The following is a 144,179-nucleotide window of genomic DNA, read 5'->3' as shown; positions in this document are numbered from 1 at the left end:
TTCTCCTGCTCCACCATCCAGAGTGTCCTGCAATATGGAGGCCCTGTCTAGTTGCCTTTGGCCTCTCAATCCAGCTCAAGTCGAGGATACTAAGACTCCTGGGTATCTGCTCAAAGACGGTGGGTCACTGGAAGGTGCTTTAGGGTGCTAAACTGTAGGAGGAACAGGTACAAGCCCTCTTTCATTCCTCACTCTGTAACACTGCTGAACAAACAGAAAAGGAGGAGGCAGCCCACACATATCCAATCATACCTGACCCTGCACATGTACTGTAACCATTTTATACCACAGACAATCTCCAAAAATGAATTACTGATTTGTCTATGTCACTGCTGAACTGTGATTTATAATGTAACTGATGCTATTTATTTTATTTATTTTGAGTCTGATGGGAGGATTTCTGAGCTTGTAATGCCAGACACATTTCTTTGCAAACAAACAATAAAGTTTTATATTATCTCATCTTAATAAGAGAATAGACTTAAAACTTTTCTTTTTGATAAATCTTATAGTTAGGGCTGGCTTAGGACCAGCTCATAGTTATGCTGCTATAGGCCTAGACTACCGGGGGAACTGGCACCAGGATCTCTTATCTCTCTCTCCCTCTTTCTCTCCCAGCTTTCTTATCTTATAGTAATAAGATATGTCTATAGTGACAAGCAGTAGCTTGTTGGTCTTGTTACCTGCTCTTTTGTTAATGTTAACAGACAAACAGTAAGGTCCTTTACCTGCTTTTGTAAAGTGTCTTGAGATAACGCCTGTTATGAATTGACGCTATATAAATAAAGATTGATTGATTGATTGATTGATTGAATAAGTCGAGCAGATATTCAACAATAGTAATTGTCTAGATCTACTACAAGCAATGCTCCATAGGGGAGACAGTAGTTTTGTTTGTGTTGTAATTTCTCCCTCTGCAGCAGAAACAGATCCAGGTCGATGGTTTTGCTTGCTCAGCTTCACTGACACACAGAGAGGGAGTCTGGACATCTTTCTTCAGAAAAAGCTGAATCTTTCATTTGTTTACTCACTCGACTCCTGTTAGGAATCTGTTAGGAACAGTGTAATGACATGTATTCAGACAGATATTAGATGGAAAAATGGATGTCAGAGGGCAGTTAAATGAGATGAAACCATCAGAGAATGCTGACACTTGAAGCCTTACATGGTTTGTCCTTTTGTTTTCATGTATTCCCTAAAGGGCAGAATTTATATTTCTGATTATTTAGCTCCCTTATGTAAGAAGTAAACACACTTTTTTTTCAGGAGGTGTTTTTTTTATTTACCGTCTCCCTGAATCTGTGCGAGGACAGAAGGATTTGGATGTTTAATTTCCATACTTCCTTCTGACTCTGACTTTGAGCTTTATCTCCATTCATGTCTAATGTCACTGGTCACACTGGTGTTGTGACGAGTTAGCCAACTGTGTCACTCGTATAATTTGTGTTTTTTTGTAATATGCATTAACACAATGTCTAGACTGTATGTAGATGATTAAAAAAAAGAATAATTTGTGTCAGCATGGGAAAGTGGGGTGCATGATGGGAAAGTGGGGGGCATAATGCTTTGGACTGTGTTTCTCTATTTTTATTCCAGAAGAGGAAAACGTTCAGAAAAAACACAGCCACCAATCAAAGGCTGACTTTCTGCTGAGCTTCAATCCATCTCTTGATGTTTCTCCATTTTTCTATTAGCAGAATAATCTTTCTGTGGAAGAGAGTGAACTAATTAAGCAGCGGTAATTATTGAATATCCATTCAAGGCCAGCAATAAATTCTTAATAGAGCAACCACAAATGACCTATCTTGACTTCTCAGATGCACATTAAGGCTGCAGCGGAGACGCATGAAAAGCTTTCAAAGTCACCTTGAACTGAGATCCACATGAAAATCAAGTTATCGTCTGGGTTTTGTACTAAACAGGAGATGTTTATCTTTTAATTAGGCCTAATTGTGGATGTCTAATAGAATAAAAGCACATGCCCTTTCATCGTGTATGTTTCTCTGGACAAAGAGCTGAGAGGTTCAGGAATATCTTCATATACATCATTACATTCACATGTCTGTTATTTCCACACAGCACATAGTATAAAGCATCTCTGAGCAGCATATATCGAGTGTATTACATCACTGAGAGGCTGCGTGTGTGTAAGTGTGTGTGTGTTGGAAGGAGCCTGTGGATTTATGATTTGATGTGTGCGTGCGCGCTCCCCTGCACGCCGTCACAGCCAGATAATAACTGAGAAAGTGTGCCTTTCCCAGCGGTGAAACCCCCTCCCCACACGCACACACACATATGCACGCATGCCACCTCAAGCCGCTGTACGTGTTGATTGGCTGACGGTGACATCATAGCAGATAGCAGAAAAACAGGCCCACTGGAAGGTATGACTTCACTGTTTATTACTGATGAGACGGAGAGGGAGCGAGAGGAGCTGGAGACAGCGACAGGGGAAGCGGAGCTGATTCGCTCACACACAAACCCCGGAGGGCATCGCTCATTTACAATCAAAGACCCAGGGGTGGCCACCGTCGTGAGGTTTAAACCACTCAGGTCTACTGTAACACACACGTGAAGGACATGGGATGTTTAAATTATCTCTGTTTGTGATTGTCACCGTTAGTACTTTAACACAGGTGCAAGGTAAGTCATGTGCTTCATTAGAGCCACCATCTATAATCATTTAAAAGATATCGTGCAGCTGTACCAGAAGAATCCAAGTGAGCAAGATGAAGATGTCTATTATGCGAGCTAAGAAACCTTTGGTGTTGACCCTGTCACTGGAATCAATTTATAGGGTCAATTGTAGCATTGAGCCACAGGCCATCATTTTAAAAGGACCATGAACACTCCTGTGGCAGCGCCCCTGTCGTGATTGGCAGTTTTATTTTGTCACGCTACAAGGGAGCGAGCTCTCTCCTGGTACGACAGAGGCAGAGTGAGAGAACCTGGATCCAGGTCTGTCTAACTGTAGCATGCACAGCTATGCGCCCATAGCAACATCTATACAGGTTAGACTCGGAGGGTTGCAGGGGGTCTGGAGTCAATTCCATCAGTAATTTGGCAAGAGGCAGAGTGAACACCAGTCACTCACAGGGCTGACGTGGAGATTTAAGGAGCCAATTTTGAAAGGGCCAGTTAGAGCAGATATCACAGGGCAGTAAAATGAGATGAAGCTAGAGAGTGTTGACAACTGAAGTGTTTGTCCTTTAAAAGAATACATTTGTAAGTTCTTCACCGGTGCTTGACCTCAGGAATTCTAAGCAACCAAGTAACTCATAACTCCGCCTCCTTTCTCTGGAGGACCAATCACTGCTGTGTGATGGATAACTCTGGTGCTCAAGAAAGCCAATGAGACACCCGGTGTGCAACACCAAAGCAGTCAAGCCCCTCGGACTTTAATCAGCAGTTTTCCTCGGGCAGCACAGTGAATAGCATTTTCATTGTTATCATGGGAAAAAAATGGGAGAAACAGCACAACACAAACATGACATGCAGCCTGAACTAGCCTGAGGTAAGTTGATGTAATTGTGTTGGCAGTGAGAGGTTAACTAGAGTGACGGCTACAGAAGGAGAGAAACGTGTAAAAACATGGATTAAGAAGGTTTTTTGATGTTCTTTATTACAGGTTGTAATCACCTGTGATTGGTCGAACGATTCAACGACGAACAACACGCCACCAGCTGTAGAGCATTCAAACGTGTAAGCTGTCAGTTGTTGCATTTTAATCACTTCCAGAAAAACTGCACTGAACCTTTAACATTCAACATTTTAACATCCTTAAGACATTACAAATTACTTTACCCTTTCCCTATTGCACAGAAAAGAAAACAGCGATTGTGCGTTGATGATACACGAGGGCTCCACAATACTCCAGCAAGATTCAATGTAAGACCCTCCCCCTGTGTGATTAACAGGTAAAATAATGTTTTATGATGCGATAGATGAACGGTTCTTTTTTTTTTGGATGCACCAGGAAATCAGAAGATGTGTGACATGACAGAGTAGGGACACGTGTTTTTCATGTTGAAGCATCACAGAATATTTCTTCTCTCTGTTTCATTAAGGTGGCAAAAAAAGGCCGCGCACGGCAGGCACTTTAAACAACACAGGTACGACATGTTGAACACACGACACCCTCTCAGCTGAGACTCTCTAAGCCCCTTAAAACACTTGGCATACTTAAACTCAGCTGGTTCCTCTGGCCAGCCCATTCTGCTAAGTGCCAAACAAAACTGAAATATAAATGAGATTTTCTCACAATTCAACATCCATTATTGATGACAGTAGCAAGGTCAGTGCATTATAATCCAGCCCATAATTCTCGCACCTGCACTTAGTCTTCCTGTTTCTTATTCCAAAGTTGAACGTGAGTGTGGTGGCAATAAAAGAACAGCTATGTGAAATGAATGGAGACATTAATAATGTTACGAAGCTGAGGGGACGAACGATGCTCGGAGGCTTAGAACGGCGCGCTCAGAAGGAAACGGGAGAGGTCCGTCTGCTGGAGTCAGTTTAAGAGGGATCACTTGAAAGTTTGTGCAGAAGAGACGAGGCATTCATGGAGGATGTGTCCTGTGCTAGAATGTGTCTTCATTCTCACGGTCACATGGTCACATGACCTTCATCACCGCCTGCTACCAAACAAGGAGCTTCTTAGCTGGTAATGAAAAGATTAAACATTAAAATTGCGGCCTCTTCATGAATACATAAGCAAAGAGGACCATCAGCATGAAGTTTTATTATCAACATATTGTTTTTTTAAATGCTCGTTAGCACTGCTGGGGGGGGGGGGCAGGTGTCAGATGAGGAGCACGCTGAAAACTGCAAAGAGTCTGAGCATGTGCGAATAAGCAGGACGAGGTGGTGACGGTTGCATAGCGCTCAGTTCACGACTCGTTTTTTCAATAAAACTTTGAACAAGTTTAGAATTGACAGCCCTGATGTGCAGAGGCTGCCGGCCCGGGTTCAAGTCCAGCCTGAAGCTCCTTTCCTGCATCCTGCATCTCATTCCCAACTCTCTCACCTTAACTTCCTACTTTATCCAGCCCTCTCTTATAAAAGGCAACCAAAAAAAATCAATCTTAAAAATAATCCTTTTCTGAGTATCATAAACAAACTTGACATATTAGCCTCAGTTTGGGTGAATCTGGGTAAAGCCGTGCTTCAAGCACAATACTAATATACACGAGTGTATACAGTTAACGACAATGACAAAAAGGATCAAGTTTATTATTCTTATGGTACTCGTGCTCATTAATTATTTTGTGTTCTGAAGTTATTCAGTATAAATGGACCAATTCGAAGCACACAGATGATCTGTGCATTTCTTTTTAAAATCAGGTTTCTTTCCTTCAGCTTGAAGGATGGTTGTGTTTATGTCTGTAAAGCATGGTGAATTGCCTTGTGTCTGAACAGTGCTATATAAATAAACTTGCCTTGCCTTGCCTTGAAGAGCTGAGGATTGAATGCTCTCTTTTAAATATGTTTTAAGGTTAATCTGTGTAAAAGAGAAAAAAGCCATTCACCATGTTGCTACCAGTTAGATCACTGAGCAAGACAAAACAACAAATCTATTTATGAGTCCGAAGAACATGAAGATTGTTTTCTATCCCAAAGCATTCCCTGCGTCAGATCAAAGAGAGGTTTAGATGAATAACCCTGTGAACTGTAATCTGTTCATTAAGAAATACCTCTGCAGGGAGAAGGTGCTCGATTGGAGGGAGCAGTCGGTGAGGATGAGCTGTGAAAAGACGGGTTTATTTGGAGCTGAGACTCCGTTAAAACTGGGGGGAAAAGGGAATCCAAACATATTGCCGACAAGCACAGAGAAAATGAATTGCTCATTTGTGTTTTTTTTCAGCGTGTGCTACAAGCCTCAGATATCAGGGTGGCTTAAAACACTAATGCTACACCAAAGGGTGGGGGACTTGACCTAATTCTGGTCTCCTGCTCGCAAGCAAGCTTCCCTCATCATTTGGATTTCAAAGGAGATCTTTCCAGGGAGTAACTGTGTCTTATCCCTCCTGCAGCACACAGAAAAAGCAAAGAAACACTCATGTGCTGCGAGTCTTGATTTTGTGACACTGTAAACATCTTTGGAAGGTCTGGACAGCAAGAGAACAGGGTTGACTTTCAAACGCCTGTAATCCTGCTCACGACTTCCATTTGTTTTGAGTCCATGCAAACACCATCACCATGACTCTGCCTGCTTTCTGTCAGACGAAAACTTTGAACACGCACTTAGGGTCAGCCTGTTCTATCTTGGTGTTGCCGTCAACAAAAGCATTCTGTCTAATAATCCCATTATTCTCCATGACCCACTTTTCCTGATGCTGAAGCTTATTGTCTGTGTCCTGAATTCCTGGATGAAATGCAGATATTTGAGTCAGGGGGAGAACGTTGCAAAGATCCTATAAAGGTCTGTTCTCACCAAAGATTTGGGGAATGAAAAAACTAGCAAATGTGTTCATATGCAAGATGTATCAACGGCTCTAAAACATGTCATTTACATGTAAAGCACCGCTCGAGCAGAATACCGAGTGCATATAATGCTTATATGCTTATATATATAATGTTTAATCTTTAGACAGGAAATCGCCCTCCTTCAGTCAGTTGATCCTGTCTATACTATGTGAACTGTCACTGCTTACAGGAGTTGGTGTCATAACTGATAGTGAACTTTGCTACAAGTTGATTGGCTGTTCAGTGAGATGCATCATGGTCTGCTGAGACCAGACTTGTAAAACAAGAACAGAACAGTCTGAAAACGTCTCAGGCAGATTTATGCAGGTTGACTCGGATTCCGTCACCTCCATCTCACCTTGTCAAGCGCCTTTGCCTTCGAGGTTTAGCCTGCGACCCCGAGTCTGCTTCCATTCACCACCTACTAGTGACGCTCAAAGCAACCTGACACTCTTTGTGAAGGCAGGAAATTCAGGACCCTTAGTTTAGCTTTCCATTTGTGATGGAAAGTTAAAGAGGATAAACGTCTCTCATAGTTAGGGGGGTTTGTAGACAGATTAGTGACATATGAGTGTCTTGAAGTAGATCTATGAGACCCTTGCTCTCTGTGGTCCAACAATGGTGGTTGTCATACAAGCTCAAATTTGTTCAAAATCTTGATTTTCAGAAGATTGTAAAGTTGCATCACCTTTACTAATACTACCGAGAACACTTCTTTTTTAAGTAGAAGCTTCCACTTTAGACACCTGGTGATGTCTTAGACTTTTAAAGAGTGTCTGTGGGAGGTACAAAGACATGTTTTTGAGCCTCTTACCTCCCGTTGATTGGCTGGAATTAAGGCCAGATGGCAGAGAGTGGATCAGTGGACCAGTTCAGCAGCGCTTACAAAAACAGGGGGGGTAACTCAGAGATGGAATGAAACCAGTATGTGACTGTGAACACATGAAGTATTTCATAAACAAGCCCGCAGCTGAAAATAAAAGTAACTCTTTATTCGTGTGCTGAATCTGTATGTGATTTTTCAGCTTGCCACTTTTGGACTAACTTCCTGTTGGCTTTGCAACAAGTCAACAACACTGAAAACATGGACGACATTACAAGTCTGTACATTAAGTACAAACTATGATTTGGCCTTTTGGTACAAACTCAAACTTATGTGATCCGTCTAGATGATGGTGGCATCTAAAGGCTTTCTGCTATGTTACACATTCATGCTGTTGGACTTCAGGTCAAAGACGAACACAGGGAGGGTTTCTAATTTTAGTCATTTTTCTTAATCGACAGTTGAACAATCAATTAATCAGTTAAACTTTAATAATTAATGAGCTCCAAAATTCAAATCTTTTTCTCATTTTATGTTTTATTGAACCATTACAGCAGTAAAATAGTTAATTGAAACATTAGTTCATTAAATACAGTTTGAACAAATAAAACAACAAGGCTCTCGCTCTTTACGAATGACCAACCTTATTTAACGGCGTTACTAATAAAACAATGATAATCGGACGCCACTGTCACTTCCAGACTAACAAGGCTGACCCAATTAAAAATTAAAATCCAATTTAAAGCCGCCAACGAGCCGCTTCACAGTACACGTCATCCTTCTGCTTTCTAGGAAAATGAACATTTCTACACGTTCAGGAGTGAGTCGAGAGAACATAAACTACTCTATTTATCATAATATATCACTTTCTCCTCACTTATGGCGTCTTCCTTCAGTAGTAATAAGAGCAGGTTTCTGGGTTGCAAAGGTGACGGACACCCTGTTGTGATATAAAATGGCATTACTTGTGACTGCCGGTAAAATTGTAAACGGTTCGTCGGTAAATTCTAAACAGCAGTTCATTGATTAATTAATTGAATTGTAACATCCCAAGCACTGAACACCTATTTCCGCTGGTTCTGAATGAGGCACAAACAGATAAGGGTAAATCGATGTCCAACCACATTGTCTTATAGTAGTATAAAAGGATTTCAGTCAGAAGAACACGTTTGCATGTATTTTTAAAAGTCCAGTTTTAATTGGACCAACAGCGTCGATTGACTTTTTCTAACTGTATGTAAATGAACGAGTGTTTAGCCTTCACTGTTCAGGTGAAGGTTGTGTGTTTTCTTCTAGCAGCCCCACAGGTGCTTTCACACCTGCCATGCTGCAATCGAATCAAACTCTGACACATCTGCACCCTCGGTACAACTCGTTTAGGAAGGTGAGAACGCCCTCATCAAACTCTGAGAGCTGCTGTTGGAACATTTCCAAGTCAAGCCCGGTACATTGTGTTCAGAAAGAAATAATGAGAATAAATACTGTCACACATTACAGGAGGACTACGTGGAGATGTGTTCTTGTCAGTAATAGTGTAGACAAACGGTGAGTTGTCAGCATGAGTTACTATCTACAGCCTGCTTCACTTGTTTCGTTTCTTTTTATGAATCTGTGAACAGGTCATGTAAGCTCCAAAATTCCTTGTTTATTCTTCTGCATGACAGGAACAGATCATGAAACACATTGGCATTTACAATTTCAGCATCTGACAGATAGCCAGAGAGATCAGTTTTTATGACTGCGAGATTATAGTGTCACCAAATCAAGTCTAGCTGCAACAAATTGCAACAGGTCCTGCAACCTGGTCAGTTTATCAGCTCGAATCACTGAAAAAAAAAACAAAGCAGAAGCAGCTGGTGCAGCAAGTTGAGGTGATACTGGCTTGTTGGCAATGTTCACAGATTAACTGACGACCACCTCAGCTCATCGCTTGCATTGTGTTAAAAACGACGTCATCTCAATTAGTCATTCAGTGTTAAGTAAAAACATAATCACAATAGATTTAAAAAAAATAAAAGTGTCTATTTTACTATTCACAGCAGCCAACAGCAATAATAGTATAAACTGTCATTGGTGACGAGTGTGGGCTAACCCAACCCGCTCTGGAGAGATTTTGTGTCACTTCTAAATGTTTCAGTATGAAAAAGTACATTTTACTTTCCTTTTATTTTTAAACAGCTTGAACAGTAAGTAAATTATGTTATTTAACAAAGGTGGTAAAAAAAAATTTTTAAATCAATTCATGATTTCAAAAACTTGATTTTATTTTCGAATTTTCTTTTTTTAAATTTCACTCCATGTTGTTTAAATCAGTCAAATGCCAAATAGAGCAACAAGGAATTCCAGCAGTCTCACAGATGCTGTAAGTTGATCCTAAAGTTTGGACTAACTCAAAAATAGACTTTGAATCCAGAATCATTTCAATCAAAAATCTATTCTGAATAAAAATCGATACTCCAAGAATCTAAATTGAAATCAAATCGAATCATGAGACACCCAAAGATTCCCAGCTCTTATACGTCAATGTCCATTACACCAGAGTGATTCTGTCTTCAGTGTCTTGCCGAAGGACAATTTGACACGTGGACAGCTGGGATTGAACCTCCAACCATCTGACTGAGAAGCAACCAACTCTACCGTTGAGCCACGTACACCATGTGCACCTTATTTAAGAGCATTGCTTTGATTCATCAGTTAACAAAAACAAACTCTTCAACAAAGACAGCACTCAAACGACCAAACAGTCGATTTGTGTTACACTCTTTACTCTTTATGGTAACATTACTGAGGTCTCTAACGATGGATGGAGGAATCCAATGTGCAACTAAGAAATCCTTTTAAAACTCCCTTTGACACAAATGATGCCAAAAGATTTGGAAAGGCCCTCAGTGATCCACTAAGAGCTAAATAAACAAATGGCTAATTGAGTCAATCCTGCCCAACCACACATTTGTATCGCCAACTTCTGCTGTATTTAGGGCTTTATGAAGGATTATTGCAGCAGAAATTAATTTGAGTAAACCCAGAGAATCTAATTTGGAGAGATTAAATTCTTAGGGGAGTTTAAGTTAGTGATTTTAAGAATGGATGAGGACATGAAATATAGAAAATGACAATTATTTGTTATAAACTTGGACATAAGCTCATTGTAAAGGTGAGGCAGAGGGTTAAAAGACGGTTAATCAGAAATGGACCGACCTTTTTTGTTTGAATAGTAGAGCCAATTAGAAAGCAGCTTTGTATCATAAATGTTTAACCTTTCTAAAAGTATAACGAGTTCACTGTCTCTGTCGCAGTTTGTCTTCAATATGGCGTGGTAGTCATTTTTAAATAACACTATGGGTCAAAATAGATGGTGAAGCAGGGTTTGTTTTGGGTTTCAGGATGGGACCATCTTGACCGACATGGTATTACAATGTGCTGCGATCACTTGAATCAGCTCAACACCTGAAGGACTTTTTCTGACATTTTTCTTTTCCGTTTAACAGCCTAAAACAACAGTGCTGTTTCCCAAAGCATGTTTCGTCATGCGTTTCCTTCACGTACCATCTTCAGTTTTGTAGATATCTCTGTCAAATCATGCAGTGTTTCTGTCTCCCGTTATCTTCTGCTTTCTCCTTTTCCAACAGCAAACACATTCATGTCAAATTACCAGAACTTCTTTCTGGGGATTGATATGATAAAAGTCAGTCCAGCAGAGTTTGTGATAAAGCAACCGTCCACTTTTCTTAGTGACGGTTGTTTCCCCTGAACAAAGTGATCTACTGAGAGATAGCAGGGCTATCATGAGCTGTCTGTAGTTTCATTTCTGTGGTTGGGTTCTTCAGCTATGGGCCATTGTTCCAACTGTCCCCAGACTTTAAACATGGAGATGAAACCCTTTAGCTCTGTATTCACAATGTCATCACATAAAACAAACGAGTGGAAATAAACCTCTAAAAACCTGACCTCTAAATTAAATAGAAAGCGTGCTAACTCTGAGATGTTATAATGCAGCACGCTGAGCCAAGGGCATCGTGAATGTCGGGCTGATGAATGGGCACAGTCCCATCAGAGAGAAAATTCCTCCTTTGTCGAGTTGTTCTGTCCTATAGAGGCTGACTTCACTGTGGCTGATCTTGTGGACTGCTGTAATTGCCCATCACTGTAAAAGTGAAGCGAGAAAGTGAAAGCTAAATTGAAATCGGCTGGTCTCCATGGAGAAGACAGCATATTGAGAGATGTAATTATATTTCATTAAAAACAAAGTGTGAAGGCGGCAGTGTTCCCTGAAGCCTGTACATTTTTACATGCAGCGGAGACACACTGCGTGCACAGTGGTCAGCGCTCTGACATCACAAAGACTTTTGCTCGCTGATATTGTCATGCTTTGACTTGTGTCAACATCACAGATACAAGATAGAGGTGTTGGTCTCACCTGGAGCCGTTAATTGACCGGCCTCGGAGTGTTATGATTTCAGTCAATAGCTTGTCGATACAAAGCTTCTATACAACAGGACTGTACTACAAGTCACTGTTTGCAAGGGAGAAACAAAAATTCACAGAGTAGAGAACAAATACGAGGAGGATGCAGAGCAGACAGCGAGCTTGGGGGCGTGTGTAACATATCCCCTCCCTCGCTCTTGAATTTATGCAGAAAATACAAACACTGCTCGCAGTTCCAGGGCAACTTCATGCACACATGAGCACAGACCTCATAATGGTTACAAACACAGACAATGTTAACAATGATTGGCTGCTTTGTGTTCGGAATTCTTCAAAATCACCCAAACTATATTCCAAAGGTGAATACTGTTTCACTGATTTGGTGAATCTGCTGTCAAAACATTAACTGTACTGCAAACCTCAGTCGAACATGTCTGCAAATACACAGGCTTATGATAAGAGGGTGAGATTCTTCAGATGTATTTTAATCTCTTTCTTAAATTATTGTTCTGATGTAACATGTATAATGATGCTGATGTGTTGCCTTGTGTGGATCTTGATTACATTTAGGACTTTCCTCCTTAATGATTTATGAATACAAGCTATTTTCTTCTTTGATACCCCACCTCTGTGCATCTTTAATTTCTCAATTCATCTTCATTACTTTAAATGATCAATTTGAAATTGTACATCTTTGTGCTGTACATTGATGAAGCTCTCTGTTTATTCTCGTCCTGATCGTTTCAAGACTTCAAAACGTTTCTTTTTCTCTCTTCTCTGTCTCACCAAACTTATCTCCATGGTGATCTTTTCTGCTCAAACCTTTGCAAAGTTGTCTCTTTGAATCAAACGCTTCCTTTCAATAGAAACACCTCTGATATTTTATAAACTCACGTTGAATACTATTAGTTTAAACCAAGGTTTCTTGATTTTTTGTTTTTCTTCAAAGATCTCTGCCTACATCAGACGTTTGTGTGTTAGTAACAGCACTGGGTTGCACCAGCTATGCATAAATGGATTTAAACCTACCCTGGTTTTAGGATGGAGTTTAAGCACTGGAGGCTGAGATCGTTTCACCACGGGCAGAAGTTACGACTAAAATCTGACTCCTCGCATGTAGTTGGTATAAAGTCCTCAATAAAACATGGTTGTCATGGTGATTGTGTTGAAAGGTGGGATACGTGGGGGGGTGAGGGTGAGGACGAGCAGAGGGTTTAACCAGCTGTTTGGCATCTGCATTGGAGAGTTGTGTATTCTCGCTTTCGAGTGGAGTGGAGATCATTTTCTCTGCTCAAAACAGAGCACTGTTAAATGACTGTATGTGTTAGGTAAAGGTTTCACCACAAGCTGTAGATTAAGGGTGTAGACTTCAGGCATCACGTCCTCGTAATGCTTTGTCATATTTTACATTGGGTTGTGGGGTAAAGTCAGTTAGCAGTTATTTCCAGTCGTTAGTCTGTGCAGATAAATAAAGACACACCATAACAAACACTGCATTAAGAAAAATGCTTTTCAGTTAAAACCTCATATCTGTGACAATACTTTTGCTAGTTTGGACTAACACTCCACCAGCTGAAAATTCAAACTAACAAAAAAATGTCCCATCTGCAACCAAACAATAATGCAACATAAAGGTTGCATCTTCTCCTCCTTTTCAACCACTTTAAATAAGTCTCAGACCTCCTCAAAACATTTGTGTGAAGCTTCTTGTTCTAAATCCACTCTGATCCTGTATTTGATCATGTCTATAAACCCCTCTATTTCAGCCCTGTTAAGAACAGGCTGTTTCTGTGTCTGTAGCTTTAAATGTAAATGAGCTGTGTCTGACCACGCCCCTCTCTGGAAGGGCTCAGATGGCTCTGGCTCTCTCCCTCCATGCCCATGAGAAGGCAGACTCAGAGGGCAGAGAAAACACCTCGCTTTGGGAGTGTCAACCACCTGGGGGAGGGGTTACTGCCCTTTGTGATGTCATGAAGGGAAAATCTCCAAACAGCCTGTTTGAGCACACATTTTCTTAAAAGTGGAGCAGGCAAAAGACGGAGAGGACAAACTTTTCTTATAATTGCAGTGTTTGTAGACTGACTAGGGATTAGTGTGAGAGGGACATGATACATTTTATTTTGCTGGATCTGTGACCTTTAAGTTAACTTAACAGGTTTACACTTAAGAGTTTAATAGGATAGGATATAACTTTATTGATCCCCAATGGGGAAATTCGGGCGTTACAGCAGCAGCAGCAGTGCAGAATCAAAAACAAAAGTCATTGTGGTCTTAACAAGGGTAAGACAGACCCTTTAAGGGGCTGGTGCAACAGGCCTCTTGGTCAGTTCAGAGTTTAGACAATCATATCGGAGCGTGTCACCAGCCTGCCAACTGACCAATCAGATAACAGGAAAATGAAGCTATTAAAGGTGGTTTTATGTCCAGTGTCTCTGCAGATCGTGTAGTCTACTGATCTTTCTGACAACTTAGAAGAAGGGTAGAGAGAGAGGAGATTGTCCTTTAATCTTTTGGTCAAGTAAAAAAAAGGACTTGGTCGATATTAAGTTTGTGAGATTTGGAATGACATGAGGTCACAGTGATCTTTAACCATCGAACTCAAATCAGGTCATCTTTGAGTCAAAGTGGACATCTGTTCAAATTAAAAATAGATTTTCTCGGGATGTCATTCTGTGAATGTCAGGTTCACATGGAAACTGAGAGTAATATGTTTGACCCAGACATGACGACATCAAAGTCAACATGACGATTATTTTTATCATATTTGACGATTGTGTAACTAACTATGGTGGTTCATAGCTTAAGAGATCCCAGTGGCCTTTGACCAACATGATCTAATCAGAGATGATTGATACCAGATGAACTTTTGAAGGTTTTTCCTTCAATGATTAAAAAGACATGCAGCTCTTCAGCTGTGATCAGCCCATACTGTACCATCCCTGGTTCTTTTTCTTTAAACCAAAGCTAAACGATCATGTGACTTATCACACCTATAACAGTAGACTTACACTAAGTAGTCGTGGACATCATGTCTGCACACTCCCCAGAATCTCTCTGTGCTGTTTCATAACTTCACTCGGATGGATTTTTCTTCAGAGCCCAGCTGGTGTCATCTCTCTTCAGCCAAAACCTCTGGCTGTTCTTTCCGGCTGCTTCTGAAGATTACTTTAAGGCCTGATGGAAGCTTTGATCAAATCCTTCACTAAACTGGATGTGGATGTGAATACAGATCAGCAGAACTTCCTGTCTAAGCTATTTCAAAGTTTCGAGGCATTGTCTTCTCTTTTCCCAAAATGCCTGGTGTAGCCGACCGCGCGTACAGTCGACATTACACTTACAGGTTTTCAGTAGTCACTGTACACAAACGCGTACACAGTGCAACTAGGATACCTCATGCTAATCATTGCTCCTTTATCTTCTGGGCACTTTAATGACTCAACATGCACTTTAATCTGCATCCCTAACTGTCTGCATTGACTGTTTAATGTCTGACCTCACATCTCTGGCACTACCTCAAACACCACTGTACATGCACAAACAACACTAACTTCTAGAAGGTCAGCGCTTTGTTTCTGAGGCTCTATAACTGTTTACAGGTCTCTTTTAATTAGCACATACATCTTCTCTCCTTCACAGGTTAGGGTTATAAGCATAAGTCTAATGTTAACTGCACAGGTTTAATCTGTAATTATGTTGACTCTTAGTCACATAAGAAGCTTCTAAATCTTGTTTGGGGCTTATTGTATACAGAGGGGAGGGGGACAGCGGTTGTGTATTGTAACTAATGTTGTGTGTCCTTCTTGTCTTGTATACTGCTACTGGATGCCTTGAATTTTCCTCGGGATCAATAATGTATCTATCTATCTATCTATTTATCTATCTAAGGTCTTTAGGCAACTAAACCGTCTTAGTTTTACTCAGTCCCACAAAAGGTAAGATTCAGGCTTCCTATCAGTGAATCACTTTAAATGTTTTCAATATTTTGTATCTGTCGTTGTTTTTCACGTTGACCTGCGAGCTGCTAAATGTCAGTGAATAAAGCTGACTCTTCTACTTATTCGACTGAAGTGGAATATGACAGATCTTACTAAAGTGTTAGCACTTCTACTGTACACCACACTAAAAAAGAACACGTAATGGAAGAAAAACGGTGAAACTGTTGTCCTGTGCTACATAGAGTAGGTACTTAAATACATGCAGATTTATGAAAATTTCACAACACCTTACATACTATCCTACTCAAACTTAAGCTACACCTTCAGAGCACACAGTTAAACAATCTAGAAGATCCAGCCTGTGTGGGGAGGATTTGACATCTAGAAACTTTGTGTAAAATAAATCTCACTAGTCTCCACCCGCCTCCTCAGAGGTGACCAGTGTTTGCCAATCAATAAACAAAAGTCTGATCCAGATTTAACCGAGGTAAAGGTAGAGGTGCCACCCTGCTTCTTCATGCATGTGAGTGCAGCCCTGCCAACGTGTGTGCAGCTGCTTATCAGGCAGTAATGTGTCGGTCATTGCACTGACAAGGTCACAGCATCAGGTCACATCAAACCACAGCGCAGGATGGTGCCCATTTAAACTGGCAAGAAAGACAGAATGACATTACTCCTTCACTTCCTTTCATCATTCCTTTTTCTAATCGAACAAAGTGGCTATTATCGGCCCTGCAGATTAATGCATAAAGTGAATGGAAGTCTGGAGCAGATACTGCACAGCATCCACAGATGAGATTACAGGATTCATGGCAGATATGTAGGGCACAAATCTTGTGTTGTTTGCAAAATGCTGTCATCCAATCTTCACAGTAAGCACATTTTACCTGCTGCTGGAGGAGACACAATCCCGGCTCTTCTAATATGTCTCTATTTAGACCTGACAGTTATTCCCTGCACACCTCATATCAACATCGCACTCGCAGCACAAACAGACACTTTTCTTCTATTTTCAAACTCTGCTCCGTGTGTAATCATATTGACACTGTTCTTCCCCTGTTCTCTCGAAGTTAGTCTGTTCTTTGTCTGTTTGCACGGTCGACCAGCGCTCCTCTTCGCTGTCCGAAGTGTCTGTACAGTTCCTCAGTGAGACGAGAGTGACCTTTAGATGGAAGGATTGAGAAGAGTTCATGTTCAGCGGTAAGTTGTTACCCGACACCTTCAAACTGAACACAGAGGTAAGCAGCAGGCTGATACGTCTTCCTCACCTGTTAGGGATGCTGCAGTGGTGGTCAGTGACCTGAAACGTCTGTCAGGCCGTAAAAAGACTTCTTTACTCCTTCTTACCAGGCGTTACAGGATTTCACAGCAGTTTCACCTTTAAAAATTGTAATGCCAATAAATGTCTGACATAAAAATAATCCCGACCTGACACATTACAGCTCTCCAGTCCACATGTTTATAGAAGTACAATGAAAGCATTCTTGTATCTGATCAACACTTGGAACATTAAATATTGTATCATAATAATAGTGGAAAGGCACAAAGTGGTGCGTAAAAGCTTTAAGCCCTTTCTTGGAGGGGGACCGCCCCGATTGCCATCAGTTATTTTGCACCCTGACTTTTAAAAAATGTTTCCGTTTGTTTCATGTGTTGCTCTGATTTGTGTTCTTCTCTTCGTACAGATAAATGAAAACGAAGAAACCTCCTGCCAATCATTAGCTGCAGTAAATATTTTAGATCTAATTGCACAGACTGTCAGTGGTGTTGGCTGCAGGTTGTTTCAGTTCATGTTCTGCACACAGGCTCTTTATACTGTACCATATGCCGGGAAAGAAATAATAACTCAGTTCCCACTGCTTCTCTAAAAGGTTCCTGCATGCATCCATGTCTTCAGAATGTGCCTCTTGTTTTACAGCATCAGGCTTACAGTGCGTGTGTCTCAGATCTTGGTCTGGATTTATTGTAGCACAGTGGAAGCTATGGCCAGATATCTTATGGCCTGATCCGATGAATGTTTAATGGGTCTGGAGAAGTGTGCGTGGAGGAAGCTGACTGTGCTGCATCAGTAGGCCGGGCTGTAAAACGAGACGAGGAGGAAGTCGGCTCGGGATGGTTGGAGGAGAGAGGGAGGGAGAGAGGGAGAGAGAGAGAGAGAGCGAGAGAGAGAGAGGGAGGATAGAGCATTCAGGACTGCTCAGACGTGCGTTACTACTCACATCTATGACCCAAGAGTTGATCAGACTCATTCATGCCTGAGCTAGCAGAGGTATTTAACTACAGTTATTGTTTATATATGGACACTTTGAAGCACCTTTACATTTTCTCCAGTGGCATTTAAAACTCTGCATCACATTTCCTGCAGTATTTTCAAATGTTTTATAAACCTAAAAAGAAGTAAATCCTCAAGTGAAATCTTATTTTATTTTAACTCTGCGTATTTATTTTTGCAGGTTTGCAATTTTTAATGAGCATGCCCAGAAACTACCTCCACATTGTAAACATTTCACCGTGTTCACACTGCTGACTGTGAGTGAGCCTCAGTGCTCTGTCTGCTGGATTGAATACAGTTTACCCAGTCATCCATCCAAGTGTTTCCTCTGCCTGACAGAGCCAGTTTCCATGTGTCCGTGTCTGTAGAGCAGGCGGCGGGTGAGCAGCAAAGACGCTCAGTTCTGTGTAGACAGGAAGCTCTGAGCGATCAGAAGGACTCTGTCAAGTCAGGGGAAAGTCTTCCTGTGGGGACTTTGGTTCAGCCTGACTGCAGGCGGACGCTGGTGGCAGTTTGTGTTACCATTGACTAAAAGGCAAAGTCTGGATCACTTTAAAGGTTTAGTCCAATGTCATAGCAGTCAATGCTTTAAATAAGCCTTGTGAGTGAGCTTGAACTCTTCATCCACGAGATCAACACGTCAACCTTGCCGTATCACCTTCCTCGGGGTTTTGAAAATCAGCATGAAGCTTCGTTAAATTTCCTCCTGCACTTGAACTGGGTTCCTCACAGCCCCTCCCTCCTCACTGATCAGAGTAAAGCTTCCTCAGCCCATCAGGGACAGTGGACATCTGCCCGTCCATATGTGCAGCTACCGTACGAGCCCCGCACAGCTGCGAAGAGTTTGCTAATGAGGATGAAAAACTTCAGGATGTACAGGGAAAAATGAAATGATTTCGCTTCACGCCAAAAGAAACTCCCCCTTCTGACAACATCACGAAAGACAATTGGAGCAGCAAACTGGCCTCTGTCCTGTGTGTGTGTGTGTGTGTCTCACTCAGACACTGTAGTGGAATGCAAAGATGTGATTGGCTGTTCAGCATCATTGGAGAAAATATCAAATGTAGGGATGTAAAGATTAATCGTGAGGAAGTTAAAAATTGATTCCAAGGTGTGAAGATTCACATCAGTACCAGTGAAAAATGAATCGCAGTAATGTTGTACAGCAGAGACGGTCGGTTGTAACAAACAGGCGTTACCATGGCAGCTTCGAAGCCGAGCCTAACAAGCAGGTTCGCAGCTTCGCTCACCCAAATGAGTTTAAGAGCCAAAGAGATGACCATGTTCATCGGTGTTTTCATGATTACATTTAAGAAATCTTTTTCAGTCGTCTCCTAATTTTTTTCTTTCGTCTCATTTTGTTAAATAAATCGTGAGAGAATCGTGATGGTGAATCCAGCATCGTGGATCGTTTCGTATTGTGAGCTCAGTGAATTTTTACATTTCTAATCAAACGCAAAGATATCGATGAGCTTCATCAATCTCGTTTACATGCAGCTGTTCCTGCTCGTAAAGCAAGAGTGCAGGAAGTGATTTTTTTTTTTTTTTTTTTTTTTTTTTTCCGTCAGAGCTCAACTGAGAAAATGTGACGGTAAGATTTCCTGTCAAAGTGAAATATTACTTTACATTGACTCCTGCTTCAGCGCTGATCAAAGGAATTTAACTAAAATAGAATCTTCAATACTCTCCAATTTAAACTCCACAGTGGCGGTGCAAGTCGCCAATACAGCCAGGTCATCTTTTGATGATGTGCCCACTCTGTGCTCCCTGACTGCAGCACAAGAGCTTCAGCAACTACTGGCTGCCCGCTTTTTTCCATGACTCAGCGAAAGGACACGGCACGGGTACGATATATTCAGAACAAATACCAGAGAGCAATACCTTCCTGAAGTGCTTCATCATGATCAGTGCACCATACACACACTCCTCGCTAACTACTACTATCTATTAAAGTGAAATCTCTCAATTCTGAACCAGTGCCATAAGAGTTAGGGAGTGTGTTCAAATAAAACACTGTCTTTATGTGAGCCTGCACATCAGGTGTCTCTCTGTCTTTCAGCAGTGATATCATTGAAGTAACACAGGTAGGTAACGACAGATAAGCAGTCTTCCCCCGCAAAGAAATGAAGCGGCCGCACCGGGACACAGTGTGATGTCGCAGCGCTCAGCTGCTGACTGACAATCCCCACACGTCTGTGAATCATGAATACATCCGACTCATTCATGCCTGAGCTAGCTTAGATGCTGGATTTGTTTTTCTTCATGGACATTTTGAGGAAACTTGAAAACTAGTTTCTCTGGTGGATTTCAGTGCTGAACTTTTTTTCTTTTTTTTTTTTAAGATTTATTTTCAGGCTTTTATGTCTTTATTTGGAGAGAGGGAGAGAAAGTGGATAGCATTGGAAATCAGGGAGAGAGAGGGGAGAGACATGCGGGAGATGGGCCACGGGCCTGGGTCGAACCTGGGCCGCCCCGGGTGTGGACTGATGTGCGCGCTGCCACAGTGCTACCAGCGCCCGTGCCTACCTTATTTTTGTAAACATATTTTCATGTCGTTCCCTAAAGTATTTTTAAATACTGTAAATGCCTGAACAATAATTAAAGGTGACGCTGAAATGTGTTTCATCTAAATTGTGTGTTTTTAAAGCTCTTGTGAGAAACTTCTGGTTTGAGTTGTTTTTGGCGACACCTGTGGACAAAGTCGTCTTTGCAAAAAAAGAATTCTCCTAGAATTGCCTAAAGCTGATATGATGTGAGGCAGAGGCTGCAGCAAACGAGTGCTAATAAGTATCTGGAAGCAACAAATGATTTGCTTTTCAGAGTGGATGTTGTCGATGTTTTGGGGGGGGGGTTAAATTCTAGTTTAACTCTTGCGTGGTCACATGGTCCCTCAGTGGGCGGGGTCATCGCTCTTCCTTTATGAGGTGGCAAGCTAAAGGTTAGAGAGGGAGGGGTTCACACAAAAACAACATGGGTGACCCGTGCCTGCTACTTTTTAGGTAGTCATTACTTAATCCATACTATATTTACATCAGGTTTATTTGATGTATGCTATATTAATGAGGTCAGAATGTCAAGTATTAGTACATATCAGAGTAAGAAAACATCCCGGCAGATCCATCCCACCCTCATACAACCTGTTGCACTACTGAGTAGTGATGCAAAAACAACCCGACATGAGTCAGGTGTGTATATCTGGGTTAACTGCACTCTGTGGAAACACACTGGCCTTATCAAAACACCAGCACCCTGCGGACTGCTCATGTGTAATTGAAAAGGATCTGCACCAGTCTAAAACTAAACATGAAGCATCTCTTGCCAACTTTTTTTTCCACCACTTCATCCAGCTGAGCAGCGCTAACACACCAGCCCAGTGAATTTAAATGGAGGCTGCTGGGAGCAGGAGGGATGACCGCACAGCCGGTTGGTGATTTTGACCATGTGTCCCATTTGCCCATAAATATCACTGGTGCTTCTTTACATTACACCTAGCTAAAGAAGGAAACACTGTATGGATGTATGGACTTACATGGAGACCTGCCTAGAAAAGGCTCCAATTCGTTTCTATGAAAGCTCTGCTCTAGTGTATACCTTAAGAACCTAATGATCAGGCTTTTTATGTGTTATTCTCATTGAATCTAAGAGATCGTATGAAAACACACATGATGAATTACAGAGAAGCAATCACACATACAATGTACAGGTGTTAGCACCTGCCAATTTGTTATTTTAAACGTCTGTATGAGCTCTGAATTTCCCAATCAGTGGGTCCCTTTTTTGAAGTAGAACATATAGTATAATCAACTTCAAACTGAAAAAAATATCTTTACATCTTTACATTTACAGCTCTGAGTCCAGAAGAAACAACCCACAACTTCAAACTGAAAAAAAGTGGACTTGTCTTTTTTTGGCTCAGTGGGAGAGGCTTTGAGCTGAGATGCGTGCTCTGATTTTAACAGTGTGTGTGACCTCAATCCAGGAAGTTGAATGTGGGATTTAGAGAGACACTTTATCTGAAGCCACAGAGCTCAGTGGAGGATGTCTCCCTCTGATTCACATTTAAACTCTGGTCATACACGTCTCAGAGAACCGAGCGATAAAGAACATCCACACGCCAGAAAAAGGAAATGAGCCTTTTGAAGTCCTGCGAGCTCCAAAAAAAACTGAGCAGTCCAGAGGAGAGCAGGGACAGTGTAAACAGCTGAGAGTCTGGCAATGAATATGATGAATATGAGGAGTCATTACCAGCAGAGCTTGGTATTAGATCAATGAAAGGCCTGACAGAAGCATTAACAGCCACACAGAAACACTAAACACACAAGTCGTCCAGCGAGAGAAGGAGCTGAACACCCACAGGCTCCGAGTCCACGCTGGGAACGAGACACGAGTCTGTTTTCTTTGTCAGCAGCTTTTGTTTTTGCCAAGCAGCCACCCACTTCAGGGATCATCAAAAAAAACAAAACAGGGATACCAGGAAGGATTCTGGGAGTTAAATTAATGAGGCAGCAGTGCTCCCTGACAGTTAAACACACAGTTTACCCCAAAATACACAAATCAGAAAGACTTGAGAGAGCGCAGCCCTGAAATGTTGTGATTCAGAGCTCGACGTGAATCTTCTTTCACTGAAACAGGGAGAAATACAGACCAACTGTAGTTTAGATTTAAACTAGTGAACACACATAATGATTAAATCACTGTGCTTCACTTCTTCTATAAGGAAACAGGAGAAGAGACCGGACCCATATTCTGCTGTTTCTGTTTCTATATGCTCTTTGGTGTGTTTTCCACATGTATTGTGCACGATTAGGCACGACCAATCAGATCAGAGTCTGCCTGTGTGGGGACCCTGATCGTGGGGGATTCAGAGCGATGCAAAGACAGGCAGCATGGAGCAGCACCACATGAAGACAGACGCTTCTTTCAAACATTCACACTCGCACATAAAACTGATATATGAACCCAAAAAGAGCAGAATATGGAACCTTTGATCCCATCACACAGCTGCACGTAAGGGTCACCATCACAGCTGAAGTGGAGTTTGGCCTGGCAATAAAACATTCTCTACAAACACCCAGCTCCTCGTGTTGAGCCCTCAGCCTATCAGTGATGTTAAAGGTTGACGGTTCAAACCCACAGAGCCCTGAGAGCTGCGCCGACGTCACTTCTTGATTTAAACGAAGGAGTCCTTTTGATGAAACCAAAACTCAGCAAGGCTTCTTAACTTTACTGTGTAGCCACATTTTTTTTCTTTAGAAAAGCAGGAGTATGACCTCATCAGAGGGAAAAGCTGTCGGTGCGACCCGCCTGCTCCGTGTGGTCATCTACCGCAGTAACGTTTACGCAGAGCGGGCGAAGGTGACCTTTCAACCGTCCATCACGTCCATCGCAGTGCGTGAAGGTGACAGCTGCACGCTCGAGGTAATGACATAAGTCAACGTTTTATTTTGTATCCACGACAGTTAGACATCACACACACACACACACACACACCTCCCTCCTGTTGGCATGGTCACTTGTGGCATATGTATTTATCGAGCAAAGCGAGTAGAATGCATCTCACAGCTCAGTCATAATTAGTCCAACTCAGTCTGTGCTAGACAGCCTGTTAGTGGGCATATGTTCACATCCTGGTTAAAGACATACTGCTCCCTGAGGGGATTCTCTCTGTGGTGACTGTGTGTGTGTAGAGTGTGTGTGTGTGTGTGTGTGTGCGTGGGTAGGGGCAACAGGTGGGTGTGTCTGCATCGGGCAGCAGGCGGTTGCTGTGGAGCCGCCCCCGAGCATCCATTAACACAACCCACCATCTTCCCTTCCCCCAGCGCTGAGAGCGGGCACTCGAGACCCGGAGGGAGACAAGTTCATCGGAGTGTACGGAAGAGGAAGACGACAGGACGTAGACGGGGGAAGGGGAGGAGAAGGGAGGGGCGGTGAGGACCGGTGAGTCCGGTGGGGAATGTGAGAGGAGAGAGAGAGAGCGAGGGATGAAACAAGGTGAGGACAAGAGGAAAGCGGAGAACAGAGAAGGAAGAGAGGTAGTCTGGCTCGGGTCCAGGGTTATCACTGGCAAAAGTGGAAGCGTTTGCCAGCTGCCAGCTGGAGACAGCAGCACTCAGCCAGAAGGATGCTGCCCTGCACAGCTCCTGTCTGCTGCTGTGTTCATCTGTGTGAGCTGCTGAGCTCGCTATATTTGTGTTAACACACAGACAAGGACCAGCTGCATCGCCAGTAATACTGACAGAGAGGACCGTCTCGACACAACCCAAACAAGTCACGTCAAAGTGGTCGCAGCCAGGAGTTTGAGCTCATTCCTGCCAAGTTCGCTGCAGCCCCAACCACGGAGGAGACGAGAGAAGCCGCTTAAAAACATCTCCCTAAGTCTCCTCCTCTGGCAGAAGACGCCTCTGCGTATCCTCTTTAGGCACAACATTACATAACCGCCAAGCCAGTCACATGCCACAACGATTCAACACTTGGACATGTATATAAATCAGTGTCAGAAGTTTAACACCGTGATAAAAGCTTGTTGGTGTCCAACATTAAAAGTCCATTCTTCATCGTGTGATCAAAGAGGCTGAAACTCAGACGCTGTCCCAGTTTCATCTGTCTGCCTCTCCTGTGATTTTTTTTCTATTTTTTATTTGGGGAGGGGGGAGGGGGGAGGGGGGGGGGTCAGAAGAAAAGGGGGGACAAGAAGGTTTTTCTTTCAGAGTCAAGCTGCTGCGGTTAAGCTTGCACCCGCCGCGTGCCTTTGTCACTGGTGCAGTTTAAAAGAAGTTGACGTGTTTAAACTTCAATGACAATCTTCTCTTTAATAATCAGTAAAACATGAAGTGGTTGGATCCACCAGGTGTAAATACTTTATCGTTTCTAAGTAATCCGAAGCCCGCAAGGTTTTGTACTGTTGGTCAGCCAAAAGAAGCACAATGAATATTTCATGGAGAGTTTTGGAAACAGCGTACCAAAATGTCAAACAGAAACCTTGAACGTCCGAGAAGGTTCTAGTAGAGAGACGAAAAACATTCAAAAGATAGAAGAAGAAAAAAAGTACTGACTCCACACACCAGGAGCTCCAATGAAGTTGAATTTAAAGGAATATCCCAGTTTGGGGCCCTTCATCACACATGAAACTGGAAACAAAGGAGACCTACTCTCTCACATCGTCTTCAACCTCTGCAGTCACGGGAATATCTTTGAGAACAATATTAGTCATGAGCACCATCAGTTTATATCTAACATGGACAACATGAGACATGCTCTTTATATCACTTTAGCCCTATTTATGATTTGGAACCTATTCTGTCCTTTTCCATGTATGAAACCTGTGAGTTTCATCTTGAAATAAATTAGAAAAAACAGCAGCATTTTTGTCTGACGTCGGCTGCAGGTGGTTGAATGATCTCTCATCTCTAACTGCATCTTGTCACCAACTGAAAAAATCAAAAATAAATCTGAACTCACAGCCAGCACAGCCTCCAGAGAAGCCCTTAAATTCCCCTTAATGCACTCCAGCTCAGACAGCGCTCCCTCTCGCGGACACAGTTGGTATGACTCAGCATCAGCAGGAACAGCTCCCCAGGAGGAGGTTAATCCACTCATAGCATTTTAATGACATCTACACCAGCGCACCATACTAATCACATTTGCCTCCACATTTCACGACTGGTTGCTGGCAGCCGGCGTGCAGCTCGCTGCAGCAGAAAAGCAGCTGCCCGCAAAATGTGCTCGAGCTCCTAAAAGCAAACTCACACATGCAGGGAGGAATATGTCAGCACAAACGAGAGGCAAAATCTATCACTCTGAGGCTCCAAACGTCACAACTCCAAGAGTGCCATCTATCAGTGCAAAGCACGAATCATCAGGATGCATTACTGAGGGAATCAGAATTGTTTGAAGAGGTTTCACCTGACAGCAGTTCACATTGAGTCAGTGTTACAGCTCAGTTCTCATTCATTTAAAGGAGGACCGCTCCGCTTCCCCCATCATCCGCCGGCCGGCCCGCCTCCACTCAGGTGCGGGGATGAGCACACGCATGAACTTCATGACGTAAAGTGTGACATTTTCAACATACAAGCAAAGTAAGCTTCAAAAACAAGCAGGGAAACGGCTTTTGAAATGAAAAAAGCACATTTTAAACTTGAGCAAAAGGTGGATAGATGTTCTGCACTTCGACTCACCTTGAGCGGCCGTTCCTCGGGTGCTGAATACACTTGCTATCAAAGTGGCCACATACCAAATCATAGTACTATCGCCGACCACAAATAAACCTCATCATATCTCAAAGTGCCCCTTTCGGTGAATCCTTCATCAGGACAAACTGCAACGGGCCGGTATCCTGTTCTCTCGTTAACCGAGCCCTGGACACTTTTCCATCGGCGCTTTCCCCTCTCTCTTCCCCTCTCCTCCGCTCTCCTCGCGCATCCTGAGACGGATCACCTGCGCCAATGGGACGAGAGTAGACGACGCAACGAAATCAAGCACGAGCCTTTTTAGAGAAGAGCGGCCCCGCCTCCGCACTTGTTCTATTGATGGGCGTGTGAGAAAGTCGGCCCCTGATTGGTTACCTGCGCTGTCGGTTTCTCAGCTGGAATGTTGCGTTCAGGGCATACTCGGAGTTTCCACGCCTCATTATGAAAAAATGAAATTAGTGTCTTTTTTGGAAAATCCAGCATTCTCAATCTTATCTCTTTTTAATTCATGACAGTCTGAGGTTAATAATGCTTGAATAATCTTATTGTGTCTGTATTTTTATGGATTTGAAACGTTTTTTAACATGATCAGAAACATGACAGGATAGTATTGTTAAAAGGCTTAATTACTCTGGGCTTCTTGTGTTGTCTTGGTTATTTAGATGTTGTTTGGCTTCTTTCATTTTTAGGGTCCTATGTTTTTTCATCTAATGTTGCCCTTTGTAAACCTGTGTTTTTACAGTGATATAAAGTTTGATTACATAACATTAATTACATCCAAAGTCACGTTTTTTTTTAATGTTAAGCAAACTTAAAGTTGGGTTATAGCAAAAGTATATTAAAATAAACTTAAACAAAACATGTGGAAGAAAGTAAATATTATTCAACCCAGCATGTTCCTGTTTTTGTTTGTAGCAGGTGATGGAGGCGATACAGGAAATCACAGTCATGCTTGGCAATATCCAACAGGTAGCCCCTGTAAACTACTGCTACACCTTCCATTTTTAACTGTACACTTGTTATAACATTGATCTATGGTAGTGGGGGTGGGTGATTATAGTAGCTCAGTCTGTAGGGACTTGGGTTGAGAATTGGAGGGTTGGTGGTTCAAGTCCCGGCACGGACCAAGTCCTGATATTGGCCTGGTAGTTGGAGAGGTGCCAGTCCACCTCCCAAGCACTGCCAAGGTGCCCTTGAGCAAGGCATCCAACCCCAAAAAACTGCTCTGGAGCACTTGCTGCAGGCTGCCCCCCCTCACCCTGAGACCCCCCTATCAATGCATGTCCATAGGATCCTGTTGGTGGACGAGTGTGTATTTCGGCCTATGTGGGAATGTGGCAGCCTGTCCGTCAAACAGAGTGTAAAAAACGAATTTCCTCTAGCAGGATTGATGATGTATAAAATATTATTATTATAAAAAACAATCAGGAATGAATGAGATAAAAAGAAAGAGATATATAATGCATAAAATGTAATAAAGAAAAAACAGACTTTACAATAATGAGACAGAAAACTTACTAAAACATGTGAATAAAACTTCACAACTGCTACCTCAAGTACATCAATAATACAGGCTCTGTGCGTTTCTTCATGTTACAACATTAAGTGTGACTGTGGACAAACAGGATCCCAACACCTGTGTCGTGAGTACTGCATGTTCCATTTTAACAGAGATCGTAAACGCAGCACTGAGGGGAACCGTTTCAAGGTGGGTTGGAGTGCGAAGCCGGAGCTGCGGTATCATCCTGCGCAATGAGAGGAGAGGGAAACCTCCAGCAGGAGCATCCTCACCTCACCGCTGCCATTATTCCATTTAAAAAAAGAGGAAGTCTGTGTGTGAAACTGTTCACTGTGTATGAATGAAACAGTGTAGCCGGACTTACTATGGAGGAAACTATCCTCTTAGAAAACATGAACAACTCCAGTAAGAAAAAAACAACTTGTGTGAGTTCAGCATGATTCATCTTCAATGTTACAGTGATTCATTCAAGGATGCTTTCTAATTCATCTGAGTCAGGTAGCTTTGCTCATAGAGTATCCCATCATGCCTGAGGGCCGCATTTTATCCTCCTCCACCTTCAGGTGTAACACAAAGCCACTGCTGCTTTTTGAGCAGAACACATAGTTTAATAATTTCAAATTATTTCTGCTCTCCCTTTTTGTATTTATATTCTATGTCAAATCTACATTTTCCCATCTTGTATCTTGTATTTGTGTCTGTAATTAATCTTTCATATTTTAACTCAAAAGAGGAGCTTATCAAATCTCTATTTAATTAAGTTACAACATGCTTAAGGAAATCCTTCCGAACTAGTTTTACGTCATTGATTATGTGCTTCTTCATGGTAAGGCTGTAAATTGGGTCTTTCTTTCATAACTGATAACTGTTCTCTCAGTTCATCAGTCAGGATGTTTGTGAAGAGCACATTGCAGGTTTCTAGAACTTAAGAACAGCTTTTCCATTAATCTTCATCCAATCCAGAAATTTAGAAAAGACATACCACACTCAAAGCTACAAAAAGAAGCTTAAAACAGGTGGATGGAGGGAACAAGTCAAACTATTTCTCTAAATTCTGAACACATACATAAAAAAGATTCATGTAATTTATGAACTGTATACATATGGATATGTCAGTATGTGTCTCAGGTCTCTGAGAATGAATAGCATGCAGGATTTGGAGTTCCTCCATGTTACTGTGTGAAAGGATTGGTCTTCTGAAGTATGGAAGTTGACCTGACACCTGACTTGTGTGTTTCTAAGCTTTAAATCATAAAGTACGACTGACATTGAGGCCGAGTCATTTCCTGGGATTTGTGCTACATCAGTCCTTAATACACAGAAAACACCAGAAAAGTACACAATTGTATGCATTTGTACTCCTTGGCTTTTCTTTGGCTGATACTGAGTTTCTCCACAAGGCATGCAGAGATGTCAGGACACTGTAACTTTGGCAATTTGATCCTTTTATTGACTCAACAGCGAGTGCAGGTCAAGGTATCTCATGCACCTAAGGCTTAGCTCTCTAAGACAATTTCCCTACTGCTGCCAAACAACTAAAACATCTGCACATGGTCCAACACCTACACTAGCTAACCTTCTGCACCCAGCTGGACTCCACCCACAAAGAGTCCATTATTTGTGAGATAATCTAAATGTTGAAAATAAACATGACATCATTTTGCTCAGAGGAGTTTTGACTGCTCTGTCTGCTGTACCACTGAGCTAACCAGCGCCCCAAACTACATGTTTTAATTAAACCTCCATAAAAGAAGGGGGTGGTTTGAATAGAGATCCAGGTACAAAATATTGTCCTCTCTCACCCTTCATGTCACTCTGCTAGTGTTTCCTGGAGCTACTCTGGTCTCCATCTCACAGCGCCTGTGAGGCTTCAGTTTCTCCTGTTGGCTCTTCCATGAGAAGCAGCCAGGAGAGTGTGGCCTGTCAAGCCCCAGCGTGTCAGCCTCTTTGGCTGCAGATGCTGCCTCAGGCTCTTTATTCCTGATGCTCAACAGCCAACCTCTGCCACTGTGTTCGTGGGAGTACAGCCATGTCTCACAGCTAACTGTCACGGCAAGCAGTATGCTTTAAAAGAGCTGTGTGGAGTGCAAATTCTACTTTTGTGATGTGCAGTGAGCTGCTCCACCACCGTGAGCTCTAATCAGGCTTTTGTTCCTCTCAGGTGATTAATGAGCCAGGTGTGACTAATTAACTGTTGATCACAGCGACCGAATATAATAAATATGAGGTAAAATTGATAATCAGATGGTGTCACTTATCTTTAAAACCATTGCCAATCTGTCAGAATCTTTTGAACACATGCACTGCACTCCTAAAGATTTAGCATCATCATCAGAGTCAGGTGCATGTGTCGGTGCAAACAGCCAAACCTGTTTTGTTTCGATGTCATCATGATTTTTTCTCTGTCATTCCCCGAGTGAAATGTCTATTTTAAGTAAAGCCAGGCGACACTGTACGGTTGTACAATATTTGTGTCAAAATGTTTGCACACAACGCACGACAGACGCATGACCAAAGCTTGATTTATGTGCTCACACTCTACACTCTAAAACAACTGTGGCTCTGTTAGAGTCCTCTTAACCAGAAGGTCGAGGGTTCAAGCCCCAGCGGCTGCAGCAACATGTCCGATGTGTCCTTGGGCAAGAAACTTAACCCCGATATGCTCTGTCGTGTAAATGCGTATATGAATGGTATTAGTAACTTCTACATACTACCATCATACAGTGTGTGAATGTGTGTGAATGGGTAGGTGCAGTGTAAAAAGTGCTTTGAGTAGTCAGAAGAGCATTTACAAACACACTCAGCGTCACCAATAACAACAAGCAGCTAAATCCTTAAAAAAAGAAAACACATAAATTACACATGCTTGGTGTTGCCATTGTGTTTTCAGATGCTGTCCAGTAGTTCGAGCAGGCACAATCAAGAACAATGCTATGGAGTTGAGGAAAAAGCTTTTGGGTTAGTTCTCGCTGTACAAATCATAGGACCAAAATGTCAATATTGTGATCAAATCTTCTGACTGGTCAGAAACAGTAGATTCTGGGTACAACTCAAAAATCTCTAATATCTAAAGCGGACTGAAACTGAACAGTGTTTTCCTGCTTAAGTGTGAGCTGACATGTAAATGCAATCTGGAGCATTCACTGTGAGCAAGTGAATGTTTCTATAAATGTCCTGATGCATTAAGTAATGATATTAAATCTAAGAGTCTGTTCTAACAGCGTGCAACCAAGGTGAGCAAGAGCAACAAAATCAGCTTGACTCTACTGTTTTTCCATCGGGCCCAAGTGGCAGCACCGCGCAGCAGTGCAATGCAGCACACCACTTTTTAAATTTAATCTTAAAAACTGCAGTCTCACTAAACTGGATTGTTACCATTTGGAGCCATATTGATGAACTACTATGAGGGGGGCATTGATCCCCTCCCCAGTCCAGGCTGATTGCTCCAAGGCATATGATTAACCTGTTTCCAAATCAGGCATCCCACCCAGCAGGACACACAGGCAAGTAAAAAAGCCCCCAATGAACAAAAATCTATCGCTGAACTAATATTTGTCCACAATGTTATACCTTTTTTTATTAGTTTGCTCCATCATCTCCAATGTTGAGTTTCAATGGATATACTATCAACTGTCTTAAGTTGGTCTCTATCTTCTTTCTTTAATTAGATTCAATATTCATTTGATTTAATGTTTTTTATTATATTTGGGAGATTGTTGAGTCCTGAAAACACTGATGTTCAACAACACTAAAATTGTGTTCAAGAGAAGCTCAAGCCACAAGATGCCTTAATAGAGCCCAAAATGTAACAACTGGTCGATAATGTAACAACATGCTGAGCCCACAACGCTAGCTTTTTGCCCTAAGTGTGACACATTTCTCATACATTTCCACCTGGAGCTTTAATGCAAACGTGTCTTTTAATAGACCCTGTAAGATACCACGTTTTTGGTTTAGAAAGATGTGGATATTAATAATGCATCACTGTCTCCACTTAAACAAGCTATCACGCTCTGCTGAGTGAGAAAAGTAAGTCTCACTTAAATGTAGTCATGCAAAGGGGTAGGACTCTTTTGATGGCAACACTGGGCTGTTACAGTTTATCAAACCAACTTCTTTGTTCACACCGATTAATCTCCTCCTTCTGACTTCACTCATAACCTACCTTTTTATACACATGACTTCTGTGTATCCTACTACATGTCACTTAGCGCCCCCCCCCCCCCCCCCCCCCCCCCCCCTCCTCCTAAAACAGACATTTAAAAACCTTACTGACATGTTTAATTGCGTTTTAGCGGAAAACGAGACTTCTTACATTCTCATTAGTGAACATATACAAAAATAAGCAACGTCTGCGCCCAGCTGCAGTTACAGTGCCGACTAAACAGGGGCCGAAACTTAGTGTTCATGTTATGTGCATTCTCAAAGTGTCAGTTTGGATTGAAATATGACCTGTAAAATTGTTATGAAGTTAACCAGGATGAAGATCTGAAATTCTAAATATTTACAAATGTTAAAGCTGCCTCAGGTTTCCCATTGAATGATAGCACTGATTGCTATAGTAATGTGACTGACTGATTGAAAAGAAAAATCCACTCAACATCGCTCTTGCTGGATCAAATATTCTTGTTTTCAAAACATCCAAAGCAGATGAAAATACTTCCAGTCAATCATTTAATCCCAGATTGGAACAGCACGGTTTCAAAACATGTGAATAAACGTGTTGGAGTCCATCCAGGACAGTGTACACAGAGAGCTTGACAGCAGGTGGTAGGATGGTGTGTCGAGGCTGATTCAGATGTGGGTCTGTTTGTGAGCAGTGATGATGAAACAGTTGTAGGACGGAGGATTGTAAATTCCAACAAAAGCACCAAACTGTCGTTGTTTTGGGAACTAGACTTTCAAAACCAGCAAAGGGTTAAAAAAAAAACTTGAAAATTCGGGTCTCAAAAGAGTGCTCCTGTCAACACAGAGGCACAACAGCTTTTTGAAGCAAAACTGCTGCAGGCTGGTCCTGGAGAGAGGGGTTGTTTTTTTGTTTTTTTTCAACCACTTTGATGGAGCTGATATAATCGAGAGGGAAAAACCGGCTACCACTTTCTGATGTATGTGTTAAAGTTACTGAAAGCTTCATTGTCCCATTACAGATCATTTTAGAAGGGCAATTACACACTTTTTTTCCCCACAATGTGCTGCACTTAATGTACTCTATTAATATTTACAGTATCTACCATTTGACATAAACTTATCCTTCATCTTCTTGTTGTTATTGTTTCCTCACGACAATTATTTGAGAGCTTAAGTTGCTGCTTGACTTTCAGGTTATGATTATCCCATGAAAATATTCTGCAACCCCTCAAAATGTTGACGAGCTGGGAACCAGAAGGCTGAACTAATAGACCGCAAAATATGAACATCATGTGCTTTATGCATATTTTATTTGAATAATTTAATGTAATTTCAAGTATATATATTTGACTGATCACTTCCTTTTAGGTGAGGGAAGTTACTCTTTTAAGGTAATAAGCTATTCCATACCTTCTAAGGTAATCGAATTGCCCCCCGGGGACAAATAGTTTGTTAGGGTTAGATCTTATCTAACAAAACATCACATTACCTGTTTTTAAATGTGAAACAAACAACACAATGTATAACTATATATCTGTGAAAAAAAATCTAGAATATGACTTTGGATGCCAATATGTTGAATGTCTGAGAAAATCCAACACAAAACCATTCAACCCAAAAGGTCCTGTCAGCTTTATCATTGATCCAAACGTTGTTGTACCATCATAAAGTCATTATGTCTGACACCATTTCATCACAGCAGCAATGATTTTAAAAGCTCTTGTTGATCACACTCCTCTTCCTGAAAAATCACAAAAAACAAAAAAAACAGCGCTGATGTCCCAATCATATCTTTGAGTTAGTGAATTCAACAATTCCAATTAGGAGGATTCCACAAATACTCAAATAGATGGCAATAGCAAAAGTGGCTGAAGCGTTGTGGAGCTGTGATCGTGTATGTGTAGAAGTACACATCCAGTGGTAGCATTGACGGGTAAAATGTGGAGGTTCAGAACTTTAAAACATCAACAGGGTGAGACTGATCGTACTGAAACTTCATCTGATGACGATAAGGTACCTGAGCCTTGACAGCCAATATTTAAGGATGTGTGGTATTGTAAGCAATTAACTCTGATTGCAATATATATATTAAGACTTCATCTTGCATACACAACTCATTGTTCATGAACAACACAAGTCTCCAAGTGCAAAAATGGATTTCAATCTAAGATACAAGGTCTATGACTGGACTGTGTTCAATCAATGTTTCAGGGTTGCTTGACAAAAGTCAAGTTTAAAACCATCATCATTCAGCCTCCACAAGTGTCTGTGTCAACAGCTCTCTCTCTCTCTCTCTCTCGTCTGTTACTTTGTTGGTGTTGGGTGACACAGCACTACGACCGTGTGGCAAACACCATTTACTACTTTTAACTTTTTTGGGACATATTGATCAGCTGTTAATGGTTCGATCTTGCTGTCGATCAGTCCGTCATGCTGAAACAGACAGCTTGCAATGAAAGCGGTTGGCGTGAATCTTTCATGTTACATATCCACTTTAAGCACTTGTGGGTAAAGTCATCATTTTCTGTCCTCTGGGTCTGACGTCTGTGGGAAAGAACTGGAACTGGGGAGGAGATCAGTTAGGGTTGTCTGCTGGCCTTCCAATCGCTCTCTTTCCCTTTCATACACATATTCTGTCTCTTCCTCACCCAACCTTTCCCTAAAACCCAGGAGAGCTGAAAGTCCAGCTGGCATGCAGCCCAGGCTGTATCTCCTCCCCCTCAGACCACCACTATAGGGAATGAACCAAAAACATAATATCCAGGTCACCATGCAACTGTGACAAGATACGGATAAAGAACTTCAATGCACACACCAAAAAAAATATTGCCAAAATGTGAACACTTCACATCTTTGAGGGTTTTTTATTTTTTAGCATTTACATTTTTATTAACCAGATGATTGGAAAAATATAGAAACCATGGGACTGATCGTTTGGGAACCCCACAAGTAAAATGTCCATCTAAAGGTTCAACGTTTTCCCCAAGTTGTTTCATGAATCAGCAGTTTAAGTAGGACGCGTTAGGCTGGTACATTATTGTTCTTCTTTAGGGCCTGTGTCCACTGTAGTTCAACATTTTCAGCACTCAAGCTCTAAGTTGAAAACAGTTGGTCAGCGTCACTTCTCCCTCACTGACCAACCAGAATCAAGAAGGCGCGGGACTTTTGATATCAGCGTCATCAACAACAATAGTGGAGGAGATGCTAGTCCGAATGATGATGATGCCTGATGCCAGGACATGACTTTTCTAATTTTTTTCAATCAATAAGAGCTTTCTAAAACACATCCAACGGGGAGGCAGAAGTTATCTTTTCCAAACTAACAGCAATGTGTAAATATTTTAATAAATTCATTGAAAATTATGATATTTTTCTGTTCAAAGTTGTAGTTGTTAAGGTACCAGGTGCATGATGGGAAATAAACTCCAAAGGAACAGTTGTAACGTTGCAGTTAGCGACCGTGCAAAACTGTGAGCTGTTGACACTTGGACTTTATACGTCGAAGGCTGTCAAGTCTTTTACAATCTTTTTGAAGATTTTTTTTCTTTTAGTGGATGTATGGCACAAGAAAGACAAAAAGAAGAAGGAAAGCTGCCTGAAGGGAGTCAACATGATCAGATTTAGTAAACTGTGAATTTCCTCTGCAGTTGTCTCACTGTGGTTTTCTGTTGCCAAGTAAAGCTATTTATTTTTGGTCCTCATGTTTGGGTTAAATGTGAAGCTAATGTTCTTTTCATTTAGGAGGATTGTGGGAGAGGTAAATCCTTCCAAATGTCAGAGCATAACTCATCTCCTAAAAACAGCTCAATTTAACTCGTTGTCGTCTTTAAGAAGGCGTTCTACTTTTACACGCCTCTGACTCAATCTGACGCTGCAGCTCAAATCGAGGCTTCTTTTAGTTCCAAGGCGCCCGTTTAGAGAATCTGTTACAATCCACTGAAGCCACAACAACCAACCTACAAGCAATCCACTTCAGGTGCAAACACTTTCTTTTATATCAGAAATGTTGGGAAAGTGGGAAAAAAAAACACTTTCACCCTGAGAACAATGTTGAAGAGAGAGCACTAAAGTCGGAAGTCTTGTGGTTGGGTACAGTCTTTTACAACAATACGCCACACTAGTTAAAGAAGGTTATACAGAAGGTACTTTCAGGCCCCATGGTGGCTGCTTCACACGCTCTGCCTTCTCATCACTGAGCACATCTTCATCACCGTCACATTTTCAAAGTGTACATGGGCAACTTATCCGGACAGCTCTCACCTTCTTATAACACATTCATATTCAGTCATAGTGTCGGCTGAGTTCACCGAAATGTAATCAGCAAATTAAAAGAGGCTCACCAACATACCTTTAAATAACCAGAACAATTCTTAACAAAGAAAAGAAAGTTTCAAGTCTCAGATCTGAAAGTGACTTTATTTTTCATGGAGTTCATGCATTCATTAGAGGGTGACTATTATTAACTCAGTGCTCTTTTGACAGCTTAAGAAGAGAAGAACAACTATCTTACACATCCTTCACACATCCTGTTATAAGGGCTCTATTTAACATCTGTATATTTTATTACCTGCCAAAGTCCATATCAATCCTGGTAGAGAATAATGCAGGGGCAAGAGAAAAAAAATCTTAATACGAAAAGTTAACACCAGCTTTCATAAATAATCTTTAGAATATTTTAACTTTTTACATATTTTGTTGATATATTTTGTTTAAAAATCAGCATTATTTGTCTTTTTTTTCTTGTAAAAACAGACCCAAAATGTTGTCAATGTATATTACGGGCAGTTTTGTTGTTTCTGCCTTGGCCTGCTGAGCCATCAGGGCAGCTTCAGTTCAGGTGTTCCTGCCATCATGACTGATGAAAGTGACAAACGGGATAATGGAGAGGAGCCATGGCTTGCACACTTCAGAGGAAGTCACGCAGTGCTCAGAAAACCAACTTCTTTGATTCTGTTCAAGAATTTATAATGATGATTTCCAATAAACCAGTTAAATCAGTTACGAGCAGCCTCGAGTCGGGAAGAAAAAAATCGGACCTCAAAATGGAACGATTATCCTGCAGTGTGAGCCAGGCTTTACTTTAAACACAGTTAACTTACAGCACACTGACCTCAGGATGTTTGGGGGGTCGCCATCGTGAGCCAACCTATAAAAATATAAATCATGTGTTTAGCCAACCAGTAATTTTGGTGCCTACTACCAAAGGTGATGCCATTTAAGTTGGCTCGTCGCACACGTCACAAGTAAGTCATTTGAGCACTTGGGGGCAGTGCTACAAGTGCAACATGTCACCTTATTAAGTGAATATATTCAAGTTTACCATCCAGTAGACATAGGGAAACACTGGCATTGGTGAGTTTTAAAGCGTCTACCTGAGGTTGCAAAAAGGCTGTACTGAGTGTTACTTTCTGCCGTGGGTGTACCAACAACTGACCACAGCTGTTATGTTTATAATAAACATGTATTGCAGCAGGTTATCTCTTAGTGTCTACACTTAAGTGTATCCACTCCATCCGCATCAGGCTTTGGGACTTCAGTCTTTAATTTTTGATCAGTAGCTTGTTATCCATCTTTAATCATCATTAAGTCATTACATGTTCAAAATTGAATTACTGATAACCTCAAATGCAGCTGCCTTTCTGTCGATACAGAAATACAGAGAGAACTTGAGTACTGCCTTTTTGTGTACAAGCTCTGAAAAAGCCATGCAGCTAAAAAAGAAAAGGTTAGATCACAGAAATGTCACAATGAAATGAAGAGCCACACTTCCTACAGGGATTCAAATGGAATGCAGTTTGTGTCTTGGGATATACCAAAATCAACTTCATATAAATGATTAAGTAGATATAAAATGTTTAATGGAAACAAATTCCACAGACACCAGCCTTACCCCCAGTTTTGTTCAGACTGGGCCTTGAAAACGCCAGGAAATGTCCCTGCTGAGGAGAATAAATGAATAATGACTGATAAGTGAAGCTTCAAAACCCAAGGTATTCTACATGGGCCTTGCATAATCATGCACTGTAAAGGGCCAAAACCAAAGGGATGCTAAAACTTTGGAGAAAATACAACAGCTGCCTCACTTCTGCAGGAAGGGGACATTTAATGTAGATATTTATCATCTAACGCCATGGTGTGACAATTGCAGGGTTACGTGGAAGTCATATTACAACAACCTCAAACACAAACTTTTCTGAAACACTTTGAGTTTGTTGAGTTTTTGGTGGCAGCCCTCCTTTGTCACTTCTACAAGCTGTACTGCATCCTTTTATCCCACCTCTCCATCGGAACGCACAACGTTGCATATCAACAAGAGGAGAAAAAACTGCACAGTCATCCTCTACCGAGAAAATGAGAGCTGAATGATGCATTAATAAAGTGTAGAGGTGAATAAAGGGGGGGGGGGGGGGGGAGTCTATGAAGAGGGAAAGCTACAAATATAACGTAGAAAGAGAATGAGAGCGAAGGGTTCAGTGAAATCTGGGGTTCTGTGAAGGAACAGTGTGTGAAAAGATGCCATTGTGATTTTAAAAGTGGTCACAGAGAGTAGGGGATAACTGTGAAAACACGCCTTGAAACGGCAGACTGAACCGGGTTTGAGTCCAATAATGAACACTCTAACCCTCTATAATAGACCTCAACTAGTGAATTTACAGTAATGTACGGTACTTGATTACTCGAATTACGTATCGAACGAGTACTCGAGTACCCGCTGATTTTATTTCATTTTTTAAAAATAATTTAAAAAAAAGGGGGAGATCAGACATGGACCTCCCGGACCGGAATTGTAGACTTTATGCCTGTAAAATAAAACATCCAATATTTGAACATAAATATAAATAAACAGCCAACAACAGAAAGTGATTTCAATAACAAATGCATTTATTTAACAACCGCTTTAATTTACGTTTTGTTCAGCTGTCCTGTCACTGCAGCAGTGTAGGCTATGGACTTTGTTCTGTACACTCTTAAATAACAGCCTAATTATATATTCATGATTAAAATAAATAGTAGGCTAATCAACTAAAATACTGTTTTTAAGCCTGCAGTTTCCCTTAGCAAAAATTTAAAATAGCCTCACAAGATGGTGAGCTGCTCCCCCTAATAATCTGAATAGCCTACATTAAAGGCAGGGTTGGTAATTTTTGAAAATTAGCATGATTTTGAAAGTAGCATCTCTCCGTTCTCCATATTCACTCGCCCCTCCCCTCTGTCCCCTCACTTACATGCATCAGTACCATCGGTCCAGAAGTGGATTTCAGCTCATGCTTGGAGTGTGGACTTGAGCATGCATGGAGCAGAGAAGCTTGATTGGTTTATGAAAAAACGAACTGTCAATCTAACATTGGTCGAAGTTTTTACAGGCTAACAGCTGCTACAGAAGACGGATTTTCTTTGTTCCACGAAGGAGATGCAGACATGGAATTCGCTACTCGCTTGAGAGCATTGCCGTAGCTGCGGCAGCAGCAGACATACTATATCAATCATTTTGTAATGATGTATTGCATGTTTGTCTTTAGCTGTTTGAAAGAGTTAATCGTCTTTCTAGGAAACAAATTGTCTCCAAAATTGCAGATTTTTCAACCCTGATTTTTAATAACTTTCTTTAAATATTACAATGACTTGTCAAACTTCTGATCTCAGGGCGAACTTTTGAACAGCTATTTTAAAAAATAAACCTTTTGACTACGCAGGGCATTTCATTCTATGTAGATTACTGTATTTTGGTAAATTAAAGTAATTAAGTCGAGGGCCAACGGATGCAGTACAAACTGGGTGAAATGGATTTTGCACTCTCTTGTTTCTAAAAATAAGATCATTTAATCTGCTTGAATTGTGAGTAAAGAGTTAGTGTGAGAGGGTCACTGACCTCACACAATTATACTTCCATACAAGAACAAATCCAATTACTGGAAAATGATTGGGCTAAGCATTTAAGCCAGTTAGTCTGTAATACAGTCATGACAAAGTTGTTAGCTCAAAGATGAAGTGAACAGAACCAGTAAACATCATCATCTGAATATGCTCACAGCTGCTTGAACACAGGGTGCAGTGTACATTGAAGCCAGATGGCAACCGCTGGTTAATTGCTAAATAATCTTCCCAAACACTGGATTGTGTTTTTTTTAGGTGTAAGCCAGTATTTCCAGACCACATGCTGGGGGATCAGAATTAAAGTCTCATGTGCAGGGGAAATTTCACAGTGGGGCCTCTACTATTTTAAAGCAGATTAAAGCTGCGACACTCCGTCAGTCTGGTGCTGCTTTGGGATGCCTTTTATAAAACAATATGCATGAATCCATGGAGGAAAGTGTCTAAGTGTATTATCTCAAGTGACACACTACGTTATACTTTTTACTGCATTTAATGTTTTATAGTTTTTCACTTTTGAAACTTCAGGATGTTTTGGTAACTTTTGAAAGGATGATTCACAGTCCGACGTAAGACTGATGTTGTGAAATATTGAGGTCTGTGTGAGATCATCTCTACATACCCGTTAGAAAGATAGTGCATCCTTACTCTGCGGCAAAACTAACAGGGTGAAAGCAAAATTAATCAGCCCAGGCGGTACACCCACAGAGTCCTGAGAAAAGGTCAGATCAGGCCACATACGTTAGGGTCCCTGCAGGGATGGGTCGTAGGTGTGCTGAAGCTTTAAAACACCCAGCAGCTCAATTCTATGTCACTTCTTTATTACGCAGCTGTGTTTTATTCTCATTTCTGGATGTGTCCGTTATGGCAGTCTTATGTCTGCATTTTCCTCATCACTGAACACTGCTGGCAGCCATTGCCAAGGCTTTGATCCAACCTGATCTGAGGAGCACATATCATATCCATCCAGACAAAGTAAGACAAGTAATTTGATGAATTTGAAGAGGACATGAAGAAAACACAGAACATGGTATGGGCTGTACATGGCAACACAGAGGAACAGGAAAGAAAAAAGACAATAGATGTTGACAGTAGCAGTTAGAAAAGAGCAGTAAGGTTTTCAAATGATTTGAACTTCACCCTTCTTCTACTCTTATAAATGTTGATTTATTGTGTTATTTCACCTAAAACTGTTTTGTTTTTTTTAACTTAATGTTAACATGTTAGTCCAACTGTCATATTCTCAAAGTTGGACGAACACACATCCAATAAAACAGATCCATTTACTCTTAAATATAGACACCTCGAGGGGACCCACATTGGGGTTGGCGTTCTGCAAATGCTCGCCAGTCCCCACGCTGGGCTTTTACACAGGAGTTAAACAGCATGAATGTGTAGCATAGCAGGAGTTGCATTGACGTTCAGATAACACCACAGCTTAGAGTTATAGTGTGCATTGTATTTATACCAAAAGTAAAGTGTAGACTATGTACTAAATGTTCAAAGCTATAATGTTGTCCATGTTATTACAGTTTGACATAAGTTTGCTGTTTGCTAACTTGTTAGCAATAAGATCCAAAATTAACTAGCTGAAAGGGGCAATTATCACCACTTAGTCCATAAACACCCTAATCGATGTATAACTGTGTCTTGACTTAACTGTGAATGTATTGAGTAATAATGTTCCGTTTCAGTGTGACTGTGAGTAATAACAGGTTCAAGGTTCAAGGTTCTTTATTTGTCAAATATGCTCCATGTTAAACATACAGCACAGATGAAATTGCAAACAGCAATTCAGCTGAGGAGTCTAAACTTTTGAGTTTACTGTTGCTAAATTGCTGCTAAATGACTGTGCAGGTGTTAGTTTGGACACTTGAAAAGCACCACTGCACGCCTCAGAAGCAGATGACTTTTGGCACTCTCTTCAGGTATAGGTCGCCCTCTGCACTGACACTTCTGTACGGTACAGAGCATTGATTTATCGTCTACCTCGGCTTCCCCCTGCATACTAATGACCCAGCTGGACTCAATCTTGAAGGGCACCGATGAGTGGCAAGCTGAGTGGGAGAAACACATCACACTGACCCACTACCACCCAGTAGCACATTTACATCTATGAGGTATCTGACTTGGTGCAATGGTGCGAGAGCGCACACATTAAATGTTTGAATAGTTGTGTACAGGACACACACCGGTTGGAGAAGCCACATCAGTTTTCACCACTCACACAGATCAGTTCACTCCCCCCCCCCAGCCCAGCCATACTACTATATGGACAGATATGCAGTGAATAGTGGAAACAACTATGTGAGTTTTGTTAAAAAAAATAAAAATTTAAAAAGCAAAAGAACAAAAGTGACAACGAAGGCTTTTTTTTTTAGTTAGTAGTTCAGAGATGACCACCAAAATGCCTCCCAAAACATGGCTTATGTATCAATTCCATTGCATTCCCTAAACATAGGTACACGGTGTTAAAATGCCAGGACAATTAAACGGTGAGAGAAAACAAATAAAAATTCAATGTTTAATGCTTTATTCTAAAGCTCAAAGAAAAAACCCAATTTTTAGACCCTGTGATTCAATCTATTCCTCAAGTGTCCAGGACATCCAGCTTTGATGCTGACTTGTAGCTAGTGTGAAACTTAACATGACTCAGCAGCTGATATTTCCATGTGTGGGCTCTGACTATGAATAATCATGACTAACATTAATGACCTTTCTGATCCAGCCAACGCCATGTAGCGTATGTCCTGAACAGGCATTGTTGCCGTCTCTGACATCATCTGATCAGCAGCCACCCACCAGCACCTGATGCAAGCAAGCAGCCTGTCACTGTGTAGTCCTTCAAACATTGTCATCAATACAGTGCCTCCCATCAACCCTCGCTCACCTCGTCCACCATGTTTGTGGCAATCAGAGGAGAGCACGAGTGAGTCAGCCACCTCTCTGCCCCCCTCATCTGCTCCTACATGTTGTTTTTTTGACAGAGTGAGTGAAAGGGAGACGTGTTTCTCAGGGTGACTCACTGGAACTCCAGGTTCAGATTCCCCGTGGGCCTCTGAGTGCGCACGAGCACGGTCTGTCATCATCTGTGACCATGAAGCGAGGCTCATTTGAGTTCACAAGAGACCACTTCCACGCCAGAAAAGGTTTCGTTTTGATTTAATTCTGAGCCTTTCAAACTAAATAATGTATTCTCTGTAAGATGTTATATTAAAATGACACAAACATCAAATCCATTTAAAAAAAAACTAAATCCTCAGATTTTCCCCATCCCGCCTTTTCCTTCATTTTGCCTTGAAAAAATGAATCTTCCTGCTTTCTTACTGCTCATAAAAGTAGGTTTCGGCCAGCAGCCTGGTGAATGGTCACTAAGAGTAATGCCTTAAGAAACATGTTTTTTCCCCGAGTGTTGCTATGGTTACCTGCCTTATTATACCTCAGTGCCTTTAAGGACTCCCCAAATTCTCCTGCCCTGCCTCTGTGTGTGATTTCTATTATACACTCAGTTTGACGATTAATCACTGGCAACAGTTCACATCAACACACACTGAAAAGAAAGCAGATGGTGTTTAAAAGTGTCATGCAACACTGCGATCGCTGAGATAACTTTGTAATGTAGTAAACTTCATAACGCTGACCGCCTTCATTATGTAGAAATCCAGAGTTTTAAGGCTGTATCTGACTAAACTGACTCGAAAGAAGTCACAAGGTAGCCGCCATGTTCTCCATGTTTTTCGCCGATGTGTGGACGCAGACTCAAAATTGATTTTATTTTTTAAATTAATTTAAAATGATCGCCATAAAGCATGAAACTTGGCACCCTCTTACTCTTTTGCCCCTCATTCTTTAGTCCCTGATCATTTTTAAATGTGGAACAAAAAGCATTTTGAGGAGCAGAGTTGGAGAGAATTATGTGATTTACTTAACGTTTAGTCTGTACACGCTGGGTAAATAAAACTTTGCATCTCTTAACTGAAGAAATAGTCTCTTATCTCTTCAGTCTACGCTTCAGTTATGTCACCAGTGCTTTTTTTTTCTCTTGTTAATGGTTGTTAGCAAACAGCTTTCAGATGGGCTACAGGTTGGTGGTCATACCCTCCACATTCATAATCAAGATGAAGAGCTCATTGTCAAATAGCTTACTGGTTCAAAATTGGATGGTTTCAGTGGTTTGATACTATTTTAGACCGAGCCAGCTGAGCTTGAATTGACTCTCATGTTAATTCATTAGTTTTTGTTCTCGGCTTTGGCTGCAGCCTCCTCTTTGCCCGCAAGGCAGAGACAACTCACAGTGCAAAGGCTCTGAATACACAAAGGAGCTCCACATTAGGAATGAATCAGAGAATGAATTTATATTGTTTCACTGTTAGAAAAGCTGCCAGCTGGCCATGGTCAGTGTTTTGACATGAAGGTAAAGGTCGTGCCAGAGAGTACATGTGTTCACAGATTGAGTGCCCACATACTTTGACTCATGTTAGGTGAGAAATGTGCAGAGCGCTCACTCAGTGACATAATAGGAGTTTAGTTACTGTACTTAGTCTCACGGTTTGTGACTGTTTATCACTGCAATCATTCAAGTGAAGCTCTTTGAACTACATCATTCTGCTGTGTGCTGCAGCAAAGACAGGAAACCAGTAAATTCATAAACGCAGGTGTTGAGGTTACATCATGATCTTCTTAATCAAGCTTAAATGCAGGTCTGCAGTACAATCAACACATATTAGAGCCTGTGTCCACCAGGCGTTTCCCAGGCAGAAAAGAGCTGTCTATGCCCTTTGGGAATGCTTAATATTATGTTAGGTACTAAAAATGCATTTGACACCATAGACCACGGTTTCTTATTTATTAAACTGCAAAATAATGTAAATATGGGAATTCAATTCAATTCAAAAAACTTTATTTGAGAGAGGTACCCGCCAGTCGACCACACGAGCAGCAACCCGGACACGAAATACAGATGAATGGTTCAAAAGTTACTTGTAAAATAGAAAGCAGTTTGTATAGTAGAGTCCTACGAGGGTCCGTTTTGGGCCCAAAATGAATCTGTATATTAATAAAAATTTTAAAAGTTCTAACATTTTGCATTTTCTTTTACTTGCCAATGTTTTTTTGGTTTTTTTTTTCAGGAAAGGATTTGAAGTCCGTCACAGATGCTACAGTGTGTGAAATGGTCCAGCTCAAGAGGTGCTGACTGGTAAAATGAAAATACATTGTCAGTGAACTGGAGTAAAACTAAATGTATACATTTTGGAAATAGAAAAAAAGAGTCTGAAGCTAAATTCCTTGGAGTCGTGGAAACCACACAAAATATATAAAGACAAAAAGTGTTGGTGTTTTATACAGAGCATAGGACAGGTTGGAGTCTGCTTTTCACCATATGTAATATTGTTTGCTTATTCTTTCGTATTTCAGTTATTGCACAAAGGTGTGGGGCAACATGTACACAACTAATACTAAACCTTTGTATGTGTTACAGAAAAGAACCATCAGACTTATAAACAAGAAGAATGTTAGAGACTGTTTATCCTCTCATGTGATTAAATTTCAAGAACTAGTTGATTTAAAAACAATATTAGTCATGTGTCAAGTGTTTCTGCAGATATTGGTTTATTTTTGATTTGTGAAATAAAAAGAAGACAACAGAACGTTTCTGTAGGTGGACCTTGTAAAAGTAAATTGTAGTTCAGTAATTGGAGCAGTGAGTCCATAAAAGTATTCTGGAATAGGTTTATATGGGAGCAGAGATTAGTGTGTTATTAGCCTGGGGAGAGTTATGAATGACTGGTCTGAGGTCTTGAAAAGGAGATTATGTTGTGTAGATGCTAAAGTTGTGCTCCTCAAATGAAAATTAAAACAAGTCTGATATTCATTTTACTTTACTTTCATCACATCTCTCTTCACTTTTCCTTTAAAATCTACCACATGAATAAAGTAATACGTCTGGCTCAGACTGATTAATATTTCAAAATGTGTCTGCTTTGGAAATGCTTATTTCATTGGGTTTCTATCAGAAGTGCTGCAGCTGATTTATTTAAACAATCCTTATTTGGTGTTAAGTCAGACAGGAAGGGATGTTTGTAATTGCAAACTGTCTAAACACATCAGATAAAGTTTTGGTTGTAAATGTGTGCACACGTTTGTTATTCTAAATTAATCAGAGGGGGGATTGTTGCTGCCTGGAATATTCAGCCAGTTTAAAATCAGCTCATTAACTCTCTCAAATAGTCGAAATCATAAAACAGTGAAACACTGTTAGCTGCCCCAAGCAAAGGAATTTAAATTAAATCAGTAGCACAAAGATGAACACAAGGATCATTTGGAGATAGAAGCTCTTTTTGAGCTCCAAAAACACTTCTTTAGTTCTGAGATGATGGGTCAGGACCAAAACGTGCGTCTTGGAGTCATTTTCAGTGGGTTATGATGAAAAAGTGCTGGAAAAAGTTATGGCAAAAAGTCTATCAAGCATTTTGAAACGTGTATTTTGTTCTGCTCCTTTTTTCTGTCACACTTTACCATCTGAGCTCAAAACGTAACAATCACATAAACCGATTGAAAAATATCTGAAATGTGGGTAAAAGTTCTTCTTAAAGGAGTTGATGGCAGGTCCTGACCAGTATAGAAACACTGCTCTTAAATTCACAAAGTTCAGCAAGTCAAGCCGTTTATGCGCTGATCATCTGCTATAAAGATACATTTTTAAAAAATCAAGGAAACAAGGGTAAAATAGGGACAAGGAAATGTGTCAAATCAAAGACGCTTGTCCAGAATGTCCAGAACCAGCCGATTTGTCAACTTAAGAATAACCAACCATTTATCTGAAGCTGTAAGTGTGTTGTTTTGTCATAAGGGGGCACTGTCGCTTCATTGTGGTCAATAAACCAAAGCTCATGTGGAAATGATGATGCTGGAATCGATGGCCAGATAAAAACAAATTAAGGTTGTAATATTCTAAATATACCAGAATATAAGTGTGAAAGTAGACTTATTTCTACGTACTTGTAAATGACCCACCAGAAAAAGTCCAGGGAAATATGGGTTTTGGGTTATGAGATGATTTAATAACTTGACTGCTTCTGGTCTACTTTCCTTACAGTTAATACATTTTAACAAAAAAAACGTGTTTATGTAGAAAGACGTGGGGTTCTTAAGTGGCTTCCAACAACTAGTTTAAGTAGAAAAACAATCGCAGTAATTCATTCATAAACTGAAAAGCATTTGATTATATATCTGCCAATAGGACACCATAAAAGTGGGATAAGCTCTGCGTTTGACAACGCTTATCATTGCACAAGTTTTCTAAAATGTTATGTTCATTAGGCCCACGCACAGACTGATCAGTGATTGAAGGTGCGCAATAGAAAAACAAGACAACAAGATTATGGTAAGTTTTAAGTTGTGACAGCGTATTGGTCAACTCAGTTTATATAGACAAGCTACATGGAAAATGATTGGCCATAAAAAAAAAAAAAACAAGGAGCTTTACTCTGTTTTGTAATTATACTCCCAGTTACATAGAAATATACATGAATTTAGACCAAGAAACACGAGCTAGAAAAAAAGTGATTGACAGAAATATGTACAGGTGTCAAGAAATATACACATATGAATGAAGGTAATAGGTGACAAGCCATCTGCAGCAACCGGATGGATGGAGTGATTAAGTGGAATAGACACCATCAAGCATTAATAGCCATAATAATGACGATATAAGTTGTTTCAGTTTTGACAGTAAACAGACTGTAGGCCTATGCACACTTCTCCATGAAATGTCAGGTTACAGAGAGATATCCTGTATTTTCAGAACAGCATGCTAAAGCGTGTGATAAAGTAGGAGATTAAGGGCTAGATTTACTAAGATCTCAATTAAAGAGTATTAAATTGCGTGCTCATTGCAAAAGTTTGCACGTTTGGCTTGTGGGCGTTTTGCGGGTGATTTACCAAGAACATTTGCGTGAATGACATCAGGTGCAAACCTTGTGGAGGCGGTAGTATTTCTGTCAGGCTTTTGCGTGTTCTACTGGTTTACGTCACAGCGAGTTTGGACGGAAAGCTGGACGACTGCAGGAGCAAAATAGATATTAGTTAGAGGCAAATGAACGTCCAGTATTTTCAAGTAATAGCAGATAAATGTGAATATAACAAAAGGAAAAAGTGGCTTATAAGAAAACCTTTTTAAATTAAACACGGTCCTCTGTGGCACTGGTGCACAGTGTGTGTGCCACTCGTGCCATCGTTGCGCACCAGAAGCTGGTCAGCGCTGTGTCTGGTAACAGGTACTGATGAGCCCTCCATTCAAGCGTCCCACAGCGCAGCAGCAGGGGAGGGGCTGTAGAGTGAAGAGACGAGCGCGCTCTGGAGAAGCGCTCCGGAGGGCACCAGAGACGCGTAACCAGAGAAAATGAAATGACCAGTTTAAAATGTAATGTTGGCGAGTAGAGGGAAATAGGACGACATTAGTGTCAATGTTGAAATTCTTTAGAATGCAGACGCTGTGAATGTTCAGCTACAGTTTAATCATGGCGTTTCTTTTAAACTATAATTGAAGCAAGATACAAAATAAATGTTATTTTTCTGTCATTTAAACATGTTAACACGTCTTTTATTGTGCCTGTGTCTCCTCCTAACTGCAGCCTGCAGGGCGTAACACTGGGGCTCTTGGATTAGCACGTTCTTTTCAAAGGTGTTAAATTCAGACACCGTCACAACCACCGCAATTTTTGCCTGGCTTGGTAAATCACATTGCGTGTACTAACTTTACTTATTTACATTTTCTCCTCCCAGTATTTTGCACGCTGAGGCAGAAACGCCTCGTTTTGCATATTCATTAAGGCAAACGTATAAATGAACAGTACGTGTTGTTTTGCTCATATGAAAGACGCAATCCTCTCTGCACACTGTTAGTAGATCAGATAGCACATTTTTTGCTGGTGGTATCAAGTTTGCACACGTTTTAATACACGCAAACCTTTAGTAAGTCTGGCCCTAAGTGACCGGCTGTGTCATGACCGTAAATGTTCTCGTTCCTGCCGGTTCACAAAGCGTGTTACTGAAAGCTTCCTGTAGAGGGCGCACCAAACTCAAAACTTAAAACAAATGTAGTTCTTGGCTCGTTTTTGAGAAGAGTTCATTGATTGTGTCGCAGCTCGGCTTTTAGATTGAGACAAGCAATTTTAAAATCCTAATTAATGTGATTTAACAATCCGTCTAATCTTGTAAAGCAAATGTTATAATATTTAATTCAAACCTACCGCCATTAATAATTCAACCGGGTCATGGCTTTATAGAAATTATTTGGGGAACGAAAATAAAGAGTCACCCTGTTTGCTGTAAATAATTCAAAAAGGCAAATAAAGAAGATTAAATGTATGCGCTACGGCCCTCTTAAACCACAAAGACAAACACATTATACTGGCATTCAAAAGAAAATAGTGTCCCCCGGTCTGGCAGCCAATTCCTCACCTTACCCTCGGTGATTCATCTGTCTTTTACGGTCCTCAAAAGCACGTGCAGGACACTCAAATGGAGGAGGAAACTCACAAAAAAAGACAAATTCCTGATTCCCTCCGGAAAAGCTTTTCTTCGCTGCTTTCCTCTGCCTTCTTCCCAGTCCAAACCAAACAAAACCAAAATCCCTACAAACATTTTCCCCTCTGCCTTCGTTTCCCCTAGACCACGCCCCCTACACACCTGTGTCCCTGGCTGAGCAGGTCACATGGGCAGACTAAAGGTAAAGAAAAAAATGACCACAGGATGACATCAAACATAAACATACATAGACACTACAAGGGACCTCCCTACAATAGTGTGTGTGTGTGTGTGTGTGTGTGTGTGTGTGTGTGTGTGTGTGTGTGTGTGTGTGTGTGTGTCTTGTTCAGGTGAGGGAGTCTCCAAAGGTGTTGCTGACCCTGCCACGTTGACTTTGCAAGCTTCCATTTGAGACCTTTGTAAGTGTTTCCTGTGTGGGTCAATTTGTGAAGTTACCTGGATAGTGAGCTTTGTTATTGGATCTACATAGAGACTTAGACTTAGACTTAGACTGAACTTTATTGATCCTTTTGGGATGACTCCCTCAAGGAAATTTAGGTTCCAGCAGCATATACAATAAAAATAAAAATGTAGCAGGTAACAAAACAAAAAGTAACAATATTTCCGAGTTTACCACTGACATACAGCATGTTGCGGGGAAGAGTAACATATTAACAGATCTAATTAGGGGTCGTAGCATCTACTCTTAGTGATGACATCCTGCCAACAGAGAAACCTGATTTATGAGTCAGTGAATGATCATCCAAAACCCTGTGAGGTCTGGACTCTGAATCCTGGATTATGTTAAATCAGTAACTCATCTCTATAAGAAACATACTATTCCTTTTATCCACAAGAGGGCACTGTCTTACCAGCTGTCCATCTTATTTCAGTGTACAAGACTTGTTTTGTACTGTGGAGGTCTAAAAGAAAAAGACGAAAGTATCTCTGAGTCTCCACTGCTTTATTTTGCAACTCACTTCACATACAGAATCGAAACCTCGCGGCACCGGAACCCACTCTTTATTTATACCCCCACCCCGGAAACTGACCCTTCAGAATAAAGTGTCAGTTTGTGTGTGATAACTCAGAAAAGTGTCGCCACATAGGCCCCCCCAGAACACACAAAAAACACTTCATCCAGGAACATACATGAAAAACAAAAACAACAAATACATATAATTCAACTTCAAGCGGTAACTTCAACCATACCGCTTAGGCAACTTGACCTCCCTACCCCTGCGACTATGCCTAACAGCCACCGGAGGTACAACAGGAAGAGACAAAGAGGTAGGGTTAGGAGGACGGCCCCGGCGTGCAGGACGAGCCAGCTCCACCCGCTCATCCTGAAGCACATGAGCAGGCTTCAAACGGTCCACCGAAACCTGGTCCCGACTCGTCCCCATCTCAACCAGGAAAAACTTACTCCCTGCTTCTAACACCCGAAAGGGCCCGTCATACGGCGACTGCAGGGGAGAGCGGTGCGCATCATGTCTGACAAAAACATACTTCGCCGACATGAGGTCCTTGGGAATGTATGACTGGGGAATGCAGTGATGCACTGCCACAGGTGAAAAAACCTAAACTCCCAGCAACCATATTCCACAGCTCAGAGGTAAATTGGGGGCCTCTATCAGACGTCATGTCCAAAGGAACCCCAAACCATGACACCCATGCGTACAGGAAAGCCCGGGCCACCTCCGCTGAAGTTGTAGACAAGAGGGGAACCACCTCAGGCCACCGTGTGGTTCTGTCCACCACAGTGAGTAGGTGAGTGAAACCTCGCGACGGGGGAAAAGGACCGACCAGATCCACATGAACATGCTCAAAGCGTCTCTCAGGAATTGGAAATGACCCCAAAGGAGCTGTAATGTGACGCTGCACTTTGGCGCGCTGACATGCCACGCAGGTAGAAATCCAAGCTCTAACATCCTTTCTGAGGCCAGGCCACACGAATCTGGCACCCACCAATTTAACTGAAGCTTTAACCCCGCGATGCGACAGGGAATGAACAGCATCAAAAATGCGACGTCGCCAAGCAGCCGGGACCAAAGGGCGGGGTTTGTCCATAGAGACATCACAAAGAAGGGCCGCCCCACTGTCCTGAAAAGACACCTCTTTTCGTTTGCAGTTGCATCTGACCTCCAGAGAGACGCAACTGCAAACTAGACTCGGCTGTGCGCAGTGCTTGCACCTCCGAATCCGCCAGCTGGTCCACAGCCATCTCGACATAATCTACTCCCAAATCAACAGTGGCAATCGGTGCTCGAGAGAGGCAGTCCGCAACTATGTTACTCTTCCCTGCAACATGCTGTATGTCAGTGGTAAACTCGGAAATAGCCGAAAGATGTCTCTGCTGACGCGCTGACCACGGTTCTGAGGTTTTGGCCATCCCAAACGTGAGAGGCTTGTGATCAACAAAAGCAGTGAACTCTCGGCCCTCTAAGAGGAACCTGAAATGTTGTGTGGCAAGAAAAAGAGCTAAAACTTCCCTGTCGAACGCACTATACTTCCTTTCAGCATCCCGCAACTTCCTACTAAAAAAAGCCAGACGCTGCCAGGCTCCGTCGACCCACTGCTCACAAACTGCTCCCACAGCGTAATCGGACGCATCAGTGGTCAGGGCGATGGGTGCTGCAGGGTCAGGATGGGCTAATAATGCAGCATTAGCCAGCGCTGTCTTAGCTTTGCCAAATGCCTCTAACCTCTCGGGTGTCCACTCAATGTCCTGATTACCCTTTTTTCCTTTCAGAGCTTCATACAAGGGGTGCATTATGTGGGCAGCTCGAGGAATGAAACGGTTGTAGAAATTGACCATGCCCAAAAACTCCTGCAGGGGCTTCACAGAGGAGGGGCGGGGAAAAGCTGCAACCGCTCCGACTTTGGTAGGAAGGGGAACAGCACCTCGTCGGGAAACGCAGTGGCCAAGAAACTCAATCTCTGAAAGCCCAAACTGACATTTAGCTGGGTTCACAATCAATCCGTGGTCATTCAGGTGCTCAAAAAGCAGGCGGAGGTGTACCCTGTGCCCCTCTACAGAAGCACTTGCCACCAGTATATCATCCAGATACACAAAAAGGAAAGGCATATCTTGCAACACAGAGTCCATAAGCCGCTGGAACGTCTGTGCCGCCCCCTTCAAGCCAAACGGCATCCTCAAAAACTCAAACAGCCCAAAAGGAGTGATGACTGCCGTTTTGGGAATGTCCTGAGGAAGGACCGGCACCTGGTGGTACCCTCTCACTAAATCAACCTTCGAGAAAATGACCGCCCAGCCAGATGCACAGAAAAATCCTGAATATGGGGGACCAGGTACCTGTCGTTAGTAGTAACATTGTTTAGACGCCGGAAATCCCCACAAGGGCGCCAACCCCCGTCCGACTTAGGAACCATGTGCAGGGGTGAGGACCATGGGCTGTTCGAACGACGCACAATGCCCAACCGCTCCAAGTTGGCGAACTCCCGTTTAGCAATAGCCAACATAGCTGCATCCAAACGGCGTGCGCGAGCAAAAACAGGCGGGCCTACAGTAGTGATATAATGCTCCACCCCATGTTTAGCCACTGTGGCAGAAAACGTGGGAACGGTAAGGGCAGGAAACTCAGCAAGAAGACGCTGGTATGAGTCTCCTGTTGCAAGCATGTTAGCGAGAAGTGGCCCTGCTTTGCCCAGAGTACATGGATAGGAATCAAAAGACATTGCATCAATCAAACACCTATTAGCTACATCCACTAACAGCCTGTGAGCACATAAAAAATCTGCACCCAGGATGGGAACTTTCACTGAAGCAATCACAAAGTCCCAGCCAAACTCACGTCCTTTAAAACACACAGTCCCAAAAAGTCAGCAGATGAGGCAGGCACGATGCTCCGCTGTGCCCCCGAATCCACGAGAAAACGTCATCCTGAAGCGCTGTCCTCAAGGAAAAGCAGCTTATCGTTGTTGCCGGTACACGCAGCTGCTAGTGAGCGCTGGCCCTCTCGTTTCCCGGCTGCTGGAAGGAACATGGTGGAATACAACGCCGGGCCTTCACTCCAAAGCGGTGGTGGTAAAAGCACAGGCTGGTCTCCTTCCTTCGGCACTCCGCGACAGCAGTCACATCCGTAGAGTCACCGCCAGGCACGCAGGGCAGCAGAGCGTACACCGAAAACTGGCGGGATGCCAACAAAAGTCTGTCTGCTTCTTCAGCCAAACCTCTGTAATCCTTGGTTCGAATCAGAGGAGAGCTGGTGAGGGCTGTGCGCACCTGAGGCGGAAGCTGACGCAGAAAAAGGTGAGTGAAAAGGAAAGAAGCGTCCCCGGAGCCTCGCAGTGCCAACATATTCTCCATCAGTTCAGAAGGCTTGCTATCTCCTAAACCCGTGAGGGTTAGGAGCCCGTGCCATATCCGAGAGCTGGTACAGTTGTAGCAACGCCGTCCTCAGTGCAGCATACTTCCCGGCACCAGGTGGGTCCCGGAGCAGTCCCATTAGCCGGCGTGCCAAAGCCACGACGACATGAAAATACTTTGTGTCCTCCGCGGTTATGCCGCGTAGGTGAAACTGAGCCTCCACGTGTTGGAACCATGGCTCCGGGTCATGCTGCCAAAAGTCCGGGATTTTAACCGCGGCCGCGAAAACAGTCGGTGCGGGTGCAACCGAAGAAGTACTCTCAGTCGACATAGTCCAAACGTCGGGGTCACCAATGTGGAGGTCTAAGAGAAAAAGACGAAAGTATCTCTGAGTCTCCACGGCTTTATTTTGCAACTCACTCACCCCCACCCCGGAAACTGACCCTTCAGAATAAAGTGTCAGTTTGTGTGTGATAACTCAGAATAGTGTCGCCACAGTACTTTATTTCATTAACTTATTCATCCAATAGAAGTCATTAAAAGCAGCAGCCTTGCACAGCTGGGCTGGTGATCATTTTCTATCTGAAACAAGCCGGTGGTTATGTACCAATAAGGGCTGTCAAACAATAAAAATGTTTAATCTCTAAATATAAAAGTGTCATCAAATTTAGATTCCACTATTCACATTTAAAAATACTAACATTCAGGCTTTTATTTGGAATTTTTACTTGGTTATTAGCTATTCATTTTCTGTTTGAATTAAACCTTGTATAAAGCAGTTCTCTCTGAACACTCCATCTTTGTGTCTCTTTAAATGTGATACCCCCCCCCCCCCCATCTTGAAGGAGTGGGTTCAAGTCTGACCTGCAGCTCCTTTCCCCACTTTCTCTCTCTCTCCCCAGATTTCTTACTCTATCCACTGCACTCTAATTGAAGGTAAAATAAATGAGCACTTTAATGTCAGTGTCAATACAGAGGTTATATTGTTAAAAGCACTGAATGTAAATTCAGCCACCAGGGGGGCTTTAAATCAAAACAATAACAAAAGAAGACCAAGACAGGCTGGCACAGATGACAAAGACCTTCGAACTGACCTTAGTAAAACCGATTTGAGAAGTGAATGTTTACACACAAGCTAATCATTAGCTTGTCTGTAAATATTCTCTTTCGTCATGTAGATTATACTCTGATACATTAGCTGGTAATGTATCAGAGTATAATCTACATGACGATTTTTATCACAACTGTACAAGCAGCAACAGTACGGCAGCTTTCAGGAGCAGCTCATGCTTCATTATGCAGCGGTGTTTGATTTCACATCTGGTGTTTCCATGGCAACAATAAGCATGTTGTGTCTGTCATGCCAGCTGCTGCAACGGTTGACTAGTCCCGTTATGGCTATTAGATATTTTAGTGTAAACATTCTGATACAGTTCAATTATATCTTTAAAGAGTTCCAGCTCAAAGAGCGGCATTCAGTCATTTACTTGGATTAACTCAGGGCAGTCGGTCTTAGTTTTTATTTTCCTTAGTTAATAGTTAATTTGTTCGAAGTGCAACATAGGGATTCACATTTCACAAAGTAATAAAACTGGATTTACAGGATAAAAACTTGACAGTAAGGATAAAATGTTGTCAACTCAGCATAAATGCTCACGAGAACCCTGAAGCCTCTCGTTCTTCCCTCATCTCTCTCTTTTTTTTAATTCTTGAAACGAGATCAGACAAACGTGTGTCTTCAACAGAAGTATAAACCATTGTTTCACACCCAGGGAGCTCGTGGTCCGTCGACCTGTGATGGTTATGACATCTTACTTAACAGTCAAATCCATAATGGAGAAAGGAATGTGACAGTTACCTCTGAACCACTGTTGACCTCTGAGTTCCTTTTTCATTTTCCTGCAAAAAGTGTCGACATGCTTGAGGTCAGTCTTGGCCTTCAGCACTACAAAAAAAAATGTGACAGAGAGGGGGATTATTAAGAGGTTAATTTGATTAAAAATAATAATAATAATAACTTTTTACAATTAAGAGCCTTTTTATTTCAGGGTACAGGGTCAACGTCTGGACAAAAAAGCAAAAATATTAATCAATTAAAAAAACTGAAGGCTACAGAGAATGAATTTTTGACAGCTAAATGGAAGAGGAAAAGTTGTTAAAGAGGTGTAGGTGTGAAGAGGTCTTGTAACACTGAAAGTAATACTACTTTCCCTACTGTGATTAGAAGGAAAAATTCATTTCTTAAAAACAAATCACTTCAGTTCATTTGCTGTTTGTTTTGTATCCACGGCTGCTGTAGCTGCGCGAGATGAAGATTTTTCATTGATATTTACCATCTCGGTCTCATCTCGGTCTCATTCTGTTCTTGTCTTGACTACAACAGTACCTGCCCGTCCCTATCAGCCCTTTGCACGGCCCTGCTGTTAGACCTAAAAAAAATCAGACTGCAGTTTGTTTTCTAAATGAAAGATAAATGCAGTAACCTTATTTTAATGAATCGTTTTTAATTCTAAATCAATAACAGCTCAAGTAAGAAAGGCGATTGAATGCTCACTGTGAATCTGGTCTGCACAGGACTTTTCGTTAAGTCTGCTGTTTGATTAAGTTTCGTGAAGCTCCAGGTTTATTGCTGCAGTTTCAGTTCCTCCAGTGCCTCTGGATAGTTTTACCACAGTCATTGTTCAGGGTTTACAGCCCCTGTCCCTGCCTGTGTCTGTGTGGGTCTGTCTGCCTGACAAGTGAAGCAGTGGTTCATATGAGCTGCGAGCTGCAGTGCGCCTCATCGTGCAGGAGACATGGCAGGCTGGGGAGGCTTCTTCGTTTCTCTCCTCAACTACAAGACGGAGAAATATGTCATCGCTGAAAACAAAAAGATCGGGATATTATTCCGACTCTATCAGCTGGCGGTGCTGGGATACATAATCGGGTAAGCAGCAGAGCCGTTTAGAAAGTGATTCACAAAGTTAAAAATAGTGCAGCTGAAAGTTAATGGTGACTGTTTCTGTTGTGGAGGAGTCCTCGCTGTGGAGACCTTCTCCTCTGAAGTTTGCCTTGTTTCATTAAAGTCACATATATTTGTTAGAGACAGGAAGTTATCTGTATGATGATGTCACGCTGACAGGAATGATGAGCAGGTGAGAGGGACAGTTTGCTGACGTCTGACAGTTTCTGGTTTGACCTTTAAAACTTCTTAAAGTGATTTAACAGCAGAAGAAAGTGAGGCTATATATTCATTGATTGCTGCTTATGAAATCAGATGTGGCTCATTGGCATGCTGTGCAGCTTAGGCAGGGCTGCTTAAGTTCATGTACTCTGATTTGATTACCTTGCCATGTCTGAGACCTTGTGTGTGTGTGTGTGTGTGTGTGTGTGTGTGTGTGTGTGTGTGTGTGTGTGTGTGTGTGTGTTTAGTTTTTTAACACTGTTTTATATTGCCTGATATGGCAATCCAATATTACAGTGGCCCATAGGTGCAAAGGCTCAGCAACAGCTGAAACTACGCAATATAAATAATAAATAAATACCGGTAATTGCAAACCATAAATAAATAATTGCAAACCACGAAACAAATGCAACTACTTAAACACGCTGCAAAAGAAACAAACATGCAAAGCAAAACAACTGCATTGGCATCAAAGACGCTACAAATACAGACAAGATCATTTTGGAAAAATAGACATTCATAGAATGTGGATCTTTGTTTTTTCGATACACATCATTGTACAGTGGCTGGAAAGGCCACAGCTGAAATGAAACACTTAAGAAAAACATACAGCATGTTCAGAAACTGCAGCAAATGCAATCCTCTTGATCTTTAATCCGTATTCAGATAAGGCTGCCTCTGGCACTCCCTTCTCACCCTGAAGTGCACCTGTAGGCGGTCGTTTCAGAGATGCAGGTCCTGGACAGGTCCCCAGGAAATGATTATGATGTTGTATCATGCTGAGACTTGTGATTTGCACCCCTTTGATGTAACTCTAGTTTGCAAAAATACAAGAATTATTCTATGATCTTGTCCAGGATTCATTTCCACATGCTGATGAACACACTTGATGACAGTGGGAGTGTGTGTGTTGTCACGCAGGCTGAACCACGAGGCTGCCTCACAAGGGGAATCACACATGCTGCACTTTTACATTCAACACTTTAACTCTTAAATTCCTTTCACAGGTGGGTGTTTGTGATGAAGAAAGGTTACCAGGAGAGGGAGGAGGCCATCCTGTCCTCTGTCATCACCAAGCTTAAAGGTGTCACACTGACCAACAGCTCAGAGACGGGCGCTCAGCTGTGGAACTCTGAGGATTACGTCATACCTCCTTATGTGAGTTTATCCATCTGTTGTAAATGAAGATGAGCTTGTATATTTCTTTTCAAGTCATTTGACACTTTTACACAGTCAGTCACAGATACACATTCACACACTGATGTTAGAGGCTGCTGAGTAAAGAGTCCATCACTATAAACATACACATTCATTCATGTAGCGGCATGACCTGGTGATCAAACCACTGCCCTTTCATTTGAGATGAGCCACAGCCACCCAGTTATCCATCTGTCTAACCATCCATCTATCTATCCCTCCATCCATCCCTCTGCCATCCATCCATCTATCCATCTGTCCATCTGTCCATCTATCTATCTATCTATCTATCTATCTATCTATCTATCTATCTATCTATCTATCTATCTATCCCTCCATCCACCCACCCATCTGTCCGTCCATTCCTCTGCCATCCATCCCTCTATCCACTTGTCCATCCATTTAGCCGTCATCCATCCATTCTTCCATCCATCCATCCATCCATCCATCGAACAATCCATCTATCCCTCCATCCACCCATCTGTCCATCCATTCATCTATCGATCGATCGATCCGTCCATAAATCCATACATACATCCATCTATCCATCCATCCATCCCCCTTCCATCCAGAGAGTTTGTCTATTCATCCATCAGCCCATCTATCCATCCAATCTCCCTTTAGCCAGGATGGTGATATATTGAGTGTCTGCCTTAGTAGATTTTTTATTAGCCTCAGCATCTGTCTCATCAAATCAAATCACATTTAACGGTATTGATCTTCTTTGGAGACTGATTTGTTTAACCTTTGCCTCTCTGAATCTCGCTGTCTGGATGTAATTTTGTTTGTAGGGTGAGCAGGTGGTCTTCATCGTAACAAATTACATAGAGACGCCCAATCAGAGGCTGGGATTGTGTGCAGAGGTGAGTAAACATGGGATAAAGAAAACCCATTATTATAACATGTTATTCAGTTTCTTGTTCTAGTATGTGAAAGTGCCATCTTCTTAATCCAGAAACGTTTTGTTCTGTCTCACAGAGTTATAAAGTTCCAGATGGACGATGTCAGAGTGATGAAGACTGCCCAGAGGGGGAGTCCGTAATAGCTGGCCATGGTGAAGATTATTGTATTTTAGTTTGGATCAGTATTTCATGTCGTCATCGTCGAGGTAGCTTCTGTCTGCTTTAATCATTTACAGTCAACATGAACGTCACCCAAAGTTATTTTATTTTGGATACTTTGATACACCGATGCAACAACTAAAAGTTGGATGTTAGATAATCACTATAATTAGTCTGAGAAATGTTTCCTTAGCTTGATACGTTTCAATATGTCCATTCAAACAGCACTCTGTCTAGTTTTTCATGGTAACTTTAATGGTTTACTCTCTGTCCCTCAGGAATCAAGACCGGCGTGTGTCTGAACAAAACAGGTACCTGTCAGATCCATGCCTGGTGTCCTGTCGAATACGGCAACAGACCCACGTGAGACCCTCTTCTCTCCTCTCTTTAAGAACTCTGGAAATTTGCCATTTTGTGCCACTACACTGACACTCACTCTGATCCCCAACAGGGATGGACATATTTCACAGGTTCTATTTATTACTAATGCAGCCTGTCAGCTCCACTTGTCTTCTTGTTTTTTTGTTCTTCTCATGGCTGCCTGTCTCGTTCCCTCTTCGCAGAGAGCCCTTACTAAGTGCGGCGGAGAACTTCACCATCTACATCAAGAACTTCATCAGGTTTCCAAAGTTCGAATTCTCAAAGTGAGTGTCTGTAAGTGGAGCAGATCGCTCTCACTCTTATAGTTTCAAGGCATCGTGAGAGAGCCCGCCGCAGAGTGTGCTGAGGGATATACATGCCTGATGGCTGCTCGAAATAACTTTAGGGTGCAGAGAGCCTCTATTTATACCGGCCGGTGCATTGCACTGAGTGAGACAGTGAAACAGTCATCTGAGACGTCCTTGACAGCAGGCCGTGGCCTGGACAGGTGTCAGATCAGATGGGGGTAGCCCACAGAGCGGTGCTGCTGCCCTCTCTGCTGCTGAGTGTTCAAGTGCTGCAGGAAAGCAGAGAGATGCATCAAGCCTCTGTTAATTCATCAGTCAGGATCTTACTCCAGTTACACACCCATCTCTCCCATGTCCCATGTTCTGCACTTATCTGGATGTGGTTTTCTTTAATGAGTATCTGCCTGTTATACAAATCCCTCTTCATGGTTGGTACACATCCAGTTACACTGTGCTCAGAGCCAAAGGGCATAGCAGTATTGAATGACGTACACGTAGTGTAAATGTGGCTGTTAAAGAGTGTATGTACGGGGAAGTTAGTGAGCAGAGGTGAAACCCAGTTAACGTAAAGATCCTGTATAATCCTCACTGTTTCACTCGTCTGTGAGACCAAGAGAGCAGCTTTGTGTTATTTGCAGCTCAAAAAAATCCTTCTTCATCGCATACTGGTGTCAGTACAAACCATTGACAGTAAGGGTGGATAAAGACTGACTGACATCACCCACTGGTTCCTGACTCTTCAACCAGTTTAATCATGCCTATAACCCCCTCTATTTCAGCCCTGCTCAGAACAGACTCTTTCTGTGTCTGTAGCTTTAAACGTAAATGAGCAGTGTCTGGCCACGCCCCTCTCTGGAAAGGCTTGCATAGCTCAGGCTTTCTCGCTCTATATCCTATTGCAGTCATTCCCAAACTCTTTTTGCCGGGCCTTAAATTTCTTTCTTAAATTTCTTAAGATTTCTTTTCTTTCTCAAATATAAAATATGCAATGAAAAGTAACAGAGTCGTGTTGGTCATACTGTGGCTGTTGTCAAGAAACTAGAGACAGGAGGGACGTGCAGCACTTTTCTTCTCAGCGAACAAACACTTCACATCAGTATACAACATACAACCTGAGTCTTTTCCCCGAAAACTTTTCGCACCCCTTCCGTCATTGCGGCCCTTAGGGAACCACTGCCCTATTGTTTAAGGTGAGATGGCAGACTCAGAGGGCAGAACAAACATCTAGCTGTGGGAGTGTCACCCACCTGGGGAGGGGCTTCTGCCCTTTGTGATGTCATGAAGGGAAAATCTCCAAACGGCCTGTTTGAGCACACATTTTCTGAAAAAGTTGAGCAGGCAAATGACGGAGAGGATGGATTTTCTCATTATTGGGGTATTTGTAGACCGGCTCGTGACACATTAGAGTTAGAGGTAGATGGTGAAGAGGATTTTGCAGAATGGGTGACCTTTAGTTAATCATGTTTGCTGTTTTCACTCTCAGATCCAACGTTCTTGAAACGTCTAATGACACCTACCTGAAAAGATGCTCCTATGACAAAGAACATGATCCTTACTGCCCCATCTTCCGCCTCGGAGAGTTGGTCAGCTGGACCGGAAGTGACTTCCAAGACATGGCTGCTCAGGTACCCAGCGTTGTGTTGTGTTGTGTCTGTTCAGATCGTGTGAAAAATCCATTTCACTTCTTGGCTTATAAAACAATCTAAGGCAGTTGCGGACAAGGATATGGATAATCCGTGTGCGCACTGATACATACTGTCTGCTGTGGTCCGTCAGGGGGGCTCTGTTGGGGTCCTCATTGAGTGGGACTGTGACCTGGATAAAGACTCCTCACATTGTAATCCAGCGTACAGCTTCACTCGTTTGGACATGAATCTTAACAACTCAGTCACATCAGGTTACAACTTCAGGTTTGTGCTCTGAGATATTGAATTGGAGACTCTGTTCTCTGTCTGAGACTCACCTGCTTTATTTTGATCCCCCTGCAGGTATGCAAGGTACTACAAGGATCAGAGTGGTGAAAGCTATCGTGATTTATATAAAGTGTACGGGATCCGCTTTGATATCATGATCAATGGGAAGGTATGCTGGTGCTAGGAGCCTTTTCTTTCTAATGGAAGTTCCTGATTCAGACATGAGACTGAGACTGAGAATGTTTATTTTTTATTGCAGGCTGGAAGATTCAATATTATTCCCACATTCATCACTATCGGGTCGGGTGTTGCTCTGCTGGGTATAGTAAGTATTTTCTTTTTAAATATTAACTTCATGTGTCAGTGATTGAGGTGTTACAGGGCCTTTCTCAAACCGGTCCCTGCACACTCCCGGCGTGGAATCTGCACACAGCACACTATAAAACGAATTCAACTGAGGCTAGTTAGCTAGCTAATTTCTGTACAATGTTGTCATAGTGACATGTTATCGCACAGAAAATACAAACAATAATCTAATAAAAAATACACATACACGTCACAGTGTATTTATGGAACCATAAGTGTTAATACAGACATTAATACATGCACAGCAACTTCCCACTGCACGTCTCTCAGAGAATGGTACAGCTCTACGGTTACCATTCTGTATATATTCTCAACCTGAGGGAGGGCGCCATTGAGGCAATGATCAAAAATAAACAAATCCTACATGCAAGTGGAACAACAGACAATACAATGTTCACACATTTCAAAGTGTGCATTTGTTTTGTAAATGTAAACCACATAGATGTCACCTCCTGGGCTCTGACAGGCCAGAGGTTGGATGACACTTAACTTTAAGACTTTTATTTACAGTAGAAAATGTAATATATTGTTTACTATTCTCTGGAAAATGTTCAGTCAGCTTGTGTTGAATAATCAAGTCAATCAGCAAGACCACTGTTTAAACGTCTCTGTCTCAAAATGAGTGGCACGCCCCCTGCACACCTATCAATACCTACATGTCTCGGTCTTGTCCTGGTCTTGGAGCATTCTGGTCTTGAGATGTCTTGGTCTAGGACTAGGTTAATGTGGTCTTGACTTCAGAACTACATCAGGGTAAAGTCTGTCCTGGATTCACTGACATCAATTGAAGTGAACCTTGTGCCAGTCATTTTCAATCATCGGGTATTTAATTCATTTTTATTAATACATTTTATTGTGAAGCACTTTGTGATGTCCACTGTATAATTAAACTTTTGAGGAGCCAGGACCTGGAGTCATGAATCCATCTCCATCCATACGCCGAGTCTCCACCTAGTGTTCGGTGCCGGGATTACACTCATCACAGATTAGCTTTCTGTTATTTTACTGACATTATGTAAGTGTTCCTCATCACAAAAGGCCGTTTGTTCACGTTTGTAGAAAGAAAGCATCCAAAGCAGCACATCTGTATTACCTTCATGGTTCATTACGTCTGTGGGAATTACAGGCTGTATGTTCTTGCTTACAAGTGAAAAAAGGCATATAAGGGGCATCGGATGATCTCATCTAATACATAAGTGTTGGATTTTTCTGTCCTCTCAGGGAGCCTTTGTGTGCGATATGATTCTGCTCTACATGATGAACACGAGCTCCTTCTACCGCGAGAGGAAGTTTGAAATCATCAACTCCAAGTATGACCGCTGTATCCACACTTCTTTTTAGGACGTGTCTTTTCATCAAACCTTGAGTTTACACTTCATATCACCTTTCTCTCTCCGTTTACGTCACAGCAAAGAAAAGACCAAAACAAAGGAAGGGAGGACGGGACACCGGGAAAGGAGATCCAAGAAACCGGCTGCAGAGAAAGATTTGGAAAACTCTGTCAAAAATCCGGAGGACACGTCTCCAGCTGAGAACCAGCGGCCTTTGGACACACGGGGTCCAACCATTCCACGCAACACAGGACAGCGATACTCCGCCATGCTCTCTCCACAGGGAACAGAGGCGAGGCATCACATCTCTTTCTCTTCAGAAGCTTAAGTCTGCAGGCAGAGCGAGAGCAATCACCTGCAGAGGAGCTTCCTTATAGCGACAATATTTCAGTGATGCTTGATCTGACTGAAGATACGCTGGTCCAAGATAAAGGTTTAATGTTCAACTCTGAAGCAAGGATGCAAAGAAGAACTCAAAAGGTGGATCTCAGTGGCAGGGTGGGTGTCCAGAGGCGGGACGTGGGAGATGGCAACTGATCCATAAATGATGATGTGATAATGCCGGCGCAATTACAAAAAGACATTAAAAAAAGTCTCGAAGAAAATCGCCGATGTAATGTATAATGTATATGTAAATGGATATCGAATTCTGATTTACAAATGCAAAGAATGAAAGGTGTTGTGATTCTGTGATTTGAGCTTTATCGGCTGTGGATCAGACTCATGAAGCTTCGTGGCCAGAGCCAGTGAGATACTATGGGCTTTAGTTGACATATTTGAATAATCATAAAACTTCTTTACACGTGCTTTCATGAGAGACATTATAAAATGATCACATCCAGAGCTGCATAAAGACTCTTAAATCCAACTGATTTGTTGTTTGCAACGTTTGAGTCTGAAGTGTAACCGAGAAAAGGTACAGGACTTCAGACAGTGTGCTGGAGTCGTTTGTAACTCGGCAAATCACTGCAAAGAAATGATGTATCCATTTGGAAGGTGGACTGTAATTGCTGCCCTTGTCATTATGGCTGCTTATCAGCTTGGATCTAAACCTTCAGAGGGCTTACGTCGCGTGAAAGAAACATGAACAAATCAGTGTGTCACCAGAGTTATTCAGTGGCCATGAATACAAGATGTTTTTAAAATCTGTACTTTAAAGCAACACGAGGAGAAGTGTGTACGGTCTTAACTGCTTCCTGTACCCTTGTCGTGTGTTGGGTTTAAACACTGCTGATCTTTCCTGCTGTATGTTGGGCAGGTTGTTGACACTGACAAAATGAAAAGCTGAAATTTAACTTCAGCTCTGACCATGTCGTGTCGTCATGATGTATAAACTTTGAGTTTCCAGTGGATGTTCAGGCTGATAGATGATAAATGTGTGTAGCATGCTCGTGTTATTAATAGGGCCCTCAAACAATCAACATTTCGTCACGATTAATCGCGTTAATATTCAGCATTTTATTTTAGATTCCCGCCTTAAGCTGGGAGTACTTTACTTACCGTATGCTTTTATTTTGAAACAAAGACTCTTCCTGTAGATGGAAGGTTACGACATGAAATTAAGCCCAGAAACAGGAAGCGGTTATGGATCCCAAAGTGAGGTCAAACAGCTCAAAGGAACAGTAACAAAGATCAGTGTGTGATGTCATCAGGTGGACATGACTTTGGACTGGTAAACTGAGCTGTCTGAGAGTGTGTTAAAGTGAAATGAGACATTCAAAGATGCAGCAGTGTCCTTCTTTTACATCACTGAGATTGAAGGCACAAAATAGTGGATTTTAAAAACAATCCAATTACTAAGATGTTTAGTGACTGTGATTATAAAGTGAGCTTACTCTCTGATCAGACATTAAGGAAACATGCCATGTTGAAGTTTTGGCTTCTCTGACAACAATGCAGCAGCCAGTATGTCCTCCTTACTTTAGATTCTGGTCTTGAATGGGCAAGAGAACTGGTTCAGATAGAAGTGATTTTACAATACCTAACAAGCCTCTGCATGTTTCTAATAAGCTCCACCAGCAGAAACCTGCTCAAACTAGGATCAATGTTGGAGATGCTTTTGAAAAATGGTTAGAACGCAGAAAGGTTTACAGACCGATGCAGAGCTGGCTAAACACTGAAGCTTCAGTGTTTGGACTGCATTATCCATTTTAAACACTAGATGTCAGAGTCGCATATTGCTCCGTTAACTTCAGACCTTAATGATAATTAACTTGTAAATACTAACAGCTCTTGTTAAAGACAAATGATCAGTAATGACAACAAACAAGTTGTTAAGAGGTATTTTTATTCATCAGAAATCAGTAAAGTTTTAATTTAATCATAGTATTGAACATTAAATGTGATTCATCTGTTTTGATCTATGTTACACTCTAAACTATGGCTCTGGTCCTGGTATGCATGAAAATGATCGCAGCGCAGGAGTTACAGGTTACACAAGTCCATGTTCACCATGACGTGTGGGGCAGAGGGAAAACGAGGACAGGTCATTTTTCATCGTCTAATTACTGACACACCTTCATGTCATCAGTCACAGTTCATCATGGAGAAGAATCACTAAAGGTATCTACAAACAGCAGGGCAGACAACATCATGGGTTTACGAAGCATTAGAAGGGGTTAACTCAAGGTTATATGTGTTGGATCATTTCAGTACACATGCACCATCCCGTAAAGGAAAGTCCAGAACAGGACGTAGGTGAAAAGGCCCCCGACGAGGCCCCCTGTGAAGAGCAGCCGTCGTGATTTAAAGCACTTGCTCCACCGCCGCCCGGCCTTCAGAATGAGCAGAAGAGAGAGGAGAAACGAGGCGAGGAAATAAAATATGAAGCCGTACAGTCCAGTCAGGCCCAAGATCCCGGCTGTTGCTCCGGACAGAGCGGACACAGAGGTGCGGCAGTAGTCCAGCACAGCGGCGTTGCCCCTCACGGATACTTCGCTGATGAACTGCGGCCCCTCACGCTTGGCTACAACTCCTGCCATCTTGGCTCTGGTCAGCTGTTTCAAGAGAGATTCAGACACATCTGAGTGTTTGTAGTGAACATAGAAAAAATATTATAAAATTGTGGACAGGTGAATTTGATATTTGCTGCTATAACTGATGCAGTATTTGATTAAATACAGAGGGTGAGACAGTGTCATTGTGATTCATATCGTTGAGCTTAGAACAACAAATGTGACTTCAAACAAAGCCAAACACATCAAGCCAATTATGTTTTTTTTTACATTTTGTGTTCATCATGCTGCATTATTGATTATTTACCTGATAGATCTATTACAACTTGTCATAACATTGTTTATTAACGCGACACTGTGGCACCTGTTGCATGGCGTTTGGCGACCACGCCCTGTGAACGAAAACCTTGTTCCTCCCGCCGGGGCCGGGTGGAGTAGTTGTGCTTCTGCACGGTTCAGCTGTCCATGCACGAGCACAGGCGCGAGTGCACAACATGGATATGAAGTGTAATCGGTTCCCGGCCTCCGAGGAAAAATACAGCCGAAAAAACAATCAACTGTGTATTTAAACACGGCGAGGCTGTGTTTCAACAGAACTGAACCGCTTGGTGGAAACGGACTAAACTTGCTAAGGCACGGTACAGATCGCCAGTGTGACCGCGCCCTTACAACTTTAACAGATATTCGTACTCAGGCCTTGGTTAGTTCTGGAGCAGTGTGAGTGCAGACCAGAGGGGGAAGGGTTGGGTGTCATACATGCTTCACTGAGACTAGTGTGAGTGCACCCTCAGTTGCTCCCGGACCCTGGAAAGGGGGGCCAGCTATCAGGGTCACAAACCAACCTCTCATCTGACTTGATCAATCCTCCAGATGGATCTTGACGTCATCATGAAGACTTCAGTTTCATTATTCACTTTAAAAGAGGATGGGTTCAACGAGAGCAGCACAGTGGAAGTATCTCAGTCTGTAGGGACTTGGGTTGGGAACCGGAGGGTCAAGTTCCTGAGCACTGCCGAGGAGCCCTTGAGCAAGGCACAGAACCCCAAAACTGCCGCTGCAGCCCCCTCACTCTGACACCTCTCCATTAATGCATGTAGGACCTTGTTTGAGTGTGTATTTCAGCCTGAGTGTGTGTGTTCATTAAACAGAGTGTGTAGATCAAGATTAATAAATTTTAAATTATGATTACTTTTATTGTATTCATAACACATAGAAATATGTATAATATAACAGCAATGATTACATGAAATCCAGTCTCATTGCCTGTTAACACCCTCAGTTAGCCTGTAACTGTGATAGAACATATTAAAGCAGCAGATATATTTTAACAAAAACTTAAAACAGAGCTAGCTGTCGTTAGCTTCACGTCATAATCTAGCATTTTAAGCTAATGACTTCATTTAAAGCCTTACACATAATTAAAGGCATTTATACACTTTTAATTATGAAAAATACAGAATATCCACCAAGTTAAGCCGCACGGTTGAATAAAACACAGTATTGTTGGACCGTATGCGAGGTTAACTTGACATTAAACTGATTTATTTCCACATCTTCATCTGCTCACAGGCTAGCTAGCCGAAGCTAACAGGTTCTCACCGGAAATACGCGCAGGAAGACTCGTTGACTCCTCGCGGGCGGGATTACAGATTCATCACCTGTCGAATTACCTTCGCAAATTTTTATATTTTATCACCTGTAATAAAATAATATCGGCTGATAATGCGCAACATTCATCCTCATTTAGATGACACGGCCATGCTCACTGCCTCGCGGTGCATTGTGGGAACATCTCGTCGTCAAACTGGAGGCGACGACGTCATGTGGTGCCTTCAAATCACAATTAAGAGTAGGAAATGACAGTTACCATAATAAGAGCGCTCCCCATGCCTGCCTTTAAGGTGAAGATGCAAGGGTCCTGTTTTTGTGACGTCATCGGAAATGGATCAAAACCAAACTTATGTACCTGACCGTTCTGTGTTTGTAATAGGTCACCTAGTTCAGTGGATCCCAAGTGGGTAACTTGGAGGGGCGTGAGACACCGTAGGGGGGTCCTGACATCCTTTCCACAAACATTTAGAAATGGAAAATGATAAATACCAGTTACATCCTCCTTTGAGATTATTGTGTCCCCTGAGAATTACAGTAGCTGCCATGAAGCAGTTGTTGTTGCTGTAAGCTGGCTCACTGTGCCCAGCTGTGTATTTTGAATAAAGGTGAAGCTGTAGCTGGAGAATACAGAACCCCTGAAGTCTCAAAAAAGGGAAAAGTTTCATTTTGTACGCACCATATTTATGTTTTGGAAATGTTACTCTGACTGATGTTTTAGGCGTACATGTAACGACACTCTCACAGTTGCCATGTAGAAACATGAACAAGCTTTTCCAGGTCCTGCTGGAACATCAGACTTTTTAAATTCAGGTCCATCTCTACACCCAGATGTATCGCTCAGTCTTTTGTTTTAAATTTCATTGACTGAGTAAGAAAACAAATGTATATTTAGGCACAGTATCTCTTCATGCATAAGAATTAGTAGTTATGTAGCAGCAAGAAAGATACTTCAATATTTTCAAATTTCAATTAATATCCCAAACTTTTATTTTCTTTAGGCCTCTATGAAATGGCTTGCCTATATTTAGGAAAGGCGTCAATATAAGACAGGCCTTTGATTATGTTTAGAAAAGTGAAAAAAGACGCACATATCCATTTAAATGTTTTCACGTCACTCAGGCGTTGTCGATGAATATTTACAGTCTCTAACTGCATCACATCCAAGGAACAACTCCAGCACTGAACCCCATTCAAAGGAGAACGAAGGCTTTATTTATGTGTTGGTTACACCAAAAATTGACTTTACAATATGTCTAGAATGAGAAAGAAATTATGAACAATCCAATAGGCTGAGTTCCATTATGAACTTTGTTTACTCCTGAGGGAAATCCTGATTTTACACTGTTATTTTAGAGACATGCTTCTCACACATAGAGGCCCAGATTATGCATGCATAAACAGAACCTGCAGACAAACATTAGTGGAGAGATCTTAGAGCGGGGCTGAGCAGGGAGCGCCAGAGCGTTTGGGGGATTCGATGCTTTTCTCAAGGGCACCTCTGCAGTACGGGGAAGTGCCCTGGCTCCTCTCCAGCTACCAGAACAACTTTGACACCAGGACTTGAGCCTCCGATTCCCAACCAAAGACCCTACAGACTGAGCTACTGCTGCCCCAATGTAGTGACTAACCATTACAATAAAGCGTGACTTGGTTTAGCCTTTTCTAAATATTGTTTTCTATCAAAGAGCACCTTCTTTGTTGTTTCACCTGCTTAAAGCATGCTGAATCCTTTCTATTTCGCGTCTATTGGATTATAAATAAAATGTAAATTTAGTAGGGTAAGGATTAAAAACTCCCACAAAAAGGTGACCTTAATCTCACTCAAGTTAATGTCGGGAATTAAATTAGGTGTATTTAAAGTCAGTTTCAAACGCTAAAACAAGTTTCATAAAACGCATGAAAATGTTTTCTAACCTCCGATAGCCTTCCTGCACGTAAACGCATCATCATTAACTTTGCCCTATCGCGGTGAAAGTAGCTGGACGCTCAGTGCGTGAAGCAGCCATGTCTGCATACATCCTGGGTTTAGACGTGGGGACAACTTCAGTGAAAGCCGTCCTGTTAGAAACTGACTCCAGATCAGTGGCAGAGACTCATGCTTTGTCCACTGTGTCCGATCTCAGCGACAAAAACGGGATTAAGGTGAGACCGTTCACGTGCAACACACAGCTCTACCTGCCCATAACCTACCTGTGTCACTGACTGAGGTGTGATTGCAACATGTTTTATCTCACGAAGGCCAAAGAGCAGGATCCGGGTCGGATCGTGGACGCGCTGAACAGATGTGTCGGCCTGATGTGCAGAGACAAGCTGCAGCAGGTCAGCAGCATCGGGTTGTCCGGACAGATGCATGGAGTTTTATTCTGGAAAGCAAAGAGCGGTTAAGTTTCCTCTTCTTACCTGTCTGCATGAACGCAACGCGTCACATTTTAAATGTGAGGTGATTTGTGCAATAACGGCTTTGTGACACGACTTGTTTCAGCAGCAGAGAAACCGTTTCCTCACTCTTTTACTCATGTAGACACCTTGTTATTAAAGCTGAGAGGAAATGCCATGACACGTAAACAGTTTGTGTGATGGGAGCCAGTGGAGAACAGCTGAGTGATGTTGATGTGCTGTTTTGGAGAAGTTAAGGGCCAGTCGTGATGCTGCAGGGGTTTGCATGTAATCTCACTTAGATTCTGCCACACTTGTCACCATGACTTTAAAATTAGGCTGCAATTGTTCTTCTCAGTTCTTGGTTCACTTTCCCTTTTTTTAAACACTGGAAATAAAGTGTAGTTTTAGCCAGCTCGACAGCAATGATATCATATGAATCTTTGGTCAAGACAGGCTGCCATGTTTATATCAGGCAGAGCATCTAAAGTGAGATTTGTCTGCCTCCAAACATCCTTAAAATCCTCCAATGAGAGCAGCTTGTTCAGTCTCAGCTCTGTTTATTTGCTTAAAGTAAACGGAAATGCCTTTTCTCCCAGTTCAGCTGTGACTGTTTGACAGTGACAACAAAAAAAGAGACAGAAAACTACAGGAGAAGCTCTGGAGCGTTAAAACACACGATGCATCACCATGTTACCCTCTGCTGGTTGCATCCAGAACTGGACATCCATTTAGTACACAACTGGTATCCTTTTGTTTTTAAACCAAACTAAAACCAGTCAACGTGAACATGACTTATGTCGCTGAGGGTTTCCTGTCATCTGCCTCCTTGCAGGTTGTGATTGGTCAAACAGCAACTTCTTCACACCCAGAGACACCAGTCAGCTGATCACCTGGCAGGACGGGCGCTGCAGCAGTCAATTCCTGTCCTCTCTTCCGAAGCCACAGTCTCATCTTAGCGTAGCCTCAGGGTTTGGCTGTGCAACTATCTTCTGGTACACAAGGAACAGGTGAGCGCTCACTTGTTAAAGGAACAATGTGCAACTTTTTGATTTAGTAGTCCTTAATCTCCCACATGAGACTAAAACAAACAGCAGTTTGACCGAACTCCATACTGAAACCTCCACCCTCCTCCAGAGACGCACCTCCTCCAACAGCTCTCCACTCATGTGAAGGAGTTTTGAATTAGAATGCACCATAATTAAGCACCATTTTGTGCAAGTGGTGGTCAAAGTTGTCCTTGTCTCTTGCTAATATCACATCTGTCCTGCATTGTTGTTAGGAAGCTAATGTTAGCGCTCTTTTGTTAGCTCGTACTGTAGCTTCACATTGCATGTAAACTGATAGAGAATGAGTGTGATCTAAAGACTCTTACGATATCCAAATCATCAGTGAGTATGTTCTTCTTCTTCTCTCTAGTCCTTGACTAAAACAGCTTTTATACACAAGAGGAGAAGCCGGCCGCCCCGTCCATGTAAACACAGCTCTGACAACAACACAGCCAGCGGGACTCAAGCTTGTCCCTCATTGTAGACAGTCAGGACTCACAGACATATTTACACAGGAGAGACTGGATTTCTGCTGTATTGATGAACATATTGCACATTCTTCCTCTCAAGTTCTTCCATGTAGAGACTTCTTTCCCAGCTTTGATGGGAATTTGTACTCGCTACATAAATATGTGTGGGTCTGCTGCAGGCCGGAGTTCCTTGAGGACTTCACGGTGGCAGGAACCATCCAGGACTATGTGGTGTCCATGCTGTGCGGTCTGGACGAGTGTGTGATGACGCCTCAGAATGCAGCCAGCTGGGGCTTCTTCAACACCACGTCCAACCAGTGGAACACTAACATGTATGTGATGTGTTTGTTAAATAACAACGTCTGACTTCTGCTCAAATACTAAATGCATGAACCTTGTCTAACGTTTGTGCACGATGGTGTTAAAAAGAAACAACTAAACAATAAGTACAGCTCTGTATATTATCAGCCTGATTGCACTCTGTATTAACATGAGTCTACATGATCTGATCACATGTAAAAGTCTCAACAACCTTCATCAGCCCTTTAAAACATTAGAGCTTAAGAAGTGGAGACGTGACTTCTACTGAAGAGAGAGAAAGCTTTTATGAAAGAGCGAGTTAGCAGGAGAAGGTAATATAAAACCTTCTATAAAGCCCAAAGTTACTTAAAGTGTTGTGGTTTATAAGTGATGTTAAACGAGCAGTATTTAACTCTGACACCTAGTGTTTAAAATGGGTATTGCATGATACATTTAAAACATTGCAGAAAGCTTTCCCCCCTACTCCCGCCCTCGTCTCTAAAGTGGATGATCACGCAGGTTGCCATGTGTAACTGAAGCTTCAGTGTTTAGCCAGCTCTGCATCAGTCTGTAAATCTTTCTGCGTTCTAACCTCTCTCCATGTTTCAAAAGCATCTCCAACATTGATCCTAGTTTGAGCAGGTTTCTGCTGCTGGAGCTTATTAGAAACATGCAGAGGCTTTTTAGGTCGAGTAAAATCACTTCTATCTGAACCAGTTCTCTTGCCCATTCAAGACCAGAATCTAAAGTAAGGAGGTCATACTGGCTGCTGCATTGTTGTCAGAGAAGCCAAAACTTCAACACAGCATGTTTCCTTCATGTCTGATCAGAGAGTGAGTTCACCTTATCATTTCACTCACTGCACATCTGACTGGTCTCTTCTTTAATACCAGGTGTACAGAGTGCATGATGTGTGTGACGTCTAACCACCTCTTCACTGTGTGTGTGTGTGTGTGTGTGTGTGTGTGTGTGTGTGTGTGTGTGTGTGTGTGTGTGTGTGTGTGTGTGTGTGTGTGTGTGTGTGTGTGTGTGTGTGTGTGTGTGTGTGTGTGTGTGTGTGTGTGTGTGTGTGTGTGTTTGCATGCTCCAGCTTGAAGGAAGCTGACTTCCCTGTGCGCCTGCTCCCAAAGTGTGTGCCGTCTGGGGGCTTTGCGGGGAAGACTTGCTCTAACTGGCACGGTATCCCTGCTGGTACGCCTGTAGCTGCCGCACTGGGAGACTTCCAGTGCTCTGTCTACTCCTGCATGAGTGCGAACACAGACGCAGGTGAAACAGAATGTGCCGTCATGTGTACACTTTATGCAGGGAATTCAGTGCTTTTTGACAGCACATGCATTTAATCAATATGGAATAATCCCATTCAGCTGTATGTGATCCGTTGGTAGTTAAATGTCAAAGCATGAATACAAGTGAAAAGAAGTCATTGTTCGTGAGCAGAAGAGAACACATTATGCTTCAGGTGTCCTCCCTCTCTTTCCTGCCATGCTGTTAACTCTTCATTCATTCACCTTGATCACATTTTTTTTTCTCCTGTTTTTTTTGCAGTTCTTAACATCAGCACGTCTGTACAGCTGACCTTCGCCATGCCAGCTGGCTTCAAACCTCCAGACTCTCCTCCGCCCACCTCCCCCGTCTCCTACTTCCCTCACTTCAACGACTCTTACTTGGCGGTGGCGGCTGCACTGAACGGAGGGAATGTGATGGCGACTTTTGTGGGGATGCTCGGTGCCTGGATGAAAGAGCTCGGTATGTGGGTGGTTTAGGTTCAAATATCATAATAACTCTTGGTTAGATACTCTGAGCATTTGTTTCAGACTTTTGGGAGATATAAATGACCACGTGTCAGAGTGAAGGCAAGTACACACCAAACTGACAACACACAACGACCTGCTGATTGTGGCCACTGATTGGCTAAAATCAGCGCACTGTTCCTACCAAGCTGATATCAGCCTAGTGCAGAGTCGTGTTTTCATTCTGCATGAGGCACTAACTGAAGGATAAACAAACACACTTGTTTGTCATTTATCTTATGGACACGTTTGTAATCACCTCGATGATAAGGAGATGATGCTGACGTTAGGTGAGAAAGCACTTTAGAGTATATTTTCTTGACCTTTTTTTTCTTCTCGTACACGAGTGACTGAGAGCCAATCAGACAGATTTCTCTCCTGGAATGGTTGCCGAATGTTTTTTCTGGTAAGACCCGAGCAGTTCCGACTCTGCTGTTCACACCACAATGACCAGAATCACAGACTCTCTCCCGGTCAGCCTGGTGTTCACCTAACATTACAAACAAACCACATTGTGCACTCTACAAACATAGGGGACAGTTTGCACTGATTTTTGACACATTTGAGCTGCTATTGGCTCTAAGCTTGGGGGCAAACCAAACATTTATTATCACGTGAAAATAACCTGTGGATTAACACCAAACCTTCTTGTGAAAACCTGTAAGGAGCTGCCTGACTGAACACAAACAGCTGAATGTTTCTCTCAGACTTCACCTGGAGTTTCTCCTCCAGCCTCCTCGTATTTAATCTTTACAAACTCAGAGTGAGCCGATGTGAGAACGCAGCAGGATATAAACAGGAGAATTCACCTCGAGCGTTTGGGAGGGGGCGGTTTATTCCCTGTGATCGCTGCACGACCACAGACCATAGTCATTGCATTCTGTTTCCTGTTCTCCAGTATGTTCTTCTCTTGTATAGTAGATTGTGATTCTGTTTAACCACACGTAGCATTGATAGAAAGACAGATATTCTCATTATAGCATCGTATAGATGACAGTCCCGGGGGAGACTGTTTATTTGAGGAAGGCGCGTCCTGTGAGTATTTTTTTTAATGTTCTGTCTCCAGAGAGAGCTGCAGGGTTTCTTAGTGAGTTAATGGAGTAGTGCATGCTGAATGTTAAAATGTCGATACTCCCTCCCTGCAGGTGCAGAGCTGAGCGATTCATGCTTGTATGAGAAGCTGATCCACTGCGCCCTGAATCAGGAAACGAGCGACCTGAGGGTGAGTCCCACCATCCTGGGAGAGAGACACGACCCGCTCTGCCTTGGCCATGTGACCAACATCTCCACCACTAATCTGTCTCTGGGTCATGTGACCAGGGCGCTGTGCCGAGGAGTCCTGGACAATATCACCTCCATGATGCCTGCTGAGCGGCTGCAGCAGGCGGGGGTGAGCAGGATTGTGGGTAGTGGGAGTGCACTTGCCCGGAACGAGGTGCTGAGACAGGAAGTGGAGAAGGCGTTTCCTCAGCCGGTGGTGTACGGACTAAACGCTGACTCTGCTGTCGGCGTGGCCATGCTTCTCTCTGACTTACTTGAGTTGAAATCACAGGAGAATCTTCATGATTGATTGACATTTAAGAGAACATTAATCTGCATTACTGAATTAAAAAAAGGAAAATCGCTAACGCTGGACTGCTGTCACAAAATTTGCACAGTGAGACTTATAAAACAAATGATGAATTTGCTTAAAGAGAATCCAAAGTCTTTCCAATTTAAACCTTAAGGACTAAATGGTTGAAGCTACTATTAAAGGAAGGACGGAAGGAAGACTTTTGCCCTCTCAGCATGCAGCAGATCTACGATTCATTCCAGCCGAGGATAACGAAGGACCGGTTTTTGAAGTTTAGCTCGGCAAGCCTCCTCTTTGATTTGATTGGCTGCTTCAGCCAAATGTAACATTGACGAGTACTGGGGCTCCGAGTCTTGAATTGAAAAGAAATTGTTTTCACTTTAATGAGCTTGAAAAACACGAGCGTGCTAAACCAAAGGAAAACAATGGCGACGTTCTTTTAGCAACAGGTCTCATTGTGATCGGGCCCTTTAATGGTTCTGAAGCCCCACCCATATGTTCAACAGAGTCGTGAGGGGAGGAGTAAAATGTTCTATAACCAAATTAATGTGATTTAAATGTCTTCAATGTCCCCGTTTTAGGAGGGAGACCCTCAGATCCATGTATATTCCTTTGTTTTTTAATCAATGCTTACTTTAAGATGATTGCTGCTTTTTCTTGACCTTGATTAAAAGTCTTAGTCCTCCATTAAAAGTCGTACTGCTCTGATAGTCTGTATTTTTCTTCTTTGCACTTCATCACTGTTAATTTAGCTTGAGGAAATCGTCTGCCTGGTTTTAACACGCAGCCTTTGCAGATGTTTCTACTGTTTCTGCTGATCTGATGCTCGTTTCATTTTACACTGTTGCAAGAAAGAAGGATGTGAAAATAACAATACATGGTAAGAGGCATGTTTTTGTCTTCTTAGTTATGAGAAAAAGCTTTAAAATGTCACATTCACCTCTTTATTGCAAATTCGTCTTGGAGCTCCTCGAAACGTGTGAAGTGTGTTGTTCTAAATCCACTCTTATCCTGTATTTGATCATGTCTATAAACCCCTCTATTTCAGCCCTGATCAGAACAGGCTGTTTCTGCGTCTGTAGCTTTAAATGTAAATGAGCTGTGTCTGACCACGCCCCTCTCTGGAAGGGCTCAGGTGGCTCGGGCTCTCTCGCTCCATGTCCTATAGTTTACGGTGAGAAGGCAGACTCAGAGGACAGAACAAACAACTAGCTGTGGGAGTGTCACCCACCTGGGGGAGGGGCTACTGCCCTTTGTGATGTCATGAAGGGAAAATCTCCAAACGGCCTGTTTGAGCACACATTTTCTGAAAAGTGGAGCAGGAAAAAAAATGAAGGATGAACTTTTCTCATATCTGGGGGGTTTGTAGCCGGACTAGAGATACATTGGGTACGTCTCACTTTTCTTATTTGCAGTCTCCTCGGTCCTCGGCCGAACCGGAAGTAGTTCCAAAGCCGCCATGTTGAGGATCGTCCCAAAGCTCTAATAGCGAACGGAGGAGAGAGGATCGAAGAGAGAGGAGGCTGATCCGAGGAGCGATGACAGAGGAGACACGAGAGCTGACTTCACGGAAGTCTTTTCACTGACAGACACGCCCCCTTCTCGTATATCACTCACTGATTGGACGCTGCAGCAGATCAGACTTCAGTGAAACTTCTCAACATGAGCAGAGTTTAATACGGGAGAAAAGACGGACATTAAAAAGACGCTAAACGGAGCGTGGGACATTTAAACAGATGAACATCAGTGAGTTTGTAAAGAGTCGATCTGTGATGAGCTGGGATTAAAAAGAGTGATGAAGAGGAGTCTGTTTTATATTCTCACTTATTTATCTTCTGAACGTTTCATCATTTAGATTCTAATCAATCATTTTCAGTATCCTGACACATAAATATCTGTGTTTATAAAATACAGAGTTGGTTGTCTAAATACAGGCTAGGTTCAGTCCAAACTGATTAATAATAATCAATAATTATAGACAATTCAAAATGAAATCTTTTAGTCAGTAGAAACTGTCCTTTTGGTTATGAGTAGACTGCAGGTTGTTCTTCAGGTGTTTTTTTTTTTATCAGGTAAAGACACTAAACACTGTAACTGTGTGTGTTTGATGAGAAATAATACAGTGTGTGTTTGATGAGAAATAATACAGTGTGTGTTTGATGAGAAATAATACAGTGTGTGTTTGATGAGAAATAATACAGTGCGTGTTTGTGTGGACATAAACAGCTGTTCGGCTGATTGACAGCTGAATGTGATCAGCTGATGTCACGTCATGTGACGCGGTCGAGGAAACGACGTCTCATGTGTCTTAAAGCTGATTTCCTCTGTCCTCTCTCCTTGGCTTCGTTTCCTCCGTGCATCTCTGGTGGGCGGGACTAAGACGCAAATGGGGGAGACAACTCGGAGGACACTCTGTGCAAATAAGGGAACTGAGAAAGGCCCATTGTCACGAGTTAGCAGGCAGGAAACAGGGAGGAGGACCCAAGTGCAGAATACATTACCGTAAATTCCGTACTATTGAGCGCACCTGGATATAAGCCGCACCGGCTAAAAATAAGTAAATAAATGTATTTGTACATATATAAGCCGCACTTGATTATAAGCCGCAGGTGTCCACGCTATAACAAGAGCTATTTACACAGACGTAGGCTACCGGTAACATCCGCAAATACTGTAGCGTCCGTACGGACGTTAAAGGACGACGAGAGCGTTCAAATAATAACTTTTAATAACCCGATCACTGTCGGCCGTGACCACGCCGTTTACAGCAGAGAGCAACACATAACTTGCCGTAACAATCCAACTCTCTCCCCCAGCGTTCTCTCATACAGCCACTCAACACGTTCTCGCTGGTGCATTCACTGACTCTCCACATAATCGGAATTATGAACACATTATCAACTACTGACTTTACAACATGAACCGTTACAATACGAAGCCTAGCCGACGGTGTCTGTAACACGGCTGATGAAAAAGATGACCGTAATATATTTCACAAGAAAAAGTCCATCCATTCACTGCCTCAGAATGACTTCATTACTCACTTCCTCAGTCTCTGTTGTCGCTGTCAGTGTCATCTTAACGTGCAGCAGCTCTGTTAGCTTCTTTGACAGCCAGGTCGATCGCCTTTAACTTGAAAGCTGCATCATATGTATTTCTCCGTGTGTTTTCCATGATGAGGGTGCGTGCATGAAGCGCAAAATGACTGATATTAAGATCCGACGTGACGAAGTCAAATGTTTTTGCGGCAGAAGCTCATTGTCCCCCATAAAAAATCCATGCATTAGCCGCACCGGAGTAGAAGCCGCAGTGCTCGAAGTGTGAGAAAAAAGTAGCGGCTTATAGTCCGGAATTTACGGTAATTTATTTTAAGAAAAAGGCAAAACAAAAACTTACTGAAACCTTCAGGCATCAAGGCCGAACAAACACGGGAAAGATCTGTGGGACGGCCGGGAGGCCGAGCAGACACGGGAGATAGCTCTGGGGGACGGCCGGGAGGCCGAACAGACTCAGGGTAGAGTTCTGGGGGACGGCCAGGAGGCCTAGCAGGCACAGGAGAGAGTTCAGGTGGGCGGCCCGGAGGCCGAGCAGGCACGGGAGAGAGTTCAGGTGGGCGGCCCGGAGGCCGAGCAAGCACGGGAGAGAGTTCAGGTGTCGACTGGGCCGCCAAGGAAGCATTGTTGGACGTCGGCCAGACTGCCGAGGGAAGCTCAGGCGTCGGCCGGACCGCAGAGGAGACGTCGTCGGATGTTGGCCAAACCAGCGAGGAGACGTCGTCGGGCATCCGCCCGAATGCCAAGGGAACCTCAACTTGACGCCGACGGCGCTCAGCAGGCACGGGAACAGGAAGCTGACAACGCTCTGCCGAAGCTGGTGGCAGACGGCGTTCAGCAGGCACAGGGACAGGAAGCTGACAACGCTCTGCCGAAGCTGGTGGCAGACGGTGTTCAGCAGGCACGGGGACAGGAAGCTGACAACGCTCTGCCGAAGCTGGTGGCAGACGGTGTTCAGCAGGCACGGGGACAGGAAGCAGACGGCGTTCAGCAGGCACGGGGACAGGAAGCAGACGGCGCTCTGCCGGCACGGGGACAGGAAGCAGACGGCGCTCTGCCGGCACGGGGACAGGAAGCAGACGGCGCTCTGCCGGAACGGGGACAGGAAGCAGACGGCGCTCTGCCGGCACGGGGACAGGAAGCAGACGGCGCTCTGCCGGCACGGGGACAGGAAGCAGACGGCGCTCTGCCGGAACGGGGACAGGAAGCAGACGGCGCTCTGCCGGAACGGGGACAGGAAGCAGACGGCGCTCTGCCGGAACGGGGACAGGAAGCAGACGGCGCTCTGCCGGAACGGGGACAGGAAGCAGACGGCGCTCTGCCGGAACGGGGACAGGAAGCAGACGGCGCTCTGCCGGAACGGGGACAGGAAGCAGACGGCGCTCTGCCGGAACGGGGACAGGAAGCAGACGGCGCTCTGCCGGAACGGGGACAGGAAGCAGACGGCGCTCTGCCGGAACAGGGACAGGAAGCAGACGGCGCTCTGCCGGAACAGGGACAGGAAGCAGAGGCACCATGAGGCTGAAGCCTGGACTGAGGCGTGAGTTGTGGTCTGGGTTGAGGACTAGGCCGAGGCCTGGACCTGGCCTGAAGCCTGAGCCGAGGCTTTGTGGAGCCTTCTGGCTCCAAGTACAAGTCCATTAAAAAGTCCACCAGAGCATGAGAGGAAATGGAGTCTGGACACCGTGTTGCCCAGCCTTGTCTCCTCCTACCTCTTGTTCCAGGGAAAAAAGCAAGTCTTGTCCCATCCCAGGGAGAAGGGTTATTTAAACAAAACATTTCTGCTGGGTCCATTTCTGGTCGGTTCATTCTGTCACGAGTTAGCAGGCAGGAAACAGGGAGGAGGACCCAAGTGCAGAATACATTAATTTATTTTAACAAAAAGGCAAAACAAAAACTTACTGAAAAACTAAATCCAAAACGTCTCGAAAACCAAAAATCCAAAAACCAGGAGGAGAAAACACAGGGAGCAGGGAGATGAAACACATTCCAGGACGACAGACCACGAGACATTGACAAAACAATGAACCGACAAGAAACTGAGGCAAACACAGAGACTAAATAGACAAGGGGTAATCAGACGCAGGTGAGACTAACGAGACAGGTGAGGAACATCAGGGTAATCAAATCAAATCAAATGAACTTTATTTATCCGTTAGGAACTTCATTGCAGGGAAAGCGCCAGTACAGAACACAACACACACAACATTCACTTTTTAAAAGTTAGAAATTCTGATTGGTCATGAAGTCCCTAAAAATATAATAACAGCTTAAAAACAACAATAGATTAAAAGCAGTGGTAAATTAAGTGATAAATAAATTAAGTAAAAGAAGCAAAAGAAGAAAAAGAATCAGGAAGGCGGAAAACACAAGGAACAAAAGGACACAAGACCAGAACACTGAAGACAAGTACAAAGTACAACTTGACACCGACACCACCAAAACCAGATATACAAAATAAAACAGGAAACACTAAAGACTAGACTTAAAACACAAGACAGGAAATAAACTAACAGGCAACATAGAAGAACACAACAATACAGGAAAACACACTAGGAACATAGATACACAGAACACAAGGGAAATAATGAAAACTAAAACAGGATTAAATGCAGAACAAAACCCAAACCATGACATACATATTAGAGTTGGAGGAACATGGCGAAGAGATTTTTTTTGCAGAATATGTGACCTTTAAAGTTTTTTCTCTGGACATGTTTTTAAATGGAAGATTCTTCAATCATTCACGTGGAACATTTCTCGCTGCATATTGACTTTAACATGTTCTTTAATGAGTTCTATTTAAAGGCTCGACGACAGATGTGAGCAGAGTTTGGTTGATTTAATCAAAGTGATATTGTATAACTTCAACATTATAAACATCCTGTGCCAACAGTCACCACCTCTCAGGCGTGTGCGCAGGAAGTGATCTTAAGAAATGAAATCATCACATCTCATGTCGCTCACACTAAAACAGTATCGAGTCTGCAACCACAGTCAGTCACAGGACCACAGCTGCACCCAAACCCACACACGCACGCACGCACACGCACACACACACACACACACATTATCTGAAACCAACAAGAGGCAGCTTAGACACACAGGAAGGATATCAGCAACATTGTGGACTAAAAAAGCATCTCACTAAATTAAAGACGAAGACGAGCGAACAGCTCCATGTGAAAGGTAAGTTTCTAGTTTTTAACTTTTATACCTCCTGGATGATGTTTGTAAAGTGGTAGTGCTCTTTAACCATTTAAACTGGTCACTACAGTGGAAAGCTATTCAAAAGCTGTGCTCTAATTGACGCACTGGCCATCAGTTAAAGTTCACCAGAAACGTCTTCAAAATCAAGATGGCAGATGTACTGGCTCAGGAATATCTGCAAATTCTGCTTTTAAGGAACAACTATGAAGCAATGTTATTGTGAAAATGTCAAAGCATTGGCATATGAAGAAAATCATGATTGATCAGGTGTCTACTAAGTCCATCATCGTGCTGGCTATATTTCACAGACAGTACTGAGACTTTGCTGATCATAAACGTGTTTGAAGAAGATATATTTTTGTTCACTCCACGTGTCTCACATTAAATCTTTGCTGTAGTTTGCAGTTGTCCTTCACCCCAGAGGACATGTGAAAATTGAAAATGTGCATTTTGCAAAGAGGGAGGGAAGAAAAGAGAGGTAGTTTAATACCTAGGTTTACTTATAAGCCACTTTTTCCTTTTGTTATATTCAGATTTATCTGCTATTACTTGAAAATACTGGACGTTGCGCCTGCAGTCGTCCAGCTTTCCATCCAAACTCTCTGTGACGTAAACCAGTAGAACACGCAAAAGCCTGACAGAAATACTAGCGCCTCCACAAGGTTTGCACCAGACGTCATTCACACAAATATTCTTAGTAAATCACCCGCAAAACGCCCTCAAGCCAAACGTGCAAACTTTTGCAGTGAACACGCAATTTAGTACTCTTTAATTGAGATCTTAGTAAATCAGGCCCACAGACTCCACCCTTAGCCTAGAGTCAAACTTTGATCAGGACCGCCATTTTTATTTGTCTTGAGGGAAAACTCAGGCTCGTTGCATTTAAAGAGACACACACACCAAAACAAAGTGTTTGTTTTATTTAGACCACAGGGACTGACTGAACAGGCATGTCCTCTTTAAAAAAAATCTAGCCGAGTTTCACAAGTCTTGTTGTGCACACTGGCTGTAAGTGCTCAGAGAGTCGCATCTTCATAATGAGCACATTTGTGTTAAAGTTAGATAATTTCCTGCTAATCTGTGGTAGTCCATTGTGGATTTTTCTTTTTTACTTTCTTGGCGGTAACACAGATGGTCATTCCAGCATCCTTTTAAGCACTTAAGGCTCCTAATGTGCTCTGATATTCTCAAGGGTGGGGCACTTTATCTCCCTCTGGCTCGTCCGGGATAATCTCTCCTCCTCAGGACGCAGCATCTCAGCTGGACTGCCGCTCTGCTCTGTGGATTGTTATTTTGAATAAGAAAACTAATCTGGAACAGGAGCGCGTCATTCTGGTGAGTACAATCATTGCGTGTTGTATTTACTTTATTATAATTGGAATGATGTCAACATGTTGGAGCACGAAGAGCATATCTTGTCCTTCTTTGCATCAACTCTGATTGGTGCTTTATGATGGCATACATTTTAACCTCCAGCCATGCAAACTGATCACAAACATGTGCAGAGGGGAGAATGCATCTTTTATTTATTATTGTACATCTGTGTTATCTTTATTCTGCATCCAAACATGTCTGACTGTAAATCCTTCTGAATCAATACAAGTGTAAATAATGCATCAGGACATATTGACGAGTACAGAGAAGTCACTCCTTCACACAGAGGATTTAAATACATCTTTGAGTCACTTCCATGTTTCTAAGTCATGTTGGGAAAATTAAAATAAAACCTTCACACTTCCTTATTTTTTCATTCGTTGTTTCTTTCTATGCTGTTCATTCCTCTCGTGAAGCTCATGAAGGCATTCAGTGTTTCCTCGTCTTGATTCCTCAATTCCAGACTGAAATGGGGAACAAGAGGCCCCCAAACATTCGGTTCCTTTTCTTCCCCGACAACCCGTTAGTTTTGATTTGCTAAACTCTGCAGAAATATTCTTATCTCTTTGACTGGCGGATTCTGAGTCATCCTCTTGTAGTGTGACCAGTTGGGTTTTCTGCTGAGATGCGTTGTGTGTTTTCCTGTCATGGGAATCTTCCTCTTCTAAATACACGCCTTTGTTAGTCACTGAGGGGGCAAACATCACATGTCTGAAAATATGTCTGCAGTGCCTTTAAAGGCCAGCGAGGTGATCCCCTGTAAACAGGCGTCACACCCAGCTCATATCAACCCACAGCCGCTCGGGTTGCAAAATAAGAAACACGAGAGGAGAGAAAAACAACGACCTTCAGTTGGCTCCAAACCTGGGGTCAGTGGTTGTACCCAGTACTGGAGAGATGGGAGAGCAGCTGCCTGCTTGTTTTGTGTAATGTTTCTTTATTCATGACTTTAACCATAAAGGTTGGAAAACATGAACACTCCTTTCTTTGTTAACATGTCTCATTCTGTCTCCGCTTACTTAAAGTTTGTAGTATTAATCTTCACCTGTCTTTTGCTCTTTTTGATATTAACAATGTCTTAACTAGGGCCGTCAGCATTAATTCATTAATTGCGATTTTGTAAAGGAAGAATGTGTGACTTTTTGATCTGCCCTTGAGCACCAGGACGAAACCAAATGTTACCACACTGAAACCTCTGTTTTCCTCAAGTGACCCATCTCCCATCTCCCTCCCCTCGCGTTCACATCAAGGCGTTTAGTGCAAGCGGCGAACAAAATTACAATTTGTTGTGTTATTGGGCTAATGTTAGCGCTCTTTAATTAGCTTGTAGCTTCACATTGCATTTAAACCGACATGGAACGAGCGTGGTCTAAAAACGCTCACATGATGTTCAAATAAGCATTGAAAAAAAATGCAATGAAGGAACTTCAAACAGAAATGTGATTAATCACGATTAACTGGAGAACTGTAAAGATGAACTTTTTCGGTCGCTGTCTGACCTGTGACTTGTGTTGTATTTCTACGCAGACAAAGAGGACGAGATGGCGAAGTCAAACATGTTTCCCTTCAGGCTGGAGACAGACGACAGGACGGATGAGGAGTACGAGCGGGACAAAGCAAATAGGAAAGATGGAGGCGCCTCTTCCCTCTTTGGCTCGACCTCGACTAAGGCTCCCATGGACACTGATTATGAGGAGGAAATGGAGAAGACCAAACCTCAAATCAGATTCAAACCCGGTTCTGGCTTGTGAGTTGCTCCAGGCTCTCATTATATGATATCTGTTTTTAATGCTCATTACAGCACAGTGCCTGTGTGATACCAAACAACACAGTGGAGATCTGTGGAGTGTGAAGCTGTTTGACCTTTTTGACCCTCGTTTTTCTTCACAGAGTGACGAGTGCCAAGGAGAGAGAAGGGGAGAGGCTTACCAGAGAAAAACTGTTTGAAGCCGCAGCTAGCAGAGATAAGAGCCGGCTGGACGGCGTGGAACTGTATCTGCACCAGAACATGAAGAAACTCTCCGACTCGTCCTGTGAGTCTGACTCCTCCCACAATGCAACGCATGCATTTATTTAATTGAACATGTTGTAATCTGTGCATGTTACACAAGATCCTCCCCTCCCCCCATTTCAATAAAACGTAACTATCTATTCAACTTTGCATAATCATCAATAATAAATACAATTTATTATCATATATAAATATAGATTTATAGTTTATAGATGTATCTCAACACATAATAATAATGATAATAAGCACAAATAAAACCATATTTCGTCATGATCATTTAGCTAATTAAGCTATTTTAAAAGGAGAAGATGTACAGCAACATTTAAAGGTCCAATCAGTGTCGAGACTGAGATAATAAAGTGACCTTCCTTTCTGATCAGACATGAAGGAAACATGCTGTGTTGAAGTCCTGCTTCTCTGACAACAATGCAGCAGCCAGCAGTGGCGTTTCTGTGTGTGAAAAATTGGTGGGGAACAAACCCTTTAAGATAAGATAAACAAGGAAATTGACAGTACTCAATGGACTGATGCCCTTTTTTAATTTTATACATGTCAAGGAGTCATTTATGGTTTAAAAAATACTATGCAGAGTGCCTTTTCAAATCTTACGTACAACACATTCTCACACACACAAGCCCTCATATACACACTCTGTCTCTGACACAAACACTCTCATCAGTTGTCTCGTCAGTCTGTACAGCGACAAAGGATGTCTCGCCCATTTGTTTGACTATCTCCTCCCTGTACACTTCATACATGCAGTCTAACAGTTTGTTTTGAATGGTGCTGAACGTCCCTTTGAATATGGGCTGAGCATCATTCTGCCTCTGAAGCCTCCAATCACTCATGGTCTCAAAAATACAACGGAAAATGCCTGTCCACCACCTCGTCATGCAGCTTTGCATTTTCCACAAAGTTTAATACATGTGATTATCCGAATGTGCACATACCTGTTCTCCTCCACCTGTCGTTATGCTGCTCAATGGATCACCTGTAACGTCTGTCAACGCTGTCAATTTGAGTGGCCACATTTACTGTTCCAAGTAATCCCAGTTTCACTACACGGTCCAGCTGACTCCCGCTGTTTTTCATGTTTTGAGATCCTTTCAGAAAGACGTTTCAAATCTTTGAACCCCATCCTCACTGAATAGCAAATAAAGAAAACAGAAGAGCGCCTTTTTCTCGGTGCTAACTGTTAGCCACTTTTCCTTTGAGAACCAATCCACATTAAATCCGCAATTTGTTTTACTGGCAGTTTGGGTGACGACAATATCCATCGGTTGGAAGGCTCCATTACACTTTACCTCCAACTTGTCCTGCTAATTCAAAGTTTCAATATTGTGCTCCAATAAGAAATCCACTTTATTTATCTTCACAAATTCGCTAGCTTTTAAATCCTCCCGCTTGCGGACTAATTAATCGATACAGTCACAGACAGACAGCCAATTATGCGGTCCTTTCTGAATAATCAGCCAATCAAATCTAAAAGAACTTTTACTGGGGTTTCACTGGTGCTGCGGGCTGTGAGCCCCACTTATTGTCATATTTTTTTATCGGATTCCCTTTACATATACAAACACTCTGCACATGCGTATTAGCACTTTCCCCGTGTAATACTTTATTTTTACAGTCTATGGTAAAACTGTGTAATACACATTGCACTGTGCCGGAGGGGCTGACGTAGTTTGGCTGCAGACACAAACCGGAGTATTTAAACTTTATTTTTAGTTAAAAATGAAATAAAATAGAAATAATCAAAATTACAAACATTCTTATCATATCTAATACCTTATGACATAATATGTAACAAATAATGATAACTTCATTTGTTTGCACAGTTCTTTCTGACGCTAGGTGGGGCTGTGTCCCACCTGCCCCTAATGACCAGTCGCCACTGGCAGCCAGTATGTCCTCCTTCTAACTTTAGATTCTGGTCCTGAATGGTCTGGATTTGTTTGGACCAGAGAAGGTAGCTCGCCGCAGGCGAGCAGGCTGCAAGAGTATGCATTTGTTTATGCACAGTTTAATAAAGTTCAGCAAAGAAGCTGTATCGTCCATTCTGTATGGTTTAAGATAGTAAACGGAACAGAGTGAAACAAATGTTACAATGAAATATGCATAATTCCCTCACGCTATGTCTGCAGATATGCCCAGATACAGAAAGGCCGCATGAGGGGCTCAAAAAGTCTGTAAGAGATCCCTCACACACTTAGCGTTTTGACTCCGCGCACATCAAAGCCATTGAGGATGTGAGGGTGGACATTAAGGTGCTCTCTTTCCATCTTGCCTTCCATTTAGAGACATTTCCGAAGCTTTGTTTTCACACATTTACACCAGAGTTACATTTGGCGGTATTTCTGCTACTTGAGAAAAGAATGTGTATACTTTTGTCACTGTCCTGAATGTGTGGTCACACCTGCAGATCAGTCCTTTGGGAAAACCGCTCTGATGAAGGCTCTGCTGCACCTTAGAGATGGCAAGAACGAGACGGTGGAGGAGATGATCAGAGTGTCAGAGAAGTTAGGGGACGTGGAGGAGTTTGTGAACGCAGCCTATACCAACAACTACTACAAAGGTAAACTGTGTGTGAGGCTGTATCAATGAACTTAAACCACCACTGTGACTGTTTTACTACATTACTCTTGTTACACTCGTGGATCATGCAACTCCCTCCCTAAATCCTCTCCCGCCTCCAGCTGGTTGAGAATGCAGCAGCTCGGCATCATCACATCCAGAGCCAAAGTAACACAAAGACAAATCTGTTGACTACAAAACTCACCAACAGTACATCCCGCTACCACAGAATCAGAGAAGGGGAATGACGGCTTGCAGTGGTAATGTGTGAAAAGCTGCTGGGACACCAGCGGAGAGGCTAAAGTAGATCTGATGTTTTGCTGATGCACTTACTGTGCGAAGCCCTCTACATATCCCAGGCCCCTGGGCAAGGCCTACAAATGGTTTTAAAACTTGACTCATCCCAGCCTCAGATGCTGTTTCGGGCCTCCTGGTCATTCTAAAGTTGAGCTTTGGAGCTTAAGGTGGCCGTGTTTTCTCCGTCAGGGTGCCTTCACTCTGGGCTTTGTTCTACGAGGATGCAAAAGCATGCACTGCGACCCCTCGGAGTCATTTTGTTCTGTTAAAGCACTTTAACCAAGTTGTTACCAAGTGTTTTTAAAGGTGCTTCATTATTAGTCTTTGTGTCTGTGGCAGGTCAGACAGCTCTGCATATAGCCATCGAAAGGAGGAGTCTCTACTATGTGAAGCTGCTGGTCAGTAAAGGAGCCGACGTCCATGCCAAAGCCTGCGGGACATTTTTCCAACCTCACGATGGACCAAACTTCTACTTTGGTGAGTTGTTGCTGCTGCTGTCAGTGTCAGTGTGCAATGGATCAAACCTGTAGATAAATATAGAAAACATACAAATACAAAAACATACAGAATAAACAAATGTTTCGAAACAAGAAAATAGGACAAGAAGGGTAAATAAAATGACAAGTGGGGGAGCTTTTGTGTGGTGCAGGTCATGTACATGTCACTGTGTGTTCAAGTAAAAGTGAAAGTGGCATCTAGTGTGAGAGCTCCAAGCCGCAGCGTTTGTGTGCGCCGGCATCTTAATTCCTGAACTTTAAGCGGAAACATGTAACCAAAAGCATCATAATTATTAAGATATTTATCATAATTTGTCAACATGTTAAACATTTTCTCTTCAGATTTTAAATGTACTTCTCACGAGTAATTCTGACTACCTTAGTAAAAAAAAAAAAACACAAAATGTATTTTAAATACAAAGACACAATTATTCTCAGCTATCTGCCTTGATGTGCCAAAACATTTGCAAATATTGTCACAAAGGATGAGAGACGCTGATATGCCAAAGCTATAATGTCAAAGACAACACTGCCCCCATGTGTTGCTGTGTGATACTGCACGTGTGCAAAGGCGCCCTCACACAGGGGAGATCCTGTTCAGATGCAGGAGTGAAGAAAGTCTTAATGAACCTGCGACCACACAATGCAAGGATTTAAGCAGTCTATTTCAGACTGTTCTCTGCTCTTTCATCACCAGAACTGCCCTCATGCTCACTGACACCCCAAGCAGCATCCAACTGCAGGTTCCGACTAGATGTTTAAGATATTATGGCAGCACTTATCAAATTTCTGAATGTGAAGTGAAAAAGCGAGGATTGCTGAGGTCAGAGGCCAAACGGCAAACACAGACTGTGTTCTGCTGCTAAATATTTCAAACATATGCAAACGTGAGTCGTCTGAGCGGGCTTGCAGTTTATCTTCATATCTCTGTTTATCTGTGGTTGTCAGGTGATATAGCCTGAACATGCAGCACCACAGATTGCTCAGTTGGGTCTAAAATGGCAATGCGTTCATTGTGTCATTATCATGCACTTCAAGAACTCTGACAAATAATTTGAGGTTACAATGTGAGAGGGTTTTACTAATTCAATGTTCTGAGAAAACCAACAGAACATGCTGCTCCTTCGTCACACACTGGACTTGATGATGAACAATCAACTCTTGGTGGATTGGCTCTGATCAGCATCTGTAGCTGACTGAAAAGACGTTTGATGCAGGTCTTGGCATGGTCATACAGCTAGTTTCAATGGGCCCACCCACAACATAAAAATGACAAAAACACAAAAAACAAACATCTAAAAAACCTCCATGGGCCCCTCAATGTGGCTGGGCCCCAGAAGGCTTTTCCTTTATTCCCTTCTTAGGGTAGGCCTTGTTGTTGAGGAACTTTCTACGACCTTAGTGGATGAACGTGACTTCTAGTCTTTCACAAATAGGGGGGTCGTTAAAGAGAGGTGTAAAAACAATAGACTGATGCCAGACTTTTTGTGGAATCTAAGGAAGTGTGCAGACATATCTTCTGCCTCAGCTCTAGTCTCCGAAACATCAGCGGTAGAAAACAGTATAGCATAGTATAACACAAAAGACTTCATTGGCCCTATTGTCAGAGTGCTGCTGTGAAAGATCAAACATTTAATTTGATTGAATGTATAAGTTAAACTTTCAGACAGTGTGCACACGAATCAGCTGTACAGACAGAAAAAGGTTAAGAAAGACGTCTTCTTCTTCGTCTGTTCTCAGGTGAGCTGCCTCTATGTCTGGCAGCCTGCACCAACCAGCCCGACATGGTCAACTTCCTCATGCTGAACGAGTTCAAGAGGGCAAACCCTGAGATGACGGACTCTCGTGGTAACACAGTGCTGCACGCCCTGGTGGTGGTGGCGGCTGAGAACTCCAAAGAAAACACAGAGTTTATCAACAACATGTACGACTTCATCATCAAGACTGCTGCCAGCCTGAGCCCCAAACTAAGGCTGGAGGAAATCAAAAACAAGGAGGGGCTGACACCTCTCAAACTGGCTGCTAAAACTGGAAAAATCGGGGTAAACACCTGCGAGACATGAGCTAATCAAACCTATATGTTGTCCAGGCTGTAAACATGTAAATGTCTGCTGTAAAAACAGGCTTTTTTAAATGGGTGTGGATGGGACTTCCTGTGCTTCTGCAGCCTGCCTCTAGTGAATACTTGAGAAGTTGAATTTCTGGAGGTTGCCGCTAGTTTTTTTATTAATTTTTTTATGTTACTATTCTATTCTCTTTTGACTTTTTGATTTCTGTATTGCTGCTGTAACACCCGCATTTCACCTTGGGGATCAATGAAGTAATATCTTATCTCTTATCTTTGTTCTGGATTAAGGTCTTAAGTCCTGCATAGCTTGCATTGCACAAACGTGTCTAGATTGCCACCCTTGATAAAAAAAAAAAAAAAAATCTTAATGAACACAGACAGAAATATTCTTTACTCTTGTTTCTCTGCAGGTTTTTTCACACCTCTTAAAAAGGGAATTTGATGAGAGTTACCCCAAACATTTGTCCAGGAAGTTTACAGAATGGGTTTACGGGCCTGTCACCTCCTCCTTGTACGACCTCGCCTCCGTGGACTCCTACGAGGACAACTCAGTGGTGGAGATACTCGTCTACGGCAACGGCATTCCTGTGAGCATTTTTTTACTCCGGTCACAGCAGCAGCTTTTATTATTCTATACTCACGACCATTATCAGAACAAACTGAATCCAAGCTGCACTATTTCCTCACTGTAGTTGAGTTCAGTCCTCTGAGCATCTCTCCAGAGAAAAACAGCTGCCTTGTTGATCCATACAGTTGTCCTGTCTTCTCTCAGAACCGTCATGAGATGCTTCAGACGGAGCCTCTGTGCCATCTGATGGACTCAAAGTGGAAGAAGTTTGCAGGTGGAATGTTTTTCTTGAACTTCCTGGTCTACCTACTGTACCTGATGATTTTCACTCTGGTGGCCTACAATAAGAAGCCGGGTACGAAGGTGAGATAGCGGAATAGACAGAAGCTGGTTTTACACATGCACTCCTGAAAAGCTCTAGGTATTTCAGGAGGACTGCCCCTGAAATCCTCCTGACCTGATTGTTCACACATGCACCTCACACAACAGACTTTCTGTCAGACGGGGGGGGGGGGGGGGGGGGGGGTCTCTAAAAGGATGAAATGACACTAATACATTGATGCAAAGGTGACATACTGTCTGACGGTCTATATGATGCTATTATGAGAAAATGTGTCTTTATATCAATACTAAATGTCGTGCATGTATTGTACCCTGCTGCACTCACACATGCAGCAGGACTATAGTAGGACTATATCAGCAGTTTTGTGCAGGTGTGAAAGCACTTAACAGACACTGCTTTATGAAGCTGTCCCAGACATATCTGTGTTGATGTGTCTTGTGTTTCTTCTCTGCCCCACAGCTGCCATTTCCTATTGAACACAACACTATGGGTTACCTATACGTTTCAGGCCAGATCGTGACAGCTCTATCAAACTGCTATTTTTTTATCATTGGGGTAAGTCTAGGCGCCAATATCGCAACATAATGCAAACTGTGTTCTGTTGTCATCAGCTGCTTTAGTGGTTTGTTTTGGATCTCTAGATCATGGACATGTGGAGGAAACGTCCGAAGCTGCAGTCATTGCTGGTTGATGGCTATTATGAGATTCTGTTGTAAGTGTTGATGCAAATTTTCTAAATACATGATGATGTCAGCGTTTATTGCGATTGGCATCCCTGACCACTTCCTGTTTCTGTGCATAACTTCATGTCCTAACCTTCCAATCTGCCAGAAGCTCCTTACTTTCAAAATAAAAGAAGGTATGTATACAAACAGGAAGTTAAGTACCATTAGCTCAATGGCCACCTGGCATCTAATCACCCGTAGAAAAGGTGCAGTGGCCAGCTTTTTCTGAGCGCTTCTCATTCTTTGTGCGTGATCGTGGAAGTTAAATGTTAATATTGGGCTATAAAGGACCTACACCACGGTCAACTGACTTTAGTACCACTAAGCTTCCAACCCCAGTTTCATACTTTCACCTCGGCGTGTCAACGTTAAACGTTACGGACAAAATCTAAGGCTGAACCCCAGTTCTTAGCAACTGCCTTTTTGGACATGAAAAGATCTTGAAATTTCACTTGTTCAAAACTCCTGTAAGACTTCAAGATGATGAAACAGGAAATGCTAAAATACTTCTTAATTTTCATGTTTTAGGACTCGTTACTACAGCGCTTTATTCAGTGAAGGTCTGTCATTCTCCTTGTGGGGAGTGGATGGGTGCCACGCTAGCGCCCTCTATTGACCAGTTGCCCCTGCAGAACACTGAAGGCTCCTTTGGAGACTAAACTGATGTTAAAAAACAAGACAAGCACTGCCAAACTCACAGACCTTTATAATGCAGCTACCGACTGCTGCTGTGTGTTTGTCATCATTTATAATCCTAAAGCTTTGCAGGATCTCAGAGGCTTCTCTGTTTGTAGTCTGGTGCAGGGGGCCCTCTTCCTGGTCTCCGCAGGTCTGTACCAGTACGGGCGTCAGGAGTACCTGGGCTTCCTGGTGCTGTGTCTTGCTCTCAGCTGGGTCAATCTGCTCTACTTCTCCAGAGGGGACAAACACATGGGCATCTACAGCATCATGATTCAGAAGGTAGACGGTCCACACAGGTCGCTGTGCTCCACGGTGAACATCCCACATCCGATGTCTCAAGCCTCTTGTCTCTGTTCTTTCTTGTAGATGATCCTCAGTGACATCCTGCGCTTCCTCTTCGTCTACATGGTCTTCCTCTTTGGGTTTTCAGCAGGTATTAGTATTTTAAAAAACATCTGATGCTCTGTTTGAACATTTAAACTATCTTCTATGAAAAGTGGTTCCATTAAAATGTATAAATATAAACACGGGGGGGGGGGGGGGGTATTTGGAAGTGGGGTTGTAGCCTACAAAGTATTATTTACATATCGTGACTTTATCAGTTAATGTAGCTGAAAGTCATTGAGAAGTTTATTTGATTTACGACTAAATAAATAACTCCATCGTCTCTTTCTTCGTCCATCTTCAAGTTAGGAACCTTACTGAACTTGCATGTAATAAATGAGCGTATGTAGACATTTAGCCACAGCCTATAATCGTCATGGTAACAGGTGAATACACATACTCCACATGCTAACAGTAAGCTAACAACTAACAAGTTTCATATCTACTGGTAACTCTCTAGTACTACCCCAAAAGTACCTCAGATAGAAGATGCACTGGATGTGATCTGCTTCCTATCTCTGTCACAGCGGTGGTCACCCTGCTCATAAAGCCTCCTGAGAAAAACACCACTAAAGTTCCGGTTTCGAAGAAAACTCGTCTCTATGGTCCCATTGACGCAGACGAGGACTGCGTGAAACCGACCTTCGAAAACATCTCCTACACCACGCTGCAGCTTTTCAAGTTCACCATCGGCATGGGGGACATGGAGTTCACCCAGGACTACCAGTACATAGAGATCTTCTACATACTCCTTATTGCCTACATCATCCTCACCTACATCCTGCTGCTCAACATGCTCATTGCCCTCATGAACCGCACCGTTGAAAGGACCGCCATGGAGAGTGCCAGCATTTGGAAGCTGCAGGTAAGGTGTCCAAGATGGAGTAACGGTGGTGGATGGAGTTTCTGTTTCTGTTGCAGCTGTGGTTTGATGACACGGTGTGATTGTTCCTCAGAGGGCAATCACCATCCTGGACATGGAGAAGAGGCTGCCTTGGTGGATGAGAAAGAGGCTTCGCTGTGGGGTGGAGATAAACCTGGGAGTGAATCTTGGAAATGATTTGCGCTGGTGTTTCAGGTTTGCTTCTTTTGTCTGGGGACAATAGTCTATGCCAAACTTTTTTTTAAAGTATTTATAGAGCAGCTGCTCTCTTTAGCTAACAAGCTCACATATCATGTGTTTGATGAATTCCTTTAATAAATCAGATTCTTGTTGATTGGATATGAAAGCCTGGCCCAGATGACAGGTTAATTAGGCCAAAGTTTTCATGTGGAGGACACTGAAGCTTCAGTGTTTAACCAGCTCTGCATTAGTTTGTAAACCTTTCTGTGTTCTAACCTCTCTCCGGCATTGATCCTAGTTTGAGCAGGTTTCTGCTGGTGGAGCTTATTAGAAACATGCAGAGGCTTTTTAGGTCGGATACAATCACTCGTATCTGAACCAGTTCTCTCTCTCTCAGTTCATGTCTGGTCGTAGAGTAAGCTTACCTGATCATTTCACTCACTACACATCACACTGACTGGACCTTCAGTACAGTATGAAGATTAAGTAGAGTGTATCCTTCTCAGGCCAGTAGGTGGCATAGTGGGACTGTTGCTACTTTAGAGAATACAGAAAGAAAGTCGAGATCAGGAGAAACTGTGTGTTGTAAAGAGTGTGTGCTGACGGTAAAAAAAACACATTACAACTAATCATCCAATGTTCAGTGTTTCTTTCAGTTTTTTTCCACAAATACATAACGGATCGCTTGACCCTAACCCTAGTGAAGACAGCTTCACATTTTCTTTAACCCAGACTAGTTAAGTATGAGAGATTGAAATGCTTCACATGGCTGATATTCCTGTAGCAGTAAAGCACTTTAGATCCTGCATGAACTCATGCTAAAATCATCATTCACTCAAGTCATTCACTAGTGAAGCATGACTGCAAGATATCATTTATTCTCATTTGAAGGTGTTTCCTGGTTATAGCCTCAGTCACAGTCGGTATTTGCTGCTACTGTATTTAGCAGAGTTAACACATGTTTAAACTCTTTTATCAAATTTCTTCCACTGGTGGCGTTAAAAACCTCCTTGCCAGAACCATTTCAACTCTACAGAGTGATCCTCTGCAGGGAAACAAATCAAGGTGTAGTGAACACTTTCAAAGAGGTGGAGAGAAAGATTCAGGTTTGAAGGTTTTTTTTTACAGAAGTTGTAGCTGAACGAGCAGCATCGATTGAAGCCGCTGTACTGTGTTCTTCACTACCATGCCTCCTCTGACAGCTGAGTGATGCGTCACACACAGACAGTAATTGGAGCATGTGTCCTCTCGTCTTCACAGAGTGGAGGAAGTCAACTGGAACAAATGGAACATCAACCTGGGCATGATCAATGAGGAGCCCGGCAGGGATTGGGCCCAGCAGCCGGCCTCAGATACACCACACAGAGTGCACAGAGGTGACCAAACATAGTGACAACCAGCTTAGCTTTAACGCTTATTTATGTCATATTTACAGATCTTTATTGTTATGCTTTTATTCAGGGACAGGACAGTGAAAATAGTCAGAAATCAGGGTGGTAGAGAGAGGGGAATGACACAGGTCGGACTCAAACCTGGGCCACTGGCCTGGAGGACCACAGCCTCCGTACATGGGGGCCACGTACACTAACTTACAGACTACCAGCGCCCCCAACTAAGTTGTAATATTTAGTTCAAATCTGCTGAAACTTAAAAATAACACCTGATTAGGAACTTAAATCAAACAGGACAGACGCACACTGTAACAGACAATCAGGACTGCAGAAAAAATAACTTGAGCCAACCTGACCCCCATCCCCATCAGTGCAGACACCTCCCACCCGACACACAAACAGTTCAAACTCCTCCCCTCCAACAGTCATACAGATCACTGTATTCTGAATCTCTAAACCTAAAAAGGACCAACCCTGGCTCCAATAAATAAAACAAGAACACAACAGGAAGACAGTAAATGCCCGCTTCACCTCCAATTTAATCACATTAACCAAGAAACATGTAACTAAAATAAAAAAGTTCCTCTTTTATGTTTTTGTTCAGATCATGGAAAATGTCCTGTTAAAGGTCTCATATTCTGTAAAATCCTCTTCACCATGTTTCTCTAACACTAATATGTGTCCCTCTGTCAACAACCCCTCAATGATGAGAAAAGTCCATCCTCTTCGTCTTCTGCCTGCTCCACTATTCAGAAAATGTGTGCTCAAACAGGCCGTTTTGAGATTTTCCCTTCATGACATCACAAAGGGCAGTAGCCCCTCCCCCAGGTGGGTGACACTCCCACAGCGAGGTGTTTGTTCTTCCCTCTGAGTCTGCCTTCTGACAAACAATAGGACATGGAGTGAGAAAGCCTGAGTACACCCGAGCCCTTCCAGAGAGGGGGCGTGGTCAGACACAGCTCATGTACATTTAAAGCTACAGACACAGAAACAGCCTGTTCTGAGAGGGCTGAAATAGAGGGGTTTATAGGCATGATCAAATACAGGATCAGAGTGGATTTAGAACAAGAAACTTATTTTGGGGAGCTCTGGGACTTCTTAAACTGGTTGAAGAGGAGGAGAATATGTGACCTTTAAGTCCACAAAGATTGAAAGGAAGGGTTTCAGAAACCCAGGGAATCCAGGGAAAGGATTTTAAAAGCGATTGCAAAAAATATTGCAAAAAAGAAAGAAACTAGTTAAACTAGTCCAAACTAGTCAAAAGTGACGTCACCAGTCTTGAAATAGAGCTCTTAAAGTCTTTGGAGTCCCTCTGACTTGAGCTCAGTGTTCTTGGTCCTCCTAATCACAAGTCGCCTTCTGCTCCTCTTCGTGTGGAGATGGAAGCCCCATAAAAAGGAGCTTGTTTGTATTTCTCCCTCTAAAACAGCTGCCTAGCAGATCTCATCTCCCCTCTTTACCGAGTAACAACCCCCCCCCCCCCTTTCCTTTGTTGTTCCCCGGGCCACGCCCCTTACACCTGGCTGAAGCAGGTCACATGACCAGGCTGACTGCAATCTAAACGCAACAGCACATAGAAACATGATTGACAGGGATGGGATTTATTATTATGCAACCTTTATATAAAAATAATGAAATCTCTTCTTTAACCATTGTGGTCACGTCTCAACATTAACAAACTCTGTGCATAAGAAATAATCATAGCACATGTTCTTATTTGTCCACAGGGTGGAGCCTTCGAAGCATCGGCAGTCGGCGCTGGAGGGCTTATCAGGGCACAGAGATGAACCCTCTGAACAGCTCTGCCGTTTAGCCACATTGGCTGTTTAGACCAGGGGTGTCAATCGCAAATGGTGTCTGGGCCGGATTGGTTCAAATGAGACCTCCAGTGGGCCGGACTAGTCTTGCCGACATTATAACTGGAAGGGAATATTCCATGTTCTATGTATTCCAACGTGGAATATATAGGCTGCATATCATTTTTTTTAAATTAATCATCATGCTATCCTTGCATCAGAAATTGATCTATTTAAACATTTGTTTTGTTTTGGCATTCACTTGAGGAGTTTATAAGACTGCAGGTTGCAGATTTAAAACACAAAATCATAACAAGACTCATGGAAATAATGAAATGTTTCACATTAGAGAAAAAACAACAATCATTACATTTTGTGTTGAAATGTTTTTGAGATTACTCACTGATATTTTTGCCAGAGCTCAACACCTAGTCTGGATGTGTGGAGATCCTGGGCTGTTATCAATGATGGAGAGGAATGTTCTCAGTCGAATTAGTATCAGCATATTACTCTTTTACATTGCTGTAACGGCAATATACAAATCCTTGGTAAAAAATATTTATGTTAAGAAAAAAATCTCGTAAAAATATTTTTCAAAAGTTTCTCCAGAAAGTTACTGCCGGATGTAAACACTGCCTTTATTAAGTGACTGACGACAATAGATGTCATGTCAGCTGGATTTTAAATTTAGTCTTTGAGGCAATAATTCAGGACACCATTATATGTTTGTCTTACAAATGTCATGGTGCAAAAAAGTTATTCACTCAGGCAGTGATGAATCAGGTGCTGCTTGATTTCCAGGTAAATCCGTCATTTTAAAAATACATGAGGCATTTAATCCCAAGGCTTCTGCACGTTGTTTCTGCCACCACCTGAACAGGAAGCACATCCTCTCTGCACAAAGGCCATCACCTGCCGGCACCTCTAGCATGGCTAACAATGCTTCGAGGAGAAGTGCTGATCGTTGAGCTGCTGATCCTCCCCTCCTGCTGGGTGCCCTCTATACAAGTCCCATTTTCATCACAGCCAGACGAGCTAAACCCTCTGCAGCCAGAAAGTCCCGCAGATGTCACAGCATGCTTTGTCTTCTCTACTTCCTGTTTGTATTTATCTCAGGGCTGCTGCAATAAATGGCCTGAAATGAAATACCTCACATATTAGGGCCGACTGGGGACAGTTGATACAAGTCTTTGTCGTCTATTTACAAACATGATAAGCTGTTTTCACATATGCAGTCCTGAACGTTTCAATAAAGTTGCTTTTATTGACACGACACTAACATCATGACGTTTTCACCGTCAGACCAGGCGGAAGGGGGAGGGTCTAATCAGGACAGGATGTTAAAAAAGGATGCTGCAGTCTTGATGTTTACAAGGCATCCAGGATGGCGGGCAAAGAAAAGTTGGGTGCTTTGTATCAATGCTAAGTGTAATTGGACATATTTAAGGTATCAGAGGAAAGAACAGAGAAGAACTGGTTAGCAGAAAGAAAGCTGCTTCATATCCATAGACTGTAAATATTGCTGAGAGGGCCTGAGTGACGTCAACCATCTGTTCCTGCAGGGGGCGCTGGAGTCCCATCGATGCCGGTCTCCATGCTGGAAATGCTGTATCAGCCTAACTTTCAGTCAACCTAATGACAGACTAAGAACTGGAGCTGAGGCGGGTTTTAAGCCTCCTGACAAACAGCTACACTGCGCACGCCTGTCAGTCAGGTCAGCAACACGCCTTATTGTGAAGAACTCTTATCCTTCCATCAAATCAAAACGGAAGAGTTATCAAAACATTCACCCCCTGTACGGCGTGTGCAAATGGAGACATGAACTAATCAGACCTATTTGTTTTCTTTGAAACAGGCTGTAAAAACAGGCTTTTTGAATGGGTGTGTATGTGACTTCCTGGGCTTCTGCAGCCAGTGGACACTCGAGGAACTGCAGGATTTTACTTTTTAGAATCAGCTTCAGTCTTCACTGGAGGTTGCTGCTTGTTAAGAGTATGAACGAGGGTCGCACCAGTCACGGGATATAAAAGTCATGGGTTCACACAAGCAGCTGACCTTGAAAATGTTGTGATGAAATGAAATCCTCCTTAACTTGTTGTGTGCACCCCACAGCGGGAGACTATGCCTGTCAGACAGGAGGGGGAGCTGGGAGTCTCCTGAAGTAAGACCTTACGTAAAGATGCGCAAGTAGCGGACAGTACAACAGACACCTCTATACAACACTATAATGACAATATTTGTTGTAGTTGAACAGAACCACAATCTGATCTAAAGAGGGGAGAAGAACATACTGAAGAACAGGAAACACAATGCAGCAGGTTCATTACAGAGATCGTAGCAGTGGCGTGCAGATGTTCGTGCACCGATAATCACAGGGAATAAACATCACCACCCCCTCCCACTCACTCGAGGTGAAATCTCCTGATTATATCCTGCTGCGTTCTCACATCAGCTCACTCTGACTCTGCGGAATAAATACGAGAAGGCTGGAGGAGAAACTCCAGGTGAAGTCTGAGAGAAACATTCAGCTGTTTGTGTTCACAGAAACTTCTGGAGTTTTTCCAAAGTTTTCTGTAGGTCTGAAAACCCTCAATGTTGCTGAACTAACAGGAAAAGCCATGTTTGAAAGCATTTATTCATCATCACATTTTCCTAAAGTTTTGTATGAATTCTTTTAAAATTACTGAGTTACAATGTTTAATGTTTCAGAATAAATCACTGAGGGGAATGCAAAATGTTCCAACTGTTACCAGTCTGTCTAAATATGGTTCATGACTCGTGAAGCTACTTGTCAGGCTGAACATGTAAAAATGAATTCATGCAGAATGACGGCGGCAGGAGAAAAGTGTGGACCTGTTGTCGGGCGCCAGCATCCAAATGAGCATCCAGACTCGGGTCAAAGCATAAATTAGAACTTTATTTTATTATTACAATATTACAAAAAGAGTAGCACAACTCTCACGCTTCTTGCCTCTTTATCGGTCGTACAGAATGACACAAAAAAGAATGACTTGTGGACCTTTTTTTCCATTTCACAGCAACCGAACAAGAAACAAGGAAAATTTAAATAACAAGCAAATCAAGTATCATAAATAATCACAATTGCAAACTGAAGCTTCGAAACTCGGGGAAAAAAAGTTACAGCTCAGTAACTACACGTTGCTAAAATATATAATTACAAAATATGACTCCTCTGTCTTGTCTTCCTGCTCCATGATAAAGAATCTCTAAGGAATTGCTCTATTCAAAACAAACGTCCACTAAAAAGAGCAGAAGAAAAAGAAAAGAATTGCTGTTTCTGTGTATCCTTCTTTCTCCTTATTATTTGGGGTTTTTATTAAAACCATGCTCATTTTCAAGGGAAGTCCAAGGACCAAACACTTAAGGCTTTTTAAGGGCTGTTAGGGAATTAGGTGAACAAAACGTGGGCGTCATTGTTTTCTATACACACACACGCACATTCTGACCATCACACACGCTCACCCTTAGACCTACCCACGTCAGCGGGCAACATTCACACACAATCAATAAACTTTCAAAGTTACAGTAGTCTAGTAGGTAAGCCAGTGTACAATAAAATAAACAATGCATTTGCTGTTTCACTTTGAACTTTAAAGTCCATCGTGTTTACCTCCAAGTTTCTTGCAAGTGATCAATTTGGTCTTCACAGCCGAGTCAGTGGAAACTACCCACAACTTATTTCACATTAAAGGCAGGGTTGGTAATTTTCGAACACTAGCATGATTTTAAAACTAGCATTCCCTTAGCGCTCCGTCTAAACCCACCCCCTTCCCCTCTGTGCTCCCTCAAATGCCAAGCCCCTCACTTACATGCATGAGTGCCATAACTCCAGAAGAGTAGACATCAGCTCGTCGCTTGCAATGTGTAGAAACGTCCTCTCATGTCTCATTCAGCGGTAAATAAACTCACAGTATAAACTCTGTCATTGGTGACACGCTTTGAGTGTGGGCTAGAGCACGCAAGAGGTGAAGAACGAGCATAGGGACAGGGTGCCGTGATTGGTTCACCAGATTGGTGCCTCATGGCAGACATAGGTCGAAGTTTTTCAACTGCTTTTGATGAACAATTTTCTTCATTCATTTTTCAGAGCTCATGAGTTATCAGTTTCTGTCAGGACCTAAAGACAATTTTAACCAAAATCTTAAAAAGTGTACAGTATCTGGAGGAAAGGACCAACCCTGCCTTTAATTTCCCTTGGTCAGAATTAAACCTCTGCTGAGGCTCGTAGTTCATCTCTACATGACAAGAATAACACTATGATCTTTTTTTAAATCCTCATTACAAACCAGTCCGTTCCTGCAAAACAAATCCTCTCAACATTCAAGTAGTACATTTTGCATGGTTACAAAAACGATCCGAAATGGAAACAAACACAAAATGGCACATCTTCAGAACAGTGCGTCTCTGTTGGCCTGACTTTGGCCATCTTCAAGGTACGACAGTTGTCTCTCTCTCTCTGTATCGCTTTGTCAGCGATACACATTTCACAATCTCAATGCCAAACCTTTAACTATTTTTCTTGAAGAACACCTGAATTAATCGCAGCAGATTCAGGACAGAGCGCTGCCTCTTTGCTCGCTGCTGAGCCTCTACTATGTACAAACAACCTGATTACATGCATCCTTAACTTACGAAGAGGAATCAAACATGAAGAGTCCTTTAAAACAAATAAATAATTACATTTCAAAAGAATAAAACCTGTGTATACATGAGCCTATCGCAAGCTTTTCCTTTGACGTCTCCAGGGTCTTTAGGTAAGTGTGCACTCTAACACGATCCTTATGCTCTCTTCTGCCATCACGTGATTGTTTCATATTGCAGTTACAATAAGATATGAGCCTCACACCAAAAGGAAAATCAGCATCTGGTCTACCGAAGCTACTCAAAGTCCAGATTTTTCAAAACTGAAAGCATCCAGTGTAGATGTCGTGTTTTTTTCAGGGAGGGGTGTATCTGTTTTTCTTCTTTCTTACATGCATAAGAAAACGGAATTGTGAAGAAGAAAAAACACAGGATCAGTTGAGATCCAGGCACACAAATAGAGGAAGGAGGTGGGAATGACACACACAGTACAGACGTGTATACACACGCACATGAGTTTCCTTAAGTGAAAGGTAAAAGCACTCAATCGAAAAAATTAATGCAGCAATTGATCACTTGCAAGATTCTTCCTAAAAAAAGGAACAGAAAAAAACCTACTGTTTGTCTTCATTGAATATATTAATTTACCATCTTTAACATAAGCAGTCATTTAATGTATCAATTCAGTTTTATTAACATGTTTCCTTTTTTAAGACTAAACAAAAGGGTTTGAGAACTTTTGTGAAGACAAGGCCATAGCTTATCTGTACCCTGGGTGCTGGAGGAGAGCCGTTCTGCCATCCCCAACTTCTGGACCTACCCTGCTCAGAGGAGGCCTGTGCATCTTGCCCATTAACCCTAGATTCTGATCACGGAAGTAGGGCGTCTGGAAGTCTCCACCCAAGTAATCTGTTGTTTGCATCAAATTTGTCTGGACAGAGGAGGAGGTGGAGGAACTCGTTCCGAGCCTGTAATGTGGAGCCCCAGAGGGACCACAGTCCAGTGCGGTGCAGCCCCCCGGGCCCGAGTTGTGGAATGGCATTGCTATGTCCTGAGAGCCAGAGCTGTCACTGTTAGGTGTGGGGAGGATGCTGCTATTCCAAATATGGGACTGGAAGTAGTGACCATTTGTATAGTGGGCCATGGGGCCAGGCATACCATTGTGGATGACTGGGGGTGAGGGGGTTGGCCTGTCGACAGGGGGTTTCAGTGTGTAAGGCTGACCCACACACACCTCTGTAGGGTAGCCCATGCTCTTAAAGTTGAAGGCGGGGTCCCTGGAGGGCTGCTGGCAGAGGTGGGAACCACCATTCTGGATGTGGGGTACATGAGACAACTGGTGCTGACTCCAAGAGCGCATATTCTGCAGCTGGGCGTTATGTTGTAGCTGTTGTTGCAGCTGATTCGGTTGTTGGTGCAGGTGCTGGAGGTGGTGCTGCTGCTTGGGATCAGCATGGTTTGAAGGCAAGTGGTTCATGGAAGCCACACTGGGTTGGGTAGGGGGTTTCTCTTGAGGGCCAAGAATGCAGTTAGACTGGGGGAAGCCAGGGGTGGCAGGGTTGCTATGCATTGACACCCTGGAGCAGGCGCTGATAAGCAGATTACGACTGATAGGGCTGGGATTAGCAATCTGGCCCTCGCACATGGAAGTGGCTCCTGCACCTTGGGCTCGGGCTTGGCAGAACTGGTTGATCTGATGCACAATTGTGCTCAGATCGGCCTGTCGGCCCTGGTGCAGCCCTGCAGCCATGGAGAGTGGAATGGTTGAGGTAGAGACAGTAACGTTAGGTGGTGCATCACCATCTGGCAGCTTCCTGCCCCCTTGCAGGCCAGGGGGCGGTTGCTGTTGGAGGTGCTGCTGCTGAAGCATGATCGTAGGGGGCCCCTGTGGGTGGACAAGAGCTGGATGCTGAGACAGAGTCTGGAGTCTTGGTGGACCCTGAGGATGCTGGGCCATGGGAGGAGGGTGTCTGAGGCTCTGGGTGTGACCCTGATGAGGAAGGGGCATCTGTAGAGTCGGAGGCTGTTCATGTTGGGGAAGGGGTAAGTTCTGCTGCATCCGGGGAAAATTCTGCAGAGGTGGGTGGTGGTTTAAAGTGCTGGTCGAAGCCACTTGGTAGGGTCCGTTGGGAGGGTTCATAATGACTTCAGGGTGCAAGCGAGCCCGGCTGCCGTCAAAATCTTTAAGGATGCCTTTGACTGAGGGCACCCTGATGATAGCAAGGAGGCCTGTCTTGGCACTGGCCTGAGAAGACGGGTAGGGGCTGTAGCGCTGGCCTGTTGTATCCAACCCGTTGACAGTGCGCCGCACGTGGTTCCTTTGGGGGACCTTGACGCTGTTGGGGAAGATCTTGATGGTGAGGGGGTTGTTGGCAACCTTCTTAGCATATGCATCCAATTCTGCAGGGGTTGGAAACGGAGCGGATCTCATCCTTTGTGTAGTGTCCCCTGGGATGGAAAACAAGACAGGTTGGAGGTTAGATGGGGAAAAAAGGTAACAAAAGACATAACGAGTGGGATAAAGAGATTAGAGAGAAAGGTCACAACCAAACACTAAGACCAGGTAGAGGTGTAAAAAGCACAACAAATCGGTTGAAAGAAAGAAGCTTCTTATGATTTAGACAGCGACTTGTATTCCTTACCTCGCTGACTTCCCCCCAAACACTCATAAGGACACAGAGAAGATTTCTAATCCCATTCTCAACTGAATTCTTGCCGTCAACACATTCCTAGTCTTAAATCCAATTCTGTGGTTCAGTCTGCAACTTTGAGGTCAGGAGCTTTAAGTGGCCTTAATTGACACATCATTGGCGCAAAAGTATGCATATGGGGGGGGGGGGGGTCGTCTTCTTGCAACTGAATCACAAACTAAACAAAGAGGGAGCTAGGCATGGATGGTCCCCTGTGGCTGCTTTAGGGGGAAGGAAAGAAAGAGATAGACACAGAGAGCAGAGCTCCATGACAGCAGACAAGTAATCAGACACAGCAGCAGCGTCTCTGATCTGCAGGAACACCTCCCAGGCCTCGGCTCACAGACATTTGTTACACCTGCTAAGCACTGTGGCTAAATTTAACAATGTCGAACTGACAACATGAACATGATTATGTTTGTGCATGTGTGAGCAAGACGGGCTGTTTCATTTATGAGCCTGTATATAATGTGTGGCAGGATTATGCAGGTGTTGCGTATATGTCAGTGTCTTGTAATAATTTGCCCGAGGGGGATGTGAATGTGTTTCATTTTAACACTCACTTCCTCTTTCTACACTAACACAATTAAAGTCAGTGTTAATGGTTTTAGAGAATGAAAGGCTCTTCTCTCTCCTCTTTTATCTGTCTTACTGTCACGATCACCACAGCTCAACCAGTCTGACCTACTTACACCAAAATACATAAACTGACGGACCTGACAGGATTTGATCTTTGGGACAGATCACAAGTCTGGTCACTGGTTATTTCATTTACGCCTCCTTTCAATTTGAAAAAGACAGGGACTTGTCATTTCAGGTGAAATAGATGTTATTACAGCACACAGGCTGCTTCTCTGTGGTGTTAAGTGAGCAGTAATTTGAAATGTCTGAATTGTTGGCAGGGGTCTGTGGTTTCATGTGGACGTGACCATTATGCTCAGTCTCACAGCAGACAAACTGGGCCTGAGGGATGAGGCACGGAGCTGAACTGCGAGCTGACACGGCAGCGCCAAGGGTTGTGCCAACTGGCTAATTAATTCACACTTTATTTGTGAGCAGGAAACAATGGGCAGCGATGTGCGGGGCCAGAATGGGGCGGCACACAGGGGGCCGCTTTGACTAAGTGTTCAGCCTGCTGATGGCAGCCTCATTAATGCAGGGGTCCCGGCCAAGGAGCCGGAGCTCAACACCCGCCGTCACTGGGGCCTGATGTCTGTTGCTGAATAGATGCCAGAGTAAGCAACCACATATAAATGAAGACTTTACAGACTGACAGAAATGCTAAGGCTCGACTCGACTGTCACAAAGGTAATGACAAATGACCTTAGGTGCAGTGACTTAAAGGTCGACCACACATCATAAACTCATTAATGCTTTTATTATTTCTGTCAAACGAAGAAACTCTTAAATTCATTAGTTACTACCAATTTATCGAATTTTGAATCACATTTAAACTTCAATACCATTTTCTCTTAAAAAAAAGGTTTTTGTTGTGCTTCTATTTTCAGTCTCAAGCTAAGGGTACTTTACTTCCTGATTAAACACAAACCTGCTTTTATTTTAAAAGAAAATAAGAAAATGGAGGTCGACATTAGATACCACATCGATGGCAGTGGGGTGACTAAAAGGACAAAATAACATGATAACAGCATCAGACACCCTCCTCCCAAGGCCCAGCATCATTGGGGGGTTTGTAGACAGACTAGAGACACATACAATCATATTGTTTTACATGCATTTTTGCATGTATTTTAAAATATCATCATATCGTGTTACAGGGTTTTATGTGCTCAAATGTTGTAAATGTGACTCTGTTTGCATTGCCTTGCATTGTCTCTATTAAATAAAGAAACTCAGGAAGAAGAGTTGAACAGAGGGGCTGTAAAATATGTCATGAAATCAGTAAATTACTGTTTACAGCAGTTCCCCCAACAGCGGAAACATCAACCTCTGGCTGTTCACATCTGTTTAAAGGCTCAGGCAGCTGTTGATCGTGTGTTTTAGTAAGCAAGTGTAGCTTATTAGCATTGCAACCCTAACCTAAAACTTGGATTAGTTGTGGATCTGAAAGCATCAAGGGAGGGTTAATGAGGATATGAGTGAAGTTTGTAGGCGGCTGCGAGCATATCATCCCTCAGATCTCCCGCTAAGCACGTTTACAGGGAGGGAGCAGGGGAGAGAGGCCAGTCTGGCCATGCGTTAATTACCCTTGCTGCTAGCTAGCTAGCAAGTTGCAGCACAAGTGCACAGTCAGCAGGCACTAATTAGGCTTTCTTTTATTCAAACTACTGTTTTTATTGAACAAGGTTTAAGCAGCAGGGGACAGGGGCTCACGCTGCTGCAAATTGCACTTTTCACACAAGAGCGGAAAATTAAGTCGGAAGCTTTGGCGTCAAATTAGACATGTGAATGTGGTTTCCCACATGATGCCACCTCCTTACATTTTTACAGATATTCCAGCAGAGCCTCCCATGCTGATAGACCTTTGGGGAAGTGAAAAATATTATAAGGAGAGATGGTTTCCTTTGATCTCAGTCGGGACTTAGATGTGAAAATCAGCCGAGTGGCCCAGCAGTACTCACTGTTTGTTCTGCCTGAAAGTACTGAGAACCACGGGCCATTTTGTGGTACTTGAGACATCCTGTCTGGAATACGAGCCTTTATTCTTTGTGACCCACTATCTCCCAGCGTACCTGAGCTACTCCTCCGACAGTCTTTATATTTCACAGCCATCATCTGTTACTCCCAGATGATAAATAGAGCAGCTGCTCCGACCTCGCCTCTGACAGCAACCTGCGAGCTCGTAAGTTTAAATTACGCTCCCGTGCACAGATTTCGCCCACAGGCGAGGAGGCAGAGCGCGGCCAGCCTGGTGATCTGAAGCTCCGAGTGAAAACAGAGAGAGGGGAACGTGTCAAAGACAATAATCTGTAACGCAAGACGCAGCATTGGAGTGCACCGAGCAGCTGTAGGGATGGTGCTCAAGGGTAGGAAAATGGGAACACAAATTGGAGCTAATTATGTAAACTCTCCATCTGAGCCTTTTTCCTTTCAGTGGGAACTTGTCAGCGTATTGAAAAAAGATTTCAAGTGACAACTAGTCTATGAATTTCACCTTCAAGCAGCCAGACTCATCTCTCATGAAGTTAAGCTGTCAAAAGATCGTCCATGAGGGTAAACGATGGGGCCCTGCAGACACAGCACTGCGTTACTTTAGGATGAGGGTAGGGCTGGGCGAGACGGAGCAAAGAAAACATATCTGGACACTGGGAATGTCAGAATCAACAAATGAATCCTGATTAATCTAATGCTAGTTTGTCCCTTCAGGCTCATCGTAGATATTCGTCCTCAGTGATGTAAAAGAAGGACACCGCAGCAGCTTTTAGTCTCTTTTCACTTATTTGCAATAAACAGTTTGATTATGTTTCAAATCATTTTGCAGAAAGAAAAAACAGTCAGCACTCAATCAAATCCATGCGAGCCACTTTCAAAGTGTCACACAGGCACTTTTATCAACAGCTCGCTGCACAAGGTCAACATGCACATGACGAATAATGGCTAATAAAATGTTCCTTTCTTGCACATGAGGGGTTTTTTGAGTTTTATTCAGAGAGAGGCAGAGCCGGGTGAAGAGGGACGAACGGAGAAGTTGCAGCCGTACGAAATAATATCAAGATGTGCCCGTGTCGGCCTTACAATAATGAACTGATGCAGGTAGATCTGGCTTTCCAACAGACATCTGCTGGGGCTGGGGAGGAGGCAGCAAACCCACCTGAGACTGTGCACTTTTCTTTTTCACTTTTCTTTTTCCTCGCGGCATATTGATAAAAATGATTCAGTCCCAATGAAAAACCGCTCCACTGCTTTTGATGTAACAGCACGTTAATGATACTTTGAAGAGCAGATGAAAAGGAAGAAAAGAAGCATTACGAGAGGGGAAAAAAATAGATTGAAATGACAGCATTAAGACCGGCCGCGCTGTGAGGAGCACGCTCAATCACCAAAATGGATTACAGTGTTGGGCGGAAAAACAAATTGAACTCCAGTTGTGCCTCCTGCTCTGCTGTGTCTCTGTTTGTCACATAAAGGACGAGCAGAGAGACGGAGTGACGGATGGATGCACCATGTCACAAGTCTGTCTGAGTGAGGCAGCAGACGCTGGCACTTAGCAGACTCCCTCACGCTCGCCGATCTCCCGGGGGTTGGCTGATTACTGTGATGCTGAAATTACAGTTTTGATGAGCTGGAGCATTTCACAACAAGGAGGGGGAAACACTGCTGCAGAAATGGGTCAAGTTGGGGCTGAGTTTTTACTCCAAGAGAAACAGGAAGAAGGAAAAAAAGAGGCAGAGACGTTTTCTGAACAAATAAAGATCAATTATGATCGATGTCTGGAAATCTTTGAATCTTTAGCGTGTCTAAACATCTTTTTTGGAAGAAGATAAACCAGCAGAGAGCAAAGTCTGAGTGCACGTCTGACTGTGTGCAGGCAACACTAATCATTTCAAAGACAGAGTACATTTGAATGCATCTCTCAGGACATTAAGAATCATTTACACTTGATTAAACTGTGACATTCTGCATCACTGTTTGAGCACTTTGAAAAATAAATCCCTGAAACAGGAAGCTTAAGTTACCATGAACACTCATTTTTTTCTGATCCGAGGATCAGAAAGAGGTCGACGTTACCTGCAGAACTCAAACACGACCTTGAATTGGATCATTTTAACTCAAACTGAAAAGGATTTAAGAGGTTTCAAACACTGATGCGTCACAGAAGGAGCTTTCAGATAGGATGTTACAGGCCCTGCTTTCCCACCCATTCATTGTCAATGTGCTGCCACCAGAGCTGAGCTGCACTGAGATGAGCGCAGTACAACGTCTTGTTCATTTCAACTTGGGCTGAGCGCCCTGTTGACGACACCTCGTCGTGTCAAAGGTGAGATCAGATCTCAACAAACAAGACCCACCTCAGACAAATCGGCTGTCCGTTTGTCCTGATTCTCTCCAAGTCTTGGTGAAACTCTCCCACGTGGGAGCGCTCGTTACAGAGCTGCAGCTCCTGGATGAGCCGAAACTCCCCTAAAGCGTGTCGTGCCCTGAGGATTTCATGTACCCACATCCTCTCCTCCTCCTCCTCCAGAACAAGAAAGGTCACGGATGTCTCCTGAATAGTGAACAGATACATTGTGCATCCAAAAAGTAGCTACTCTCCCGACAATCCTTTTCAGTCACATTGCAACTTGTGTGAATGATGGACCTGATTTGTAGCTGTGCTGTAAGGGACAATCTCGGGACAGACGTGGCAGACGAGCTCGGTCTATAAATGCTGCAGAGTGTGGTTAAAAGCTCATCTCTATAGAAACCATCATCTCCTGTATTCTCTGCTCCTTCTCTCCCTGATCACATCCAGTTAGCCTCAGCTATCGCTGCACTCTGCTGACTCCGACGCTCCACTTGTGCTGCTGACCCTCACACACAGCAGAGTCCAAGTTTGTCAGCACTTGTGAAATTCAAACACATTGAATTAATTGAGCCAGCCCGGAACGAGTCTGCCGTTAAACTCGGCAGCAGATTGCATCTTAAAATTTACGGATGTTACGAGATCACCAGGGCTAAGAAACCTACTGGACTGCAATCTGACGGTGAAGTAACTGAAGAATCTAACACGTGAATGTGGCGACAGAGTGTTGGAGCACACGGACGGCTCCACACTCGTCTGGCTGACAGATCTTTAGGGAGGAAGGGAGGGGGCGAGTTCACTGTTCATCAGCAAATTAATGGCGCAGTTCATCCTAATTTCCCTTGAAGACAGATCTGTAGTCCTGAAGCACTAAAATATTCTGTGTGTGTGTGTGTGCGTGTGCGTGTGCGTGAGTGTGTGTGTGTGGGGTTTTAACACATAGCTGCCAGAGAACCAGGCCAGGGTTGGCATGGGCATCTAACGAGGGGCGGGCAGCAGGATTGTAACAGCTTGGTTTGCTGTGTGGGACGGTGGTGGTGGTTAAAAGTGTGTGCGTGTGTGTGTGTGTGTGTGTGTGTGTGTGTGTCCAGAGATCCCTACTTACATTTCTGAAGTCCAGTGTTCATCTGCGTGTGGGGGAGAAGCTGGAGGGGGAGGTCACCTGGCCCTGGCAGACAGGCCAGCATTTCACACAGACACTAATGCAACATGGGACACACACTTCTCCTCACACTGCGGAGAGAGAGAGAGAGAGAGAGAGAGAGAGAGAGAGAGAGAGAGAGAGAGAGAGAGAGAGAGGAGGTCAGCAGTCAGAGACATAACTGGCAGGCAGCACATGGTGCGTGGTGATACAGAGGCTGGTTCCAGACTAATAGAACTCTGCGGCTGCTCCCCCGAGGCACAGGGCTGAGGGAGACATAGTTACCTTTCAATTAGAAACCGATTCACACCTGGAGCATCAGGTAAGGTGACATTTGATGCCAATAACAACTTCAATTAAACATCAAACAGCTGAAGTAAAACGGGCAGACGGGGCCTGAGGGACTGGCTGCTTTAAATCGACTCGGTCTCTCCTCGCCCTGCGTGTTAGTCGGCTACGTGGACCCTGCTACCTGCGCTTCACCCCTCCGCCTCCGCCCGACCACGCTGGAGGAAATTAATGACTCCTGTACACTGGGAAAGGGAACATACTCGAGAGGCCGCGCGCTGACACAAGTTAGTGAGTCGGTGATCGATACTGCAGTGCTCTACACCTCAGAGAGGCCTTTATTTTAGGGACGTTAAACAATGGAGCCAGCTCAGGATGTGGGGAGAAGAAGTGAATAAGAAAAGCCTGCCACTCTGTGCGATAACCTGACGGGAAAGAGAGGGGGAGAAAACGTTAGCCACGCTTCGCTCGGCTTGCCGCTGTAGTCAAAACACCACAGATGCTTGCTTAATCAGCATTGAAGAACAGTCAGAGAGCAAATTAAGTCTACAGAGTCCGTGCCCCCCCCACCCTTTTTTTTTTTGTGGCGTGGAATCAGAAGAGGGCGGCGAGTGTGTGCAGACAAACAGCGTCTATGAGAGAGGCAATTACCCACAAAACAACCTTGGCGTGCCTGTCTGCCGCAGGGTGAAGGCTTAAAAGTGTCTTCCCCCCCTGCAGGGAGAAGAGACAAGTAGAGGAAAGAGTGACAAAGCGGGAGAGAAAGGTGGAAAGAGAGAGAGAGACGGGAGGTGGGTTTAAGGTGGTGGCGGGGGGGCTGAACTTGCTTTAAAAAGCAGGAGCTCAAAAAGGTCAGGATGACAGCTCATTTAAATCCTCCCAGCAAGAGTAGAAAAAACAAGCCTTAATGAAGCTGCCAGTCCTACCTGAGAGCTGCACCTCGGGGTGCTGCAGGGGCAGGGGGGAGACGAGGTAGAAAAGGGTAAATAAAGGAGGGTGGAGACAGGTGGGTGGCGAGCTGCGGTCTTGAGACAGATCTGAGTTTAGGGGGGTGGTTTCATGCCCTAGATGCTGCGTCACCCTTCCTGATACCCAGCCTCCCACTCCTCTCATCCCCCCCCCCCCCCCCCCCCTCCTTCACTTTCTGATTTACAGCCCGGACCGCCATATGGCAGCAATCCCTGCCCTCGATTCAGCGTGTCACCATGCATTAACTTTAATTGGCCTGATATGTTATTCTTTTCCCTCGGCCTTGGAAGGATTTTAGGTACATGGCAGCTCCTTGATGTCAGCAGGCAGCATTTCCAGCTCCCTCTCATTTATTGGGGTGCCAAGATTTCACACAAAGATAACAGCAATCTCTTTGACAACAGGCAGGTTCGGGGTGGATGAAAACCAAATATCAAATATAACTCTCGTCTTTGCTCGGCGTTTTAAAAGTGAAACAGTGGCAAGAGAGTGAAAGGAGGGGAAAAAATAAAAACTCCAGCATAAACTGTCAGTTCAGTTGTTATAAGAGCACACACACATCAACGCACTACAGGCAAAAAAAAAAAAAACTGCCAACAGGCCATCAGCCCACCCTCTTCCTGTCTCCCCCACAGCGCCCCTGAATGTCAGAAAGCTGTGCAGTGGGGAGTGCTGCAGCAAAGGTCAGCCTATGGTAATGCCCCAGCTGACACTCTGCTTTGCAGAGCCGAGCGGGAGGAGATGAAACCCAACAGACAGAAAGCCTGACGTCTTCTGACTCGCCTATCAGCGCCGCCGCCACCTCAACTTCAAATGTACATCACACACCAAACACTGGCTCCTATTTACAAAGGCAGCCCCCCCCCCCCCCCCTCCCCAAACACAGAGGCTTTTTCAACACCATTTGTATCAAGATGACTACACCTGATAGAGTTGACTCAGACAGGAACAGAGCCGGCTGAAGCTGGAGCTACAGCTCATCAGGTGTTAACCCTCTCAGCTGCTGGAGACCAGATTGACCTCGGAGCATCATGCAGGGGGGGTTCAGTCCTGTTTGGACCAGGCCTCGACTCTTGACACATCTGTGATGTGCGACAACACTGTTAGAAACTGATGTGGTGACGGAGTGACGTGCAAAAAGACATCTCCCGTTCTGCATGTTTGTCACAGATTCTTTGATCAGAGTTTCCTCAGGGATTTATTTTGAAGTGTTTTGCCTTTTACTGATCAGACAGGGGTTAGAATGGGAAACCAGGGAGAGGGAGAGAGAGAGAGTGGGGAGTTGGAGCCAGTCTTCTGACGACTCTGCAGGTCACATCTACACATTCACACGCTGATGGAAGAGACTGCTGTGTAAAGAGATCGTCAGAAGGAAATAATCCTGTTTCTACGCGTGCACATGACGTGACAAACCAGCGGGAGCAACACGGGGTTCGGCGTCCTGTCCCAGGACACAATGGACATGTGGCTGCAGGAGCTGGGGATCGAACCCTCAACCTTCTGGTTCAGAGACAACAGACCGATCTGCTCCACTTCATGACACCAAGAAAACGTTTCTAAATCGACAACATTTTTACAGTTGATATCATTTTGATTGTCGTTCCCGATCGCTACCACTCAGTTTTATACTGAAGCAGGTTTTAATATTGGAACATCGCTGGTTTATCATGGATGTTCATATCAATGTGATGATGAGGACTTATTTTGAACCCTTACCCAAGTGTTTCATTGAATTGTTGTCCAGCCCTCAGCAGCCTTTGTGACACAGACACGGCCCCTCCTGTCCGGGCTGGAAACAGAGCCGCGTCTGTGGAGGCCGCCGAGCCAGCTGGGCCGGCCTGTGGAGCCAGGATTGGCTTGGTGGAGTTTAGCCAGGCGTCTCACACTATCAGCCCCGTGCAGGCAGACACCACAGGGTGCTCAGAGTGGGGGGGGGGGGGAGGGGGGTGCGACTCGGCAAGTCTCCACCAGCTACTTATAGACGCGTAATAAAAGTGTGTGAATAACTGTGCGGCTTTCATTATGGACAAATAAAAGACGGGCGGACAAAAGCCAGGCCTGAGAGAGTGATGTGCATGGCTTGTGTCATGTGTCGAATAGCTCCCATAAAAGCTGACCTATATTTTCTTTCTGTTCCTCACTGGGACCTGGAGGAAGAGGAATCCATGTGAACGTTTCAAAATAAAGTGCATAGAAGAAAAGGACAGTCATTGAGAAGACATTTGACCAGCTGACTGCATCCATGTCAGATCTTTCCATCCACCTCCTCCTTCTCTGCTACTGCCCATATTTGTAATAGCGCCTTCAAACTTGCAGAAAACTCCTGAATCGTGAATAGTCTCCTACAGTGAGGTGCATGTATGAACAAACAGAAATGATCTCGATATGTTCAGGAGTGCATGAGAAATAAAATTGAGGAAGTGCATCAGGCCACTTTTATAGGACGTCGTATATGAAGACATGCAGCAGCAGGAGTTCAAACCGGAGAGGGAGGATCGTGCACCCAAAATAAGCTCATTAGAAGGAGACGCATATAACAATATTAGAGGGAGAAAAACAAAGACGAATAAAAACAGGTGAGAAAGTGTGTTTGCTGCTGGTTGAACATTACACGCTTCTCTCTACCAATTAAAAGTAAAGGCAATTAGGAGAACCAAGTCACCATGTTGTACACTTCTTGTGCTAACGGCTGTAGGAGAGGAGGAGCGGAGGAAAAGGCAGGCTGCTGTTATTTTAATTGCATGTTTACCCCCAGGTTATGGGTCTGAAATAGAGCCAAGAAAGAAAAAAATGCTGCAGAAAAAGATTCAATGCAACTTCAGTGTGTTGATTCTCTCAGGGACAGAGAGAGGGAAATTACTTTTCTTTGCGAGCTGTGCCTCTGAATAGACGGTAAAAGAAAGGAACAGGAGCAGGAAGAAGAGACGGGCTTTTTACCCTTGAATGCAAAGGCAGAGAGTTCTGAGAAAAGAAAAGAGGGGGAAGCCTTGGCTCTCCAGCACGTTACGAAGAAATGACACATCAGTGTGGCCTTCATTAGCCCGTCACTTTTCACAAACAACAAAAGGTGGAGAAAGATTTCTCTTGCTTGCAGGGCCAGCGGATTGTTAGGCTATGACAGGCTCACACAATGGATCCTGATGACTCCAGCACAACCCGGGGCGTTCACGACGGGCCGTTTGCTCCTTCAGTCAGCGGAGACCCTTCGCCCACCCTCACTGTTATCTCCCAGCAGAAGAGAAGAAGAACGAAAGATTGGGGGATGGTAATGGGGGGGGGGGGGGGGGGGGCAGCCCGTCTAAACCCAACATGCACACAAATTTGAATGTGTAAAATAGTAGCTTCCAAGTTGCGAGACACTGGGTGTCAGGATGAAACTGTCAAACTAGTAAAGAGCTGCAGCAGTGTGGGAGAGAGGAAGACAGCGACTTCTGAGGTAGGGAGGGAGGGGTCCTGTGAACCAAGCGGGAAGCTGTGTGAACGCTCCGTAAGTCACTGATGAAAAAGTGACAGATCCCTGAGGTGAGATTGCGGATATGGAGCGGAGAGAGACAGCGTGCCCCCGGAATAATGCACAGCCAGATCGGCTCAATCTTTGCATACGTGTCAGATACGGAGAGTTGATTTCACAGTGAGAGGAACACAGGCACCCAGAGGAGCTGTGAACCTCAGCCTGACCAGTATATATTATTGGTTTAGTGATGTTATCGGGAAGCCAGCAGGCAAATCACGGACATATTGGAATCCGCATTTATGTGTTCAGAAATGGACAAATATCGACAGCAGAAGAGAGTGGTGCCCGGGGTGGTTTAAAAATAGTCATTACATATTTTGCACAATCTGAATCCATACTTGAGACACGACTTTAAATAATGTTCCATGAGGCTGAAGAGGTTGTGTACGGTTTTCTTATCCCTCATCAGGGTTGTGTCGTCAAAAAACAAAAAAGGAACGCCTGAAAATCTAAGTGAATTATAAAAGTGTATTCTGCTGATCCCCGTTTTAAAAACTCATATAGTGTTAAAATCCTGGATATTCAAAATCAACGTGGGCAAAGTTTCAGATCACGAGGTAAACATATGTTAGAGTAACCCAGCTCTTTGCACCTACATCAAGGTGATTTGTGTTTGTGGTCTGAGTGAAGGAGTCCACTGAGGTCTAAGGTTGTTCTCCGAGAGCACCGACCTCCATTTGTGGAGCAGCTAAAGAACAAGAGCTTCCTGCTACTTTGCTAGTTTGTCGGAGTAATCCCAGGATAAGTCTGCAGAGGGCGCTAAACGGCTTGTTCTGCACATTAAGCCATTGTTCCCCGATATGAAACCAAAAATTTCCCCAGACGGCTTCAAGTCTCTACGTAAGCTGGTGAAACCTCTTACACACACTTTCTTCCCCCAGCACTGGAGAGCAGCCCTCCTCTGGCAGCCCTGCAGTGTTCTGCCCCACCAGAAAGCTTCCAGAGAGATAGCCAATCAGAAGACAGTGTGCATGTGGGCCTTAAAGAGAGAGCAGCGGCTACGAACAGTTTCAGGCAGAGGCCGAAATTAAGGTTTTTACGCACGTCAGGATGGGATAAAGAAAATCTTGTGAAGCCGCTGTAAAAATTTCACACGTGAAAGTCGAACAAGTTGTCTGAAAAATATACATAGAAAATGTCTGTTTCTCATTCTAACTCTAAAAAGCCATTTCTGCAATAAACGATTTCATCCCGTCTCAGTGAAAGTATTAAAAGGACACATCAGTCGAGCTCTTGTGTGGATCAGGAAACTCAGGAAGGAAAACACACTTCAAAGTATGAGGCCTCTTCTTATCCGAGTGTTTTGTCTTTGCTCTTGGAGCGTGAAGCCGGCCACTTGGACGACATCCACGGCTGCTCATGGAGTTGAAGAGGACAGTAATGGTGGCGAGATCAGAGGATGTGAAGACATGGGGCAATGGCTGTTCTGGCCGAGCCGGGACATCTCTGCCAGAGCTATGCATTGGATTACCCTTCCACCACGTCAGCACTGCAGGGACAGCCAGCCAAGGTCCATTCTTCAACCTGGGGTCAGATTCACTAACAGCCACTTAAGCCCACTTGGCTTCCTAAAGAGCTCTGCAAAAGTGGAAGGTAGAGCTAAGTGTGCTCAGTCATGTCAAGCCTGGCCAAGGTCAGGTGGGCAGACGGAAAGGGCTGGCATCGCTCTATGTGATGCGTCACGCATGCCAAAACCGCCGGGCCCCATGGCCACGCCGTTTGACAGACATGTTTACACCTGATAGAAAATGCAGCGAGGACAGCCTGCCAAAACAGAGGGGATCCAAAGTGAGGGGTGCCAGCGCAGTTATTTATTTATCTGCTGCAAATCCATCCACAGTGCAGCCAGAAGCTGGGCATGCCTCAATGAGAAATAAGCCGGCCTGCTGCTCTCAGACGTGACAGTCTTAAACCACTCGAGGGAGAAAGACAGATCTGATACGACACAGTGAAAGAGGCTTTACATTCGATTTGTTCACAAGAAGACGTAGCCTTGGTAAAGATAAACACGTGACATTAGTGAAATTAATCAGATGTTCTAAATTCAGTGTTGGGCCTATATTCACTCAGACTGGTTGTTATAACAGCTGATTAGGTGGTGAGCTGACTTAAGCCTGGCTCAGACTGCAATCTAAACTTAGATGGATGCAGCAGGACAGTTCATTAGCCTTCAGACGGTAAGAAGACTGGATCACAAAGACGTGTTTGTTGGTCGCTGCTCTGACACATGTGGAGACTGTGGCTGCTGTGCTGGTGTGATCTTGAAATGGTTTAAATGATCAGACTCACTGAGAATCGGGAGGGGTGAGATCAGCCCACCACCCCCAAGATAGCTGTGCTAGAGACTGGGGGACGCCCCTCGTCCCTGAAGGTGGTTAAAACGAGAGATGCTCCTGGTATCGGATATCGGTCCGATCCCGAGGCAAAAAGCTTCACAATGTGCAGATCCTCGAGGCTGAGCTCTTCACTTGACCTTTGTGCTGCTCTGTGTTAACACCACCCACCACCATGAATGTCACCCATAGCCAGCTGACTACTAGGCCAGTCCAAACAGTGGCGTAAGAGCAACACAAAAGAACACTGACCCCCCCATTGGGTCCCGACCCCCCACTTTGGGAACTGCTAGTCTCAGTGAAACTTGTACACAGCAGTCGTGTAAAAATGATAATGAGAGAACACAATGACATCAGGGGAGCAGATATTTAAGCTTCTAGTATCTATGTTTGTGACAGTCACCAGAGTTTAACTCGAGGCTGGTGTTTTCACACAAAGGAATGCAGGTGAGCAGAAACACAATTAAAGAGACTCTTTATCTCCTGGAAGAAAACATCAGCCCTTTGGTTAGCATCAGATGATACAGCTCAAGAGACAAAGCTCCAACCTATGAGCCCAACACGACTCCTTTCATCTCCTCCGCGTGGCGTTATCTCCACATCAGGCCCGGCTCCCCTGCACCGGGTCACGTGCTGCGGCGGCGGAGGACGCCAGGCTGCAGGCGGGTTTGGCACAGGACTGGGATGGCATGGTTAGAAAACAGATACAAGACCCCCATATCAACAACCTGTGTGTGTGTGTGTGTGTGTGTCAATGTGTGTGTTTTTGCATGTCTGTGTTGTGTGATAGAAATCATCAGCAGGTTTTTCGAGTCCCCTGCTTTTTTAGAATCACATAGTTGTGAAACGGGCTGCAGTCAGAAACCCAAACAAGCAGATACGACCTCCCTCAAGTCGGAATGTGTTTTTAACAGGCCAATATCTGTACCAGGTGTTTTTATTTGTATCATCGCATACAGGAGGATGCAGAAGCATTAGCATGGGAGGGCTAATGCTAAAAATGATCTTTCAGTGTAAAGAAGCCAAATGATCTGCAGAGGTCTGCAATCAATCAATCAATAAATAAACTAAACTACTGGCTTGCTTAGCTGATCCCCTCCGGCCTCTGTTACTACCTCAGAGGACAGTACAGACAGCTTTCACTGCATCCCCCCCATTATGTCACATGGACATAATAATCAGTCGTCTCTTCCTCGGTCGACGCGTCTGGCCAGGAGGGGCAGCGAGCCGAGCCGTCTTTATCTAAAGCTAAATTATCCTCAGAGAGTCAAATCCAACCAACCTGGTCCAGACAAACCGAAGACAGTAAGAAACCCTTTCAAAGTGAAAGGCTGTGTTTCTTTAAGACACTTCAGCAGGGTTTAGGGGACTGCTTCTTTCATGTTGTTGACTAAAACACTTTATGTGGTGAAACGATTCACATTCAAACTACACCGTCATGACTCGATACCAGAGTGGACTATTGGACTGCTGCTACGAGAGGAAAACCCTGATAAAGAAAAGTCTTTCAGGTAAACCATGAGGCCGATATAAGAGTTCAGAGAGGTGCTGAACAGAAACAAAACATCTCACACTTTGAACCTTGCAATGAACAGTTACATAGAACTGACTTTTAAAAATCCTCAGTCAGCAAATTGAACAAACCTCCCGCACGAAGATCCAAAACAAACGGCATTTTACTTTCTGTAAAGCAAATCGACAGGAAGTGAAATACTATAAAACTCGTTTGTTGCCGAGTTAACTCCGACCTGTGAGAGGGAAGTGCTCTGCAAACACAACAGGCGCAGCTCAGAGGGAACAGATGCAGTGAAACTTCCTTTCAGGTGTGTAACCGAGACGAGTGCTGATCGGACGTTTTTAAAAGCAGACGCCTGAGCTGGAGCTAACTGTGTGACTGTGAGTCAGCCCGTCTGCTTAGAGGGAAATAACTCAATGTTCTGAGAGCTGAAGCGCCGCTGCATTGTTCCAGCTGGCGGAAAAAAAAGGGGAAATGAAGATGGAGTGCTTTGATTTCATTTGTTAACAGGTGCATCCATTTTGTGTTCTTCCCCAACACCCACCTCCCGTCTCCCAGTCGGAGCGCTTATCAGAAATTGGACACCCCAGTGACAAATTGAGCCTGCGATTAAAGGGAGAAGCAGGAATGCTTTGTTAAGTGCTGCTGATTGGGATCCCAGGCTGCCCTCACACATCAGAGGTGTGTGTGTGGCATGTATGTATGCTTGGTTCAGCGCCAACTGTAGAGCCGACACCGCCAACACCCCCCTAACTCCCATTTCGCTCCCCTCTCTCTCTCCAGGTGTTCCCACGGCTTACATTTCTGCTCCGAGTACTCGGCAAACAAAACCAAATCAATGCAGCTGTTCTCTCATCTCTCCATCACACACACACACACACACACACACACACACACACACACACACACACACACACACACACACACACACACACACACACACACACACACACACACACACACACACACACACACACACACACACACACACACACACACACACACACACACACACACACACACACACACACACACACACACACACACACACACACACACACACACACACACACACACACACACACACACACACACGGCAGCGATTTTCCTCCACAGGAATAATGACCTCCTCTAGTATTTCCTCTCCACCTTCTTCTTATTGACATGTACACTGTGTTTAACAGAGGGAAAAAAAAAACAAGTTAAGACTGTGCATCTGTCCCACCCAGACCCATATTATTGACCTGGCTTTAACCAGCCTTGGCCTGTTTGCAACGCGGCCAGGCTGATTTAAGAGGAGGGGGGGTCAGAGCAGCTCTGCGAGGCAGAACTGTGCAGCCGCTGACTCTCACAAATCATCCTAAAAGGGCTTAACGCACAAAAACAGCTTCCAGTGTTACACGGGCCTGCTGTGAGAGATTTATCCACCGTGCCATTATGCTAACTGGCCTCTCCCCTGTGTCCGCTGTATATATTCCAATTGCGCGCGCACGCACCCAATTTAGCATTATGCTTGGACCGAATCTGCAGGAGGAATCACACAAACAATGCAACGTTTAGTGGGGTGCGTTCAAAACATAATCGTGTTTACCCTTAGTCTCCTTATTTGCTCACATGCTGTTGGGTTAATCACCTCAAACTCTTACTGCGACTCGTGGGTGTGTGTGTGTGTGTGTGTGTGCGCGTGTGTGTGTTGTCTACATCAGCGTCGTTAAAGGAGTTTAAATGCTGTGATTATATATTATTACAGTGTGTACTTAATGAGCACTGTCCTCCAAAACACCATCACAGAGACTGGATGTCATCTTAAATAACAGATTTGTTTGTTTTCGTTTACAAAGCTCATGAGTCTTATTTATTCTTTATACAAGCCGTAAGAAATGCTCCGATAAGACTCGCAGCAGTCTGCTGATGTTGGCTCTGAACAAAGGCTGCGTGTCAGCCGTAATCTGGCTGAATGATACGTTTAATGACACGAGGGTTACTGAAGTTACTGAACCCGTTCAGGCCGCCGGTTCAAGGCAGGATATTGACGCCTCTGTGGCGTTTCACCTTCACTCAGAGGCGTAATGTGGGTACCATCTTCAGTTACAAAGGAGAGACAGGATCAGTGGAGCTCGTGGTGAATCGAGTGCTGTGTGTGTGTGTGTTCGTGTCTTACTGTGCGTCTGCTTTGCCGTGCCTCCACAACACCTTAACACAATGTGAACTCACAGACTGGGAAGCTAATATTACGCCGCTGCAGAATCAATATGAACGTATAAAAGGCATGATGACGGCTGAGCACAGTTATGGCAGTCTGAAAAGCGTCTATTGGAGCTTTTACACACTGCACAAAACTGCTGAAAAGCTCCTGATATTTCCAGGCGGAGCGTCATGACTGAACACAAACAGTTTGTCTCAGACTTCACCTGGAGTTTCTCCTCCAGCCTCCTCGTCTTTATTCTGCAGAGAGTCAGAGTGAGGTGACGTGAGAACGCAGCAGGATATAATCAGGAGAATTCACCTCGAGCGAGTGGGAGGAGGTGGTGACGTTTATTCCCTGTGATCGCTGGACGACCACAGACTGTCTGCACGCCACCTCTACGATCTCCGTGCTTTAATAAACCTGTTATGTTATGTTGTGTTATGACTCTTCATCCACCACGTCCGTACACGCTCATGTATGTAGATGTTTTTTTTAAATGTGCCATCATTGTATCCTACTCTCCATCTCCTCCTTTGTTCTTATGAGCAAGTGGGTGATCTTTGATTCTTCATTCTGCTGCCTCTGGTGTTTGCACGCAACAATGAAAATGGAAAAATAAAGAGTCCAGTTTTGTTTTTTTTTTCTTCTCAGAGCTGGTGAATATATTCTGCTGCATTGAAGTGCAGACACACGAGTCAAAAACAAATGCTGCTCGCTGATTTCAGACCCTGCTGTGTACATGTTCGATAAAAGCTGATCCTGTGTCTGTGGTCGGCTGGTAAGGTCAGCCGCCTCCGTGGCAGCTCTGACATTCAGTCTGGCCTCCAGCGAGACCAAACGAGCCCCCCACCCGACCGCCCGACCACCCCGCCCTGCATCTACAGAGCAACCGCGGAATAAAGAGCGAACTTTCTGCACCGGACAGGGCTGTGTGAGATGTGCTCCTTTGGCCCCTGGCGACACACAGGAGATGAAGGAGAGACCACAAACACCTCCAGTGTGTATGTGTGAGCCTCTCTGCCCCCCCCCCCCCCCCGCCGACGGCGGCTCAGAGCACCGAGCAGCCAGCTGGTGGACTCTGCGGAGAGCCGGGCAAACACAGGCTCAGCACGGCAAACATCTCACCTCTGTGTCTGCATGGGAACATCTGTCCCTCCCCGGCTCACAGGGCCCTCTGTCTGTCTGCCTGTCTCACTGTGAGCACACACATACTGTCAGTGTGTACTGGTGTTGTCATGGCACCGGGGTCTTTACTCCTACACAGGTACTGGTTTGATCTACAAAAACAATCCCAAAAATACCAAAGCAAACGAGCCAAATGTCACGAAGCAATCACAGCATTTCTATGGTTTACAAATGACTCATTTAGCAGCTCGGCTTCCATCTTTGGCCCGGTTATTCATTCAGCTCTAATCGCTTCGGTTTGTCAAAACAGAGTAAATCTACAAGCAATAGTTCATGTTGGATGGGATATCACAGAGGCTGGATATTGAAAATACAAGTATTAATTTATGCAGCATCACAAACTGTCATGCACTAAAGGCTAGCATCAAATATCTGCTTTGTATTTCTTCTTCAGCATCACAGCACAGCTTTAAATCAAGAGCCGACACTTTCATTTAAAAACTATAAGAACTTTTCTCCGTGTTCAGACAACATGAAGCCCAGCAGGAGTGTCATCTTTTTATAGACAAACACTTCAACGAAATCTCATCTAAGTTTAGTCTCGTGACGGACGTATCAGCTGGTGACAAACGGCTCATCTTGGTGCTTGGACCGTCTCTCAGGATTGTCGAGGCGGCGCAGAGCGATGATGTTTGTGAATGACGCCGTCACACACATTCAGCGTAGTGTAGCTTCAGTGTATTTAAGTTAGGATCGGAGCAGCAAGAATAGTCAATTCAACTCGTCAGTCGCGATATTCTGGGCCGGCCCGTGGCTTAGGCATTGTAGGCAAATGCCATCCATAAGGGGGGTACAGCCAGAAGGTTAGCAAAATAATATAGTTTACTGTGTGACCAAGAGCGTGCATGCATTTTGTTAAATTCAGGGATTGAATGTTGAATTGAATGTAATACACGGGACACTGACTGAATTCTTGCCGAGGGCACCAAGTTGGTTAGGGTCGGGTTTGCCAACCCTAACAGAGCAGTACAGGGGGTACGAAGTCATCTGTTGTGTGGGGCACAGGTGGATCAGTGGTTAGGTGTGCGCAGCCCACGTACGAGTCCAGTCTTTCAAGCGGGCAGCCTGAGTTTGAGTCAGACCTCGGGATCCCCGGACTCTGTCCTTTCTTTTAGACTCGAACCAGAGTCCCATCTCTCCAGTAAAGAAACAAAAAGCCCCAAATTAAATCTTAAAGTGAAAACGCTGTCGTGTGACTTTTCTTAGTTTGAGCCTAACAAAGCTCCATTCAACACATGTACATCGAGAAAAAGTTTACAGAAACGTCAATAAAGAAAAACTTTTATTCAAATTTGGTTACTAATACTTTTCAGATGCTAACTATTATAAACATGAGACCATTATTTCAATAGCGAGAGGGCTGTTGTGGATTTGAGTATCCAGCAGATTAAAGTCTCAAAATATTTTTTTTTAAGTTTTGGTTTTGTGCATTAAAACATTTCAAACCCATGATTTCACCATGGTTTATGTCTTCACAGACTTCTAAGATCTCCTCAGTATTAAAATACAACTTTAACGACACTTTTGTCCCCTCATAAAAACATCACGAAAAACTCCCTCTTCTTGTCAGTAGCAGTGAGACAGAGTTATACGAGTGATAAAGTTTGCCTGTGTGATAAAAACTCTCTCTCTCTCTCGCTCGCTCTCTTGCATCATGCCGGCTCACTCAGATCTCCTGCGGCCGTCCAATGATTCAAGACTGATGAGGCATGCTCAAAGGTCTATGCCATTGAGCACAGCGTTAATGCACCCAGCAGCAAATTTTTTGCCATCGACCCCGGTTCCCTGCAATAAGGACAGAGCCATCAATCAGGCCGAGATAGCCGACACCAGACACGGGCTGATGAAGTGGGGGACTTTGGAGCTAATGACAAATGGATCTCTCAGATATGGTCACAGTATACGATGACAATCTGCCGAGAATGCCTGACCTTTAGCGAAATCCTGAGCCAACAGGGTGGAATACAAAAAGAAGAATATGCAAACTGCTGCTGTAAATGGTGGTTATTGTGTGAGAGCTCCTGGACCCAGCTGAGGGTCTCAAGGCTGCCCCTGACCTGCCCCCGGCCCTCCTCTTGTCCCACACCAAGGCTCTGGGCGTGACCTTCAGGAGGCCTGCTAGTCTCGCTAATTGAGGTCTCTACAGAGCAGAGAAATACAACCACGCCCCCCCCCCCACGCACACACAAGAGGCTGTAGCTCACATGCACAGTCAGAAGATCAAGGGATCGATCCCCAGTTCCTGCAGCCACATGTTCGATGGTACCTACAGCAGGACACTTAACCCCAAGTTGCTCCCGGTGCTTTGGCAGCTGTGTATGAATGGGGTAAGTTAATACTGATGGACTTTTCGCATTGCAGCCTCTTCCATCAGTGTGTGCATTGGGAGCAGTGGAATTTGGTGTAAAACATTTAGAAAGACTAGCCATAAGTTTTTAGCACACAACATGAACATCGGCCCTGACTCCCCCTTTGTGACCAAAGTCTGGTTATCTTTTGGTTCATAAGAAGATGTTTCCAGATGTTCCCGTGGTGTGAGGTGCACGCCGAGCAAGCACTCTGTGGACTGCTACGTGGAACAGAACGATAGCCAATCAGGAAGCAGGAACAAGCAGGATCATAGCGAGGACAGCAAACACAAATCAGAAAGTGAGGAGCAACTAGCTTACATAACCTGCCCTGGAAAACGAACCGCAATCCAACCGAGGAGGAAACAAGTGTGGTCCGTGAACCAGGGAGCTCACAGCTGGCCTTCGACGGGCAGGAGGAAATGTTCTGAGCGGAGACTCTGGTGGCTGGTGAATGAATGGGTCAGTATGTGGTCTCGTTGCTCTCCACACATGAGAAGAACCGAGCTGTTAAAACTGTCACTGTCGTCATGTGGGGCGCTCTCACAGTTTGAAATTCAGTATGAAGCAGCTCGGCTTAAGTTAAAGCAACCGGACCGAACTCTCACTTGGACCAGTTGCCTCTTGAGTCCGGCTTTGAGTTTACACAGACAGTCGAGGAACAAAGAGCTGAGATCAAACCAATCAAAGTAAGTAAGTGAGAAGTTGATGTACGAACTACAGAAATAGAATTAATATACAAAGGTGTTCGAAAACAGGAAGTGGATGATGGGTTTACTTAAAGGGGGGCTGGTGGATCAGGAGATCCAGAGCAGACTCCAGATATCCAACACACCACATCAGGACCACTTCCTCTCAGGGATCAGCACTCAGGTTTAAAGGGAAGAGTACAGGAAGTCAACAATGCAGAGCGCTTTCATGGAGAGAAGAGTTCTCAAATGGTTTCTGAGAACGCATTTAAGGGCAACAGACACTTTTCAGGAAGAATGAAAGCGTACAGTGAACCCGGTCACTATTTGAGAGTGAAAGAGACTCTGAGTGAGGAAGGCCACGAATAGAAAGGTCTGCATTTAATTTGCTAATCCATCATTCCAATTGTGCTGGGTAACAAAGGGAGAGGAGAGTGGTGGGGCATTCAGAGGCAATGGAGCATGCTGAGGGGTGCGTGTGTGGTTCTCCATGGAGCCAGAGAGGCCGTGGCCCTTGGCCCTAAAAGGCCGGCCAGCGCTGGGGAGAATGGGATCTGATGAGCTCAACGCAGGCAAGACTAATCCCTTCACGTCCAAAGAATTGTTTAACTGTGTTTGACTGATTAACCCAAACCCTCGATTCCACTTACAATCTATTTGTTCAATCAGCTCCCCTGCTCTCATCGTGCTGCAGCGTGTGGGCGGCCGTGGAGAGGGAGAAAAAGACAGAAAGAAAGAACAAGAGAGCGAAACAAAAGAGGCTGCAGAAAAATCCTTTTGGAGGACGCGTAGAAAAGTCAAAAGGACAGCCTATTTTTTTTTTTTTTGATCTACTTGCAGTTCTCCAAATGCACGTAGCACATGCATCCTCAAAAAGGCTTTTGCTAACATTCAAAGGTCAGACGACTCTTGCCTTGAGAGATTTCGAGTGAAAGTCAGTCGTGGTGCGGCGTTCTGGTTTCCTGGGAAAAGGAAATTTAAAAAGCACTCTCCCCTGCGTGGAAAAGAGGTTGCCAGGAAGATTAACCCAGCTTCCTTTTATAGCCTCTGACAAGAGGTTAAATCACACATTACACCGCCTGAAATGTCTCCTCGTAATTAGATCAGGAATATTACTCTCTCTTCTTCCCCCCGCAGACTGCAGCTGATCAAGGCCTAATGACGGTGTCAGAGCCGTCGGCGGGGCTGGCTGGGTGAAATCTCCCCATCGGGATGGCAATCTGTCAGGGCCTGGAGCTCTGCTAAACAGCACAGGACACGAGCACAATGGTGCTTGACACAAAGTAGACTAAATGAACCGTATCTTTTACCAACAAGCTCTCCATCAGAAGAAGCATTTAAACTCGGAGTAATGATTCTACATCTCTGTTGTGAGTGTAGGCCGAGTGTTTATATGTACGCACTCGGCTGAGATGTATACATGGAGAGAGAGAGAGAGAGAGAGAGAGAGAGAGAGAGAGAGAGAGAGAGAGAGAGAGAGACGTCGGTTTCATCTCCACACGATCTGCAGTCTCTGTATGCCGGAGCAGATCTAAGCAGCACCTGGTCCCTTGATGGGACGAGGGGGCTACTGGCTATTAATTACAGAAAGCCGACACGCAGCACAGGCAAACCCTGGCAATGAGACCCTGGGACGTCAGATACACACAGCAAGACGAATGCTCCTCTGTCACACAGCAACACGACCGGCCTCAGGACTCTTTGCACACCAGTACTTTCAAGTATGCCTTTCAAATCGTGGCCCACCCTTCTTCCTCCGCGCCCTCCCCGTCTCCCTCTCTATCTCAATCACATTCTGCGGATGTTACACCACTTCGGGGGATACTTTCTGACTAATGCAAAATGCTTGTGCAGTAGCACGATAAAAGTTGACATTTTCCTTTTCTAATTCAGGGCTTCCTTTGTAAACAAGCTCGCCTTTTAGTGTGTGTGTGTGTGCTCGTGCACTCTCGCACAGTCTGCAGACGCGTCGCACGTAATGGTCGATTTTTGTTATTTGCTCTCAAACGCCACGGTGGCAAACAAAAGGAGGAAACGTGCAGGAGATATGCCAATCATTTGTGGTTGAAAGATGTCTGACAAAACGAGGCCTTGAAATATGTGACAGCTTTTCTTTTCCATGTCAGTCCAGGGAAAAAGCAGTTCCTGAGAAAGGGGCCCCCAGACAACAGGCTCTGACCCTGATCTTAACCCCATACAGGTGGCACGGCGCTGACACAGGAAGCAGGGGGAAAAGGTTGCTCTCATCAAAAGACCTGCACTCAGAGATCTTTGACACACACACAAAGAGAAGCTCAATGCCAGAAATGTGTATTCTCGGGCACTGAAAGCAAATCCTCTCCAACACATTGATGGTAAAGACTTGTTCTCAGCGTGGACTAAAAGCTTCTGGTAAAGGCGAGATGGAGAGTCGCACTCTTGGATAAAAGTCTAAAACTTCAGCACAATTCATGACGCTGTGGAGGCTGTGCTATTTGAAGAGCTAATCCAACGATAGCGGCACAAGTTGAACCTCTAAAAGTGGTAATAAAAGAGGACATGGAGCTGCAAAGAGTAATGGTGAAGAGGTCAAAGAAAAGAAACGAATAGAGATTTGATAAGAGGTCTCATTTATAAACCTAATAATCATGAAGATAACCAGCAGATTATTTACCGAGGCTTCCATGGCGCGGAGAGTTGTGATAACACCGACACCAGGATGGAAAAATGCCACTGTTACCACCTTCAATGTGTTATGTGTTCTGGTGTCCGCGCACTGATCCGAACGAGAGGCGCAAAAAACAGAGGACTTGCTTTGTCGTCTTTAGAACATTAGCTTAGCACGCTAGCAACGTCCGCTCCAGAGCAGCGAACCAAACTGGAGCCAGAAGAGCGCGTGAAGTGAAGCCGTGAAAAGCTAAAGACTTTAAGGCAGTACATGTCCTCTAACAGGAACATGTATTTATCACCTGAATGGTGATTCAGGCTGAAAGCTTTGTTTCAACAGCGTGCTGTAAACTAGAGCCCGATCTGTATCGGCTAATTTCACCACAGATAGGCGCCGATAGTACGAGACAAATTGCCTTTCATTTGAGTTTCACTGTATTACACTAGCCGTTCTCTGTCACCAGCACAGGGCGCTATAAGGTTTATAACAACATCTTGTTTCCATTAGAAATCTTTTACATGGTTGATAACTGAAGGAGAAACACAAACAATGCGTTTATGTATAAATCTTTCTCGACAGATCGTAGATGGATCTCAGGGCTGATGTTCTCTCCCAAACATCCATATCAGTCGGGCCCTGATTTACCTACCAGCGGTTACAGAGATTTAAAATAACTTTATTGATAATATAGTTGATCTTGTGACTGATGATCTGGTTTCATTGGTGAAGAGGCATCCATGTTTCTTAACCAGCTCCGACTTCCTGACAGGAGCTCGTAAGCAGGAGGTTAGGATACTCGATATCAGCCAATACTCAAGTCCAGGGATCAGAAAAGAAGCCAGGAAGAAATCAAAGGAGTCTGAATCGTCTGTGAGCAACAAGCTTTATGATATAAACCCCTGTCCTCCAGTTCAGGAGGACAACGTGACTCTTGTCCTGATTACAGCTCGGTCGAGTCCAACCACAGAGCTGCACTCTGAACTGTGATTACAGCCAACATCCCCCCCCGCAGGGCCACAACTGCATCTCTGCACATTCCTGGAAACGCAGCCAGCTGAAGACATCAAATACACCAGAGAGGAGCACACATAAACAACGTTAGCTAGTTTGAGAGCTGCGCCGATGTTTACTGTCTCGCTAAGTGCATTTCATCCCCGCTGCTTTCACAGCAGCGGCGGTATTTCAGCATGCAGTACAGAGGGGCTGCTGATGCCACAGGTCTGTGTACAGAGGGCTCAGTCACAGGCTGCAGAGACTGTTTGGACAATGTAGGTGTCAGACACACTGCCTGTCTGGAATAATGATTCAGTTCAGCTGCTACTAACACCCTCTGGTCCTTTCATGGTGGAGGTTCAATCAAATCTAACTTGACTGTTTCTGGAGTGTAGCTGTTGAAAGGCGGAGAGGAATTTCTGCCTTGTTTGACTTGGTACATGGCTATCAGGGAGAAAAGGTCTGCATTCGCTTCAAACAGGCCCTGAATGACATGCCAGAGATTAGCCTCTGAAGGTCACAGTCTTAGCCTATCCTTTCAGCCGCTTTCCACAACACAGCCCGGGGCCTTTTTGAACAACAGGAAGAATGTCATCTGGTTACTTTTCAAGGCACGGAGATACCATTCACTGTGGCCAACAATGGCTGCAAACAGGACCAGAGGGTGAGGAGGTTATAAAAGGGCCCCATTCTAAGCACTGCTCCATCTCCAGCACGCCGCACGCACACAGAGAAAACACACCCACACACTGAGGCCTGGAGAAGTGGTGCGAGCCGAGATAAACCGAGGAGGGTCATGACAGAGAGCCGCGCGCTGACCGGCCGCTCACCTCGGCAGCTCGCTCTCCGCTCAGCTTCTGTACCGCTCCGACTCGGCGCTAAACACCCAGACCGAGCCTCCGAGCCTCCGAGCGGCCCGCCGCTCTGCCAGGCACACAGACACACTCACTGCTGCGTCGTCACTCCGGAGAAGATAACTCCATGATATGTTTGCATGCTTCCCTCAGGTTGTGGGGTTGAGCTTAAGGTCACAAAGAGCAAATGTTTAGAATTTCCAATTTTACACAGCTACTTTTACTTTGCAGGGAAATAAGAAAACTGGGATTCTGAAAACCAAAAACTCCAGTGTCAGAGTATCAAATAAATGAAAAAAATATGTAAGATAACAAGGCTGGAATAACCATGGCGCATAACTAAAACATTGGTGAGCATAAAAAAAAAAAAAGTTCAAAGTCAAGCCCTCAACTCAATCTATCTGCTTTGATTCAGGTTGCAAAGCTTGTCCCAAAAAGACTCTCAGAAAGCAGCCAGAGCTGAAATCCGTCACCAATTTAGTCTCTAATGAAGCCTCTGAAATATTAAAAATAAAGCCCAATTAGCCGGCAGCCTTTTACATCTCCTCCCTCTATAATCCTCTGGTAGCTTAGCCTTATCTAATGTCTGCGCGTACTCTGACACTCAGTGAGCTCACTCTCCCTCTCTCCCCCTGCACTCCACATCCCCTCCAGCTTTACTGCCGCTTTGTTGTGGCATCCTCTCTGACCCCACAGACCGGGGCAGAGTCTGAGCCTCTCTGTGCTGCTGTCCCTGCTATGTGCAGTCGGCATGGACACCAGGAAAGGGCAGCAGTAACAACACACATGCAGATTACTTAAGGGTGACATGGGGCTTGCCTGTCCACCTCTTATTAGGCAGGGTTTTGGTATTTAGGGGTGTCAGGGGAGGGTCGGTGATCCGGTTCAGGCAGCCTTATCTTGTGCCTTAAACAGATAACAGTGTCTGCTCTTCTGCTGTTCCTGTGAGATGGAGGTGGATAAACAGCGCTGTCGTCTCCAGTGCCTCCAACTAGTCTGATCAGACAGATGCCGTCCCTGTTCTTCTTCCTCAGCTGCTGCTGCTGCTGCGGCTGCTCTTTATGCCGTGAATGTCACCAGGAGGCTTAGATTTCTCCCTGATTGCCCTCAAGCTGAAGACACAACAGTTTCAGAAAAGCCCTTTGGTCTCCGGTGTTTGTAACGTCAGGTTGCAGCTTAAGGCCTCTGGTTTGCTGATTAGGCGATCTACCCAGAAAGAGCAGTGCTGTGTGCCCCTAATTGGATCTGCAGGCTAAGACTCGACCCAGAGTACAGGAGTTCAGCCCTGTGAAAACTTTGATCTGGTTTGGGACCTAAAGTTAGACCCTGAGTGGCTGCTAATGTGAGAGATGACTTACACCGCAGAACAGCTCGCAGACTTTTATGACCCGTCCCAAATCATAAAAAAAACCCATTTTATTTATGTAACATGGATGCACCATTCATTGGCTCAACATCGGTCCAGACAGACATCAGCAAATAATGTGGTAGGAACCGTCAGCCGCCCATGTTTAGACAGCTAACCCACCTACAGTAACTTCTGACTGAAAGAAGAGGAAGTCACCTGTTGGACAAACTCGTGTTCATCATCAAACATGAGAGAAGATGGAACTGTGGGAGTCTGACACCAACCTGAGCCTCTTTAATATTCATGACTACAAATAGATCATGTTGTCAGCACTTTCAAAGCCAGACCATTAGGGGTCGTCGTCGTCATCATCATCATCATCTGTCCTGTGCAAGATCCGAATCCCGATACCAAGACTACAATCTGGTTCATTCAGAATCAGAACGATTTGTATCGCGCGATCCCATTGGCTGTGATGTAATTTCATGTGATGAAAAGTTATTTTTGTTTTTTATGTGACTGTAATGTGAGCTGCTGACTGCAGAGACCCTGTCCTCTGACTGGATTTTACTGTTCTGCCCTGTTTTGGTTGACTCGAGACATTTCTGGGCGGAGCTGGTGCGTTTCCTCCAGCCAATGACAGCGCAGCAGGTGAGTTTAGGAGTGGATATAATTTCGTGATTGGAGGCAAATCAAACCCGGCAAATATGAACCTTGTGTTGGCTTTTACCTGTGGACGTGGAGTTGGTCTACTTCCTGTTGGACAGGCTTGCAGTCGAGGTACAAGCAGTGAACATTCTGCAGTGAGTGAGAGGAGGGACCAAAAGTTTGAATGTTTACAAACGTCTTTATTGACCACGCCTTTCAGTCCAAATGACTTGATTTCTAAGGTGGAGATTATAAATAGCTTCAATGATTTCCAACATGTTGTTTCTGCTAAGCCACAACCTGCTTACTGGTAAGCCACCTCACGCCATCTTTACTCTCTGGAAAGCTAAAAGGTCAACGTCCGCCTCTCTCTCTCTCTCTCGATCTAAGCCGCATGCACAGTACAGAGAACCAGCAGCAAAACCTTGAGTTAACCAGGTAAGAAGTTCAGAACGAGGCCACCGTCCAGATTACATTTAGAGAATATTTAAACCTGACAAGGTTCAGATAGCAAAAGACAGAAAACTGAAAAATGTACTCTAATCTAATCTCAAGGACGGTGGAGTCTCAGTTCAGTTTTCCCAGTGACATCGTAAAGACCCTGTGAGGGGGCACCACTCCTTCTCCACAGCATGATCTTAAATACACTCTGAAGTGATTCCAGTGATCACTGAGAAGAATATCTGTGAACTCTCTCTTAATGAAACCTGTTCTTTTCCATCAGTTAGCATCTTTAAACTGCCGCCGTATGACTCCAGCCAAAACTGCGATTTCATGAATCATAAAGGGCACAAAATAGTAGTGTACTAAGACACAAAGTGAATTTATAATCAGCCCTACCGCCTGTGGTGATTTGGCACAACATGAGTCAACCCCTAAGAATTAAACTAAATACCATGTAACAGCTGACCCACAGCCTGAGCCGGGCAGGTCGCTCACTTGATCTCAGAGGTATCCAGAAGTCGCCCATGATGTCCCCAAATACCTGATCGGGATGTATCATGTGGCTGCAGTTCTTTCCTCCTCTTTAGCCTGACCTGCGTTTGACCCTCAGACTGGGTCTCCTGACTTTGCCCGCTCACACAAAGGCGAGCAAACATCTGCTACCGCTCTGAAACCGCACTCACACAGCTGAGGAGACACATCGGGTGGCCTCACAGAAAGTCTCTCTCTCTCTCTCTGAGTGGTGGGTGGCTGAGTGGGCGAGTGTGGGCTGACAGCTGCCCCGGTGACTGCACGACTGAAAGGTGGAGCCGGCTGGTACCTCTAACAGGTAATCTCTGAACAGGGGTGGCAGCCTCATTTAGCTAATGGATTATATTCAACAAATGCATCTGAGACGAGCAGAGCGAGGAAAATAAAAATCAGCCATGCAAATAAAATTCACAGACACCTGCAGGAGATTTATCATACCCAGACCCCCGCTGGAAAATGAAAGAAACAAATGTACTGCACTGGGATGAGCGTGCGGTTACACATTTCCAATTCAAGCACCGTCTCTAAAACGCTACATCAAATGACTGGCTTTGAATAAACCCAAATGAGCCTCGGCCAAGTGGCTCGCTCCAGCAAGGAGAATCATTGCATCAAAAAGTATGCTGGTTAGCCGAGTCGTTCCAGTCAACAATCACAGAATCAGCACTGTTACTAATCAATGTGTTTTAATGAGCTCCCTCCGAATCGCCAAAAAAACAGCTGAAACATAAAAGCAGCAGAGGCTCTCTGGTTGACTCTTTGTACCTTGTGATCTGTTATTCATAGTCTCACTGTGAAGTCTGTGAGAAATAAAGCACGGCTTTGATGTTATCCTCTTATTACTGCTGTCTGAGAGCAGCCTAATGTTGGGAATCTGATTGTTTGGGTGGAGAATCACGAAACATCCCGCTTCAGTGGAAGCTGCTCACTCGCCCGGTGCAATTTGCTTACAAGGATAAAGTTTGATACAGAGACTTTAGAAAGCAGGAAACGAGAGTGGGAGTTCATATTACATTCACAGTCTGCTCACTACTTTAAAGCTTCCACTCAAGTAAGCCGAAACACGTAGGTGTCCAACTTGTGCGCAATATAGGCTCTTTTTTTTTTTTTCTTTCGACAATACTTTAACCTCGTCTGCAGGAAACCGTCGCCCCAGAGGCTAAAGCAGCGAGGATGCTGCACGAGCATTTTAGAGGAGATGAGCCTCCTCTGCCCACAAAGTCAATCAATACCTTCATGCAGATTTGTTAGTGGTCGGCTGTAAAAAAACAAAAACAAAAACAAAAAAACAAACAAGGCCAACTTGCTTTCGTGACAGTTTGCCCTGAGCGAAGCCTCGAGGTTCGCAGTGACAGGTCAAAGAGTCAGCACATGACTCACGGCCAGAGGAGCAGAGACACTTTGAAAAGCCACGCAGAGATCTAATTAACACATGCGCTCAAGTGCTATTTCAATTTGGAGGAAGGCTGTAATTTCCTACAAAGCTGACCAGCATGACATGAACTAATAAACCAGGCGCTCCTGACATTCAGGCTCGTCTGCTTCTCACAGAACACACACACACACACACACACACACACACACACACACACACACACACACACACACACACACACACACACACACACACACACACACACACACACACACACACACACACACACACACACACACACACACACACACACACACACACACACACACACACACACACACACACGTTCTTCTTCACGATTAAACAGAAGTAAATATTCTAACTCTGAGCACAGAGACGAAGCCGCAAACCGCTCCAAACATCACCCAAGTATCCACAGATCGCTGTCATTACTGCCGACCTGCACTTCAGATGGGGACAGGCCTTACAGTCATTTGTTTCTCAGACCTAATTAATCTTCATTGTGCTGGGAAACGTAGCACCCCGATGCAAAAAAAAAAAAAAAAAAAAAGGGTTCCTCCTTCTATGCGATAATTGCACAGAGTCTAGGGGCCCGAGTTTCCCAGACAACAAGGTCGGAAATTTAATTATCTGCTCCTCGGAAAATGTAAGGGGAAGAAAGCTACGTTGCTAAACTGCACTTTTGGCGAGTAGTGTCAGGCTTTTGTCAGAGTAAGCACAGGATGTCACTTAGCACATCCTCCCTGCTGTCAGGAACATAAAAAAACGGTCACAGCATTGTCAGAGGTAAGGGAGGAATATTTTCGCTTCGACTCATTTTTAAGCATCACAATGGGCATGCAAAGAGGACGGCTGAGGAGTTTGTACTTCACAAAATGCCACGTTTTTTTTTTTAATCATCTTACCATGTGCAGAGTAAACCCGATCACTTCCATAGTCCAGGCAGCCGCAGAAGTTTGAGCTTTTAAAAATCATATCCGTCCAGCTCCATGACATTACACAGCAACTACAGCAACATAAAGCCAGACTCAGAGCAGCCAAAGACAACACACACAGGCTGTGGCAACATTAACATTCCTCCGTGTAAAGATCAAGCTCGGAGGGGGGAGGCACATCGATAGGATCCCATTAGTTAAGTGTGCCCTTAGGTTACCCGAAATTTGATCAGAGATAAGCCCTTTCCTTCCTTCCAGACACGAACCATTAGACGTTATAGCAAAAGAAGAAAAAAGCTCCTTTGAAACTACTCCTCCTCCTCCTCCTCTTCTTTCTCCACCTCCTCTTCAGTTGTGCAGCAGGATCAGGATGAGCCCGGTGACGTCAACCTTTTGTTATCACCTTTAACACTTGCCTTTGCAGGTGGAAACACTTTTCATCCCTGTTATAGTAGGAGGTGCTATTCGCAGACAGACAGGGGAGCAGGGAGGCTGCACAACATCTGGATCACACGTGAAGACGACTGACACTCTAAATATGGATGTATGCATGTTCTGTATATCACATGCAAGCAGAAGGAGACAACTTAGTGACAGCCAGCATACTACGCAAGCTGAGAATAGCAGGAGATAACCACACTTCACTCCCAACTTCATGCACAGCCTCCCTTTCCCAGGAGAGCTTTCTTAACCATGAGCCACTTCTCCCTAGAGGTGTCTGCATCGTGTTAATGAAAAATCTAATGAAGATGCAATTATGGTGATGGCCTTGCAGGCACATTGTGCTCAAATGGATCCTCATTGGTTGATTTAATCTTGCAGGAAACAAAAAGGTAACCAGCCCAATAACACAAGCCCTATTTCAATCAGGTAAAAGAAGCTTTAAACAACAAATCCTGACTTTTTTTTTAGAGTCCACACAGGATGGTCTTAGCTCCACACATGCAGCTGAGCTCCCTCCTATTTACAGTAGATACACGGACATTACAGGGAACCAGTACAGTAGCTTTAAAGCCTGCATGTTGCCAGTGAAGAGTGCCAGCTGACTGCCCAGGCTCCTGGCTAGCTAACCTAGCCAGTCAGTCAGTCTGAAACATACACAGTCCCATTGTTGCCCTCTCCAGCTCTCCTGCTCATTTATGCCCCAATCTGAGAGGATGTCAGCCTGCATCGAGCCGCAGGCGTGTTATCAAGACACAACTACTTACTCTCCGTTCACCTCTGCGAAAGGCATCTTTTAGTACGTCGCCATGGTTTAAAACGGACCGATTTTCTCCCGTTGCCCTGCGCTGCCGAATCACTGCTGCTGCTGCTGTCTGCGGCAGCAACTTCCGGCGCATGCGCGCTGCCTGGGACGGTTCCAGACAGAGCTGTGCGCTGCGCAGGAGGAGCCGAGTGATTTAAAGGGACAGGCAGTCTGAGATTTAATTGGACAATTTTATATTTTTTATAGGTTTTACCATGTGGAAAGTGACGTTTATAGTGGCAGGGAAGTGGAAACCAAAATGACAAAGTGTGAACCCCTTTTACAAAATTTTGTGATATTTTTTACATTTTATGAAAAAAAGTAAAACACTTGCACAAAGACGCTACAGATTTACAAAATGCCAAACAAATGCCAACTGTCAGGAGTGACACGGGATTGATTGAGCGAGTGTTCAATAAGTTTGATTTGGTGGACGAGATGGAGGGTCTGGATGATTTATCAGGCCCGATGATTTTTTTCCTTTACTCATGGAAAACGTTTAAAAATGGCCAAACAGAACATCTAAATAGAAAAATAAAAATTCAGGGTCAGACAGCTGTAGATCACTCAGCAGGGACTTAGTTGGGACGTGGAGGGTTGTATCGATAAAGGTTTGGAAATCAGTCTGGTTGTCAGGGATGACAGCGCCAGAGAGGTGCCAAGTCATGGAGTGAGTCTTCGTCAAAGATTACTTAAAGAACACCTCCCTGTTAAGTGTAATTGGTCGGGCCATTGAAAGAAAGGGGTCGGACATCTATTCCACGTGTTGCAGCGAGGGCTTATTGGAGTCACTTCCAGAGTACCAGCTCATGAGCTCTGTGTGTAAAACCCCGCTCTGACATAAAACTCATCAAATTTGTGAAGTCAAGTCCAGAGGTGATTCCAGAGTCTCTTGAAGCCCTGGGCAAAGATCTGTTGGGGGGACCCTTTAACCAGCGTTGATCTTCATCATGTCCGCCAGTGACCTGACGCTTACTCCTCTTCTTCTTTCTCTTTTCTCTCCTATAGACCCCTTTAGGGAGGTTTACTGTCATTGCAAGATTTGCAAATTTAGGGCCACTGCTTTGGTTTAAAGGTCACATATTATCTAAAATAACTATCACCATGTGTTTCTAATAATATACACTACAACTAAAGGCTGGTTCACACTTAACAGCTCACATTTTAAAATTGTCGGCCGATTTCCCAAACTTGAGAGACCACACACATAGCGATAAATAATCCGAGTTTTTACAGTTTTGGTCGTACAGTGTGTGCGGCCACACGGCAACAGCAACACACCACACACTAACCGATTTCACTCGCGAACGTCCCCGATCAGACGGGAAATCTCCTAAAACCTCTCGAGATCAAACGTGATTCCAGAGTCAACAAACGTAAGAGGGATTGTGCTGTTTTTATCTGAACAACTCGTTTTAAAAAGAGGAGTCGGTCAAAGGAGTGGAGATAACGGGAGCTTGAACTATAGTTGCTACATGTTGATATGGAGGTGAGTAGTTGTTGTTTTGCTACCAGTGTTTTCGCTACTACGTCACCTCGCTTTCTGATTGGCTAGATGCGTCACATTCAACAGGCTCGTGCTCGTTTTCTCCTTGGGGGAAACACCACACATGATGAGAGATCGGGCCAAAACAATCCAACATGTTGAATATCCCCGATTTGAGATTGGAGCGGTCCCTACATTCTTCCGACCAGACGAGAGCAGTCTGAACACACCACACACGGCAGGATGATCTTATAAGATTATTTTATGATGATCGGGGCGTCCTTAAGATTATCGGAAGGGGAGATTCGGGGCCAAAATCGGCGCAATTATCCTTCCGTGTGAACCAGGCTTAACACTAATATGTGTCTCTAGTCTGTCTACAAACCGCTACACTTTTCAGAAAATGTGTACTCAAACAGGTTATTTGGAGATTTTCCTATGACATCACAAAGGGCAGTAGCCCCTCCCCCAGGTAGGTGACACTCCCACAGCGAGGTGTTTGTTCTGCCCTCTGAGTCTGATCCTTCTTGCCGTAAAAAAAAAAATAGGACATGGAGCGAGAAAGCCAGAGCCACCTGAGCCCTTCCAGAGAGGGGCGTGGTCAGAGACAGCTCATTTACATTTAAAGCTACAGACACAAATAGAGCTGAAATAGAGGGATTTATAGGCATGATCAAATACAGGATCAGAGTGGATTTACAACAAGACACTTTATACACATTGTGAGGGGCTCTGAGACTTATTGAAGTGAAGAGGAGGAGAATATGGGACCTTTCATTTTTACCAGCCCTCAGGAGCCCCTTGCTAGGGTCTCTGCACACCTCTGGAGTAAATGCAGAATTACTGTGTTGATAGGACGACATAAGATAAATAACTTTAAGTGTCTCAGTGAAGAAAACCCTCAGTTTGTCATTAAATAATCTTGTTTTCTTGCACCTCATCTTCATTTCACCCTCCGTAAATACAGCTCTTTACTTCGCCTAATGTAAAAATAAAGTGTTAAAGTGGCCCACACTGCCTCTTGCTGTGTCACCCTCACATTTTGCATCATTGTGCTCCTCACATATTGTTCTCTCACTCTTTCCGTGGAAGATAAACCCAGTGCGAAGCCTCCACGGTCAATAGTGTCACATGCTTTGTGATTTGATGAAAGGTTCTATTTGTGTAGCCTGATGTGTCGAGCTCCCTAATCAAAGACTTATATTTCTGTGACAACTAAAATAAATTACTCCATTACGACCACCCACCTGGCCTCTGCACAGTATTGATACAGTTTTATTACCAGAGGGAGACAGATGGACGACACTGAGGACTGTGGCAAGTTATGGGAGCGTGTGCGAACGTCATGTCAGATTAGAAGCTGCACAAAAGTAATCAAATCATTTGATTGTAGAGGGAAAATTACACATGTTCAGCTTTGCAAACATTCCAGAAATAAATCTTTGTGCAGTATAACTCCACTGCCTGCAGGCTTCCAGTACAGGACCAAGCTTATTACAATACTCCTGACAATTCAAGGCCTGCAAGCTTCACTTCCCCCATCAGCCTATGAAAGAAAGGGAGAATATGGTGTGAAAGCCCAATCACACACTACGCTCCCAGTTCAGCAGGTGGGGAAGTAGCAGCAGCAGGCTCCATCAGGCAATAATACAAAGTTAATGATGCAGAATGGTGTCTTTCTCCATACCAAAGAAGACGTCAATACAGGATGTTTAAGGACGCTGCTCCTAATTACGCTTTTTAAATTCACCACCGACGTGATTGATGATTTCAAAGAGGGGCCTTATTGATCCACTTCACAGACAAGTCACATCGATTGCAAGTCTAGAATGAATAAAAGTTTTTTCTCCCCCACGGAGCGAAAGATTGTACAATCAGAGCATCGCTGTGACCTATATGGGTAGTTTGGGAGCTAAATCACCTCTTTTTAAAGAACGCAGACAGAGCGGGGACGTATGGAGCAGTGATTGCTGAATCCAGGGGACCTTGGGCGACCTTCAGCGGCGTCACGACACACGCCAACAGTTAACGCTCACCAGCTTTCTCATTTATCAAACGTGGAAACTCATCCAGCCGTTCATTAATCTGTGGGATGCTTCACAAATAGCCTGTCTGAGTTGGAGTCCTCAGCGTGAAGAAAGTTGAGGAGCGGCTGGTTTATAGACAATCAGCCAGCTGTGCAGCATCACGCCTCTCACTGCAATCAGCGGTGATGGAGTGATGGATGCTCTGACGCTCTGACAGATTGTTTTTCCCCACCTCTGCTCGGTGTTGACATGCCCCATGGCTCGTATTTATTATTCCATGAACTTTGTGATTCCTCGTGAGCAGCCAGTGAGTAGTCTGAGTGCAGAAGCTGCCAGTTATTGCATGTCTGATTCCAGAAAATTAAGGAGGGAGGCACATCCTGAAGTTGCAGAAAGTCGGCATCTGACCTCCTGGGGTGGCAGCTGCAGAAAATGCTGCATACACAAGGATTTATTCTCTATCTATATAAAGTGTTCTGTTTCAATGACAGAAACATGTCGACAAGGTCCTCAGCAAACTAGGCTACTCTCTGGTGCAAGCCAAATATCAGCAGTTGGACACGAGAACTATAAACCTTCTTCAACATATTTGGTCAGGCTGCTTCCATCAGTATATGGGACTTTATAGGAGAAAGAGTTAAAGCTACAAGCTCCATCTCCTCTCTCTTTTAACAGTTAAACATATTATGAACTACAAGTGCTTTCACACCTGCACAAAACACTTGAAAAACAATGAAAAGACGATTCTGTGGTGAGCTGCATGTGAATTTAGACTTCACCTGGAGCTTCTCCTCGAGCCTCCTCGTATTTATTCTGCAGAGAGTAAGAGTGAGCTGATGTGAGAACGCAGCAGGACATAATGAGGAAAATTCCCCTCCCGCAAGGGGGTGGAGACGTTTATTCCCTGTGATCGCTGCACAACCATAGACTGTCTATGATCTCTGTACTCTAACGAACCTGCTGCATTCTGTTTCCTGTTCTCCAGTATGTTCTTCTCCACTCTGTAGTTCAGATTGTGATTCTGTTGAACCACACATAGCATTAATAGAACGACAGATCATGAGACATATTGCGTTGTATCGAGGACTCTGTCGCTTCGCCCGCCACTTCTGCATCATCATTTTTATGTCTTGCCTCGGGAGACTCCAACATCCACCCCATTATAGCGTTGTGTAGCTCAGGGTTTCCCAAACTTTTCAGCTGGTGACCCTCACTGTGGTTAAAGCACATTACAGAGCACACAGCAGCATCCACTAATGGGCCTGCTCAAACAAGTAAAATCCTAAAAACCAAAAAATTAATAACTTTAAGTGACACAAAGTCTTCCGTGTTTCTGGAGACAACGCTGAAAATGTCTCAAGCTGTGAACTGTTAGGAATTTAACTCTTATTGACATCCTGCATTTATATTTCTTCTGCTTTTTTGAAAATGATCTGGACCTATACATGGGCCTGAAATGTATATGTATATTTAACACACCTCTGCAAATATTGCTGTTTTTTCTTTTAAAGTCGTGTACGATCGACTCATATGTCTTGTTTTATCTTATTGATCTAGTAGATGTCTCCAACACTGTCATGTTCACCAGCATAAAACTAAAATAAACAGCTAACTGCAGTTTGGCCACACCTCTGCTATTCTGAAGCCTCCACTGTCCTACACCGACACACCTCCAACTCCCCTCCACTGGCGTTCTCATGAAGGAGTAACACATTCTTCCTTTAAGTCACAGAGCTGTAAACTACACCAGGTGTTTAAAGTCTTGCAAAAAAATCAAAATAAAAGGCATCAAAAGCCCAAAAATAAACCTTTAAAAAAGGTGAAATGTTTGAAAAGGGCATTAAAAATGTTTATCATAACAAAAAAGAGTGACAGGAAAACAGATCAACAGCATGTCGAATCGTTGCAGCATGAGGCAGGTTTTCCATCACACCGCGATGAATCTCATTGGCAAGTGCACTTCAAGTGGCAAAGTGGGCTACAGCTTATGATTAAATGGTCTGCAGGCAAGGCCTTTTTGTCTTTTTTTTAGACAGAGAGAGAGAGACAGAGAGAGAGAGACAGAGAGAGAGAGAGAGACAGAGAGAGAGAGAGAGAGAGAGAGAGAGAGAGAGCTCTTTCTGAAGGCCAAAGTTAATGCAGTCATAGAAAGAACTCTAACACACTCCCACGTGAAATGGCCATGTGAGGAAAGCCCAGAGGGAAAAAGGCCTTGAATGAATTTAAGAGGGAGAGGGGAGAGAGAGAGAGGGAGAGGGAGAGGAAGAGTGTATGTGTGTGTGTGTGTGTGTGAGAGAGAGAGAGAGAGAGAGAGAGAGAGAGAGAGCGATGGGGGGAGTGGGAGAGAGAGAAAGAGAGAGAGAGAGAGAGAGTGGGAGGGATGCAGATAGAGAGAAAGTTCAAACATTAGTGATCCTCAAATATCCTTTTTGGTTTCTGGTTCAATTGGAATCTGGCAGAATCCTAAGTGTCTGCTAAAAGCTACATTTTTTGTTGCTCTTCCTGCATCGCGGCTGAGCTCTTAGAGTTTGATGATGACAGATTGTGAGCTACCTGATATCCTTCATCATCCCCCCCCAGTGGAGGTGTTTGTTCCGCCCCGAGCAAGTCCTCCAGGACTAACAAACAGCCGACGAGCTTGATGGACTACGGGGAGACATCTGCTCTGCCCAGCTTCGCCGTACAGAAAGAAAACAACGCGTTACAGTAATCAATCAATGTGCAAAATATCTCGTGATTAACCTTACACACCTCACCGTTATCAGTGTCACATCAGCTCCTCATTGTAAATTAGCACTGAGGAGTTGCAGGATGAATGTCTGCCAGCATGCACTGTTTTTAATCCCAGAGGTTGGCATATTGCTTTGCTCAATTTATATCCTCTGCATCATTGTCACAACTGTGCTCGAGCCCCCTCAGGGATGAGCTCTGTTCTGTGTACTCAGGGGAACGAGAGGGAGAGGAAGAGTCTGCCATCTGCAATCTGATTTGTGGTTATAGAATCAGCACCCTCACAGAGACAATATCACCAGAGCCAACATATCCTTTGAGCTCTGTCATCCATTATAAACTGTGAGCGGCTCATGTCAGCAGATATGTGTGTGTGTGTGTGTGTGTGTGTGTGTGTGCATTGTGATGAGCTGGTTTAAGCATCTGAATTTCCTCCTGCAGACTGGTGACTCCCAAACAGGGGCCTCAGGGAGTTAGTGAGGGTTCAGTGTGAAATCATGCATAGTCAAGTAGAAGCTTAAAGTTGACTTTTTAAATATGTAACATGACAGACGAATATCCTTCATAATAAATGATCTAAAGGGTGTCTATTTCAGTTTAAACATTCATTCATTGGTTCAGATTCACAGAGACTTGGGGGTACAGTTGCCATGACCTTAAAATTACTATAATTCTCCAAGTTCTTATTTATTTTCCGTCTTTAAAACTGAGAATGAGTGGATCCTCTCACCTGTCACCTGCTTCTTCTCTCAGTCCTGTCTGCTCTTTGCAGGTGCTTGAAGTTGGCGTGTGGGTGGAGCTAGGAGGGCCATCATCTAAAAGGTGTGAAGGCTGCTCCAGCTTCAGCCTTTAATTTGCTTGGTTTGTTGCAATTATTCACTCACAGACATCTCAGACTTGACTGACAGAAATCTGGGAGAGAGACAATGACACGCAATATGGGAGCCACAAGTCGGACTTAAACCCAGGCCGTCCGCGTAGAGGACGACAGCCTGGTGTGCACTAACCACAATGCTACCAGTGTCCCAGATTTAATCCTTCCTGTCTGTTCTTTTGTGAAACACTTCGGGCGCATGCTCTTATGAAAAGGGCCATATAAATAAATTGTAATTAAAGTAGCATTTTAGC

At 43.8% G+C, this 144,179-nt stretch overlaps 6 protein-coding genes across 12 annotated transcripts in view; 3 read left to right on the top strand and 3 right to left on the bottom strand.

Moving 5' to 3' along the window:
- The window catches only part of igsf9bb (immunoglobulin superfamily, member 9Bb), a 116,447-nt gene extending 90,065 nt beyond the window's left edge, over positions 1-26,382 (bottom strand). For all 5 annotated transcript variants that reach the window (XM_079356468.1, XM_079356470.1, XM_079356469.1 and 2 more), the window contains exon 1: positions 26,095-26,382. In XM_079356468.1, the coding sequence (XP_079212594.1) occupies positions 26,095-26,158 (64 nt within the window). In that variant the 5' untranslated portion in view covers positions 26,159-26,382. The remainder of the gene's footprint in view (positions 1-26,094) is intronic.
- A 29,413-nt stretch (positions 26,383-55,795) lies between these two features.
- On the top strand, positions 55,796-64,494 carry p2rx5 (purinergic receptor P2X, ligand-gated ion channel, 5). The gene is made up of 12 exons (XM_079355725.1): positions 55,796-56,409; positions 57,654-57,804; positions 58,635-58,706; positions 58,822-58,897; positions 59,183-59,267; positions 59,468-59,548; positions 61,056-61,197; positions 61,349-61,482; positions 61,561-61,654; positions 61,745-61,810; positions 63,073-63,161; positions 63,261-64,494. Exons 1-12 carry the CDS (start codon positions 56,279-56,281, stop codon positions 63,508-63,510), a joined length of 1,371 nt encoding a protein of 456 aa, XP_079211851.1. The 5' UTR covers positions 55,796-56,278; the 3' UTR covers positions 63,511-64,494.
- Positions 64,495-65,453: 959 nt separating this feature from the next.
- Positions 65,454-67,966, bottom strand: emc6 (ER membrane protein complex subunit 6). Of its 2 annotated transcripts, none has more exons than XM_079355726.1 (2): positions 67,736-67,966; positions 65,454-66,178 (listed from the first exon to the last, which is right to left on the bottom strand). In XM_079355726.1, the coding sequence occupies exon 2, from the start codon at positions 66,161-66,163 to the stop codon at positions 65,831-65,833; it is 333 nt and encodes a 110-aa protein (XP_079211852.1). In that variant the 5' UTR covers positions 66,164-66,178; positions 67,736-67,966; the 3' UTR covers positions 65,454-65,830. The 2 variants fall into 2 exon arrangements, with proteins under 2 accessions (XP_079211852.1, XP_079211853.1); XM_079355727.1 differs by lacking the exon at positions 67,736-67,966 and adding an exon at positions 67,603-67,725.
- A 1,426-nt stretch (positions 67,967-69,392) lies between these two features.
- On the top strand, positions 69,393-76,013 carry shpk (sedoheptulokinase). Of its 2 annotated transcripts, none has more exons than XM_079355630.1 (7): positions 69,393-69,889; positions 69,986-70,127; positions 70,959-71,133; positions 71,822-71,974; positions 73,033-73,208; positions 73,488-73,688; positions 74,878-76,013. In XM_079355630.1, the coding sequence occupies exons 1-7, from the start codon at positions 69,752-69,754 to the stop codon at positions 75,300-75,302; spliced, it is 1,410 nt and encodes a 469-aa protein (XP_079211756.1). In that variant the 5' UTR covers positions 69,393-69,751; the 3' UTR covers positions 75,303-76,013. The 2 variants fall into 2 exon arrangements, with proteins under 2 accessions (XP_079211756.1, XP_079211757.1); XM_079355631.1 differs by having other exon boundaries at positions 69,800-69,889; positions 69,986-70,066.
- Positions 76,014-81,469: 5,456 nt separating this feature from the next.
- On the top strand, positions 81,470-98,619 carry trpv1 (transient receptor potential cation channel, subfamily V, member 1). Its single transcript, XM_079356041.1, has 17 exons — positions 81,470-81,547; positions 82,761-82,903; positions 84,470-84,689; positions 84,833-84,975; positions 87,376-87,528; positions 88,164-88,301; positions 90,062-90,363; positions 90,800-90,976; positions 91,162-91,320; positions 91,760-91,855; positions 91,942-92,012; positions 92,820-92,985; positions 93,073-93,139; positions 93,618-93,955; positions 94,047-94,168; positions 95,414-95,529; positions 97,272-98,619. The coding sequence occupies exons 3-17, from the start codon at positions 84,484-84,486 to the stop codon at positions 97,355-97,357; spliced, it is 2,340 nt and encodes a 779-aa protein (XP_079212167.1). The 5' UTR covers positions 81,470-81,547; positions 82,761-82,903; positions 84,470-84,483; the 3' UTR covers positions 97,358-98,619.
- Positions 98,620-100,236: 1,617 nt separating this feature from the next.
- On the bottom strand, positions 100,237-136,942 carry fam222ba (family with sequence similarity 222 member Ba). The gene is made up of 3 exons (XM_079356478.1): positions 136,771-136,942; positions 110,701-110,828; positions 100,237-104,390 (listed from the first exon to the last, which is right to left on the bottom strand). Exons 2-3 carry the CDS (start codon positions 110,780-110,782, stop codon positions 102,703-102,705), a joined length of 1,770 nt encoding a protein of 589 aa, XP_079212604.1. The 5' UTR covers positions 110,783-110,828; positions 136,771-136,942; the 3' UTR covers positions 100,237-102,702.
- Between the last annotated feature and the right edge of the window lie 7,237 nt (positions 136,943-144,179).

This window comes from Symphodus melops (genome assembly GCF_947650265.1).
Source record: "Symphodus melops genome assembly, chromosome: 11".
NCBI classification, from domain to species: domain Eukaryota; kingdom Metazoa; phylum Chordata; class Actinopteri; order Labriformes; family Labridae; genus Symphodus; species Symphodus melops.
This window is presented reverse-complemented; position numbering and strand designations above follow the sequence as displayed.

Excerpts from the sequence above, each read along its gene's own strand:
- p2rx5 (XM_079355725.1), top strand. The coding sequence starts at position 56,279 with ATGGCAGGCTGGGGAGGCTTCTTCGTTTCTCTCCTCAACTACAAGACG. Across the intron at positions 61,811-63,072 it reads GTGTTGCTCTGCTGGGTATA|GGAGCCTTTGTGTGCGATAT; the intron begins GTAAGTATTTTC and ends CTGTCCTCTCAG. Across the intron at positions 63,162-63,260 it reads TTTGAAATCATCAACTCCAA|CAAAGAAAAGACCAAAACAA; the intron begins GTATGACCGCTG and ends TTTACGTCACAG.
- emc6 (XM_079355726.1), bottom strand. The coding sequence starts at position 66,163 with ATGGCAGGAGTTGTAGCCAAGCGTGAGGGGCCGCAGTTCATCAGCGAA.
- shpk (XM_079355630.1), top strand. The coding sequence starts at position 69,752 with ATGTCTGCATACATCCTGGGTTTAGACGTGGGGACAACTTCAGTGAAA. Across the intron at positions 69,890-69,985 it reads GCGACAAAAACGGGATTAAG|GCCAAAGAGCAGGATCCGGG; the intron begins GTGAGACCGTTC and ends TATCTCACGAAG. Across the intron at positions 73,209-73,487 it reads GAGTGCGAACACAGACGCAG|TTCTTAACATCAGCACGTCT; the intron begins GTGAAACAGAAT and ends TTTTTTTTGCAG.
- trpv1 (XM_079356041.1), top strand. The coding sequence starts at position 84,484 with ATGGCGAAGTCAAACATGTTTCCCTTCAGGCTGGAGACAGACGACAGG. Across the intron at positions 84,690-84,832 it reads TTCAAACCCGGTTCTGGCTT|AGTGACGAGTGCCAAGGAGA; the intron begins GTGAGTTGCTCC and ends TTTTCTTCACAG. Across the intron at positions 92,986-93,072 it reads ACAGCATCATGATTCAGAAG|ATGATCCTCAGTGACATCCT; the intron begins GTAGACGGTCCA and ends TCTTTCTTGTAG.
- fam222ba (XM_079356478.1), bottom strand. The coding sequence starts at position 110,782 with ATGCTGGCCTGTCTGCCAGGGCCAGGTGACCTCCCCCTCCAGCTTCTC. Across the intron at positions 104,391-110,700 it reads GAACACTGGACTTCAGAAAT|GGGACACTACACAAAGGATG; the intron begins GTAAGTAGGGAT and ends TTTCCATCCCAG.